The sequence below is a fragment of the Chiloscyllium punctatum genome, chromosome 47 (assembly GCF_047496795.1).
Source record: "Chiloscyllium punctatum isolate Juve2018m chromosome 47, sChiPun1.3, whole genome shotgun sequence".
In the NCBI taxonomy this organism is placed as follows: Eukaryota; Metazoa; Chordata; class Chondrichthyes; order Orectolobiformes; family Hemiscylliidae; genus Chiloscyllium; species Chiloscyllium punctatum.
Genome location: NC_092785.1, coordinates 41,110,388 through 41,254,566, shown reverse-complemented (window position 1 = coordinate 41,254,566; position 144,179 = coordinate 41,110,388). Strand labels below are relative to the sequence as shown.

At 48.5% G+C, this 144,179-nt stretch overlaps 2 protein-coding genes and 1 long non-coding RNA gene across 8 annotated transcripts in view; 1 reads left to right on the top strand and 2 right to left on the bottom strand.

The window, feature by feature from the left end:
- The window catches only part of LOC140468599 (junctional adhesion molecule A-like), a 42,988-nt gene extending 31,815 nt beyond the window's left edge, over window positions 1-11,173 (bottom strand). Inside the window, exon 1 of one of the 2 annotated variants that reach the window (XM_072564696.1) lies at window positions 11,105-11,173. In XM_072564696.1, the coding sequence (XP_072420797.1) occupies window positions 11,105-11,141 (37 nt within the window). In that variant the 5' untranslated portion in view covers window positions 11,142-11,173. Of the gene's footprint in view, window positions 1-11,043 lie in introns of both variants that reach the window. The other variant, XM_072564698.1, reaches the window with a different exon arrangement.
- A 30,322-nt stretch (window positions 11,174-41,495) lies between these two features.
- Window positions 41,496-44,828, bottom strand: LOC140468598 (uncharacterized). Its single transcript, XR_011955721.1, has 2 exons — window positions 44,648-44,828; window positions 41,496-42,439 (listed from the first exon to the last, which is right to left on the bottom strand). It is a non-coding gene; the product is annotated as an uncharacterized lncRNA (long non-coding RNA).
- Window positions 44,829-44,945: 117 nt separating this feature from the next.
- On the top strand, window positions 44,946-94,649 carry LOC140468596 (junctional adhesion molecule A-like). Of its 5 annotated transcripts, none has more exons than XM_072564693.1 (9): window positions 44,946-45,079; window positions 47,988-48,103; window positions 79,254-79,319; window positions 80,760-80,826; window positions 82,975-83,121; window positions 84,058-84,123; window positions 84,957-85,073; window positions 92,511-92,657; window positions 94,221-94,649. In XM_072564693.1, exons 4-9 carry the CDS (start codon window positions 80,802-80,804, stop codon window positions 94,232-94,234), a joined length of 516 nt encoding a protein of 171 aa, XP_072420794.1. In that variant the 5' UTR covers window positions 44,946-45,079; window positions 47,988-48,103; window positions 79,254-79,319; window positions 80,760-80,801; the 3' UTR covers window positions 94,235-94,649. The 5 variants fall into 5 exon arrangements, with proteins under 5 accessions (XP_072420794.1, XP_072420795.1, XP_072420796.1 ...); XM_072564691.1 differs by having other exon boundaries at window positions 44,947-45,079; window positions 80,710-80,826; XM_072564692.1 differs by having other exon boundaries at window positions 44,947-45,079; window positions 47,983-48,103; window positions 80,710-80,826.
- Window positions 94,650-144,179: the final 49,530 nt, after the last annotated feature.

The window sequence follows — 144,179 nt, the reverse complement described above, 5'->3', positions numbered from 1 at the left end:
ACCTCCATCTGCTCTTTCAGCCTTTTCCATTTTGTTCTGTACCCTTGCTTTCTCCATCCCCATCTCTCTGTCTCCCTGCCCCCTCCCCCTGTCCCCCTGCCCTCTCCCCCTGTCCCCCTGTCTCCATGCCCCCTCCCCCCGTCTCCCTGCCCCCTCCCCCCCGTCTCCCTGCCCTCTCCCCCCGTCTCCCCTGCCCTCCTCCCCCCGTCTCCCTGCCCCCTCCCCCCCGTCTCCCTGCCCCCTCCCCCCCGTCTCCCTGCCCCCTCCCCCCCGTCTCCCTGCCCCCTCCCCCTGTCTCCCTGCCCTCTCCCCCTGCCCTCTTCCCCCTGTCTCTCGGCCCTCTCCTCCTGTCTCTCGGCCCTCTCCTCCTGTCTCTCTGCCCTCTCTCCATCTCCCTGCCCCCTCCCCCTGTCTCCCTGCCCCCTCCCCCTGTCTCCCTGCCCTCTCCCCCTGCCCTCTCCCCCCTGTCCTCCCTGCCCTCCCTCCATCTCCCTCCCTTCAGCGTTGGGCTCCCTCCATCAGTCTGACTCCAGTCCTGACCGGTACTCACCTTGCTGTAACAGTAACAACAGCACCAGAAGCTGAAGGACACTGTGATTCTGACAGGGTCTGACCACAGTCATGTCTTTCCCTGCACTGAGACACCTCACCTCTTCTGCCCAGATAACCCTCCTGCCATTGGCTACACCAGCCCCCAAATCCTGCCCACCTCTCATTGGCCATCCTGTTCACCTGGGCCCTCCTTCCCATCACCCCCCATGTCCTTCCTCCATTGGCCGACAGCACGGCCTTGTAAGTTGGCGTTGGCTCATTGATGGAATGACTGAGCCACATGATGAAGGGGGAGAGTGGGTGACGTGCCAGTAACGAGGCTTTGGATTGGTCAAGGCTGTTTCAGCCACGTTGAGACTCTGAGGGGGATTGGTCCAACTGAACGGGCTCCTTTAATTGGCTGCTGATCTGCAGGCCCTGTAATGGAGCCAATGGACGTTTCTGGATTGTTCCTCATTAGACGATGCCTTTCTGAATTTCACTCCTGAAAGTCATTCTGTTTCCTAATTTCGTATCTCCACGAGACAATTTCTCTCTTTCTTAATATCACCAAAAGTTCCAGTGGGGATGTGTAACCTGATTGAGCCTTTGGACTCCAAATTGGGACTGTTCCAGCATTTCACCATTGAGTACAGGAGTTGTTTTATCTTTGCACTAGACGTTGATGAGGCCACATTTGGAATACTGCGTACAGTTCTGGTCACCCGACTATGGAAAGGTTATTATTAAACTGGAAAGAGTGCAGAAAAGATTTACTCCTGTGGATAATGTGTGGAAATGTTGCTTCTGCAGAAGTCACATACTCAGCAGTCATAAGACCTAGTGTTGTCTCAGCAGTTATAGGCACGCTCACGATAGACCACAAAGTGATGTGGTAAAACGGTCAAAAGAGCAGCTGCAATTTTCACGTATGAGGGATTGGATAGGATAAAGATAACGCAATAAGGCAAGAAATAAACATGGGTAGGGGGGGGCAATAGAATTAGATTAATGGGGGAAGTAAATAGAGGCGGAGTGAAGCTAGGGCTTTTGATAGCCTATGCACATAAGCAAAATCAACCAATGAGGTGAAAGGGGGAGTACTGAGAGGCTCAGACAGACTGGATAAAAATGTATTGCTTTTGTTCAGCGGTGTGCCTACTCTGTGGACACCCGGTCTTGCAAGAACGTATGAATAAACACCGCTTCGGAATTTGACTCGGACTAAAATTATTTGGCAGTGAGCTTCGGTTCTCACAATTGGGGGCTCGTCCGGGATACTGTCATCACCAGCGGCGTGGTCACTGTCAATGACTGGGAAGACCCTTCCCGTTCCGTTTAGAACGGACCTGTGTCTTTCGTCGGTGGGTGCGCCGTCCGGTCGACTGATGAGGATCTGAGGGGAGTCATTCCGAATCAGGGCAGGAAAACAAGGCAGGCCCGGAACAGTAGGCACAGGTACAGTCAGGCAAACTCCGTGCACGGACCAAGGTAAGAAAAGAGACTTTTAAGATGACTAGGGGGTGTGATACCTGTCAAATTGAGGCACTGACGGGTTGAGCACCATGGGAGGCAGTGAGCCTTGGTGGATGTAAAATAAAGGGGTAAAAGAATCCCAGAAAACATCCGTCCAGTAAGTCCTTTGGGATGGATGTTAAGGATTGGAAACATAATTCGTGTTCAAGGGAGAAGGATCAGAAAACTATGATAAAATATTGTTGATTTGTTTGGAACTAAGAGAGTATTGTTGAAGTTATATGTTAATGAAAAACAACCTTTCTCTGAAGAGGAGTCCAACTATGCCTCCTGCTGGCAGGACAGTCCAGATACCCAATTATACAGCATGAGAACTGTTAGAACAACGGAAATAAGATATTAAGAACTATCCACTCCCGAACTCTAAGGAATGAAACCCTGAGACAAATCAATCGCCCAGGAGGAGTGGGTGAGATTGGCTTTGTGAGCGCCCCTTTGACGAGTGGAGAGGTTAGGACCTTGAAGAAGGAAATGACATGCCTTATTGAAGATCCTGTTGGTCTTTCTGATCAAGTGGATTAATTCCTAGGTCCCAGCTTATACACTTGGACAGAATTGATTACTATTCTGAATATTCACTTCACAGGAGAAGACAGGTGAATGATTGGAGGGGCAGCAATGTGATTGTGGGAGCCAAAACATTGCCCCCATCCTCCCACCACCCCCGCGGTGGGAGTCATAACGGCCAAACAGAAGTTTCCCAATACAGACCCTGGATAGGGGAACAATAATCCAGGTCAGCGGACGCAGATGAAGGACCTCAAAGACTTCATAATAAAAGGAATTAAAGAAGTAGTCCCTAAAATCTCAGAATTTAACTGAGGCGTTTGAGGTCCAACAAGAGAAAGATGAGACTCCCTCAGCATTTGTTATTTTCAGAGGCTGCGGGACTCAATGAGGAAGTATTCAGGTACGAATCCTGAGGGTCCAGTAGCTCAGGCCCTCCTCAAAGTACACTTTGTGACTAAGGCGTGGCCGGATATCCAAAAGAAAATCCAGAAAATCGAGGGATGGAGTGGGAAATCATTGGGTGAATTATTGAGAGGCACAGAAAGGGTTTGTAAAGAGAGAGGATGAGAAGCGGAAAAAAAAAACAGAAGGCGAAACTGATGGAAGCCACGGTTGATGAGATAGTCAAGAAAAGAGTAGAACCGAGAGTAAGCAACCAGGGTGATGGCTGGCAGCGTGTTGAAAATAGAGGCAGGGGAAGAGAACGAGGAGGACCCGCTAGGGGGTCCAGTCGACAGGGACGGGGATTAAGGTGGAAATCTCCACAGGCGGGATGTTTCTACTGGGGAAGGACAGGTCACTTTAAGTGGGGGTGTACGGATGTGAAAAGGGAAGAGAGGGCGATACCGCTAATGAACTTTGATGAAGGATAGGGGCGTCAGGGGTTCCTGCCCTCGGGGACCCACCAAGAACCCTTGATAAATTTAAAAGTGGGATCTCAAGAGAAGGATACAGATTTCTTAGTAGATATGGGGGCAGGACGATCATCCTTAACTTTTATACCCAACGGAGTACAATTTACAAAACAGCAGATAACAGCGTCCGGTGTAAAGGGGGAAGGATTTACAGTCCCCGTATTTGAACCGACGATGATCAAAAGTGAGGAAGGAAAAATTGAGGGACAATTGTTATACATTCTGGACGTAGGAAGTAGATTGTTAGGAAAAGACTGAATTGTGCTCTAAGGACTAGGGACGGGGGTGAGCAAACGACAATTAGCAGTAAAAATGGCCCTTTTGACCGAGGAACAGGAAAAACAAATAGACCCCACAGTTATAGGCATGGGAAGGCAATCGAGGGGGATTGCAGATCCCCCCCCCCCCCCCTCTCACGATGAGCTTGAAACAGCCGCTCCAAAGGCCCTGGAGGGGAAGGAAGGAACTGTCTGCATAGATTCTAAGTATGCCCTTCGGGGTGGTACACACATTTGGGGAAAATATGGCAGGAGAGAGGACTGGCAAACAGGAGAGGTAAAAATAAAACTGGCACGTGGGGCATTAATTCAGCACGTGTTGGAATCCCTTTTGCTGCCAAAGGAGACAGCCATAAGAAAAGGGGGGAATTGTGGAAAATGTGTGGAAATGTTGCTTCTGCAGAAGTCACATTCTCAGCAGTCATAAGACTTAGTGTTGCCTCAACAGTCATAGGACCACACAAACAATAGACCCACAAAGGGGTGTGGTAAAACCGTCAGACTAGGAGCTGCAATTGTCACATATAAGGGGCTGGATAGGATAAAGGCAATCAAATAAGGCAAGAAATAAACATGGGTGATTTGGGGGGGGGGGGGGGGCAATAGAATTAGAGAATTGGGGGAAGTAAACAGAGGCGGAGTGAATCTAGGGCTTATGATAGACTATGCGCATTAGCAAAATCAACCAATGAGGTGAAAGGGGGAGTATCAGGAAGCTCAGAGAGACTGGATAAAAATGTACTGCTTTTGTTCAGCAGTGTGCCTACCCTGTGGACACCCGGTCTTGCAAGAACGTATGAATAAAGACTGCTTCGGAATTTGACTCGGACTAAAATTATTTAGCAGTGAGCTTCATTTCTCACACTAGGATGCTGCTTGGATTGGAGGGTTTGAGCTAAAAGGAGAGGCTGGTTAGGCTGGGGCTTTTACCCCTGGGGCGTCGGAGACTGAGGGGGGTGACATGACAGAGGTCTATAAACCATGAGAGGCGTAGGTAAGGCAGTTAGCTTTCCCCCATTGTCGGGGAGTCTAAATCTAGAGGGGACAAGTTTAAGGGGAGAGATACAAAAGTGTCCAGAGGGGACAATGTTTTAACACAGAGAGTGGTGAGGGTCTGGAACTTTGTCGTGGAAGTGAGTACAATTTCATCATTGAAGAAACATTGAGACAGGGACATGGATGGGTTCAGGGGGGAGGGATATGGACCAAACGCTGGGAAATGGGTCGAGATTAATTGTGAACACGGGACAGTATGGACAGTTCGTGCTGATGGGCCTGTTCCCATGCTGTAGACTCTGGATTATGTCTGTGCTGGCTCTTTCAGACACTCACTGACCTATATCTGTCCCCTGTAGTCATAGAGACATACAGCAAGGAAACAGGCCCTTCGGCCCAACTTATCCATGCCGACCCGATATCCTCAATTAATCTAGTCTCATTTGCCATCACTTCGCATCATATCTGAGCACTTCCTATTCACATCCCCATCTGGATGTCTATTAAATGCTGTACGGTGAGAATCACTGGCCGATCCACATTTATGGCCTGTGACTAGTTAACCCATTGCGAAGGTGGGGGTGAGCAGCTTTCTTGGTCCACTGCAGACCATGTACTTTGGGTTGACCCACAATGCCCCTGAGGGTGGGGATTCCAGGATTCTGACCCAGCCACACTGAAGGAATATCGATGTATTTCCGAGTCGGGATGGTGAGGGGCTCAGAGGGGAACTTGCAGGGGGCTGGTGTTCCCATGTATCTGATGCCCCTCGTCCTTCAGGATGGAAGTGGGCATAGATTTGGAAGGTGCTGCCTGAGGATCTTTGGGGAATTTCTGCAGGGCATCTTGTAGATAGGACACACTGCTGCTACTGAGAGTCGGTGGGGGAGGGTGTGGATGTAGTACCAACAAAGCACGGGCTGCTTTGTCCTAGATGGTGTCAAGATTCTTGAGTGTTGTTGGAGCTGCCCCCATCCAGGGTAAGTGGGGAGTAATCCATCATACTCCTGACCTGGGCCTTGTAGATGGTGGACAGGGTTTGGGGAAGTCAGGAGGGGAGTTACTCGCTGCAGGATTCCCAGCCTCTGACCTGCTCTTGTGGACTCTGCACTGATATATCTCTCAAATCCAGTGGTGTTTTTGGTCAATGGTAACCCCAGGATGTTGATTGTGGGAGATTCAGTGATGGTCGTGGTATTAATGGTTGGAATGTCTCTTATTAGAGAGGGTCATAGCCTGGCATTTGTGTGGCACAGCTGTTACTTGCCACTTGTCAGCCCAAACCTGGATATTGTCCAGATCTTGTTGCATTTGAACATGGACTGCTTCAGTATCTGAGGAATCGCTGAACACTGTGCAATTCTCAGCGAACATTCCCCACTTTGGAGCTTATCATGGAGGGAATGTCATTGATGAATCAGTTGAAGATGGTTGGGGCCTAGGACACTACCCTGAGGGACTCCTGTAGAGATGTCCTGGAGCTGAGATGACCCTCCAACTACCACAACCCTAGGATGGGCCGTGAGCTCAGTCTCTTTCCAAATTTCATAATCTCTGGAGTGATTGGGTTGGAGGACAATCTGAGGTGGGTGCACAGGTCTTAAAATTCAAACTCGCGCGGTGGGCCCTTCCTTCGGTGGGGGGGGGGGAATGAGTTGACTTTGCATCTTTCTGTGAGGCTGAGAAAGTTAACTTTGATGTTCATCAACAAACTGTTAATGTGCAGGAACGTGCTGAGCAGGAGGAGGGGGTCACCTCAGTGGGGGGTGGGGGGTGTGTGTGGGTGTGTGGGGGGGTTGTGTGGGTGTGTGTGTGTGGGGGGATGTGTGTGTGTGTCGGGGTGGGGGGTGTGGTGTGGGGGGGGGGCGTGTCTGTCCCACGGAGGGATGGAGACATTGAAGTCAAAATGCCCCAGAAGGAGGTCCCCCAGCCCAGAGATATTTGGAGATGCTGGTGTTGGGACAAAGTTAAAAGTCACACAATACCAGCTTATAGGACAACAGGAGTATTTGGTAACACGAGGTTTCAGAGCACTGCTCCTTCATGAGGTGGTTGTGGACAATAAGGTCATAAGACACAGAATTTATAGCAAAAATTTACTGTGTTGTTGCAACTGAAATTATTTGTTAAAAAAAAAGTCCTGGATGGTTTGTTCCATCTCTCATCTTTAAGTACTATAGAGCTGAAACCAACGTGGTCATTTGTGGCTGGTTGATGTTCATTTACCCTAGAGGTTAGCTTTAGAGTCATAGAGGCACGGTGGCTGAGTGGTTAGCCCTGCTGCCTCATAACGCCAGAGACCTGGGTTCAATTCCTGCCTCAGCCAACTGTCTGTGTGGAGTTTGCACATTCTCTGCGTGGGTCCCCTCTGGGTGCTCTGGTTTCCACCCACAATCTGAACATCCACAGGTTAGGTGAATTGGCCATGCTAAATGGACCGTAGGGCTAGGTGGATTAGTCAGGGGCAATCTTAGGCTGGTGGGTTTCTCTTCGGAGGACTGGTTGGGCTGAAGGGCCTGTTTCCATAGTGCAGGTTATCTAACCTAATTTTGAGTGTTGCCGCTATTAGCCAGCACGGAAACAAACCCTTCGGTCCAATGTGTCCATGCCGACCGGATATCCCAGCCCAATCTAGTCCCACCTACCTGCACCCGGCCCATATCCCCCCAAACCCTTCCTGTTCATATACCCATCCAGACACCTTCTTAAATGTTGCAATTGTACCAGCCTCCACCACTTCCTCTGGCAGCTCATTCCATACATGTACCACCCCCCTGTGTGGAAAAAGTTGCCCCTTAGGTCTCTTTTATATCTTTCCCCTCTCACCCTAAACCTATGTCCTCTATCCATCTGTTTGCCCAATGTAGTGTTTCTGACAGTCCTTGCACAGTATTTTGTGAATGATGTTCATTTTGCTTGTCTTTTTAGGGTCGTTTAAGTCCATAAGGTGCTGGTTTAGTGGATTGGTGGGTTTGTGGGCTACCGTCATGGAGAGTTACAGCTCAGCTGGGAAGGATTTAAAGAGAGAGTTAAAAAGAGCAAAGAGAGGACACGATTAGTCTTTAGCAAATAGAATGAAGGAGACCCCTAAAGCTTTCTATCGGTATGTGAGGGATAAAAGGATGACTAGGGTAGGAAAAGGGCCAGTCAAAGACGGAAGTGGGAAGTTGAGTGTGGACCCTGTGGAGATCGGAGAGCTGCTAAATGAACATTTCTCATCAGTTTTCACTCAGGAAAAGGAACATATTGTCGAGGAGAAGAATGGGATACGAGATATTAGACTAGAAAGGATCGAGGTTAGTTACAAACAGGTGTTATCAATTCTAGATGGAGTGAAAGTCGACAAGTCCCCTGGGCCGGATGGGATTTATCCGAGGATTCTCTGGGAAGATAGGAAGGAGGTAGCAGAGCGTTTGGCTTTGATATTTGAGTTGTCATTGTCTACAAGTTTAGTACCAGAGGACTGGAGGATTGTAAATGTGTTTGCCCTTGTTCAAGAAGGGCAGGAGCGATGACCCATTTAATTATAGATCAGTGAGCCTTGCTTCTCTTATAGGGAAGGTTTTGGGAAGGATTATAAGAGATCAGATTTATAATCATCTAGCAAGGAACAATTTGACTTCAGATAGTCAACATGGTTTCGTCAAGGGCAGCTCGTGTCTCACAAACCTCATTGAGTCTTTTGAGAAGGTGACCAAGCATGTAGATGAGGGTAGGGCAGTTGACGTGGGATACATGGGCTTCAGTAAAGCCGTTGATAAGGTTCCACATGGGAGGCTGTTGGAGAAAATGCAGAGGTATGGGATTGATGGTGATTTAGCAGTTTGGATAAGAAACTGCCTTTCTGAAAGAAGGCAGAGATTGGTGATTGATGGAAAATATTCAGTCTGGAGTCCGGTTACTAGTGGTGTGCCGCAATGACCTGATTTGGGACCACTGCTGTTTGTTATTTTTATAACTGACTTAGACACAGGCAGAGGTGGATGGATTAGTAAATTTGCAGATGACACGAAAGTCGGTGGAGTCGTGGACAAGTTGGAAGAATGTTACAGGTCGCAGGGGGACTTGGATGAACTGCAGAATTGGGCTGAGAGGTGGCAAATGGAGTTCAATGCAGCTAAATGTGAGGTGATGCACTTTGGGAAGAATAACAGGAAGGCGGAGTACTGGGTCAATGGAAAGATTCTTGGTCGTGTGGATGTGCAGAGTGATCTTGGAGTCCATGTACATCGATTCCTGAAAGTTGCCATTTAGGTTGATAGTGCTGTTAAGAAGGCATATGGTGTGTGAGGTTTCATTGGTAGAGGGGACGAGTTCCAGAACCGCGATATCATGCTGCAACTAAACAAAACACTAATAGGGGTGGCCACACTTGGAATGTTGTGCCCAGTTCTGGTCGCCATATTTCGGGAAGGATGCGGAAGCATTGGAAAAGGTGCAGAGAAGATTTACCAGGATGCTGCCTGGTCTGGAGGGAAGGTGTAATGAGGAAAGGCTGAGAGACCTGAGTCTGTTCTCATTGGAAAGAAGAAGGCTAAGGGGGGATTTGATAGAGACAAAAAAGATGATCAGAGAATGAGATAGGGTAGACAGTGACAGTCTTCTTCCTAGGATAATGACATTAGCTTGTACGATGGGGCATAACAACAAATTGAGGGGTGATAGATTGAGGACAGGTGTCAGACGCAGGTTCTTTATTCTGAGTGTTTCAAAGGGTGTGGAATTCCCTACCTGCCAGTGTAGTTAACTCAGTCACATTAGGGAGATTTAATCCTTGGATAAGCACGTGGATGATGTTGGGAAAGTACAAGGGGACGAGCTGAGGATAGTTCACAGGTCGGTGCAACATCGAGGGCCAAAGGGCCTGTTCTGTGCTGTATTGTTTGATGCAGTATGATGCCAAGGAAGCTGAGTAATCTGACAGTCATTTCCAAGATGTCTTTGATGTAGGGGAGAGTGGCTAGGGTTTCGGATGTGTTTGGTCTGCTTGTTTGAGTTTGTTGCTGAGAGACGTCAGTGGAGTGTGTCCAATGGGTACCCGTTCTTTTTTGAATACAGTGTACAGTTGGTTTCCCTCTGGTCTTCCTCGTTGTGCTGCAGTGTGTGGTGGCTCATTGAAATAACATTCTCATGCTTTTGGGTGTTGGGATGATTGCTTCTGCAGTTCAGTATTTGGTCCGTATCTGGGGTTTTTCTGCAGATGCTGCTTTGAAGTTCCCCATTGACTGTTCGCTCCACTGTGACATCTAGGAATGATGGTTTGTGGTCATGTTCCTCCCCTTTAGTGAACTTTATGCCACTAGCCACCAGGATACATGGACATCAGCTCGCCACAAAAATACATGACCCACTCTCACTAGCATTCTTACATACAGATAAGGAAGGACACCACTTCGACTGGGACAACACATCGATCCTAGGACAAGCCAAATAGAGGCATGCACGAGAATTCCCAGAAGCATGCCAATCCAACTGGAACTCTATCAACAAACACATTGACTTGGATCCCATCTACCACCGCCCTGGGAGAAAGAACAGGAAATGACATCACACAGGAAATGGCATCCCCTTCCCAAGGAAACCGTAACACATATATGGAAAGTGGACACAATGTCAGCGTTTCACTGGAGGCTCACTGCTGATGTTACCAAGTCTGGTGACGAAACATCTGAAAATGAACCTAACACCTCAACAAATTTACATCCAGAATATAGATATTCTCAGTATTTTAAACACCGATGCTGTGAAACATCAATCACAATAACAAAACTAATAATTTCAAACTTCACAGTTAAGCTGCATAGATCACGAGGGAAGACAACCAAAGGGTCAAAAAAATTAAAACACTGGTTCCTGACAAGGATTGGGAACTATTTTTAAATTGAAATAATTTCAGTACGGATCACCATTCGATACAAGAAGAAACTCGCTGTTTTCAAAGATTTCAATTTATTAATTGATTCGAGCATTGATAAGATTTCTGTTAAAATTCTCAATGTTACACAACAGAATTTTCTCACCGTCCTCTCCCATACGCAAGCATTTTCTGGGAGTTGGAGACTCCTAGAAATTCCCTTGCCCTACAACAACAGTTGCAGCCCCCCCCAGCAGTTAATATGCACCCTGTTGAATGGTCAGTAAAGTGGAAAACTCCCCCTCCCTACAAACCAAACGATATTTCAACAATACAATGACAGAGAATAAATTTCATCCTTGCATAACATTCAGCACAGTGTATTTTACTGCAGCAGTTAATATGGTTTCATAACGTTACTCACCCTGAAATACTATAAAAGTAAAATGATTCGCGGTTATGAAGGAAAATAATTTGCCACTCACAGCACAAGAAGCAGACATCCGAACAGGAGTAGACCATCTGAGCTGCTCCAACTTTGTTTTTCCAACACTCAGGCCACCCTTATCTCTCTAACCGAGCTTTTGCACCTGCATCTGAAGGTCAGTTAGGGATGGCCAGTAATGTCTTATCTAGTCTAGTTATTGCTATGCGGTAAAGTGAGCATTTTCGGCTAATCTCTATTGAAGCAGACTGTGGTCAGTCAATTATGCAACTATAATAGAATTAAAAGCCATTTTATGCAGCTCGTAGCAGAATTGACAATTTGCAACCTAGAATCCATTTTCTCATAATATTTGCATTGAGAAGCTATTTTATTGCCTCCTAAGTTATTAAGAGCATCAGTTAAGTGGTTGTTCCTGACAACAACTAGTTACCTCAGCCTATATTCAAGTTTCAGATCCTGACAATTAGTGATTAAAATTATTACTTTAATTTTAAAACTGCAAACATTCAAAGTTCTTTTGAATCTGATGTTCTGTTTACTGGTTTTCTTGCATTCAGAAATTTGCATTGATTTGTGAAAGAACTCTAAGGTTTGAGCAATAAGCTGAGGTTAGGGAAACCGGGACTGTTTTTTACTGGAGGCTGAGGGGAGACATAATATATAGGGTCGACGGTCAGAATCTTCCCCAGAGTTGAAATGTCTAAAACTAGAGGTCATGTATTTAAGGTGAGAGGCGGAAAGTTAAATGGAGGTGTGAGAGCCAAGTGTTTTCACGGAGAGTGGTCGGAGTGTGGAACGCTCTGCCAGGGCCGATGCTGGGGACAGATACGTGAGGGGAGATTAAAGGGCACTTAGGTAGGTACATGAATACACAAGGGATGGAGGATTATGGGCTAAGGACAGGCTCCACCTTCCTGTAATGTGAGGACCAGAACTGAACACAATGCCAAAGCCTTAGAAAGCTGCAACATGACATCCTAACTCTTGTACTCAGTTCCTCAACCAATTCAGGCAAGCATGCCATAGGCCTCCTTTACCGACCTGTCTACTTGTGAGGGCCGCTTTCATGGAGTTATGGACTTGAATCCCAAGATCCTTCTGTGCATCAATGCTGTTCAGGGTCCTGCCGTTAACTGGATATTTTCCTTAACATTTGACCTCCCAAAGTGCAGCGTCTCACACTTGCCCAGATTAAACTCCACCTCCCATTTCTCCGCCCATATCCTTTTCTGAACTATATCCCTCTGTATCTTTTGACCATCTCCTACACTATCCACATCTCCCCCCCCCCCCTCCCTGATTTCTGATGTTAAGTGCCCCTCACTGATAACATGCAGCATCCCACTGTCCCTGAGCTCGGCTTTGGGGCCTGTTTGGTAACTGTGGTGGAGGACAGACCAGAAACATAACCACAGACCCCCTGGTGTTGCCAGGTTCATGGGATCAGGAACAGTTCAGTCACTGTGTACGTGGTGCCCTCTGTAATCTTTGCCTGTCAGTGCAGATCTCTGAGTAATCTAAGCAGGATAGTTCAACCAGAATCTGAGAGTTATCCAGCACAGAAACAGACCCTTCATCACAACCAGTCCATGGTGCCCATAATCCCAAACTGAATTAGTCCAGCCTGCCTGCTCCTAGCCCAAATCCCTCCAAAACCTTTCCTATTCACGTACTACATCTCCATTTCCAGTGACTGACTCAACATGTACATCCACATCAAATACACCGATTCCCACAGCTACCTGGGCTACACCTCCTCCCACCCTGTCTCCTGTAAAAAAAACACTATCTCTTATTCCCAACTCCTCCGCATCTGCTCCCTGGAGGACCAATTCCATCACAGATCATCCCAGAAGGCCACCTTTTTCAGGGACCGCAATTCTCCCTCCCACATGATCGATGATGCCGTCCAGTACACATCCTCCGCTTCCTGTAACTCCGCCCTCGATCCCCACCCCTCCAAACGCAACAAGGACAGAACCCTCCCACCCGTCCTCACCTTCAACCTCACCAACCTCCAGATACATCGCATCATCCTCCACCATTTTCGCCACATACAAACGGTCCCCACCACCATAGACATATTTCCCTCCCCACCCTTATCCATTTTCCATAAAGGCCATTCCCTCCATGACTACCTTGTCAGGTCGATACACCCCCGCCCCCCACCAACCCAACCTCCCTTCCCAGCACCTTCCCCTACCACCACAGGAATTGAACAACCTGCACCCACACTTCTCCCTCACCTCTTTCCAATGCCCGAAAGGAGCCTTTCACATCCAGCAAAGTTTCACCTGCACTTCTACACGTCATGTACTGTATTCGTTCCACCCGATTGGGGAGACAGGACACCTACTCCCGGATCATCTCAGAGAATAGCTCTGGGACACCCGCACCCACCAACCCCACCACCCCATGGCCGAGCATTTCAACCCCACCCCTCCCACTCCACCAAGGACATGCAGGTCCTGGGTCTCCTCCATCACCACTCCCTAACCACCCGATCCCTGAGGGAAGAACACCTCACCTTCCACCTCAGTACCCTGCAACCACATCGGATCAATGAGGGTTTCACCCATTTCCATATTTCCCCTTGCCCCATCTTATTCCAGATCCAACCCTCCAACTCCGCACTGCTCTCTTGAACTGTACGGCCTGTCCATCTTCCTACACACCCAGCCGCTCCACCCATATCTCCGATCTATCAACTTCATCCCCCCACCTTGATCTTTCTGTCACATTGCCAGTTACTTTCCCCACAACCCCATTCCCCTCCCATTTGTCTCTCAACTCTCCTCTTGGACCACGCCCTTATTTCTGATGAAGGCTTCTTGCCCGAAACGTCGATTCTCCTGCTCCTCGGATACTACTTAACTAGCTGTGCTTTTCCAGCCCCACGCTCTTCGACTCTGATCTCCAGCACCTGCACTCATTTTCTCGTGCTATTCACGTCCTTATCCAAATGTCGTTCAAATGTTGTCACTGTGTCCACATCCACCACTTCCTCATCTGCCCGCTGCTCAGGCAGGAGACTGCATTGAAATATCCTGCCAAGTAATGTGGGCATCATCAGATTGGGCTGAACTCCAACGCCATTAAAGATTCAGAATCCAATGACCAGGAACATCCAACAGGATCTCAGGAATAATTCCAGACATGAGGATCTTCAGTGATGTTGATCAACAGGAGAGCTTGGGAATGTCTTCCTTGGAGAGGGGAAGGTTCCAAAGAGATTTGATCAAGATGTTGGGAACTATGAGGATAGAGACAGTGAGGTGACACTGATGGTCCTTGACATGATTCGACAGAGCGTGGCATCACGGAGCCCTGGCAAATCTGGAACCAATGGAGGCAAAGTCTTCACTGGTTGGAGTCAGACCTGGCACAAGGGAAGATGGTAGTGATTGTTGGAGGGTTAGTCATCTCTGCTCCAGGACATCTCCTCAGGAATTCCTCAGGGTAGTGTCATAGGCCCCAACCATCTTCCGTCCCTCCACCATACGGTCCAAAGTGGGGATGTTCGCTGATAATTGCACAGTCTTCAGCGATTCCTCAGACACTGAAGCAGTCCATGTTCAAATGAAATAAGATCTGGACAATATCCAGGCTTGGGCTGACAAGTGGCAATTAAATTTGTGCCACACAAATGCAGGCGATGACCATCTCCAATAAGGGACATTCTAACCATCAATACCACGACCATCACTGAATCCCCCACTATCAACATCCTGGGGGTTGCCATTGTCCAAAAGCCTGGATAGGGGACAGCTCCAACAACACTCAGGAAACTTGACACCATCCAGGACAAAGCAGCTCCTGCTCGATTGGCCCGACGTCCATAAACTTCCCCTCCCTCCCCCCACCGACGCTCAGTAGCAGCCATGCATATCATCTACAAGATACACTGCAGAAATTCACCAAAGGTTCACAGGCAGCAGCTTCCAAACCCCACGGCTAATTTCTCCCAGAAAGACAGGAGGCAGCAGACGCATGGGAACACCCTCCCCCCACCCCCTGCAGTTCGTTTCCGAGCCCCTCACCATCCTGACTGGGAAATATATCACCATTCCCTCAGTGTGACTGGGTCAGATTCGTTGAATTCCCTCCCTCAGGGCATATTTGGTCTACCCACAGCACATGGACTGCAGCGGGTCAAAAAGGCAGCTCACCCCCCCCCCCCCCCCCCCACCTTCTCAATGGGGCAAATGGGAAGAGGCAATGAATACGGATCCTTCAGTGATACCCACAATACAACATTTGAAAGGCACCTGGATGGGTATATGAATAGGATGGGTTTACAGGGATATGGGCCAAGTGCTGGCAAATGTGACTAGATTAATTGAGGATATTGGGTTGGAACGGAGGAGTTGGGCTGAAGGCTGTTTCCGTGCTGTACGTCTCCATGACCACAGGGGACAGGTAATAGGTCAGTGAGTGTCTGAAAGATCCAGCACAGACATAATCCAGGGTCTACAGCATGGGACCAGGCCCATCAGCACAAGTTGCCCACGCTCCCCGTGCTCACAATTAATCTCGACCCATTTGCCAGTGTTTGATCCATATCCCTCCCCCTGATCCCTCCTATATTCTTGTCCCAATGTTTCATCAATGATGAAATTGTACTCACTTCCACTGCGACAGTTCCAGAACCTCGCCACCCTCTGAAAAACGTGTAACTTCTGGACACTTTTGTATCTCTCCCCTTAAGCGTGCGCCTTCTAGATTTCGTCTCCCCTCTTATGGGGGGAAAGCTAACCGCCTTATCTCCAATCACGCAGCATCCTAGTAAATCTTTTCTGGACTCTTTCTAGTTTAATAATATCCTTTCTATAGTCGGACGACCAGAACTGTACACCGTATTCCAAATGTGGCCTCATCAATGTCTAGGATAAAGATGAACCAACTCCTGTACTCGATGATGAAATGCTGGAACAGTCCCATTTTGGAGTCTAAAGGGTCAATCAGGTTACACATCCCCACTGGAAACTTGTGTGATATTAAGAAAGAGATAAGCTGCCTCGAGGAGAAACGAAATTGGAAAATGGAACAACATTCAGGAGTGAAATTCAGAAAGGTGTCTTCTAATGAGGAACAATCCAAAACTTCCATTGGCTCCATTACAGATTCAGCTGACCAAGAAATTGTGAATCAATCCCCTTGGACTGTCTGCCATGACTGAGACAGCCACAGCCAATCCAAAGCCTTGTTCTTGGCATGTCACCGCCTCTCCCCTTCGCAATGTGCTCAGCCATTCCATCAATGAGCCAGTGCCAACTCACAGGCTGTGCTGTCAGCCAATGGAGGAAGGACACGGGAATGGTGGAAAGGAGGACCCAGGTGAACAGGATGGCCAATGAAAGGCAGGCAGGATTTGGGGCCGGTGCAGCCAATGGCAGGAGGGTTACCTGGGCAGAAGAGGTGAGATGGCTCAGTGCAGGGAAAGACATGGCTGTTGTCAGACCCTGTCAGAATCACAGTGTCCTTCAGCTTCTGGTGCTGTTGTTACTGTTACAGCAAGGTGAGTACCGGTCAGACTGCTGGAGGGAGCCCAACACTGAAGGGAGGGAGATGGAGGGAGGGCAGGGAGACAGGGGGAGGGGGCAGGGAGACAGGGGGAGAGGGCAGGGAGACAGGGGGAGAGGGCAGGGAGACAGAGAGATGGGGATGGAGAAAGCTAGGGTACAGGACAAAATGGAAAAGGCTGAAAGAGCAGATGGATGTGAAAAGAGTAACCGCTGGGGAGAGGTTTGAGAGGGAGATTGAGATGGGAGGAAGATTTGAGAGGGAAAGACATAATTCCTGATGGACTGACCCTTGGACAGTGCGGCACTCCCTCAGTACTGACCCTCTGCCAGTGCAGCACTACTTCAGTAATGACCCTGCGATAGTGCAATACTCCCTCAGTACTGACCCTCTGACAGTGCGGCACTCCCTCAGTACTGACCCTCTGCCAGTGCAGCACTACTTCAGTAATGACCCTTCAAAAGTGTGACACTCCCTCAGTGCTGATCCCCTGACAGTGCGGCACTCCCTCAGTACTGACCCTCTGACAGTGCGGCACTCCCTCAGTACTGACCCTCTGCCAGTGCAGCACTACTTCAGTAATGACCCTTCAAAAGTGTGACACTCCCTCAGTGCTGATCCCCTGACAGTGCGGCACTCCCTCAGTACTGACCCGCTGACAGTGCAGCACTACCTCAGTAATTACCCTGCGATAGTGCAATACTCCCTCAGTACTGACTCTCGGACAGTGTAAGAGTGAATGGAATCCGTGACCTTGATGTTTGGATGTTTGAAAGATTGCTTCCAATCAGGGGCAACTTACATCGCTGTGTCTGTGTGTAACTGTATTGCTGCGTTGACTCTTTCCCCCTGCCTCTTTCTCACTCTCTCTCTCTCTCTCTGTCCCTCTCTCCTGGTTTCTCCTCCTATCCCCTTGCTCTCCTACTCTGCCACGTTATCTTCCTGTCCTCCCTGTAGTTGATGTTTCACTCTCACACTCTGTTCACCAAGACACTGTTTCCATTATGTTTCATTTCTCAAACTATCAATGATCAACAGGTCATAACTGAAAGCTGCAAGGACTGTAAGCAGTAACAACAAATTTATTCCCCACAAGATTACACTGAACAGGGCCACAATAGGACACAATTGTTCCACTATTACTCTCGGGCAGTGAAGAGGGAGCTTTACTCTGTATGTGATAATGTACTTTCCTTGTCCTGGGAGTGTTGGCTGGGCGACAGTGTCAAGAGACCATTACATTCTGTCTAAACCTGTGCTGTTCAGGGACTGTTTTTGGGGTCAGTGAAGAAAGAGCCTTACTCTGTATCTAAACCTGTGCAACACCTCTGCCCTGGGAGTGTTTGATGGGGACAGGGCAGAGGGAGCTTTTCACAATGTGTTTCTGTGAGCAGGATGGTTTATTTCTCTCTCGCTGGATCGTTTTTGGATCTGAAATTCAGAAAGCAGTGAGGACAAGCCAGGATTGTCACCACGTCTGTATCTGTTTGTCTGGAACAGTCTCTCTATCTGAGTCTTTCCTTTTCTCTCTCTGTCGGTCCCTGTCTCTCTGTATCTCTCATTGGTTGGAAATATAATCTGGTCCTCATGTTCTGTGTGACCTGTGACCTCAGGCAGTCCCTCTCACAGCCATCTTATACCCAGTTCCCTTTCATATCTCCTTTCCCTTCCATTAGAGTTGGGCGATGAACGGTTATGTCTGGGTCACTCAGTGATCTAACTACAGCCCACTGCCCTGTTCCCTGCTCTGTCCCTGGTGCAGCATTCCAACGTCACTATGTGTGAGGGTGGGATGGAGACACATATCACCAGAACATTACCTTCAGACTCTGGATTACCAGCCTGTCCCATTCCCACTGCTCCTCTGTGTCTCTTCCTCTCTGAGTGAAACTGCCTTCAGCGTGGTCTAAAAGCTAATATGGACATGGGTGGAGTTGGAGTACCAGCTCACAGATTAACTCTTCCCTCACTGTAGCCTTTTACATTGATATGACCAAGAATCCAGTTGTGTCCAGTCCATCTAACAGTGTCCTGTCTCTGTTCACAGTACCTCAGTACACACGCGCCAATGTGACCACCAACACTCACAGGCTGGAAGTTCCTAATGGGGGGTGTAAGTATCACATCATTGTGTTGGTTATTGTGGGATTGGGAGGTGGGGAGGAGCACAGCCTGCTTTGGGGATTGAGAGCAGCAATTGCTGCAAACACTTTGGGGGAAGTGGAGTGATTAGTGAAAGGGAAGCGGAGTGCTGCATGTTCACACACCATCACAGTGTCAATTACCCCCTCTGGCATTTATACCCCTCTGTATCTGTGAAACCTCCTTTGTCGTCTCCAATCCTCCCTACCCCTGTAACCTTCTCTGTCTCTCCAAACCTCGCTATCTCTGTAACCTCCCTCCAGCCCTTACACCACTCCCTCTGTAAGCCCCTCCAGACCCTCCACTCTTCCCTATCTCTGTAACCTCCTCCAGCTACTACATCCCTCCCTATCTGTGTAACCCCCTCCAGCTCCTACACCCTGCCCTACCTCTGTAACCTCCTCAATCCCTTACACCCCCTCCCTATCTCTGTAACCTCCTCCAGTCCCGACACCCCTCCCTATCTCTGCAATTTCCTCCAGGCTTTACACCCTTCCCTATCTCTATAAACCCCCTCCAGCCCCACACCCTTTCCCTATCTCTGTAACGTCCTCCTGTTCTGAAAACCTACTGAGTCCGAACCATTGGAGGATTGAAGTTCTGAATCATTGAATCCCTACAGTGTGGAAATAGGCCCTTCGTTCCAACAAATCCACACCAACCTTCTGAAGAATAACTCACCCACACCCATTCGCCTCCCATATTGCTCTACATTTATCCCTGACTGATGCACATAACCTATACATCCCTGGACACTATGGGTCATTTAGCATGGCCAATCCACCCTAACCTACACATCCCTGAACACTATGGGGTAATTTAGCATGGCCAATCCACCCTAACCTACACATCCCTGAACACTATGGATAATTTAGCATGGCCAATCCACCCTAACCTACACATCCCTGAACACTATGGATAATTTAGCATGGCCAATCCACCCTAACCTACACATCCCTGAACACTATGGATAATTTAGCATGGCCAATCCACCCTAACCTGCACATTCCTGGGCACTCTGCATAATTTATGGGTAATCTTTGGACTCTGGGAGGAAACTGGAGCACCTGGAGGAAACTCATGCAGTCATGGGGAGAATGTGGAAACTCCATGCAGACAGTCACTTGAGGGTGGGATCAAACCGGGGTCCGTGGTGCTGAGAGGCAGCAGTGCTAACCACTGAGCCACGGTGCCACCTTCAATGGAACATCAATATGAGCTGCACTTCTGCAGATGTGACTTTATCTCTGCTTCCCCCCCCCCCCCCACCCCTCACCCCCGTCCACTCACTCACTCCCCCCTCCAGTTGCTCTCCTTACGTGCCAGTACTCGCCTGAATATGGATTGATCCCAAAGATCGATTGGAAGTTGATCCGAACGGATGGTTCTGCAGATGTAATGGCCTTAGACAGCCGTCCAACACGTGAGTTGGTCTCTGTCACATTCCTTTCACAATCCGTGGGGCATCTGGTCAGGGAAAGCTGTTATCTTCAGCTCTGTCTGTGGGCACTCTCTCTCCTGTCACCGACCCTTGTCACGTCTTTCTCTCTCTCACTCTCGCTCGCACCCTCTCTGTCTGTCTCCATCCCTCTCTCCCTCCCTAACGCTCTCTCTCTCTCTACATTTCTTTTTTTTCTATTTCGGTCTCTTTTCCCCTCTACCCTTTCCCTTTTCTCTCTCAATAGACCAGTGAGCCTGAGGTCAGTAATGGGCAAGTTGTTGGAGGGAATTCTGAGGAAATGTATATGTATTTGTAAAGGCAAGGACTGATCAGGGATAGTCAACATGGCTTTGTGCATGGGAATTCATGTCTCACAAACTTGATTGAGTTTTTTGAAGAAGTAACAATGAGGATTGATGAGGGCAGAGCAGTAGATGAGTTCTATATGGACTTCAGTAAGGCGTTCGACAAGGTTCCCCATGGGAGACTGATAAGCAAGGTTATATCTCACGGAATACAGGGGGAACTAGCCATTTGGATACAGAACTGACTCAAAAGTAGAAGACAGAGGGTGGTGGTGTCGGGTTGTTTTTCAGACTGGAGGCCTGTGACCAGTGGAGTGCCACAAGGATCGGTGCTCGGTTCACTACTTTTCATTATTTGCATAAATGATTTGAATGTGAGCATAAGAGGTACAGTTAGTAAGTTTGTAGCTGACACCAAAATTGGAGGTGTACTGGACAGCGAAGAAGGTTACCTCAGATTACAACAGGATCTTGAACATATGGACCAATGGGCTGAGAGGTGGCAGATGGAGTTTAATTCAGATAAATGCAAGGTGCTGTATTTATGGGAAAGCAAATCTTAGCAAGGACATATACACTTAATGGTAAATTCCTAGGGAGTGTTGCTGAACAAAGAGACCTTGGAGTGCAGTTTCATAGCTCCTTGAAAGTGGAGTCGCAGGTAGATAGGATAGTGAAGGCACCGTTTGGTATGCTTTCCCTTGATTGGTCAGAGTATTGAGCACAGGAGTTGGGAGGTCATGTTGCGGCTGTACAGGACATTGGTTAGGCCACTGTTGGAATATTGCGTGCAATTCTGGTCTCCTTCCTATCAGAAAGATGTTGTGAAACCTGAAAGGGTTCAGAAAAGATTTACAAGGATGTTGCCAGGGTTGGAGGGTTTGAGCTCCAAGGAGAAGATGAATAGGCTGGGGTTGTTTTCCTTGAATCACCAGAGGTTGAGGGGTGACCTTATTGAGGTTTATAAAATCATGAGGGACATGGATAGGATGAATAGACGAAGTCTTTTCCCTGGGGTGTGGGAGTCCAGAACTAGAGGGCATAGATTTACGGTGAGAGGGGAAAGATGTAAAAGAGACGTAAGTGGCAACTTTTGTACGTGTGAGAAATGAACTGGCAGAGCAAGTGGTGGAGGCTAGTACGATTGCAACATTTAAAAGGCATTTGGATAGTTACATGAATAGGAAGGGTTTGGAGAGATATGGGCCAGATGCTGGCAGGTGGGTTTAGATTTGGTTGGGATATCTGGTCAGCATGGATGGGTTGGACCGAAGAGTCTGTGTCCATGCTGCACATCTCTATGACTCCTGCCCTGTCTCTCTCTCTCTCTCTCTCTCTCTGCCCCCATCCCCCCGCCCACCCCCACACCTCATTCTCTTGTCTTGTCTCCCTCTTCTCTTATTTGGTCTCTCTTGGTTTTCTCTCAACTTTTTCACTCTCGCTGTCCTTTCTCTCTCTCTAGCTTTCACATTCCAGCTGTCTCTCTTCCTCTCTCTCTCACCATCCCTCTTTCTCACTCCATCTCTGGCTCCCTATTTCTCTCTCCCTCTGATTTTCACACCCTCTCCCTCCCTCTCTGTCATTCTCTTCACTCTGCCCCTCCCCACTTCTCTCCCCTCCTGTCTCTCTCTCCCCCGTCTTTCTCTCCCCGTTTCTTCCTCCCCACCTGTCTCACACTCTTTGCCCCATCTCTCTCTCTCGCCCAGTCTCTTCTTCCTCCCATCATTCTCTCTCCTTCTCTCCCCTCCTATCTCTCTCCCTGCCTGTGTCTCTTTCACTCCTCTCCCGTCTCTCTCTCTCTCCCTCCCGTCTCGCTCTCTCACACGTGATGACTGTTCCTCTCTCATAGGGCCCTACAACGATCGGATTGACTTTGAGACAAATCGTCTCTACATGAGGAAGGTGTTTCCTTATGACAGTGGTACATACATTTGTGAGGTGACCTCGCAGCATGGGAAACGCACTGGCCATGTCGCGATCCAGCTCCATGTGAAGGGTATGTGACGGTGGAGAGGGACAGGCTGCTCTCAGGGTGAGGAGCTCTCGGCCACAGGATAGTTTGGGACAATGTGGAATTGGGGAAGTTTCCAGTCCCGTGCCAACAATTTCGAAGGTGGGGCTGAATTAGGTTTGTTTCAGACACTCTTGAGTAAGGCATAGTTGGACCTGCTGACCCACAACCCTATTGAACATACCCTGGTGTCTGTCTGACCAAGAGTAATGGGGAGGTCCCTCACAGTCAGGAACTACCACAGAGTCTCACCGGGACAGGCACTGAGTACAACCAACATCCTCTTTATCGTACAGTTTGGACCAAGCACCTGGTTAGTCACTACAACCAGGAGGGAGATAGACGGGGACATCTCACCTCATAACAGCGCACAAACTTAATTAATGTGATAATAGAGTGAAGCTACCTCTACACTGTCCAGTCTCCCAGAACAGGGACAACAGGGGGTTAGATACAGATTAAAATTCACCCTATACTGTCCCCATCAAACACTCCCAGGACAGGGGCAGCATGGGGTTAGATACAGAATAAAGCTCCCTCTGCATTGTCCCCATCATGCAATTCCAGGACAGGGACAGTACAGGGTTGAAGTGTCTGCTACATTCTGGTGAGATCAGTCCTCTGTTTCTTGACAGCATTTCCGAGTGAACCTTTCTCTGTGATTGCTGATAATCCCATGATCATCAGAAGGCACGGAACAGGTAAGTAAGACATTGATGTGAGAACTGTTACAGGGTTCGGCTGGGGTGGGAGGGACAGGGAATGCATTTGGACAGCCATATTTGTGAGGATCACAACACACAGCCCCATCTCTGTAACCTCAGCCTCAACCTCTGCAACCCTCTCTATCTCTGTAACCCCCTCCAGCCCCTACATCCATCCCTATCTCTATAAACACCTCCAGCCTCTACACCTCCCTATCTCTGTAACATCCTCCAGCCCCAACATCCCACCCTATCGCTGTAACCTCCTGCAGCCTCTACAACCATCCATATCTCTGTAACCTTCTCCATGCCCTACACCCCTCCCTGTCTCTGTATCCTCCTCTAGCCATATTCCCCTCCCTACCTCTGTCATTTCCTCTTCATCACATCTTGCCACCACCCACTTAAATTGTTGTGCCCACCCTGAGGGATTGTGGGGGGAATGTGCTGCCTGAGATGGTTCATTGATTCCCTGTGACTCACTGGCATCCCACCCCCACCTACCGTTGTGTTGGGTGCCAGTGTGGCATTGTCTCTGGAGAGCCTTTGGGTGATTTTAATTCCTCTCTCTCCTTCCTCCAGCCGCTGACCTTCTGTGCCGTCAATCGCCCGACTTTGGGCCTAATCCTGACGTGGCGTGGTTATTCAAAAAGCAGGATGGTTCCGAAGAACTGGTGTACTTCAAAGGCCAAGTCGCTGGTAGGTCTTTCTCCTTTGTGACTCCCGTCCATATGCCGCTTCCATAACCCCCTCCGTGTTGGTCTCCCTGAACCCACAGTGAGTGGTTGAACAAGAAGTGAGTGAGACACACTCTGTACATTCCCCCTCTCTCATAAAACGCAAGGGTGCTGTGGGAGTTTCCAACCACAACAATCCTTACAGTGTGGAAACATGGCATTCAGCCCAGCAAATCCACACCGACCCTCCGTAAATCATCCAAAGTATCCCCATCCCTGTATTCCCCATGGTCAATCCATCCTAACCTTCACATCCCTGGAGACTATGGGCAATTTAGCATGGCTAATCCACCCTAACCTGCACATCCCTTGGATGCCATGGGTAATTTAACATGGCAAATCCACCCTGACCTACACATTCCTGGACACTGTGTCCAATTTCGCATGGCAAATCCACCCTGACCTGTTCATCCCTATGTACAATGGGGTTTTTAGCACTGGCCAGTCCACTCTAACCTGCACATCCCTGGGCACTTTTTGTTTGTACCACTGGGCGAAAATGAGAATTGCAGATGCTCGAGATCAGAGTCAAGATTAGAGTGGTGCTGGAAAAGCAAACATGTCAGGCAGTATCTAATGTTGCCCCAGAATTTCCCACTGGCCAATTTACCTTAACTTGCATGTCCCTACACACTATGGGGAAATTTAACATGGCCATTCCACCCTAAAATGCAAATCTTTGGACTGTGGGAGGAAATTAGACCACATGGGGGAAACCCACACAGACACGGGGAAAATGTGCAAACTCCACACAGACAGTTGCCCGAGGCTGGGATCAAACCCGGGTCCCTGGAGCTGGGTCGCAGCGGTGCTAACCACTGAGCCACTGTGCTGAACACATTATATTCCAAAATGTGGCACCATTAATATTGTCTCTTGCAACGTTAAAACAAACTGGAGCCTGGATATCATAGATACAGCTTCACAGCTGCCTGTAACCTCTAAAACATTACCTTGCTCAGGTATATAAGTGTCTGGGGTGACAAGTTTCTTGAAGTAGAGTGCCATGCTTCAGGTGACCTCGGCTGTGATGGAGTACGGGAACTTTATTCCATCAGTGACCATAACCATGAGTGTATCTGTGAGACTGGAGAAAACATCCCCCTTTCTCTCAAAGGCTACAATCCATCCCAACTAATGGCTGTCCTTCAACACATCTTGTTCACTCATTCATTGCTCAGCAAGTTTCATTCTTTTACTCACTCGTGGGATGGTACCATCGCTGGTGTTTATCACATCCCTTGTTGCCCTAGTTACAAGTTAACATGGGATTTCAAAGTCCAACAGAGTGTCATAGAGCTGTACAGGATGGAAACACACCCTTCGCTCCAACTCGTCCATGCGGACCAGATATCCTAAATTAATCTAATCCCATTTTCCAGCACTTGGCCCATATCTTCTGAATCCTTCGTAGTCATGTACCCATGCATATACCTTTTAAATGTTGGCGTTGTACCCAGCCTTTCTCTGGCAGTTTATTCCATACACGCAGTACCCTCTACATGAAAATGATGCCCCCTTAGGTCCATTTTAAATCTTGCCGCTCTCATCCTAAACCTATGCCCCTCTAGTTCTGTACTCGCCCACTCCAGGGAAAACACCTTGTCTATTTACTCCAGTCATGCACTTCATGATTTGAGAAACCTCTCTAAGGTCAGCCCTGAGCCTCTGACGCTCCAGGGAAAACAGCCCCAGCCTATTCAGCCTCTCGCTGTAGCTCAGATCCTCCAAACCTGGTAACATCCTTGCAAATCTTTTCTGAACCCTATCAAGTTGCACAGCACCCTTCCGATAGGAAGGAGTTCAGAATTGCACGCAGTATTCCAACAGTGACCTAACCAATGTCCTGTACAGCCGCAACATGACCTCCCAACTCCTGTATTCAATACTCTGACCAGTAAAGGGAAAGCATTACAAAAACCTTCTTCACTATCCTATCTCACTGTGACTATACATTCAAGGAGCCCTGACCCTGCACTCCAAAGTCTCTTTGTTCAGTTCCCCTCCCTAGGACCTTACCATTAAGTGTATAACTACTTCTCTGATTTGCTTTTCCAAAATGTAGAACCTCACATTGATCTGAATTAAACTCCATCTGCCCCTTCTCAGCCCATTGGCCCATCGGGTCAAGATCCCGTTGTCATCTGAGGTCACCATCTTTGCTGTCCACTCCGCCTCCAATTGTGATGTCATCTGCAAGCTTACTGACCATATCTCCAATGTTCACAGCCAAATCACTGGACCCAGCACCGATGGATGTGGCACACCATTGGTCACAGGCCTCCTGTCTCAAAGGCAACCCTCCACCACTGCCCTCTGTCTTCTCCCCTGGAGCCAGTTTGTATCCAAATGGCTAGTTGTCCCTGTATGTTGTGTGATCTACAGTGAGACCGATCCTCTGTATCTGTCACAGACCTTGTTGCTTTCCCGACCCTGGCAGCGATAGTGACAGCACATCATTGTGACTTCAATTGTTGCTGTCTCCGTTCTTAAGGATAATGGCCTTTCACTTCCCCAGCAACTCTCTGCTGAAGGATTGAACAGGTTCAGAGACAATGATGAACTCAATCACTCTCTGCAGGAGTGGAATGTAATCTGCTGCTGGACCTGTTTGAGATCTCTTGCCACCGTTAACAGCAGATCCCTCCTTCTTGTTCTTTCTCCTTTCTTTTCAGAGAAGTACAGAAAGCGGATCAAAAGCTTTCCCTGGGGTCTCCGTATCAACGTGACCAGGTTAAGGGACAATGGGATTTACAAATGCCAGGTGTGGTCCCAGGACAGGATTCACTTTGGTGAGGCTGAAATCACTCTCAAAGTGAGACGTAAGTGATGGGCGTTGTGGGGGCAGGGGAGGGGGAGGGGGAGGGGGAGGGGGAGGGGGGACGAACAGATCCTTCAGTCTAACTCGTCCATGCTGAACAGATATCCCAAACTAATCTAGTCCCATTTGCCAGCACCCGGCCCATATCCCTCTAAACCCTTCCTATTCATATACCTATCCAGATGCCTTTCAAATGTTGTAATTGTACCAGCCTCCACCACTTCCTCAGGCAGCTCATTCTGTACACGCACTACCCTCTGCGTGAAAAAGCTGTCCCTCACGTCCTTTATGTATCTTTCCCTCTTCACCTTTGTCCTCCAGTTCTGAACTCCCTCACCCCAGGGAAAAAAACCTTGCCTGTTTACCCTATTCATGGCCCTCATCATTTTATAAACCTTTATCAAGGTCACCCTTCAGCCTCTGACAGTCCAGGGAAAACAGCCAAAGCCTCTCCCTGCAGCTGAAACCCTTCAACCCTCGCAACATCCTTGTAAATCATTCGCGAACTCTTTCAAGTTTCATAACATCCCTCCAAAGCAGGGAGACCAGAATTGTACACAATATTCCAAAAGTGGCCTAAGCAATTTCCTGTACAGGTACAACATGACTTCCCAATCCCTATAGCCAGTGCACTGACCAATATAGGAAAGTATGTAAAATGCCACCTTCACTATCCTATCTACCTGTGATTCCAGTTTCAGTGATCTATGACCCTGTACCCCCTAAGTCTCTTTGTTCACCAACACTCCCCTTATTGGAGATGAACATTGTGTGTGATACGTTTTGGTGATGTCACAGTCTCATCACATGATCAGCATCTTCACACACAATTCATACGATGATGTCACCACTCGCTGGAGCCCCATTGGCTGCAAAACATTTGCAAATCTCCTCATGGTCAGGGACAGCAATTAGTGGATGTACTTCATTGAAACAACCTGCTCTTTATTATACAGCTTTAGCTCTAACTCCATCCCTGTGAGGCAGACCGCACTGCAGACAGGCAGGGGAGACCTGGGCACATGTCTCCTTCTCCCCCATCATGTCCCAGCATTTAAAATAAATCATTGCACAGCAATGGGTTAGGTACAGAGGAAAGCTCCCTCTACACTGTCCTCATCAAACACTCCCCGGGACAGCACAGGGTTAGATACAGAGTAAAGCTTCCTCGAAACTGTCCCCCATCAAACACTGACAGAATATGGACAGCACTGGGTTGGAGTAAAGCTTTCTGTACCCTGATGTCTGTGATTTTTTTCCAGGATCCAGATGCTAAATGCTGAATTGTTGTGTGGATTCACCAGGAATGAAGATGAGGAATCTCTGAACACAGACGGTGTCCGAACAGACAACATCCCAGTCCACCCTCTGAACCATGACCCAAAAACTGAAACTTGACCCCAGTCCCATTTTTCCAAACCCTGATGTTTTCCCTGGGATCGCATCATCTTCCAGGCCATCTCCCAACAGGAATCTAAATCTTGATGCTGTGTATCCAAAGGAGATTACACCCCCATTTCCCGAATCCTGAGAGGATAACATCAAATTGATCCTATTGAGATTATCAAACCCTCTTCCCACATCCCACTTGTCGAGATTTGCAGAATAATTCCCAATGTGAGGCTAAACTCGTTACTGTATTTATCGATTGTTACAGGATACTTTCTCAATAAAGTTCCACAAGACACACGACTGGAGTGTGAAAGTGTGACTGAATGTGTAATACCTCACCTGGGTATACACCCTGGGAATGAAGACCCTGCTGTTCTCTGGGTTATCACAAATGTTAAAGATGTGATAGGAGTGGGCAGAATTCCCCAAATTCCCTGTCTGTCCGATCCTGGATGGCAGAAAACCCAGAGGTACTCTCTGGATTTATAAGGAATCCCTATTTATTCCAAATGAAGAGACTCTAGCTACAGAGAAACAAACAAAATACTATCAAGCTAAAATTCTCACCACTTTATATGTGTACACACATTCACAGGCACAGACACACTCACAAGGACACACACACTCTCTCATGGAAACATACACACACTCTAGCTATAGACAAACAAACACAAAAGCCATCGACTAGTTAAAACTGTAACCCCTTTATAAAAACACACACAGACACAGACACACTCCCACACATTCTTCCACACACGCACTCTCCCCGACACACGCACTCTCCTACACACACCCCCCACACACACAGACTCAAACTTTGTCAGAGACACAGAGATACACATACACACTTGCATGCACTTACTTTCACACGCACACACTTTCACACACAGACGCACTCTCACAGACATAACGCACACAGACAGACCGATCCTCGAACACGTAGACACCCACAGGCACAGTCTCACACTTTTTCACACATACTCTTTTGCGTACACACGTGTGCGCACACATACATACTCTCACACTCAAACACAAATACACAGCCATCAATCGGGAAAGAAACCTGGGTGCTATAAATGGAGGGGAACCTGAGAGCGCAGTTTCCTGGTCTCTGATCGCAGGATTTGTTGAGATTGTTGATCAGAATGCTGCTTTCCAACCTCCTTCCCTGGGATACTTTCAATGGTTTACACGATACACTGGGTAGCTGTCTGACAATTTGAAAGAAAGGTCTCTGATTTATTAAATTAAAAGCCACTGCTTATAGCAACTGCTGAAAGCAAACTCGATTTCTCCAGCCCTAACATGGCTTCAGCTGCAGAGTCATGAAGTGTCACATACTGTCTCTAACCTCCAAGCTTGTCTGACATGTGACTAGGAGCAAACTCCTCTGCTGTAACCTCATCTCACCCTGGACACTCATATACCTGAGAATGGACTTCTTGTGTCCATTGGTTACCTGTAATGCAGGTCTGTTGGTGCTTTCAATACCATCATGTCCACACTCGGTTTCTTAAGTTGCGGGAACTGATGTAAATGTTACCTCCTTGGACATATCATCTTGTTGGAGGTTCACTCGCACCATGGTAGCAGCAACCTGTCTCCAACAGCATCTTTGATGGTAGCTATTTGGAAAACTAATTGAAGGGCAACAGCTTTGGACAACGAAGTTTTCTTGAGCAACATCATTTTCTGTGAGTGACAATATCTGTAGAGAGTTGGAGAAAAGGCATTAAGCCGCCAGGAAACAGAGCTAATTTCTTGTTGATTCGAACGTAAATGTTTTGAAGGTAAAAGATTAATTTGGGATATCTGGTCAGCATGGATGAGTCAGACTGAACAGTCTGGTTCTGTGCTGTACATCTGCATAGCTCTGGAGCTCACTTGTAGATATCCATGTCTCAAAATGGAACAGCTTCAATTTCCCATTTCCTACACATTCCCATCCCCACAAAACCACCACCCCATCACTTGCAGCTCATGTTGAGATTGATTTCAGCCTCAAAACGACACCTGTCCTGGGACCACACCATGCATTTGTAAATCCCACTGTCCCTTACCCTGGCCGTGTTGATACGGAGACCCCAGGGAAAGCTTTAGATCTGCTTTTGGTACTTCTCTGAGGAGAGTGGAGAGAGAACAAGTAGGAGGAATCTGCTGTTAATGGTGGCAGGAGATCTCAAACAGGTCCAGCAGCAGATTACGTTCCACTCCTGCACAGATTGATTGAGTTCATCATTGCCTCGAGAATCTGCTCGAGCCTTCAGGAGAGAGTTGCTGGGTAAGTGAAAGGCCATTATCCGTAAGAACGGAGACAGTAACAATTGAAGCGACAATGATGTGCTGTCACTATCGCTGCCAGGGTCGGGAAAGCAACAAGGTCTGTGACAGATACAGAGCCTCTGCCTTGTTGTAGATCACACAACGTACAGGGACAACTAGCCATTTGGATACAAACTGGCTCCAAGGTGGGAGACAATGGAGGCCTGTGACCAATGGTGTGCCACAAGGATTGGTGCTGGGTCCACTGCTTTTCATCATTTATATAAATGATTTGGATATGAACATAGGAAGTATGGTCAGTAATGTGCGAGATAAGTGGCTATCCAGCCCCATCTACGGCACTTTTTATTTCCCTTCCCAGGAACAAAGACACGGAGGAGTCTGTCCAAAACTTTTTCATTCAACTTTGCAAAGTCGGGTGCTGTTCCCAAAGGTACACACACACAAGCATAGTAATCTCCACACATTATATACATGTATATGTGGGCTGGGTTTACTACTGCTGCCTTGACCAACGAGTGCTCGGATTCCGAACTGTTTTCCTTATTTGGGTTCTGGTGCCTGGGATTATTTGGTTATTCACTTGGCCAATCAGTGTTTGAGCTTCCCGTTCTTTCCTTATATGGATGATGTTGTACAACTGTGGTTAAGGGCGGCCTCTCAACTATCGAGGAAAGCTGTTACAACTGTTTCATTCATATAAACGTGGGGGAGGTCCGGCAACAGTTTCGAGTGTCTGCTTGTGTTTAGATTAAGGTAGAAAAGAATAAAAGGCAGCTAACCGTTTAAAAATTACACTAGCCCCTACAGTAAGTTTGTGGATGACAACAAAACTGGAGGCATAGTGGACAAGGAAAAACATTACTTCAGATTACAAAGGGATCTCGATCAGATGGGCTGAGGAGTGGCAGATGGAGTTTAATTTGGATAAATGTGAGGTACTGCATTTTGGAAAAGCAAATCAGAGAAGGACTTATACACTTAATGCTAAAGTCCTGGGGAGTATTGCCAAACAAGGAGACCTTAGAGTGCAGGTTCATAGTTCCCTGAAAGTGGAGTTGCAGGGAAAGGAGGGGTTTGGTGTTCTTTCCTTTATTGTTCAAAGCATTGAGTACAGGAGTCGTGAGGTCATGTTGTGGCTGTACAGGACATTGGTTAGGCCACTGTTGGAATATTACATGCAATTCCGGTCTCCTTCCTATCGGAAAGACGTTGTGAAACTTGAAAGGGTTCAGAAAAGATTTACAAGGATGTTGTCAGGATTGGAGGATTTGAGCTACAGGGAGAGGCTGAACAGGCTGGGGCTGTTTTCCCTGGAGCGTCGGAGGCTGAGGGGTGACCTTATAGAGGTTTATGAAATTATGAGGGGTATGGATAGGATAAATAGAGAAGGTCTTTTCCCCGGGTTCGGGGAGTCCAGAACTAGAGGGCATCGGTTTAGGGTTAGAGGGGGAAGCTATAAAAAGGACCTAAGGGGCATCTTTTTCACACACAGGGTGGTGTGTGTGTGGACTGACCTGCCAGAGGAAGTGGTGGAGGCAGATACAATTAAATATTTAAAAGGCATCTGGATGGGCACATGAATAGGAAGGGTTTAGAGGGACATGAGCCAAGTGCTGGCAAATGGGACTAAATTAGTTTAGGATATCTGATCAATAAGGAATAGTTAGACCGAAGGGTCTGTTTCTGTGCTGGAACTCTCTATGACTCTCTAACAGACTTTTTAAATTAGGCCAATCAACTTAACCAAGGCCTTTAGATACCAAATAACAACCAATTAACTGCAAATCTGAAAATATTGATAGGTCATTACTGGGGTAAAAGATGAGAGCATTTGGAGATTCGGCAGACAGCTAAATGTGATCTGATAAGAGCTCCCACCTCTGAGAGGAAGTACCATCTATTTGCCGTGGTTATCTCTCAGCAGATAGCAATTGGCTCTCTCCTGATTTTCCAAATGCCCTCATTTTTTATACCGGGATGACCTTTCATATTTTCAGATTTAATTGATTTTTTTGGTATCTAAGGGGGACCGTGTGGAGGGAGCTTTACCATTTTCTGGATTGGCTAAATTTGAAAAGACTACTACTTGCCTCCCTGACACAAAATGTTTCAATTTGGGCTCTCTCTCTGTTCCTGTAAACTTTAAAGTAGCTCATGGGTATCCGTTTTAACTGTGAGCACTAAGAAATAAAAACACACACTTTAAAGGGACCACGCGATGCACTGCCCCATTTTACACACCCAAACCTCGCAACAGTATTTATGCTACATCTGTGTTACAGTCAGCCCAGGAAACAATCTACATTGACCCGAACACTGAAAACTACTCCTTCAACACTTGTTCACTCTTCCCAAGGGTAATTTGTTGTTGTTCAATTGCTTCGTGTGCCAATTATTTCTTGAATGAGTTTCTAGAGCACTCACAGTAACACTGTCATGTTAAGTAAATCCTTGGCAATGTTTTGATGATGTTTCGATCCTGTTCTGGTACAGGCAGAGTACAAACAATGATGCACTCATTGGACTTGCAGCACAATGTTAGAGTTGGAACTCAGATTGAGATTTGAAGAGCTTTAAAAGAAGCATAGCTACTAAACAAAGAACACAGAAATGTTGACAGCAGCTTGGTAGTTGCTGAAGTTGACACTGCTGAAAAGGAGAGGCAAACAGAGAAGCTGGTGAGTCACTGGGTAGGTCAGAGAACACGGTAAAATTCCCTCTCCCTGCAGCAGGGGAAGGCCACCAGATGAAGAAGCAGAGCTTTGAACACTAGTGCTTCCAAATAAACCTGTTGGACGTTAACCTGGTGATGTGTGGTTTTTAACGATATGAAACAGAACTGGCTGGAAGATCACTGCCTCATGGCTGACACCACGGGTCGCTGATCAGAGAGAGTGACAGACAGAGATAGAAAGGCATAGAGAGACTAACAAAGAGAGAAAAAGGGAGATTCAGGCAGAGAGAGAGAGAGAGAGAGATAGATATAGAGAGAGAGAGAGAGAGAGATATAGAGAGATATAGAGAGAGAGAGAGATAGAGAGAGATAGAGAGAGACACACACATGGGGCCACATTCCTGCCCTGGCCTGAAGCATTTCTGAAATTCTGACCATAAAATGACACAGCGAAAGGTGGGGAAATGACCCGTAATTGTCACAGAAACACATTGTTAGTTAGTTATACGGTTCCTGAATACACACACAGGGCAGGTACAACAAAGGGTTAGATACAAAGGAAAGCACCCTCTACACTATCGCCCATCAAACACTCCCAAGGCAGGTACAGCACTAGGTTAAATACAGAGGACAGCATCCGCTGCACCGTCCCCCATCAAACATTCCCAGGGGAGGTACAGCACGGGGTGAGATACAGAGTAAAGCTCCCTCTACACTGTCCCCATCAAACACTCCCAGGACAGGGACAGCACGAGGTTAGATACAGAGTAAAGCTCCCTCTACACTGTTCCCCATCAAACACTCCCAGGACAGGGACAGCACGGGGTTAGATACAGAGTAAACCTCCCTCTACACTGTCCCCATCAAACACTCCCAGGACAGGGACAGCACGGGGTTAGATATAGAGTAAAGCTCCCTCTACACTGTCCCCATCAAACACTCCCAGGACAGGGACAATATAATGTTACACACACAGTAAAGCTCCCACTACACTGCCTGAGTGGAAAAGGTGAATACAGTGTTCTGTTGTGGCCCTGCTCAGTATAATCTTGTGGGGAGTGAATTCGTTGTTATTGCTGACATTTGTTGAAGCTCTCAGTTATAACCTGATGATCATTGATATTTTGAGCAATAAAACATAATGGAAACAATGTCTTGGTGGACAGAGTGTGATAGTGAAACATTGACCACAGGGAGGACAGCAAGATACACAGATAACATGAGACAGCAACAGGAAAGGAGGAGAAACCAGGAGAGAGGGACAGAGAGAGAGACACACACACATACACACAGAGAGAGGGGTAAAGACAGGGTGAGAAAGAGGCAGTGGGAGAGAGTCAAACACAACAAGAGTTTCACACTGAGACATAGGTGAAAGAGGGAGAGACACACACACAGGTAAAGACAGAGTGAGAAAGAGGCGGGGGGGGCAGAGTCAAACATAGGCACACAGAGACAGCGGTGTAAGTTGCCTGTTATTGAAAGCAATCTTTCAAAAATCCAAAACATCAAGGTCACAGGATCAGTTCACTCTCATACTGTCAGAGGGTAGAGGGTCAACACTGAAGGAGCCCAGCACTGTCAGAGGGTTAGTACTGAGGGAGTGCTGCACAGTCTGAGAATCAGTACTGAAGGGGTGCCGCACTGTCAGAATGTCAGTACTGAGGGAGTCTGCACTGTCCAAGGGTCAATTCTGAGAGAGTGCTGCATTGACGGAGGGTCAGTTCTGAGGGAGTGCTGCACTGTCAGAGGGACAGTGCTGAGGGAGAGTCACACTGTCGGAGGGTGAGTACATCAGGAATTATATCTTCCCTCTGAACCCCTCCTCTCATCTCATTCTCCCTTTCAAACCTATCCCCAGCGATCTCTTTTCACCTCCATCTGTTCTTTCAGTCTTTTCCATTTTGTCCTGTACCCTAGCTTTCTCCATCCCCATCTCTCTCTGTCTCCCTGCCCTCTCCCCCTGTCTCCTTGCCCTCTCCCCCTGTCTCCCTGCCCTCTTCCCCCGTCTCCCTCCCTTCAGCGTTGGGCTCCCTCCAGCAGTCTGACTCTAGTCTGACCGGTACTCACCTTGCTGTAACAGTAACAACAGCACCAGAAGCTGAAGGACACTGTGATTCTGACAGGGTCTGACTACAGCCATGTCTCTCCCTGCACTGAGCCACCTCACCTCTTCTGCCCAGGTAACCCTCCCGCCATTGGCTGCACCAGCCCCAAATCCTGCCCGCCTCTCATTTGCCATCCTGTTCACCTGGGCCCTCCCTCCATCCCACCTTTCCCGTGTCCTTCCTCCATTGTCTGACAGCACAGCCCATGAGTTGGTACTGGCTCATTGATGGAATGACTGAGCCACATTGCGAAGGGGAAAGGCGATCTCGTGCCAAGAATGAGGCTTTGGATTGCCCGAGGCTGTCTCAGCCACGGCGGACAGTCTAAGGGGATTGGTTCACAATTTCTTGGTCAGCTGAATGGGCCACTTCAATTGGCTGCTGATCCACAGGCCCTGTAATGGAGCCAATGGAAGTTTCTGGATTGTTCCTCAAATCGAAGATGCCTTTCCAAATTTTACTCCTGAATGTTGTTCTGTTTACTAATTTTGTGTCTCCCCGAGACAGTTTCTCTCTTTCTTAGTACCACAAAAGGTTCCAGTGAGGATGTGTAACCTGATTGACCCTTCGGATCCCAACATGGGACAGTTCCAGCATTTCATCATTGAGTACAGGAGTTGATTCGTCTTTGTACGAGATGTTGATGAGGCCACATCAAGAGTACTGCGTGCAGTTCTGGTCATCTGACTATAGAAAGGATATTAGTAAACTAGAAAGAGTGCAGAAAAGATTGACTAAGATGCTGCCTGGATTGGAGGGTTTAAGTTGAGGCGAGATAGGCCAGGGCTTTTATCCCTGGGGCGTTGGAGACTGAGGGGGTGACTTTACAGAGGTCTATAAAGCCATGAGAGGCGTAGGTAAGGCAGTTAGCATTCCCCACATTGTAGGGAAGTCTGAATCTAGAGGGGACAGGTTGTAGGGAAAAGATACAAAAGGGTCTAGAGGGGACAAATGTTTTCACACAGAGGGTGGTGAGGGTCTGGAACTGTCACGGTGGAAACGAATACAATCTCATCATTGAAGAAACATTGAGACAGGAACATGGATGGGATCGGGAGGGGGAAGATATGGACTAAATGCTGGCAAATGATTCTAGATTAATTGTGAACATGGGGCAGCATAGACAGCTTGTGCTGATTGGTCTGTTGCCATGCTGTAGACTCTGGATTACATCTGTCCTGGCTTTTCAGATACTCACTGACCTGTACCTGTCCACTTTGGTCATAGAGAGTACAGCACGGAAACAGAGCCCAACTCATCCATGCGGACCTGATATTCTCAATTAATCTAGTCCCATTTACCAGCACTTGGCCCTCTAAACTGTTCCTATTCATATACCAATCTAGGTGCCTTTTAAATACTGTATTGTGGGCATCACTTACCAATCCATATTTATTACCTCGAACCTGGTTGAACCCTTGAGAAGGTGGGGGTGAACTGCCTGTTGACCCGCTGCAGTCCACGCAATGTGGGTAGACCCACAATGCCCCGAGGGAGGGAATTCAAGGGATTCTGACCCAGCCACACTAAAGGGATGGCGATATATTTCAGAGTCAGGATGGTGAGGGGCTCGGAGGGGAACTTGCAGAGGGGTGGTGTTCCCATGTATCTGCTTCCCCATGTCCTTCTGGATGGAAGTAGCCGAGCATTTGGAATGTGCTGCCTGAGGATCTTCGTTGAATTTCTGAAGTGTATCGTGTAGATGGTACACACTGCTGCTACTGAGCATCGAAGGGGGAGGGAGGGAGGGAGGGGATGTTTGTGGATGTGGGGCCAATCAAGCGGGAGCTGCTTTGTTCTGGATGATGTCAAGTTTCCTGAGTGTTCTTGAAACTGTCCCCATCCAGGGTTTTGGTCAATGGTAACCCCCAGGATGTTGATAATGGGGGATCCAGTGATGGTCGTGGTAATGATGGTTAGATTGCCACTTTTTAAGATTAGATTAGATTAGATTATTTGGTGTGGAAAATGGCTCTTCGGCCCAACAAGTCCACACCAACCCGCCGAAGCACAACCGACCCAGACCCCCTACATTTATTGGCGATGGTCACAGCCTGGTATTTGTGTGGCTCAGATGTTACTTGCCACTTGTCAGCCCAAGCCTGGATATTGTCCAGATCTTGTTGCATTTGAACACAGGCTGCTTCAGTATCTGAGGAATCGCTGAACACTGCACAAATATCAGTGAACATTCCCACTTCGGACCTTATGAGGGAGGAAGGTCATCGATGAAGCAGCTGAAGATGGTTGGGGCCTAGGACACTACCCTGAGGAACTCCTGAGGAGATGTCCTGAAGCAGAGATGACTGACCCTCCAACAACCACTACCATCTTCCCTTGTGCCAGGTCTGACCCCAACCAGTGGAGAGTTTGCCCCAATACCCTTTGATTCCAGTTTTGCTGGGGCTCTGTGATGCCACACTCAGTCAAATCATGTCAAGGGCTGTCACTCTCACCGCACCATCTCTACCAGCATGGCTTCCAACACCTGATCAAATCTCTTTAGAACCTTCTCCTCTCCAAGGAAGACATTCCCAAGCTCTTCAGTTGATCCATGTCATTGAAGATCCTCATGTCTAAAATTATTCCTGAGATCGTGTTGGATGTTCCTGCTCATTGTTTCTGAATCTCTAATGGCGTTGGAGTTCTGCCCAATCTGACGACGTCCACAGTATTTGTCAGGATATGTCAATGCAGTCTCCTGTCTGAGACCTCGGCGTCTTCTCTCCCTCCTGCCAGTATTCATTAATAGACTCGTTGGACCCTGTAGAAATTCCCTGTCTAAATAACAGCATCTTGTACATAATGTTCCCTGGAAACTGAGCACATGTAACCACGTTGCAGCTGTCAAAAACCCCGTGTTGTCTCCAACATGCTCAATGCACCCCATGAAGTTAAACACAGACATCATACACCCAGCGTCTGACTGAGTCTGGATCTTTAATGTCAGACAACAACCGTTAAATTCTCCCTTCTTGGAGCTGATCCTGCACTGGCACTCATGTGGAGTAAATGTTACTTGCCCCTTGCCAGCCCGAACCTGACGATGGGGCACATTTTTTAAAGTTGAGATTTGAAAAACACACGAGGGCCAAATTATTTACACAGAAGGCAGATGGCGTGTGGAATGAGGAAGTGGTGGATGTGGACAAAGTGACAACGTTTAAAAAGCATTTGGAGAAGGACGTGAATACGAAAGGTTTGGGAGGGATATGAGCCAGGAGCAGGCAGGCAGGAATAGTTTAGTTTGGGTTATGGTCAGCATGGATTGGTTGAGCCGAAGAGTCGGTTTCCGTGCTGTATGACTCTGACTCTCGTTTAACTATCCTGCCTAGATTACTCAGAGGTCTGCACTGACAGGACAAAGATTACAGAGGGCACCACGTACACAGCTACTGAGCTACCCCTGATCCCATGAACCTGGCAACACCAGGGGGTCTGTGGTTATGTTTCTGGTCTGTCCTCCACCACAGTTACCAAACAGGCCCCAAAGCCGAGCTCAGGGACAGTGGGATGCTGCATGTTATCAGTGAGGGGCACTTAACATCAGAAATCAGGGAGGGGGGAGACGTGGATAGAGTAGGAGATGGTCAAAGGATACAGTGGGATATAGATCAGTTAAGGATATGGGCGGAGAAATGGGAGGTGGAGTTTAATCTGGGCAAGTGTGAGACGCTGCACTTTGGGAGGTCAAATGTTAAGGAAAATATCCAGTTAATGGCAGGCCCCTGAACAGCATTGATGCACAGAGGGATCTTGGGATTCAAATCCATAACTCCATGAAAGCGGTCCGCATAAGCAGATAAGGCAGTAAAGGAGGCCTTTGGCATGCTTGCCTTAATTATTCAGGGAACTGAGTATCAGAGTCAGGATGTCATGTTGCAGCTTTCTAAGACTTTGGAACATAATACTTCGAGTATTATGTTGAATTCTGGTAACCACATTACAGGAAGGTGGAGCCTGTCCTTGGCCCATAATCCTCCATCCCTTGTGTATTCATGTGTCTAACTAAAAGCTCCTTAATCTCCACGATCATATCTGTCCCCACCACCACCTCTGGCAGAGTGTTCCACACTCCGACCACTCTCTCTGTGAACACAATTGCCCCTCACATCTCCTTTGAACTTTCCCCCTCTCACCTTAAATACATGATCCCTAGTTTTAGATATTTCAACTCTGGGGAAGACTCTGACCGTCGACCCTATGGGTGCCTTTCAGAATTTTATAGACTTCTACCAAGTCTCCCCTCAGCCTCTACTGAAAACAGGCCTGGTTTCCCTAACCTCTGCTGAAAGCTCATACCTTAGAGTTCTTTCATTAATCAATGCACATTTCTGAATTTTAATCACTACGTTTGAGGAACTAAAACCTGAATATAGGCTGAGGTAAGTCATTGTCATAAACGACCACTCAACAGATGCTTTTAATAACTTAGGAGGCAATAAAATGGCTTCTCAATGCAAATATTATGACAAAATGGCTTCTAGGCTGCAAATTGACAACTCTGCTAAAAGCTGGATAAACTGGCTTTTAATTCTGCTCTAGCTGCATAATTAACTAACCACAGTCTTCTTTAACAGAGATTAGCAGACAATGCTCCCTTTAAGCATGGAAATAACTAGACTAGATAAGACATTACTGGCCATCCTAACTGACCTTCACGTGCAGGTGCACTGGCTCAGTTAGTGAGATAAGGGTGGCCTGAGTGTTGGAAAAACAAAGTTGGTTCCCAGGAAATATCAGTGGACCAAGTAACTGTCAAAAAAAAAAGCAATATCATGTATTGATTGGTAATTGCCTGAATGTACTATGTGATCACACCCTGTACCCTTCTTTAAGAAAAGTTAAAAAAAAATCTTTGTTTTAAGCCATTTGTGCAGCTCCTCTGAGGAATATTGATGTATGTAACCTCTGTGTTTATGGATGTTCTGTACCTCGCCGTCTGAAGAAAATAAACTCTTAAAGAACCAGACTGATTGCGAGTACTGATTGAGTGATCATGGAACAGTGAGACTCCCCCACTGCCCCCCTCCCATGCCCCACCTAACACCGCGGGGTACAGATCTTCATCTGGTGCCATGACTCAGACTCGGCACGGACGGATTGTGGACAGCGGTGTAAAAGCCTTGAGTCCTGCACTATTGAGTGTAGAGGAATCGGCCGGCCAGACATGAGTATTGCTCCATTAGATTTTCCTCTTATTCAAGTCGTGGTTGACTCGACCCCTCGTTGCTTATCATCTCAGTCAGCCTGAGAAGGAGCGGTCTTGAGAAGGAATCATCAAAGCTCAATCACCTTTGTTTAACACTGTGCTTTTGCTTTTCCAGACTGAACCACGAAGCAAGGTACAGGTAAAACCGATTATATCCAGCGCCCTTGCAATCCCGAATGCCGGCTACCAGCCCTGACAAGGTTGATTAGGACCAGGATACCCATTGGGGGCAGAACCTACCTCAGATGCCCACCCAGTGACCACTGCTAAGCAACCTTTTCCTGAGGGGACCCTGGAAATGGGAACAGGCAGGCCCCAGTAATACACCAAAGTGGGGAGATAAGGAGCTGAAACCTGAATACAGACTTAGGTAACTCGTTGTTGTCAAGAACAACCGCTTAACAGATGCTCTTACTAACTTCAATGCCAGTAAAATGGCTGCTCGATGCAAATAACATGACAAAATGGCTTCTAGGCTGAAAATTGACAATTCTGCTTGAGCTGCATAATTCACTAATCGCAGTCTGCTTCAATAGAGATTAGCCGACAATGCTCTTTTTACAGCATGGAAACGACTAGACTAGATCTTCAATGGAACACATAAAAATATGAAGGGAACAGATCAGATGGAAACAGGGAGATTGTTGCCACTGGCAGGTGCAACAACAACTAGAGGGCAGTGCCTCAAAATAAAGGGGAGCAAATTTAGGACTGAGCTGAGGAGGAACCCAAAAGGTTCTGAATCTGTGGACTTCCCTGCCCAGTAAAGCAGTTGCAAGTACTTCACTGAATGTTTTAAAGGCAAAGATAGATAGATTTTTCAAAAGGAAAGGAATTAAGGATTTTGTAAGTGGAGCCAAGTCCACGAGTGGATTGACCGTGATCTTATTGAATGGTGGAACAGGCTGAGCGGGTCAGATGGTCTACTACTGCTCCGATGTGTGTTTCTTATGCTGCGAGTGGCATATTTTAAAACTTCATAACCGCCCATTGCTTTAATCTTCATAGTATTTCAGGGTGAGTAACATTATGAAACCATATTAACTGCTGCTGTAAAATACACTGCGCTGAATGTTATGCAAGGATGAAATTTATTCTCTGTCATTGCGTTGTTGAAATATCGCTGTTTGCTTTGTTTGTAGGGAGGATGAGTTTTCCACTTTACTGACCATTCAACAGGGTACATATTCACTGCTGGTGGGTGCAACTGTTGTTGTATTGCAAGGGAATTTCTAGGAGTCTCCAATTCATAGCAGACCTTTATGTGTGGGAGAGGACTGTTAGAAAATTCTATTGTACGTCATTGATCGGATTTCTGATAAAATTCTCAGTGTGAGTGACAATCAAAAATTTGAATTTTTTTAAAAACAGCAGGTTTCTTCTCTTATTGAACGGTGATCCATACAAATAGTCATCTTACTTAATTATCTCAATTGTAAAATATTTCCCAATCCTTGTCAGGAACCAGTATATTATTTTTCTTTACCCTTTGGTTGTCTTCCAATTTTAAGCTGCGTAGATCATGATGAAGTTTGAAATTATTAGTTTTGTCATTATGATTGATGTTTCAAAGCATCGGTGTTTAAAATACTAAGAATACCTATATTCTGGATGTAGGTTTGCTCGCTGAGCTGGAAGGTTCATTTCCAGACATTTCGTCACCCTACTAGGTAAAATCATCAGTGAGCCTCTGGTGAAGTACTGGCGTTATGTCCCACTTTCTATTGATGTGTAGGATTCCTTGGTTTGGCGTTGCCATTTCCTGTGGTGATATCATTCCTTTTTTTCCCCCCAGTGGTTGGTAAATGGGATCCAATGTGTTTATTGATAGAGTCTGGTTGGAATGCCATGCTTCTCGTGCCTGTCTCTGTTTGGCTTGTCCTAGGATCAATGTGTTGTCCCAGTTGAAGTGGTGTCCTTCCTCATCTGTATGTAAGGATACTGGCGAGAGAGGGTCATGTCTTTTTGTCGCCAGTTGCTGTCCATGTATCCTGGTGGCTAGTGGCATAAAATTCACTAAAGGGGAGGAAAATAACAGCAAACCATCATCCCTAGATGTCACAGTAGAGCGAACAGTCAATGGGGAACTTCAAACCAGCGTCTACAGAAAGATAACAGATACGGACCAAATACCGAACGACAGAAGCAATCATCCCAACACCCACAAACGAAGCTGCATCAGAAAGTTATTTCAAGGAGCCACCACACACTGCAGCACAAACGGACTAGGAAGAGCAGAGGAAAACCACCTGTCCAGCGTATTCATAAATGAAAGGGTACCCAATGGACACGGTCCACCGATGTCTCAGCAAGAAACCCAAACAAAGCAGACCAAACACGTCCAGAAACCCTCGCCACGAGCCACTCTCCCCTACATCAAAGGCATCTTGGAAACGACTGCCAGACGAGTCAGACATGTTGGCATCAGGGTAGCCCACGAACCCACCAACACACTAAAACAACAGCTAATGAACTTAAAGGACCCTGATCGGACAACAAGCAAAACGAACATCATTCACAAAATACCTTGCAAGGACTGTACGAAACACTACGTTGGACAAACAGGTGGAAAACTAACCTCCAGGACACACGAACATCAACGAGCCGCAGATGGACCACGTTGGTTTCAGTTCTTCAGGACTTAAAAGATGAGAGATGGAACAAACCATCCAGACCTTTCTCAATACATAATTTCAGTTGCAACAACACAGTAAACTTTTGCTATAAATTCTGTGTCTTATGACCTTATTGTCCACAACCACCTCATGAAGGAGCAGTGCTCTGAAACCTCGTGTTACCAAATACTCCTGTTGTCCTATAAGCTGGTATTGTGTGACTTTTAACTTTGTCCCAACACCAGCGTCTCCAAATATCTCTGGGCTGGGGGACCTCCTTCTGAGGCATTTTGACCTCAATGTCTCCATCCCTCCGTGGGACAGACCCACCCCCCCCACACACCCCCACCCACCCCCCACCCCCCCCACACACACCCCCCACACACACACCCCCCCCACACACACACACCCACACACACACCCACCCCCCACCCCCCCCACCCACCCCCCCACACACACACACACACCCACCCCCCACCCCCCCCACACACCCATACCCCCACCCCCCCACCCACACCCCCCCACCCACCCCACCACCCCCCCACACACACACCCCCACCCACCCCACCACACCCCCCCACCCCCCCACCCCCCCCCACACCCACCCCCCACCCACACCCCCCCCACCCACCCCCCACCCCACACCCACACCCACCCCACACCCCCCCACCTCCCCCCCCCACACCCACACCCACCCCACACCCCCCCACCTCCCCCCCCCACACCCACCCCACACCCCCCCACCTCCCCCCCCCACACCCACACCCACCCCACACCCACCCCACACCCCCCCACCTCCCCCCCCCACACCCACACCCACCCCACACCCCCCCCCACACCCACACCCACCCCACACCCCCCCCCACACCCACACCCACCCCACACCTCCCCCCCCCACCCACCCCCCCACCTCCCCCCCCCACCCCCACACCTCCCCTCCCCACCCCCACACCCACCCCACACCCCCCCTCCCCACCCCCACACCCACCCCACACCCCCCCACCTCCCCCCCCACCCCCACACCCACCCCCCCACCTCCCCCCCCACACACACCCCCCCACCTCCCCCCCCACACACACCCCCCCACCTCCCCCCCCACACACACCCCCCCACCTCCCCCCCCACACACACCCCCCCACCTCCCCCCCCACACACACCCCCCCACCTCCCCCCCCCACCCCCCCCACACACACCCCCCCACCCACCCCACCACCCCCCCACACCCCCCCCCACACCCACCCACACCCCCCACCCCCATCCACCCACACCCCCCACCCCCATCCACCCACACCCCCCACCCCCATCCACCCACACCCCCCCCACACCCACCCAACACCCACCCACACCCCCACACACCCCCACCCCCCACCCCCCACCCCCCCACACACCCCCACCCCCCACCCCCCCACACACCCCCACCCCCCACCCCCCCACACACACACCCTCCCACACACACACACCCCCCACCCCCCCACACACACACCCTCCCACACACACACCCTCCCACACACACACACCCCCCACCCCCACACCCACCCCCCATCCCCCCCCACACACACACACACCCACCCCCCACTGAGGTGACCCCCTCCCCCTCCTCAGCACGGACCTGCTCATTAACAGTTTGTTGATGAACATCAAAGTTAACTTTCTCACCCCCCCCCCCGCCGGGAGGGAGGGCCCACCGCGCGCCCACAGGGACCGGGGGGGGGGCCATCGCGCCTGCGCACTCCCAGGATTCTCCCCCTCCCCGCGGCGGCGAGCTCGCGCAGAGTCGGTTAAACGGCCGCGTCTCGAGACCTCCCCACACACACACACACACACGTGAGCCCGCCCAGGGGGAGGGCATCAACCCGGGCTCCAGCCCCGATTGGTCGGGAAGACCGTCGATCTGTCTGCGCCGGCCAATGGGGAGGCGGGGTCCCGGCCCAGAGCGCGTCGCCTGGAGGGGGATGAGGTGGAAAGCGCCCGGCGCCTTCGGGCCGTTTCTGACGGAGCTGAAGGAAAAGAGATAATAACGTCTCCCGGAGGATCCAGTGAGGTTCCGTTCAGAACCGATAGTAATCAGGGGGGAAAAGGGAAAGGTGACCGGGGGGGAGAGCTGTCTGTGAGTGAAACAGCCCCGTGTCACTGACAAGGGTCTGGCCTGAGGCTCAGGGAGGTGTCGAGCCTCGAAAATTAGTCGATATTGAGGCTTCAGGGAGAATGAGTTTTTGTTCAGTTTCTTCCAGCTTGGTCTGACCCTGCTGCAGCTGCTGGGAAAGGCTACAACCTTAAAACATGTCCTTTAAAACACTCAGACTGAGGTGTGAGGGAAAGGACACGGTTACTGCTCATCAGTAACACAGACAAGACAGGGAAGGGTCAAGTAATTAGATTATATTAGACTAGAATAGATTCCCTACAGTGTGGAGACAGGCCCCTTCTGTACAAACCTATCTCCCTCTAGTCCTGGACTCACCTACCCCAGGGAAAAGACTTTCCCTATTTACCCTATCCCATGCCCCTCATGATTTTATAAACCTCTATAAGGTCACCCCTCAGCCTCCGACACTCCAGGGAAAACAGCCCCAGCCTGTTCAGCCTCTCCCTATAGCTCAGATCCTCCAACCCTGGCAACGTCCTTGTAAATCTTTTCTGAACCCGTTCAAGTTTCACAACATCTTTCCGATCGGAAGGAGACCAGAATTGCACACAATATTCCAACAGTGGCCCTAACCAATATCCTGTACAGCCACAACATGACCTCCCAACTCCTGTACTCAATACTCTGACCAATAAAGGAAAGCATACCAAACACTGCCTTCACTATCCCAGCTACCTGCGACTCCACTTTCAAGGAGCTATGAACCTGCACTCCAAGGTCTCTTTGTTCAGCAACACTCTCGTTGATCTTACCATGAAGTACATCTCTATGAACGTCCAAAGAGTCACCCACACAGACCCGTTCCCCCTTACCCTACATTTATTAATGCACCAAACACTGTGGGAAGTTGATCATGCAATTAAGAACATTTGCTCAGTTAGATTCCAACTGGTTTTATTTGGGAAGCACTTGCTTGCCCCTTCATCAGCCGGTTGTGGAGAGTAAGTTCGTCAGAAGCAGAATTTGTAGCAAAAGGTTCACAGTGTGATGTGACTGAAATCGCACGTTGAAAAAGACCCGGACTGTTTGTTGAGTCTCTCATCTTTTAGAATGCAGACATTGGTTTCACGCACGCCCACATATATAAGTTTGTGGGGTGCATTTGTGCTTGCAGAATTACATTTTAACTTGCGCCAGAACTGCATAGAGTCACAGAGATGTACAGCACGGAAACAGACCCTTTGGTCCAACCCGTCCATTCCGACCAAATATCCCAACCCACCTGCCAGCACCCGGCCCATATCCCTCCAAACCCTTCCTATTCATATACCCATCCAGATGCCTCTTAAATGTTGTAATTGTCCCAGCCTCCACATGAATCCATCTAAGATTCTATTAATCCGATTTTAAAATGAGAATCAGTCTGACCATTGTGGCGTGGACATCCTCACACGGGGAAGCTCACATTTTCAATACATTAACAATTGGCATCATGTTGACCCAGATAATAATAATAATTATAATTCTGCCAATAACGTGTGCAATCTGCTCAGGAACAACCTGAAAGGATCCACCCACTCCTTTTACAACAGTGTCTCTAGGACGCTGTATGTTGACTATTTCCAGATGGAATTATGGTCAAAGATGTTTTTCTTTGGTGACATGGAACATTCAAACTACTTGGAACATTCTGCAGCAACACAGGGTATAATTAGAACATTAGTATGTAGTGGTGTTTGTGTACCAAGGGTCTATGCACAGCTTGATGCAGCCACACGGTGAGATGTCCATCAGGGTGAAGGCTGCGTTGGGTACGTTCTTCCCCCTTCTTATCCAGAGATTTTTACGTGGTGTCCCTATGGACCCAGTCCATCTGAAACCTCAAATGAAGTGAAAGATGGCTCGGGTGATTGCAATGGCACAGATTCTGGAAATGGGCCAGAGCTATGCCATGTATATCAACAGAAATAGTGCTTCCCAACTGATGAGTAATTTTTTATCTGCAATGGAGAGGGAGCAGTGCTCCCAAACCCCACTTTCTGGCTCACCTTCGCGATGCGATCCTCCCAAGAGTTTGCGCACACCCCCAGTTCCCCCTAACCATATTCGCAGCACATTCAGGTAATCTGTCCTGTCAGCGAAGGGCTTAAAGAATCAATCAGCACAATTCCAAAAGAACATGGCCTTGCTCTTGCCTCGATTTACATTGGCTCCCGAGTCATAACTGGTCAAAAATACTCATGATTCTGACACTGACCAGCGGGTCTGAACTGAACACGACAGAGTCATCAATTTGCAGGGAGGCTTTGACCTTCAGACTTGTGCTGACAAGGATAGTCATCCCTCTCAGGCTCACATCCTTCCGAATGGACTCAGCACAAGGCTCCATCCAGCACACAAATAAGGCAGAAGAGAGTGGACAGCCCTGCCTAACTCCAGATCTGATTGGGAAGCTTTCTGATTCCCACCTATTGATTGAGACTACACTAACAATTTTGATGTAGAGCAGTCAAACCCAATTGCAGATTTCCTCCCCAAAGCCCATTTTGGAGAGCACGTCCCACGTGTGTGTGTGTGTGTGTGTGTAATATCCTGCCAAGGGCTTTCGCCTTGTCCCGATTCATATGACACACATCCATCCCCTGTCTTTCACGTAGGTGATTGTATCCCTGAGGAGTGTGAGGGTCTCACAGATCGTCCTGCCCAATACAGCACAGGTTTGATCAGGGTGGATCACTGATCCCAGAACAGACCTAACCCGTTTGGTGATTACCTTAGACAGGATTTTGTGATCTGTATTCAGCAGTGAAATTGGTTGCCAATTTCTAATTTCCTCTGTCTCCCACTTCCATTTGTAGGTGAGGGTGATGATACCTTTCCTCATGGATTCGCATATGATCCCTGACAGAAGCACACTGTTGTATAACTCTTGGAGGTCTTAGCCAATCAAGCCCCAGAGAGCCAAACACAAATTGGCTGGTAAGTTGTTGCTTCTGGGAGTTTTATTGTTTTCAAAGAACTTGAGGGCCTTGGTCAGCTCATCCAGAGGTCACAGTGGTCCAGCCTCTCTCACACACCGTCATCTAAGATCTCCGTGACTGAGGACAGGAATGACCAGGAGGTTGCGCTGTCTGTGAGCTCATTGTCACACTGTCCAGCGTAAAGGATTTACTGTTCCTCAGCATGTCAGACTGAGATGACATTCTTGATCTATTGTCTTCCTTCAGGCTGCTGAGCTCAAAGCTCTCCCTGTGCACCTTCTGGAAGAAACATGAGCACGTCTCATCCTGCTCCACAGTGTGGACCCTTGAGCAGATTATCTTGGAGGTCTCTGAGACAAAGAGCGAGGCTTGTTGGTTCTTCAGAAGGCCAGTTAGTCTCTGCATCATGGGGCTGTGGGTCTGCGAGGGGAGGCAGGGAGTGACCATGCCCCTGAGTTCCTGACGGGGAGAATTGTCGACAGTGAGACAGCCGGAGAGAGGGGAAGTGTTTGTTGATGGTTATGGGGGGCGGGGTGGTTGGCGGAGCTGTTGCAAGAAGTGAGAGAGATGGCGGGAGAGCATGAGAGGCGGGGTTTCATGGAGGAGCTGTCTTCACAGGAAAGGGGTTCAATGGAGCCATTGGGGGCAAATCCTCAGGAGGAGAGAGGACCAGGATCTTTTCGTAGGGTACAGGCATGATGGGCTTGACTGGTCACTAAAACATGTCTGTCAGAACATTGAACAACAGAATTAAAGTGAATGGCAGTAAAGGCGGTAACTGGCAGTAAACCGTATCAAACCAACGTAATGCCACCCACCAAGTCTCAGTATAGTAGCCTGACTTTGTATAACAGTCGAATGGCACATTATTGATGATCTACCAAGGCTCATATTGAAAATGGAAGGGGATGTTTTTTAAACCGAACAAGCTGCTGGTAGTTGCTACAACCGCTGTCGCAGTTTTCTTCATGCAATACTTTTTTTTCTATGATTTTAATAATGAATGGTTACAAATTGGTCAAAGGAGAAAGTGACAGTGAACCAGACAGAGCAGTCCCTGGCAGTATGATACAGGATAAAAACAATGACTGCAGATGCTGAAAACCAAATACTGGATTAGTGGTGCTGGAAGAGCACAGCAGTTCAGGCAGCATCCAACGAGCAGCGAAATCGACGTTTCGGGCAAAAGCCCTTCATCAGGAATAAAGGCAGTGAGCCTGAAGCATGGAGAGATCCTCTAGCTTATCTCTCCATGCTTCAGGCTCACTGCCTTTATTCCTGATGAAGGGCCTTTGCCCGAAACGTCGATTTCACTGCTCGTTGGATGCTGCCTGAACTGCTGTGCTCTTCCAGCACCACTAATCCAGTATGATAAGGACCCCAGTAACACTGCACACAGGAGTGATGACCAGGAAATACTATGTATAATAGTAGAGAAATTGCCACAGTACAACATTAGTCATAATAACTATCAGATCAGCAGCTCCCATAAACACTAGGTAGCAAATAGTGCGAGGGGAAACACCACACTTTCCCCAGTGAAGGATGACAATTGCCAGCAAATTAACTGTGGAAGATAAATGGGAAAAGGAACAGTGAATTATTGATCAGAAATCGCCACTTCATGTTTCATTGAGCAACAATAAAATTTTACCACCTATCACCAGCACACAGAGTGAGTGGAAGTGGTTGGGGTTGAGCGAGTTTGTATTTTAAGACTTTTTCACCCACTTCAGATTGTCCTCCAACCCCAACTCCTCATAATCACTCCAGAGATTATGAAATTTGGAAAGAGACTGAGCTCATGGCCCATTGTGGGAAAGCAGAAGGAAGTCTGTGATTTTCTTTGGTTGCAAGATAACTATTTGAATGAATGTAATAGATTCTTACAGTTCTCCACTTCAACTCTGGAAGACGAAAAACCCCATGAGAGGCCTCACTCCCACCTCTGTCACAGAACTGGTGACTGGACTGATGATAAAGCAAACTTTCTCCTTCTCCTTGGATCAGGCCAAATTGTGATCGGAGCCACAACAGGACCAGGAAACAAGTAATCAGAACCTGTGGAATATTTCAAACAAGACTGTTCAGTGTGACTTACACAAATGCAGTATAACAGAGTGCATGGCTCCCTTGGTGACAATGTGTGAGCATCAGGACTGCTGTGATATTTACACTGTAAATTTACACATCTCGACGTGAGGGACCAGAAGGGCAATCTGTCAAGATTTGAATCTTACGACGAGAGACAGTGAAAAGGACAGAATTTCCAAAAGGGATGGTAGTTAGATGGAACATTATAAACCAAAACAGGATGCATATGCCTCAATTCCTTTGTTTTTTTAAAAAAGCAACTATCTCATTTAATCTATCCAACTGATCCAGTATCTACTGCTGTTTGTGGAAGAGAGTTCCAAAGCTCTCACACCGTTTGTGTGTCAAAGTGCTTCCTTACTTCTCTCCTGAACACTTTGGTCCTAATTCTCAGACTCGACTCCCTTATCCCAGAATCCCCAAACAATGGAAATAGTCTATCTTTGCATGTTTGTTTTTCTTTCAATACCTTTTAGGGTTTCGCTCAGATCACCCCTAAACCTTCAAATTCAGGCAAAAACAGGACCTATTTGTATAACAAAACCAAATTGCTCAGCAGGACTGGCAGCATCTGTGGGAGAGAAAGCAGAATTAATGTTTCAAGTCCAGTGACACTTCTTCAGACCAACTTGCCTGATCTCTCACCATCAAAACACACAAAACTGGAACAGATGACAGACAGAACACTGAGGTCAGAAAATGCTGCAGCAGCAGTGAAGTTGGGAGTTTCTGTCAGTGGAGAATTATACTGAGAGTGCTGCTCAGTGAATTGCTACCCCAGTTCCCGGTCTGGATAAGGTTGACCAGTCAGTGGGCTGGAGACATTATTCTCCCAATGTTAAAAGCAGAGAGCAGATTGAAACAATTTCAGCTGTCATACCACAGATGCCAGTAAGAGCAAGGATGGTAAAGCACACCTTCTCCACATGTTGAATTGGTCTATACGTTTTTCCGTGTGAGGTAATCTGTGCCTTGAGGCAGTTGACAAGCCTCTTTGTATGGAACTCTGACCTGACACCTTTCCAGAAATGCTGCCTTATACTGTATGGAAGCTCATTGGGAAATTGAGGTTACAGCACTGCTCAGCTTTGTTGCTGTTTCTCGAATTTCTGTAAATGAATAAACTAATTACAACTACAAGTTTGATCCCAATTATGGAGGAGCATTGCTGCTCAGACCATCGGATTTAAATAACAAAAAACAGAATCTGGAATCTGCCAGCGGTAATACTGTCCATTCAAACGCCATGAGCCCCATTCCGAGATCGCAAAATATTTCAATTGATGTTGCGTCACATTTATTCTAAGTGTGAAAACATGTCTCCGAGCTGTCCTTCTGAACTCAAGGGTGGGAGCTGCTCTCTTTAAGCAAGTCCATATTGCAGAGGAGGAGATGCTGGACACCTTAAAACACATCAAGGTGGGTATCTCCCCGGAACCTGATTAGGCGTACCCTAGAAGTCTATGAGAAGCGAGAGAAATGATTGCGGCACCCATTGCTGAGCTCTTTGTGTCATCGATAGTCACAAGTGAGATGCCAGAAGACTGGAGGTAGGCTAACGTGGTGCCATTATCTAAGAAAGTTGGTAAGGAAAACTATGGACCTGTGAGCCTGACATCTGTGGTGGGCAAGTTGCTGGAGGGAATCCTGAGGGACAAGATTTACATGTTTTCGGAAAGGCAAGAACTGATTAGAGACAGTCAACATGGCTTTGTACATGGGAAGTCATGTCTCATGAACTTGATTAAGTTTGTTGAAATAGTAACAAGAGGATTGATGAGGGCAGAGCAGTGGACATGATCTGTAAGGACTTCAGTCAAAGATTCAGCAAGTTTTCTCACGGTAGATGGTTTGGCATGGTTAGCTGGCATGGGATAAAGGAAAGACTAGCCATTTGGGTACAGAACTGGGTTGAAAGTAGAAGACACAGGTGGTGGTAGAGAGTTTCTTCTCAGACTGGAGACCTGTGACCAGTGGTGTGCCACAAGGACCGGTGCTGGGTTCACTACTTTACATAATTTATGTAAATGATTTGGATGTGAATACCAAAATGGGAGGTATAGCGGACAGCGAAGAAGGTTACCTCATAGTAAAATGAGACCTTGATCAGATGGGCCAATGAGCCGAGGAGTGGCATTGGAGTTTAATTTAGATAAATGTGAGGTGGTGCATTTGGAAAGGCAAATCAGGGCAGGACATAGACACTTAATGGGAAGGTCCTGGGTTGTGTTACTGATCAAAGAGACCTTGGAGACCAGGTTCATAGGTCCTTGAAATTGGAGTCACAAGTAAATAGAATAATGAAGAAGATCTTTGGTATGCTTTCTTTATTGATTAGTGGATAAGAGTTAGGAGATCATGTTGCGGCTGTACAGGACATTGGTTTGGCGCCTATTGGAATACTGCATGCAATTCTGGTCTCCCTCCTGTAGGAAGCACATTATGAAAGTTGAAAGGGAACCGAAAAGATTTACAAAGATGCTGCCAGGGTTGTAGGTTTTGAGCTTAAGGGAGAGGCTGAATAGGCTGGGGACGTTTCCCTGGAGCATTGGTGGCTGAGGGGTGACCTTATAGATGTTTGTAAAATGATTACGGGCATGGTTAGCATAAGTAGAGAAGTTTTTTTTTCTCCGGGGTGGGGAAGTCCAGAACTGGTGGGCACAGATTTAAGTTGAGGGGGAACCAATTTAAAAGGAACCTAGGGAGCAACATTTTTACACAGAGGTCATTGCTTGTATGGAAATGCCAGAGGCAGTTATGGAAGCTGGTACAATTACAACAAGTAAAAGGCATCTTGACGGATATATGAATAGAAAAGGTTTAGAGGGATATGGGTCAAATGCTGGCAAATGGCACCAGATTTGTTTAGGATATTTGGTCGGCATGGACGAGTGGGACCGAAGGGTCAGTTTCCATGCTGTACATCTCCATGGCCCTGACCTTGGCTGGTCGGATAAAAGAAAACTGATAGAGGTCTTACAATGTTGAAAGACTGAGAGGATAACTCGGGAAAGTGTCTGACCCATTCGGGAGGACTGTGGTAATCTGCTCGTCGATGTGAAAAGACGTGGATGCTATCCTCAATGAATAATTAGCGTTTGTCTTCACAGTGGATAATGATGACAAAGGGATGGATGTCAGATCGGATAGACTGAAGGATCAGATAAAATTACCGCAGAGAGAGTGTGGAAGTCCTCATCGGTTTAGCTGCCCTAACACTGGACTAATCTGAAGGCATGGATGAGTTGAGTCCTATGCTGTTAAAGTGGTTAAGAAAAGATAAATCAAAGGGCCTGAATCATAGGCCCTGGCAGTAATTTTCAAATTCTCTCTGCCCACAAGTGAAGTGCAAGACAACTAGGGAATTGCTAACATTATCCAAGTGTCACAATAATGGAGAAAGTGGTAGACCAGGAAATTAGAGCTATGTCAGTGTCACCTCAGTGGTGGGCAAGTGATTAAAAAGAATTCTTATCAATACAGATGTGAATCAGAGATAGTCAGCAAGAATTTATTAAGGGAAGGTTGTGTTTGACAAACTTCTTTTTTCTTGAGAAGGAAACCGAGATTGTTGATGAGAGAAATGCATTTGGTTTAAAATCTGCACGAGTTTTAACAAGCGTTTGATAAACTCCTTCATTGAAAACTGATAAGTAAAGGTCCATAGGATGCAAGGCAATGTGGCACATTAGATACAAAATTGATTGAGAGGCAGAAAGCAGAGAGATATAGTTGAGGGATGTTTCCGTGACTTTGAGTCAAACAGCATGGAAGCAGACCTTTTGGTCGAACTTGACCTTGCCAACCAGATATGCTACACTGATCTAGTCCAATTTGACAGCATATGGCCTGTATCCCTGTAAATTTAAATACCCATTCAGATGCCTTTTAAATTGTTGTAATTGTAGCTGCCTCCACCACTTCCTCTGACAGCTTGTTACTTGAGGTCTGTTTCCAGTGGGGTTGTTCAGGGCTTGATGCTGCTTATGGTGTATTTTCGGTATTTGGAGATAAGTGCAGGTGATATGACCAAGGAGATTGCATATGACATGAGAAGTTATCGGGTGGTTAATAGTGAGAACAAGTGTGTACACTGGAGGAAGGTATCAATGGACTGGTGAGCTCTACAGAGCAATGGCAAGTGGAATTAATCTTGGAAAATAGTGAGAGGTTATGTAGTGAGATGTTGGGAACGCTAACAGGCATGAACAGTAGGACCATGGAGGACAGTGAAGATCAGTGCGGATTTGGGTTAAACATCCACAGATCCCTGAGGGTACAAGGCAGGTAGATAGATAAAGTGGGTAAGAAGGCAGATGGAATATTTGCATTTAGAGCTATGGTGCAGAATAAAAGAGTAAGGAGAACATGCTGTAATTTTATAAATTGTTGTTTCGGTTTCAACTGGTACAGTCTAACGCTACACTGTAGGAAGAACACCTTGGCTTCTTCAAAAGGCTAAGAAAATTTGGCATGTCCACATTTTTATAGGTTCTCTATGGAAAGCATCATATCCATTGCATCACAGTGTAGAATGGCAACTGCTCTGCCAAAGACTGCATGAAATGGCAGAGTCGTGAACACAATCCAGTCTATCACAAAAACAATTTTCCATCCATTGACTCCATCTGCATCAAAAAGACAGCCAACATAATCAAAGACCACTCGCAACCCGGTTATAATCTCTTTCACCCTCTTCCATCGAGCAGAAAATACAACGTATTCAAGAACAGCTTCTTCACCGCTGTTACCAGACATTTAAATGGACTCCTCATATTTTAGAGTTGATCTTTCTCTCTCCCTTTTCTGAAGCTGTAACACTACATTACCCTGATGTATTAAGTACATTTGGAGTGGCACAGTGGCTCCCAAATGGTTAGCCTTGCTGCCTCACCGCCTCACCATCAGGGATCCAGCATCAGGAGACTGTCTGTGTGGACTTTACACATTCTCCCGGTGTCTGGGTGGGTTTCCTCCGGGTGCTCTGGTTTCCTTCAACAATCCAAAGATGTGCAGGTTAGGTGAATTGACCATGAAAAATTGCCCATAGTGTTCAGGTATGTGTAGGTGAGGTGCATGAGTTAGGGGTAAATGTAGAGTAATAGGAAAGGGAATGTGTTTGGCTGGGGTAGTTTATACTTTGGAGGGTCAGTGTGGACTTGTAGGGACAAAGGGCGCACTGTAAGGATTCTATGAAATGAATTATGATTTGTACTGGATAGCATGCAAAACAGTACTTTTTACAGCTTCCCAGTTCATGTGACAATAATAAATCAAATCAAATCTCCTTACCATAAATTGGGGGTGTCTAGTCTGGTCTGGTCCATAATTACTTAAACCTCCATTCGATCATAACTGACATTTCCATGTGAGACAGATTTTGGAAAGGTGCAGAAGTAACAGGGTTATTGTCATGGGTGACCTCAACTTCCCCTAATATCGATTGGAACCTCCTTAGTGCAAATAGTTTGGATGGAGCAGATTTTGGCAGGTGTGTCCAGGAAGGATTCCTGACTCAATATGTGAATAGGCTGACTAGAAGGGAGGCCATATTGGTGTAGGTGCTTGACAACAAACCAGGTCATGTGTCAGATCTCTCGATGGGAGAGCTTTTCAGGGATAGTGATCACAACTTCCTGACCTTTGCTATAGTCATTGAGAGTGATAGGAGCAGACAATATGGGAAAGTATTTAATTGGGGGAGTGGGAATTACAATGCTATTAGGCAGGAACTATGGACCATAAATTGGGAGCAGATAATTTCAGGGAAATGCACAACCGAAAACGGAGGTTGTTTAGGGAGCACTTATGAGTGCTTGATAGGTTTATCCCCATGAGACAAGGAAGGATTAGTAGGGTGAAGGAACCTTAAATAGCAAGAGATTTGGAATATTAAGTCAAGAGGAAGAAGGAAACTTAAGGTTGAGGAAGCAAGGACAAGACAGGGCTCTGGTGGGTGACAAGGTATCCAGGAAGGAGCTAAAGAAATGGACTTTGGAGACCTAGAAAGGGGCTGAAAAAGCTTTAACGGGTTGGATTACGGAAAACCTAAAAGCATTCTACACTTATGTGAGGAACCAGAGGATGGCCAGAATGAGGCTATGACCGATCAGGGATAGTAGAGGAAATTTGTGCCTGGAGTCGGAGGAGGTGGGAAGGTCTTTCAATGAACACTTTGCTGATATGCTTAATGAGGTTGACGTTAAGAAGGAGGATGTGCTGGAAAGTTTGAAAAACTTGAGGATAGATAAGTCCCCTGGGCCAGACAAAATATACACAAGGTTTATACGGGAAGCAAGGGAAGTGATTGCTGCACCTTTAGCTATGATCTTTGTGTCCTCACTGTCAACTGGATAAGTACCAGATGATTGGAGAGTGGCAAATGTTATTCCCTTGGTCAAGAAAGGGAATACATATAATCCTGGAAATTACAGACCAGCCAGTCTTACAGCGGTGGAGGGTGAATTATTGGAGAGGATTCTGAGAGACAGGATTTATAATAATTTGGAAAAGCATACCTTGATTATAAATAGTCAGCATGGCTTTGTGAGGGGCAGTTCATGCCTCACAAGCCTTATTGAATTCTTTGAGAATATGACAAACCACATTGATGAAGGTAGAGCAGTAGATATGCTTTACATGGAGTTTAGCAAGGCATTTGATAAGTTTCCCCATGTAGGCTGCTTCAGAAAGTAAAGAGGCATGGGATACAGGGTAATTGGCTGTCTGGTTGCAGAATTGTCTGGCCCGTAGAAGACAAAGGGTGGTGGTAAATGGAAAGTGTTCAGCGTGGAGCTCCTTGACCAGTGATGTTCCACAGGGATCTGTGCTGGGAACTCTGTTCTTTGTGATGTTTATAAATTACTTGTATGGGGAAGTGGAAGGTTGGATTAGAAAGTATGCCAATGACATGAAGATTGGTAAAGTTGTGAACAGTGTGGATGGCTGTCATAATTTGCAACAGGACATTGACAGGATGCAGAGATGGTCTGAGAACTGACAGATGGAGTTCAGCCTGGAAAAGGGTGAAGTGATTAAAATTAAATCGTCGAATTTGAATACAGATTACAGGGTTATAGGCAGGACTCTTGGCAGTAGGAAGGAACTCAGGGATCTTGAGGTCCACACCTATAGATCCCTGGAAGTTACCACCCAAGTTGATATGGTTGTTGAGAAGGTGTATGCTTTGTTAGCTTTCATTAGCAGGGACATTGAGTTGAAGAGCCACAAAGTTATGCTATGGTTAGACTGTGGTTAGACTGCACTTGGAATATCGTGTTCAATTCTGGTTGCCTCATTATAGGAAGGATGTGGAAGCTATAGAGATCATGCAGAAAAGATTTACCAGGATGCTGCGTGGATTTGAGTGCATGTCTTATAAAGAAAGGTTGAGGGAACTTTTCTCATTGGAGCGAAGAAGGATGAGCGGTGACTTGATAGAGGTGTACAAGATGATGAGAGACATGGAGTGGATAGCCAGGGACATTTTGCCAGGGCAGTAATAGCTGTCACGGGAGGGAATAATTTTAAGGAGGAGAAAGTGAGGACTGCAGATGCTGGAGACCAGAGTTGAAAAGTGTGGTGCTGGAACAACACAGCAGGCCAGGCAGCATCCGAGGAGCAGGAGTATCGATGTTTCAGGCATAAGCCCTTCTTCAGGAATTTAAGGTGATTGGAGGAAGTTTTAGGGGAGACGTCAGAGGTAGGTTCTTTACACAGAGAGTGGTGGGTGCATGGAATGCACTGCCAGCAGTGGTTGTACAGTCAGCAACATTAGGGACATTTACCTGACTTTTGGATAGGCTCATGGATGGCAGTAAAATGTAGAGCACGTATGTTAGTTTGATCTTAGAGTAGGATGACCAGTTGGCACAACATCAAGGGCCAGAGGCCCTGTGCTGTCCTGTAACGTTGTATGTCCTATCCTTGGGGGAAAAAATAACTCTGACTATCCTTTCTCTCTCCCCCTTCATAACTTTGTAGAATTCTATCAGGTCTCCCTTCAGCCTCAGCGTTCATGTCCTAGAGTCACAGAGATGTACAGCATGGAAACAGACCCTTCGGTCCAACTTGTCCATGCCGACCAGATATCACAACCTAATCTAGTCCCACCTTCCAGCATCTGGCACATATCCCTGTCTTGGGTGTGTTTAGTGGTGGGACAGTGTAGAGAGAGCTTTACTTTGTATCCAACGCATGCTGTCGCAGTTGTGGGAGTGTTTGATGTGGATAGTACAGAGGGAGCTTTACTCTGTGTCTAACCCCGTGCTATCCCTGTCCTAAGAATGTTTGATGGGGGACAGTGTAGAGGGAGCTTTACTCTGTATCTAACCCCATCCTGTTCCTGTCCTGGGAATGTTTCATGGGGGACAGTGGTAGAGGGAGTTTTACTCTACATCTAACCCCGTGCTGTCCCTGTCCTGGGAGTGTTTAAAGGGGGAACATTGTAGAGAGAGCTTTACTCTGTATCTAAACCCGTGCTGACCTTGTTCTGGGAGTGTTTGAAAGACTACAGTGTAGAGAGACCTTTGCTCTGTATCTAATGCCAAATTGTCCCTGTCCTGGGAATGTTTGATGGGGACAGTGTAGGGAGAGCTTTACTCTGTATCTGACCCCGTGCTCTCCCTATCCAGGGAGTGTTTGATGGTGGAACAGTGTAGATAAACGTTTACTCTGTATGTAACAAAATAGAGGGAGTTTAACTCTGTTTCTAACTCTATGTTGTGCCTTTCCTGGGAGTGTTCAATGGGAGAGTGTAGAGGGAGTTTTTCTCTCCATCTAACTCAGAATTGCCCCTGAACCGCGTGTGTTTGTTGGCAGACAGTGTAGAGAGTGCTCTACGCTGTATCTGACCCCATGCTGTGTCTGTCCTGAGAGTATTTGATCGGGAAACCATGTATATCTGGAAAATACTAATTTATTCTGCATCTACCCCCGTGCTGTTACAGTCCTAGTATTGTTTGATGGGGGACAATGCAGAGGGAGCTTTGCTCAGTGTTTAATCCCATGCCGTCCCTGTCCTGGGAGTGTTTGATGGGGACAGTGTAGAGAGAATCGACGTTTCGGGCATGAGCCCTTCTTCAGGAATGAGGAAAGTGTGTCCAACAGGCTAAGATAAAAGGTAGGGAGGAGGGACTTGGGGGAGGGGCGTTGGAAATGCGATAGGTGGAAGGAGGTCAAGGTGAGGGTGATAGGTCAGAGTGGGGGTGGGGGCAGAGAGGTCAGGAAGAAGATTGCAGGTTAGGAAGGCGGTGCTGAGTTCGAGGGATTTGACTGAGACAAGGTGAGGGGAGCGGAAATGAGGAAACTGGAGAAATCTGAGTTCATCCCTTGTGGTTGGAGGGTTCCTAGGCGGAAGATGAGGCGCTCTTCCTCCAACCGTCGTGTTGCTATGGTCTGGCAATGGAGGAGTCCAAGGACCTGCATGTCCTTGGTGGAGTGGGATGGGGAGTTGGAGTGTTGAGCCACGGGGTGGTTGGGTTGGTTGGTCCGGGTGTCCCAGAGGTGTTCTCTGAAACGTTCCGCAAGTAGGCGGCCTGTCTCCCCAATATAGAGGAGGCCACATCGGGTGCAGCGGATGCAATAAATGATGTCTGTGGAGGTGCAGGTGAATTTGTGGCGGATATGGAAAGATCCCTTGGGGCCTTCGAAGGAAGTAAGGGGGGAAGTGTGGGCGCAAGTTTTGCATTTCTTGCGGTTGCAGGGAAAGGTGCTGGGAGTGGAGGTTGGGTTGGTAGGGGGTGTGGACCTGACGAGGGAGTCACGGAGGGAGTGGTCTTTTTGGAACGCTGATAGGGGAGGGACAGTTACGAGGGAGGTTTACTCTATATCTAACCCCGTGGTGTCGCTGTCCTGGGAGTGGTTGATGGAGGACAGTTATCTTCCCTGGAATGGGTGGGTCCAGAACGAGAGGGCATAGTCGAGAATGTGAGGGGAAAGATATAAACGGGGCTTATGGGGCAACATTTTCACACAGAGGGTGGTACGTGTATGGAAAGAGCTGCCAGAGGAAGTGGTGGAGGCTGGTACACTGATAACATTTAAAAGGCATTTGGACGGGTATGTCAATATGAAGCGTTTAGAGGGATATGGGCTTAGTGCTGGCAAATGGGACTAGATTAGGTGAGGACATTTGGTCGGGATGGAAGAGATGGACCGAAGGGTCTGTTTCCCGTGCTGTATCTCACTCTGACATGATGATCTGAAACCTGCACGATGCTGGAGCCACAATATTATTCAACCCAGGATTAGAGACAGAGAACAGCTTCCTCTACTGCTTTAAAATGAAATTAAGCTCAAACACCACAGTCCCCAATCAAACACTCCCAGGACAGGGCCAGCATGGTGTTAGACACAGAGTAAAACACTCTCTACACAGTCCCCAATCAAACACTCCCAGGACAGGGACAGCATGGGGTTAGATACAGAGTAAAACACTCTCTACACAGTCCCCAATCAAACACTCCCAGGACAGGGCCAGCATGGTGTTAGATACAGAGTAAAACTCTCTCTACACAGTCCCCCATCAAACACTCCCAGGACAGGGCCAGCATGGTGTTAGATCCAGAGTAAAACTCTCTCTACACAGTCCCCCATCAAACCCTCCCAGGACAGGGACAGCATGGGGTCAGATACAGAGTAAAGCTTCCTCAACATTGTTCCCCATTAAACAATGCCTGGACAAGGACAGCACAGGGTTAGATACAGAGTAAAGCTCCCTCTACACTGTCCCCCATCAAACACTCCCAGGGACAGGGTCAGCACGGGGTTAGATACAGAGTAAAGCTCCCTCTGCACTGTCCCCCCATCAAACAGTCCCAGGACAGGGACAGCAAGGGGTTAGGAAAGAGTAAATCTCTGTCTACTCTGTCACCATTAAACACTCCCAGAACAGGGACAGCACGGGGTTAGACACAGAGTAAAGCTCCCTCTACGCTGTACCCAATTCAACACTCCCAGGATAGGGATAGAACAGGGTTAGATACAGAAGAAAGCTTTCACCCTGCATCTGACACATGCTGTCCCTGGCCTGAGAGTGTTTAATGGGGGCAGTGTATGGGGTGATTTACTCTGTATTTAACCCCTTGCTGACCCTGTCCTAGGAGTGTATGACAGGCGACAGTGTATGGGAAGCTTTACTCTGTATCTAAACCTGTGTTGTCCCTGTTCTGGGAGAGTTTGATGGGGGCAGTGTAGAGTGAGCGTGACTCGGTATCTAACCTCGTGCTGTGCCTGTCCTGGGAGTGTTTGATGGGGGTAGTGGAGAGATAGCTTTACTCTGTATCTAACCCTGTGCTGTCCCTATCCTGGGCGTGTTTGATGGTGGACAGTGAAGAGAGAGCTTTACTCTGTATCTAACCTCGTGCTGTTCTTGTACTGGGAGTGCTAATGGCGGACAGTGTAGAGGGAGCTTTACTCTGTTTCTAATCCCATGCTGTCCCTGTCCTGGAGGAGTTCGATGGAACACAGCGCAGAGAAAGCTTTACAATATATCTAACCCCATGCTGTCCCTGTCCTGGGAGTGTTTGATTGGGGACAGTGTAGCGGGAGCTTTACTCTGTTACTAAACGCATGCTGTCCCTGTCCTGGCAATGTTTGATGGGGACAGTGGAGAGGGAATTTTTGTCTGCATCTGACCCATGCTGTCCCTGTTTTGGGAGTGTTTGATGGGGGTAGTGGAGAGAGAGATTTACTCTGTATCTAACCCTGTGCAGTCTTTGTCCTGGGAGTGTTTGATATAGATAGTGTAGAGGTAGCTTTACTCAGTATCTTACCCAGTGCTGTCCCTGTCCTGGGTGTGTTGATGAGGTGTGTTTGATTAGGGAGTGTTTGATTAGGGACAGGGTAGATGAAACTTTACTTTGTATCTAACCCAGTGCTGTCCCTGTCCTGGGTGTGTTGATGAGGTGCAGTGTATAGAGAGCTTTACTCTGTATCTAATTCAACACTGCCCATGTCCTGGGAGTGTTTGAAGGGGGGACAGTGTCGAGTGGGCTTTACTCTGTGTCTAACCCCATGCTGTCCCTATCCTGGGATTGTTGGATGGGGGGACAGTGTAGAGAGAGCAAAGCTCTGCATCTGAACTATGCTGTGTCTGTCATGGGAGCGATTGATGGAGACAGTGCAGAGGGAGCTTTACTCTATATCTAACCCCATGCTGTCCCTGTCCTGGGAGTGTTTGATTGGAGACAGTGTAGAGAGAGCTTTACTCTCTACCTAACATTGCGCTGTTCCTGTCTTGAGAGCGATTGGTAGGGTTCAGTGCAGAGGGACCTTAACTCTGTATCAGCCCCATGCTGACCCTATCCTGGGAGTGTACGGTGGGGACAGTGTAGAGGGAGCTTTACTCTGTATCTAACCCCATGCTGTCCCTGTCCTGGGAGTGTTTGATGGGGGACAGTGCAGAGGGAGTTCGTATGTGTATCTGACCCATGCTGTCCTTCTCCTGGGAGTGTTTGATGGAGACAGTGGAGAGAGAGCTTTTTTCTGTATCTCACCCCGTGCTGTCTTTGTTTGATGGGGGGATAGTGTAGAGAGAGATTTACTCACTATCTAACCCCGTACTGTCCCTGTCCCAGGAATGTTTGATTGAGGACAGTGTAGAGGGAGCTTTACTCTGTATCTCACCCCGTGCTGTCCTTGTCCTGGGAATGTTGATGGGGGACAGTGCAGACGGAGCGTTTTTGTGCTTCTAACCCCGTGCTCACGTTGTCCTGGGAGTACTTAATTGGGGAATAGTGTAGACTGAACATTACTCTGTATCTGGCCCATGCTGTTCCTGTCCTGGGAGCGTTTGATGGGGGACAGTGCAGAGGGAGCTTTATTCTATGTCTGACACCACGCTTTCCGTGTCCATGCCGTGTTTGATTGGGGACAGTGTAGAGGAAGCTTTACTCTGAATCTAACCACATGCTGACCCTGTCCTGCGTGTGTCGATGAGGTGCAGTGTAGAGCGAGCTTTACTCAGTATTTAACTCAATGCTGTCCCTGCCCTGGGAGTGTTTAATGAGGGACCATATAGAATGAGCTTTACTCTGTATCAAACCCCGTGCTGTCCCTATCCTGGGAGTGTTTGATGGGGGACAGTGTAGAGAGAGCTTTACTCTGTATCTAACCCCGAGCTGTCCCTGTCCTGGGACTGTTTGATGGGGGACAGTGTAGAGGGAGCTTTACTCTGTATCTAACCCCGTGCTGTCCCTGTCCTGGGAGTGTTTGATTAGGGACAGTGTAGAGGTAGCTTTACTCAGTATCTGACCCCGTGCTGTCCCTGTCCTGGGAGTGTTTGAAGGGGGGACAGTGTCGAGTGGGCTTTACCCTGTCTCTAACCCCATGCTGTCCCTATCCTGGGATTGTTGGATGGTGGGACAGTGTAGAGAGAGCAAAGCTCTGCATCTGAACTATGCTGTGTCTGTCATGGGAGCGATTGATGGAGACAGTGCAGAGGGAGCTTTACTCTATATCTAACCCCACGCTGTCCCTGTCCTGGGAGTGTTTGATTGGGGACAGTGTAGAGAGAGCTTTACTCTCTATCTAACATTGCGCTGTTCCTGTCTTGAGAGCGATTGGTAGGGTTCAGTGCAGAGGGACCTTAACTCTGTATCAGCCCCATGCTGACCCTATCCTGGGAGTGTATGATGGAGGACAGTGTAGAGGGAGCTTTACTCTGTATCTAACCCCATGCTGTCCCTGTCCTGGGAGTGTATGATGGAGGACAGTGTAGAGGGAGCTTTACTCTGTATCTAACCCCGTGCTGACGCTGTCCTGTGACTGTTGATATTGGAGAGTGTATGGGGAGCTATAGTCTGATCTAACCTCACGCTGATCCTGTCCTTGGAGTGTTTGATGGGTAATCAGTGCAGAGAGGGTTTTACTGTGTATCTAACCCAGTGCTGACCCTGTCCTGGGAGTGTTTAAGGTGGGGAACTGTGTTGAGAGAGCATTTCTCTGTATCTGACCCATGTTGTTCCTGTTCTGGGAGCGTTTGATGGGGGACAGTGTAGAGGGAGCTTTACTCTCTATGTAACCCCGTGCTGTCCCTGTCCTGGGAGTGTTTGATGGGGGACAGTGTAGAGGGAGCTTTACTCTCTATGTAACCCCGTGCTGTCCCTGTCCTGGGAGTGTTTGATAGGGAAAGTGTAGAGGGAGCTTTACTTTCTATCTAACATTGTGCTGTTCTTGTCCTGGCAGCGTTTTATGGGGGACAGTGCAGAGGGAGCTTTACTCTGTATCTAACTCCATGCTGTCCCTGTCCTGGGAGTGTTTGATGGGGACAGGGTAGAGGGAGCTTTACTCTGTATCTAACCCCGTGCTGTCCCTGTCCTGGGAGTGTTTGATAGGGAAAGTGTAGAGGGAGCTTTACTTTCTATCTAACATTGTGCTGTTCTTGTCCTGGGAGCGTTTTATGGGGGACAGTGCAGAGGGAGCTTTACTCTGTATCTAACTCCATGCTGTCCCTGTCCTGGGAGTGTTTGATGGGGACAGGGTAGAGGGAGCTTTACTCTGCATCTAACCCTGTGCTGTCCCAGTCCTGGGTGTGTTTGATGGGGACAGTGTTGAGGGAGCTTTATTCTGTATCTAATCCAGTGCTGTCCCAGTTCTGGGAGTATTTGATGCGGGACAGTGTAGAGGGAGCTTTACTCTGTATCTAAACCCGTGCTTTCTCTGTCCCGGGTGTGTTTGATGGGGGACAGTGTAGAGGGAGCTTTACTCTGTATCTAACCCCATGCTGTTCCTGTCCTGGGAATGTTTGACTGGGGACAGTGTTGAGGGAGCTTTACTCTCCATCTAACACCACGCTGTTCCTATCCTGGTAGCGTTTGATGGTGGACAGTGCAGAGGGAGCTTTACTCTGTATGTAACCCCATGCTGACCCTGTCCTGGGAGTGTTTTTTGTGGACAGTGTAGAGGGAGCTTTACTCTGCATCTAACCCCGTGCTGTCCCTGTCCTGGGAGTGTTTGATGGGTTCCAATGTAGGGAGAGCTTTACTCTGCATCTAACCCCGTGCTGTCCCTGTCCTGGGGAGGTTTGATGGGGGACAGTGTAGTGAGAGCTTTACTCTGTATCTAACCCCGTGCTGTCCCTGTCCTGGGAGGGTTTGATGGGGGACAGTGTAGTGAGAGCTTTACTCTGTATCTAACCCCGTGGTGTCTCTTTTCTGGTAATGTTTGATCGGGGAACAATGTAGAGAGAGTTTTACTCAGTATCTAGTTCAATGCTGTCCCTGTCCTGGGAGTGTTTGATGTGGGACAGTGTAGAGAGAGCTTTACTCTGTATCTAACCCCGTGCTGTCCCTGTCCCTGGGAGTGTTTGATGGGGAAATTGGAGAAGGAGCTTTACTCTGTATCTAACCCCGTGCTGTCCCTGTCCTGGGAGTGTTTGATGGGGGACAGTGTAGAGGGAGGTTTACTCTGTATCTGACCCCGTGCTGTCCCTGTCCTGGGAGGGTTTGATGTGCCCTTTTCCTTCTAGATGGATGTGGCTGTGAGTTTGGAAGGTTCTGTTTGAGGATATTTCGTGACTTTCTGCAGTGTATCTTGTCGATGGTACACATTGCTGCTATGATTTCATAATCGTTAGTAGAATGTCAATAATGAATACTCGGACCCAGGTTTGATTCTGCCCTAGGGCAACTGTCTGAGTGAAGTTTGCCCTTTTCTCCCTGTGTCTGTGTGGGTTTCTTGCAGGTGTTTCGGTTTCCTCTCATAGTTCAAACATGGGCAGGCTAGGGTGGATTGGCCATGCTAAATTGCCGATAGTGTTCAGGGATGTGCAGGTTAGGGTGAATTGGCTATGCTAAGTTACCCATAGTGTCTCAGGTTGTGCAGGTTTGGGTGAATTGGTTACCTCATGCTCCCACGAGGAGGTTGAACTGTTCATCCACTTTACCAACACCTTCCACCCGACCTCAAATTTACCTGGACCATCTCAGACTCCTCCCTCCCCATCCTAGATCTCTCCATTTCTATCTCGGGCGACCGAATCAACACGGACATTTACTATAAATCAACCGACTCACAGCTACCTAGACTACACCTCCTCCCACCCTGCCCCCTGTAAAAACGCCATCCCATATTCCCACTTCCTTCAACTCCGCCACATCTGCTCCCAGGAGGACCAGTTCCAATACCGAACAACCAAGATGGCCTCCTTCTTCAAAGACCGCAATTTCCCCCCAATCGTGATCGACAATGCTCTCCACCGCATCTCCTCCACTTCCTGCTCCTCCGCCCTTGAGCCCCGCCCCTCCAATCGCCACCAGGACCGAACCCCACTGGTCCCCACCTACCACCCCACCAACCTCCAGATACATAGTATCGTCCTTCGTCATTTCTGCCAACTCCAAACGGACCCCACCACCAGGGATATATTTCCCTCCCCTCCCCTATCAGCGTTCCAAAAAGACCACTCCCTCCGTGACTCCCTCGTCAGGTCCACAGCCCCCCAACCCAACCTCCACTCCCGGCACCTTCCCCTGCAACCGCAAGAAATGCAAAACTTGCGCCCACACCTCCCCCCTTACTTCCCTCCAAGGTCCCAAGGGATCCTTCCATATCCGCCACAAATTCACCTGCACCTCCACACACATCATTTACTGCATCCGCTGCACCCGATGTGGCCTCCTCTATATTGGGGAGACAGGCCGCCTACTTGCGGAACGTTTCAGAGAACACTTCTGGGACACCCAGACCAACCAACCCAACCACCCCGTGGCTCAACACTTCAACTCCCCCTCCCACTCCACCAAGGATGTGCAGGTCCTTGGACTCCTTCATCGTCAGACCATAGCAACACGACGGTTGGAGGAAGAGCGCCTCATCTTCTGTCTAGGAACCCTCCAACCACAAGGGATGAACTCAGATTTCTCCAGTTTCCTCATTTCCCCTCACCCCACCTTGTCTCAGCCCCAATCCTTGAACTCAGCACCACCTTCCTAACCTGCAAACTTCTTCCTGACCTCTCCGCCCCCACCCCCATTCCAGCCTATCACCCTCACCTTAACCTCCTTCCACCTATTGCATTTCCAACGCCCCTCCCCCAAGTCCCTCCTCCCTACCTTTTATCTTAACCTGCTGGACGCACTTTCCTCATTCCTGAAGAAGGGCTCATGCCCAAAACGTCGATTTTCCTACTCCTTGGATGCTGCCTGATCTGCTGTGCTTTTCCAGCAACACATTTTCAGCTCTGATCTCCAGCATCTGCAGTCCTCACTTTCTCCTATGCTAAGTTACCCCAATGTTGTTCAGGGATATTTAGGTTGAATCCATTAGTCAGGTGTAAATGTAGATAATGGGGCATGGGTCTGGGTAAGTTACTCTTCGGAGGGTCGGTGTGGACTTGATTGGTCAAATGGCCTGTTTCCACAATGTCGGGATTCTATGACTCTATGAATACTCAATAAAGTCAAGATGGAGGCAGTGGAGTGAGCAGCGTTCGGGCTAATGGGCCCAGGTCTCATCTGCTCTGTCTGCTTTTTTGTCCTTTTCTTTCCCACTCTTTCTTTATTCCTCTTCATTCTCCTTATGCCACGGCGAGCATCAGTGACATCTGGAGGGAGACTCGTGGTGGCAGAGACTTCCAAGGCTGTTTTCTGGGTGCCATCTTTGGAGGTTGGAGTTGGCAGCGAGACATCCGTCAACAGGTGGGACGATGTTTCGAGAGGCTGCCGCAGTGATGTGGGCCGCTTCCCGTTGCCATGGCAGCGCAGTGGTGGTCTGCTGCATCAGTTTCATGGCCTGATGGTTAAGACCCAGGATTCCAACTGTCCGATTCAGGATGACGTTTGCGCACTCACTGTTTTTATGGCAACTTTCTGCAGCAGTGGCGAATATGGATCCTGCTTTTTTATTTCTCTGAAGACGGACTTGGTCTTAATTTTAAAAGTTATTTAGACATGAGAGAGATACCAGAGCACAGTGACTTAAACATTTTTCACTGCATTTTTTGTAAAACTACAAGTGACAATAAATCAATATTCTACTCTATTATGTGCAATAAGGACCTTTCCTTTATTGGTCAGAGCATCAAGTATAGGGGTCAGGAGGTCATATTGTAGCTGTACAGGACATTGATTTAGATTAGGTTCCCTACAGCTTGGAAAGAGGCCATTTGGCCCACCAAGTCCACACCGACCCTCTGAAGAGTGGCCCACCCACACTCATTTCCTCCGACTAATGAACCTAATACTACAAACAATTTAGAATGGTCAATGATTTTGATTTGCACAATTTTGGACTGTGGGAGTAAACCGGAGCACCCGGTGGAAACCCACGAAAATATGGGGAGACATGCAAACTCCACACAGGCAGTGTGAGGGGGGATTCATGAAATAGACACAGAGACGATCTGGAACGAGAGGTCAAAGTTCAAGGATAAGGGCTGGCAGACTTAGAGCATAACTGAGCAGAAATTACTTCTCTCAAAGGATCACAAATCTTTGGAATTCACTCCCCCAAAGTGTGGAGGAAGCTGGGACACTGAGGAAGTTTAAGGAGAGGATGGACAGATTTTTAAAGGGGAGGTTATGGAAAGTGGACAGGAATGTGGAGTTGAGACTGACATGAGATTAGCCCCGATGAGATACACCAGGTGGGATATACCCTGGGTTACTACGGGAAGAGATTGTGGAGTAGGACCACTTGATTGGAGGGTGGAAAATGTTATTCCCTTTGTTCAAGGAAGTGAATTAGGAAATCTCTAGGAATTACAGACCAGTCAGTCTTATGTCGTTGGTAGGCAAATTATTGGAGAGGATTCTGAGAGACAGGATTTATGATTCCTTGGAAAACCTGAGTTTGATTAGAAATAGTTTGCATGGTTTTGAGAGCGGCAGGTCATGCCTCACAAACCTTATTGAATTCTATGAGGATGTGACAAAACACCTTGAAGGAAGAGCAGTGGATGTGGTGCACATGGATTTTAGCAAGACATTTGATAAGGTTCCCCATGGTATGTTCATTCAGAAAGTAAGGAGGCATGGGATACATGGAAATCTGGTTGTCTGGATAGAGAATTGGCTGGCACATAGAAGACAGAGGGTGGTGGTAGATGGATAGTATTCAGCCTGGAGCTCGGTGACCAGTGATGTTCTGCAGAGATCTGTTCTGGGACATCTACTCTTTGTGATCTTTATGAATGACTCAGATGAGGAAGTGGAAGGGTGGGTTCGTAAGTTTGCTGATGTCACGAAGGTTGACGGAGTGGTGGGTAGTGTGAAGGGCTGTTGGAGAATGCAACGGGACATTGACAGAAGGGAGAGCTGGTCTGAGAAGCGGCAGATGGAGTTCAACCTGAAAAAGTGTGAAGTGATTCATTTTGGAAGGTCGAATTTGAATGCAGAATACATGGTTAAAGGCAGGATTCTTGGCAGTGTGGAGGAACAGAGGGATCTTGTGGTCCATGTCCAGAGATTTCTGAAAGTTGCCAGCCAAGTTGAAAGTCGTCAGACTCAAAAGGTGCGGCGCTGGATAAGCACAGTGGTCAGGAATGATTCGTGATGAAAGGCTTATACCTGAAACATTGACTGTCCTGCTCTTCGGATCCTATCTGACCTGCTATGCTTTTCCAGCACCTCACTCTCGACTCTGATCTCCAGCATCTGCAGTCCTCACTTTCTCCCGGTATGTAAGTTGGTCTGATCTTATAGTGGGATAAAAGGTTGGCATAAAATCAAGGGCTGTACTGTTCTATGTTCCATGATGGTATTAAATGGTGGAACAGGCCTGAGGGGCTGAATGGCCTACTCCTGCTCCTATTTCTCACGTTTGTATCCACTTTGTCGAACTTTTGTCATCGAACTTTAGGTTATGTCTGCCGTTGTGATGAACTGCTGCCATTGTTAACATCCTTTTTCTTGCAAAAGCTCTCGTATTTTTAGGATTGCTTAGGGTCTCAAAATTCGGCAGCATCGCAACGTTCATTGAGTAAAGCTTCCAAAATGCTTTTAAATGTTTCAGGCCTCTGAAATCCATTGGGCTAAATTTATTAACATACCTTTCAGCTTCAGGAATCAAAATGGAGGATTCCTGCCTCTTCTTGGAAGGTTTCCTGCCTTTTCTAACAAAATGGAGGCTGCATGACGTTTTGTTGAATCAGAAATTCTCAGACGACTCGTATGTTGCAAAAAAAGCACACTTTATTGTAATTTAGCCGGCGATAGATCAAGAGTCAATAATCCAGAGAATAATTCATAGATATCCCTGAATATGCTAATAATAGATCTCTGTTTTCTAACTGAAAGGCAGCATATTTTGTCGCCCTTAAGTGTGCAACAGTTTCGCATGTTTCAGTTCCCTCACAATGTAAAATTCTCATCAGTCAAAAAAAAGATAAAGCAAACCACTTAATAATGTTCTGTTGATCAGCCTCAGTATAGTACTGGGAAGAAGTGTACACAGAAACAACTCCAAGGTTACGCAGAGCCTCCTGCATTCTTGCACTTCATGTTCTCCCGGTCACGATTACAGCAGCTGCCAAATTGAACTTGTAAGGCAAATTATTTTGGCAAAATAGAGACTTCCAAAATGGAGACTTTTAACCCTTGATTCCCCAATACTTTATTGATTTGTGCTTCCTCTTGACAAAATGGCAGATTGTGGCTGATTCCTGCTTTACAGGCATTTCGATGTCCACAGTTTTGTTTCCTTTTGCTTCTATCATGCTTTCCCGGTCTCACCTCTTGCAGAGGCCATCCGATGCTTAAGGTTGTTCCCTGCACTCCTTATGTCAAGATAAATTCATCTGGTGTGTGTGTGCGTGTGTGGTGGGGGCTGCCCTTTGAAAGGTTTCGTGACTGACTCACTTGGTGTCTGTTCCCCACAGCAGCAGCATTTGTTGTTCAACTTCTCTGGCCTGTTTCCTCCGACTGCCTGAGGAACGCCAGGACCAGAAGCTGGAGGAGGCTGGCATGGACGACATGGGCCAAAGAGTCTGTTTCCATGGTGTACAACTCTACAACTCGAAGGCAATTCAGCCTTTCTTGCCTGCTTCACCAATCAATGTGATTGAGACCGATTGCATCACAGCCTCAACCCTACTCTCCTGCCCACTCCCCCCGTGAGCCTTCAGCCCACCGTTACCAATTTAAAAATAACTTTCTGTAAAGAGCTGAAAGTATTCTCTCAATGCTGTTAAAGTAACAACTCACTGGTTTTTCTATTTTTAACTTGCATTTGTTCTAGGTTCTTTTCTTTGCAAGTCAATTCAGTGAGAGTGCTTATGGTAGCTGGCATAGACCAAAGAACAGTCCACCACAGGAACAGGCTCTTCGGCCTCTAATGTTGTGCCCAACATGACACCAAATTAACCTAATCCCTTCCGCCTTCCCTTGGCCCATAACCCTCTATTCTTTGCATATTCATGTGCCGATCTAAAAGCCCTTTAATCTCCTCTATCACATCCCTCCGCACCACCAATCACTTAGCAGCGTGTTCCAGAGTCCCACAACTTTCTGTGCAAAAACACTAGCCTCTCACATCTCCTTTGAACTTTCCCCTCGATCCTTAAATGCATGCCCCCTAGTATGAGACATTTGAACCAGGGTTGCGGGGGCAAGTTTCTGACTGTCGACCCTATCGATGCCTCTCATAATATTAGAGACTTTTATCAAGTCTCTCCTCAGTCTCCAGAGAAAACAACCTGGGTTTTTCTAGCCTGTCCTTCTAGCCCATCGCTTCTAATCCAGGCAGCATCCTGGGAAACCTCTTCTGTACCCTCTCCAAAGGCCCCACACCCTTCATGTAGTATGGTGACGAGAATCAAACACAATACTCTCAGTGTGGCCTAACCAAAGTCTGAAAAAGCTGCAACATGACATCCTGACTCTTGACCAATACAGAAGAAGGGCTTATGCCCGAAACATCGATTCTCCTGTTCCTTGGATGCTGCCTGACCTGCTGCGCTTTTCCAGCAACAAATTTTCAGCTCTTGACCAATAAAAGCAAGCATGTCATAGGCCTTCTTCACTGCCCTACCTGCTTGTGAGGGCAACTTTCAGGGAGCGATGGTCTTGAACCCCAAGATCCCTCTGTACATCAATGCTGTTCAGGGTACTGGCATTAACTGGATATTTTCCTTAAACATTTGGCCTCCAAAAGTACAGCATTTCACTTTTACCCGGATTAAACTCCACCTCCCATTTCTCCACCCATATCCTTTTCTGAACTATATCCCTCTGTATCTTTTGACCATCTCCTACACTATCCACATCTCCCCCCCCCCTCCCTGATTTCTGATGTTAAGTGCCCCTCACTGATAACATGCAGCATCCCACTGTCCCTGAGCTCGGCTTTGGGGCCTGTTTGGTAACTGTGGTGGAGGACAGACCAGAAACATAACCACAGACCCCCTGGTGTTGCCAGGTTCATGGGATCAGGAACAGTTCAGTCACTGTGTACGTGGTGCCCTCTGTAATCTTTGCCTGTCAGTGCAGATCTCTGAGTAATCTAAGCAGGATAGTTCAACCAGAATCTGAGAGTTATCCAGCACAGAAACAGACCCTTCATCACAACCAGTCCATGGTGCCCATAATCCCAAACTGAATTAGTCCAGCCTGCCTGCACCTGGCCCATATCCCTCCAAAACCTTTCCTATTCACGTACTACATCTCCATTTCCAGTGACTGACTCAACATGTACATCCACATCAAATACACCGATTCCCACAGCTACCTGGGCTACACCTCCTCCCACCCTGTCTCCTGTAAAAAAAACACTATCTCTTATTCCCAACTCCTCCGCATCTGCTCCCTGGAGGACCAATTCCATCACAGATCATCCCAGAAGGCCACCTTTTTCAGGGACCGCAATTCTCCCTCCCACATGATCGATGATGCCGTCCAGTACACATCCTCCGCTTCCTGTAACTCCGCCCTCGATCCCCACCCCTCCAAACGCAACAAGGACAGAACCCTCCCACCCGTCCTCACCTTCAACCTCACCAACCTCCAGATACATCGCATCATCCTCCACCATTTTCGCCACATACAAACGGTCCCCACCACCATAGACATATTTCCCTCCCCACCCTTATCCATTTTCCATAAAGGCCATTCCCTCCATGACTACCTTGTCAGGTCGATACACCCCCGCCCCCCACCAACCCAACCTCCCTTCCCAGCACCTTCCCCTACCACCACAGGAATTGAACAACCTGCACCCACACTTCTCCCTCACCTCTTTCCAATGCCCGAAAGGAGCCTTTCACATCCAGCAAAGTTTCACCTGCACTTCTACACGTCATGTACTGTATTCGTTCCACCCGATTGGGGAGACAGGACACCTACTCCCGGATCATCTCAGAGAATAGCTCTGGGACACCCGCACCCACCAACCCCACCACCCCATGGCCGAGCATTTCAACCCCACCCCTCCCACTCCACCAAGGACATGCAGGTCCTGGGTCTCCTCCATCACCACTCCCTAACCACCCGATCCCTGAGGGAAGAACACCTCACCTTCCACCTCAGTACCCTGCAACCACATCGGATCAATGAGGGTTTCACCCATTTCCATATTTCCCCTCGCCCCATCTTATTCCAGATCCAACCCTCCAACTCCGCACTGCTCTCTTGAATTGTACAGCCTGTCAATCTTCCTTCACACTCATTCGGTCCACCCACCTCTCCGACCTAAACAACTTCATCCTCATTTTTATCTATCTGTCACATTCCCAGCAACATTCCCTGCCCTCCCATTATCTCTCAGCTCCCCCCTTAAACATGCCCTCATTCCTGATGACAGGTTCTTGCCCGAAACGTCGATCCTCCTGCTCCTCGGATCCTGCCTAACCAGCTGTGCTTTTCCAGCACCACGGTCTTCGACTCCAATCTCCAGCATCTGCTCTCCTCACTTTCTCCTACTATCCATGTCCTTATCCAAATGTCTTTTAAACGTTGTCACTGTGACCACAGCCACCACTTCCTCATTCCGCATACAATCTGCCCTCTGTGTAAAACATTTGCCCCTCGTGTCTTTTTCAAATGTTCCCTTTCGTTTTGAAATCACACCATCCTCTGGAAAAGGCAATTCCAATTAACCCTATCTGTACCCCTCATGGTGGATTTAACTTTAGGTATTCCTCAGTGACGGAATTTTGTATTTGCTTAATCTGTACTGAAACTGTGTGGAAATATACCAACATCTGGACGATATCCAGGTTGGGGCTGGAATGGGGCAAGTAACATCGACACCACACGAGTGCTAGGCCCGGAGCAGCTCCAAGAAGAGAGAGTCTAACGGTTACTGTCTGACATTAAAGATCCAGACTCAGTCAGACGCTGGGGACGTGATGTCTGTGTTTGACCTCATGGGCTGCATTGAGCATGTTGGACAAAACACCGGGTTTTTGAAAGCTGCAACATGGTCACAAATGCTCAGTTTCCAGGGAACGTTATGTACACGATGCTTAGATGTTGTTCAGACAGGGATGGTCTACAGGTTACAGGTACCATCGGGTCTATTAATGAATACCCGCAGGAGGGAGAGAAAACACAGAGGTCTCAGACAGGAGACTGCATTGAAATATCCTGCCAAATACTGTGGACACCATCAGATTGGGCAGAACTCCAACACCATTAACGATTCAGAATCCATGACCAGGAACATCCAACAGGATCTTAGGAATCATTCCAGACATGAAGATCTTCAATGATGTGGATCAACTGGAGAGCTTGGGAATGTCTTTCTTGGGGAGGAGAAGGTTCCAAAGAGACTTTATTGGGGTGTTGGAAACCATGAGTGTAGAGATGGTGAGGTAAGAGTGACAGCCCTTGACATAATTCGGCCGAGTGTGGCATAACAGAGCCCTGGCAAAACTGGAATCAAAGGGTATCAGGGCAAACTCTCCACTGGTTGGGGTCAGACGTGGTACAAGGAAAGATGGTTTTGGTTGTTGGAGGGTCAGTCACCTCATCTCCAGGACATCTCTACATTCCTCAGAGTAGTGACCTTGGCCCCAACCAACTTCAGCTGCTTCATCAATGACCTTCCCTCCATAATAAGGTCCGAAGTGGGGATGTTCGCTGATAATTGCACAAGTGTTCAGTGATTCCTCAGATACTGAATCAGTCCATGTTCAAATGCAACAAGATCTGGACAATATCCAGGCTTGGGCTGACAAATGGCAATTAATATTTGTGCCACACAAATGCCAGGCTATAACCGTCTCCAATAAGTGACATCCGAACCAACAATACCACAATCATCACTGAATCCCCCACCATCAATATCCTGGGAGTTGCCATTGACCAAATGCCTGGATGGGGACAGCTCCAACAACACTCAGGAAACTTGACAAAGCCCCTACTTGTTTGGCCCCACATCCACAAACATCCCCTCCCTCCCCCACCAACTCACAGTAGCAGCAGTGTGTACCATCTACAAGATACAATGCAGAAATTCACCAAAGGTCCTCAGGCAGCATCTTCCAAATCCACGGTCACTTCCATTTAGAAGGACCAGGGACAGCAGATACATGGGAACACCACCCCACTGCAAGTTCCCCTCCGAGCCCCTCACCATCCTAACTCGGAAATATATCACCATTCCTTCAGTGTCGCTGGGCCTGAATCCTGGAATTCCCCCCCCCCCCCCCGACTCAGGGCATTGTGTGTCTACCCACAGCATATGGACTCCATGTAACTAGGGACGAGGCAATAAATATGGATCGGCCAGTGATGCCCACAATACAACATTTGAAAGTAACGTGGATTGGTATATGTATAGGAAGGGTTTAGAGGGATATGGGTCAAGTGCTGGCAAATGGGACTAGATTAATTGAAGATATCGGGTCAGCATGGAGGAGTTGGTCCGAAGGGCCTGTTTCCGTGCTGTACGTCTATATGACTACAGGGGACAGGTATAGGTCAGTGAGTGCCTGAAAGATCCAGCACAGGGTCGACAGCATGCGCACAGGCCGATCAGCATTACCTGTCTGTGCTGCCCAGTGTTCACAATTAATCTAGACCCATTTTCCAATGTTTGGTCCATATACCTCCCTCCCGAACCTTTCAATGTCCCTGTCTCAATGTTTCTTCAATGATGAAATTGTACTTGCTTCCACTGCGACAGTTCCAGACCTTCACCAGCCTCTGTGTAAAAAACTTATCCCTTCTGGACCCTTTTGTATCTCTCCCCTTAAACCTGTGCCCTCTAGATTTCGATTCCCCTATAATGGGGGGGGGGGGGGGGGCTGGGGAATCCACCCACCTTACCTATGTTTCTCATGGTTTTATAGACCTCTGTAAGGTCACCCCCTCAGTCTCCGACACTCTAGGGATAAAAGTCCCAGCCTATTTAGCCTCTGCTTATAGCTCAACCCCCTCCAATCCACGCAGTATCCTAGTAAATCTTTTCTGCACTCTGTCTAGTTTAATCTTTTCCTTTCTATAGTCGGGCAACCAGAACTGCATGTAGTATTCGAAATGTGGCCTCATCAATGTCTAGTACAAAGATGAACCAACTCCTGTACTCGATGATGAAGTGCTGGAACAGTCCCATTTTGGTGTCTAAAGGGTCAATCAGGTTACACATCCTCAATGGAATATTTTGTGATATTAAGAAAGATAGAGACTGTGTCGGGGAGACATGAAATTAGCAAACGGAATAGCATTCAGAAAGGTTTCTTCGAATGAGGAACAATCCAGAAACATCCTTTGGCTCCATTACAGGTTCAGTTGACAAAGAAATTGTGAACCAATCCCCTCGGACTGTCTGCCATGGCTGAGACAGCCTCAGCCAATTCAAAGCCTCGTTCTTGGCACTTCACCACCTTTCCCCTTAGCCGTGTGGCTCAGTCATTCCATCAATGAGCCAGTGCCAACTCATGGGCTGTGCTGTCGGCCAATGGAGGAAGGACATGGGAAAGGTGGGAAGGAGGGCCCAGGTGAACAGGATGGCCAATGAGAGGTGGGCAGGATTTGGGGCTGGTGCAGCCAATGGCAGGAGGGTTTCCTGTGTGGAGTTGAGATGGCTCAGTGCAGGGAAAGACATGGCTGTGGTCATACCCTGTCAGAATCACAGTGTCCTTCAGCTTCTGGTGTTGTTGTTACTGTTACAGCAAGGTGAGTACCGGTCAGACTGGAGTCAGACTGATGGAGGGAGCCCAACGCTGAAGGGAGGGAGATGGAGAGAGGGCAGGGAGATAGGAGGAGAGGGCAGGGAGACAGAGAGATGGGGATGGAGAAAGCTAGGGTACAAGACAAAATGGAAAAGGCTGAAAGAGCAGATGGAGGTGAAAAGAGAGATCCCTGGGGATAGGTTTGAGAGACAGATTGAGATGGGAGTAAGGATTGAGAGGGAAAGACGCAATTCCTGATGGACTGACCCTTCAATAGTGTGGCGGTCTCTCAGAAGGGACCCTCCGACAGTGCGGCACTCCCTCAGTATTGACCCTCCGACAGTGCGGCACTCCCTCAGTACTGACCCTCCGACAGTGCCGCACTCCCTCAGTATTGACCCTCCGACAGTGCGGCACTCCCTCAGTACTGACCCTCCGACAGTGCGGCACTCCCTCAGTACTGACCCTCCGACAATGTGGCACTCCCTCAGTACTGACCCTCCAACAATGTGGCACTCCCTCAGTACTGACCCTCTGACAGTGCGGCGCTCCCTCAGCACTGACCCTTTGACAGTGCGGCACTCCCTCAGTACTGACCCTCCGACAGTGCGGCACTCCCTCAGGACTGACCCTCCGACAGTGCGGCACTCCCTCAGTACTGACCCTGCGACAGTGCGGCACTCCCTCAGTACTGACCCTCCAACAGTGGGACGCTCCATCAATACTGACTCTCAGACAATGTAAGAGTGAGTTAAACCCGCGACCTTGATGTTTGGATGTTTGAAAGATTGCTTCCAATCAGGGGCAACTTACATCGCTGTTTCTGTAACTGTACTGCTGTGTTGACTCTTTCCCACTGGCTCTCTCTCACCCTCTCTCTTTACCTCTTTCTCTCTGTCCCTCTCTCCTGGTTTCTCCTCCTGTCCCCTTGCTCTCCCACTCTGCCACGTTATCTTCCTGTCTTCCTGTCCTCCCTGTAGTTGATGTTTCACCATCTCACTGTGTCCAACAAGACGCTGTTTCCATAATGTTTTATTGCTCAAACTATCAATGATCAACAGGTCAATACTGAAAGCTGCAATGATTGTCAGCAATAACAACAAATTTACTCCCCACAAGATTACACTGAGCAGGGCCACAACAGGACACAATACTCATCTTTTACACTCGGGCAGTGTAGAGGAAGCTTTACTCTGTATGTAACAATGTACTTTCCCTCTCCTGGGAGTGTTTTATGGGGCCAGTGTAGAGAGAGCTTTACTCTGTATCTAACCCCGTGCTCTCCTTCTCCTGGAAGTGTTTGATGGGGACAGTGTAAAGGGAGCTTTTCACAATGTGTTTCTGTGAGCAGGATGGTTTATTTCTCTCTTACTGGATCGTTTTTGGATCTGAAATGCAGAAAGCAGTGAGGACAAGCCAGGATTGTCACCACGTCTGTATCTGTTTGTCTGGAACAGTCTCTCTATCTGAGTCTTTCCTTTTCTCTCTCTGTCGGTCCCTGTCTCTCTGTATCTCTCATTGGTTGGAAATATAATCTGGTTCTCATGTTCTGTGTGACCTGTGACCTCAAGCAGTCCCTCTCACAGCCATCTTACACCCAGTTCCCTTTCATATCTCCTTTCCCTTCCATTGGAGTTGGGCGATGAACGGTTATGTCTGGGTCACTCAGTGATCTAACTACAGCCCGCTGCCCTGTTCCCTGCTCTGTCCCTGGTGCAGCATTCCAACGTCACTATGTGTGAGGGTGGGATGGAGACACATGTCACCAGAACATTACCTTCAGACTCTGGATTACCAGCCTGTCCCATTCCCACTGCTCCTCTGTGTCTCTTCCTCTCTGAGTGAAACTGCCTTCAGCGTGGTCTAAAAGCTAATATGGACATGGGTGGAGTTGGAGTACCAGCTCACAGTTAACTCTTCCCTCGCTGGAGCCTTTTACATTGATATGACCAAGAATTAGTTGTGTCCAGTCCATCTAACAGTGTCCTGTCTCTGTTCACAGTGCCTCAGTACACACGCGCCAGTGTGACCACCAACACTCACAGGGTGGAAGTTCATAGTGGGGGGTGTAAGTATCACATCATTGTGTTGGCTATTGTGGGATCGGGAGGTGGGGAAGAGCACAGACTGCTTTGGGGATTGAGAGCAGCAATTGCTGCAAACACAATGGCGGGGAGAGGGGAGGGGAGGGGATGTGATTAGTGAAAGGGAAGTGGAATACTGCAGGTTCACACCCCATCACGGTCTCAGTTACCTCCTCTGGCATTTCTACCCCTCTATCTCCCTGAAACTTCCTCTATCCTCTCCAATTCTCCCTATCCCTGAAACTTCCTCTGTCTCTCCAACCCTCTCTATCTCTGTAACCCCCTCCAGTCCCTAATTCCCTCCCTATCTCTGTAACCCCCTCCAGTCCCTAATTCCCTCCCTACCCTCTGTAACCCCACTCCAGCCCCTACACCTTTCCCTGTCTCTGTAACCCCCCTCCAGCCTCTACACCCCTTCCCTGTCTCTGTGACTTCCTCCAGCTCCTACATTCCTCCCTATTTTTGTAACCCCATCCGCCCTTCCCTATCTCTGTAACCTCCTACAGCCCTTACATCCCTCCCCATCTCTGTAAACCCCTCCAACTCCGACATGCCCTCCCTATCTCTGTAACCTCCTCCCGCCCCGAAAACCTACTGAGTCCGAACTATTGGAGTATTGAAGCTCTGAACCATTGAATCCCTGAACCAGTGTGGATTCATGCCCTTCGCCCCAACAAGTCCACAGCGAGTCTCTGAAGAGGAACTCACCCACATCCATTCCCCTCCCATATTACTCTACATTTACTCCTGACTGATGCACCTAATCTATACATTCCTGAAAACTATGGTAATTTTGCATGTCTAATTCACCCTTACCTGCACATGACTGGACACGATGGGTAATTTGCCATGGCCAATCCACCCTAACCTGTGCATCACCGGGCACTATGGGTAATTTAGCATGGCCAATCGTGCACTATGGGTAATTTATGGGTAATCCTTGGACTGTAGGAGGAAACAGAAGCACCTGGAGGAAACCCACGCTGTAGGGATTCAATAATTCAGAGCTTCAATACTCCAAGAGTTCAGACTCAGTAGGTTTTCGGGGCGGGAGGAGGTTACAGAGATAGGGAGGGCATGTCGGGGTTGGAGGGGTTTACAGAGATAGGGAGGGCATGTAAGGGCTGTAGGAGGTTACAGAGATAGGGAGGGCATGTCAGGGTTGGAGGGGTTTACAGACATGTGGAGAATGTGCAAACTCCACGCAGACAATCACCTGAGGATGGGATCAAACCCGAGTTGCTGACATTGAGAGGTAGCAGTGCTAACCACTGAGCCACTGAGCCACCCTCAATGGGACATGAATGTGAGCTGCACTTCTGCAGATGGGACCTTATCTCTGTTCACCCCTGACTGACACCCTTCCCCTTCCAGTTGCTATCCTTACGTGCCTGCACTCGCCTGACTATGGATTGATCCCTCAGATCGATTGGACGTTGGTCCGAACGGATGGTTCTGTGGATGTAATGGCCTTGGACAGCATTCCAGCATGTGAGTCTGTCTCTGTCACAATCCTTTCACAATCCATGGAGCAAGCTGTTATCTTCAGCTCTGTCTGTGGGCACTCGCTCTCCGTCTGTCTGTCACTGCCCCTTGTCATGTCTTTTTCTCTCTCTCTCGCTCTCTCATTCTCTCTCTCTCACCCTCTCTGTTTCTCTCCCTCACCCTGTCTGTCTCTATCCCTCACCCTCTCTCCCCCTATCTTCCTCTCTCCCTTTCTCTCTCTCGCTTTCTTTCCTCAGTCCCTCAGACCCCTCTCTCTTGTTTTCCCTCTAGCTCTCTCTCTCTCTACCTCCCTTCGTTTTTTTTTCTATTTCGGCCTCTTTTTCCCCTCCCACCCTTCCCTTTTCTCTCTCTATAAACCAGTGAGACTGACGTCGGTGGTGGGCAAGTTGTTGGAGGGAATCCTGAGGGATAGGATGCACATCTATTTGGTAAGACAAGGACTGATTAGGGAAAGTCAAAATGGCTTTGTGCGTGGGAAATCATGTCTCACAAACTTGATTGAATTTTTTTTGAAGAAGTAACAAAGAGGATTGACGAGGGCAGTGCGGTAGATGTAATCTATATGGACTTGAGTAAGGCATTTGACAAGGTTCCCCATAGGAGATTGTTTAGCAACGTTAGATCTCACAGAGTACAGGGAGAACTAGCCATTTGGATACAGAACTGACTCAAAGGTAGAAGACAGAGGGTGGTGGTGGAGGGTTGTTTTTCAGACTGGAAGCTGTGACCAGTGGAGTGCCACAAGGATCGGTGCTGGGTCCACTACTTTTCATCATTTACATAAATGATTTGGATGTGAGCATAAGAGGTACAGTTAGTAAGTTTGCAGATGACACCAAAATTGGAGGTTTACTGGACAGCAAAGAAGGTTACATAGCTCCTTGAAAGTGGAGTCACAGGTAGATAGGATAGTGAAGAAGGCGTTTGGTATGCTTTCTTTAATTGGTCACAGTATTGAGTACAGGAGTTGGGAGGTCATGTTGCGGCTGTACAGGACATTGATTAGGCCACTGTTGGATTATTGCATGCAATTCTGGTCTACTTTATATCGGAAAGATGTTGTGAAACTTGAAAGGGTTCAGAAAAGATTTACAAGGATGTTGTCAGGGTTGGAGAATTTGAGTTTTAGGGAGAGGATGAATAGGCTTGGGCTGTTTTCTCTGGAGTGTTGGATAGGTTGAGGGGTGACCTTATAGAAGTATACAAAATCATGAGGGGCATGGATAGGATAAATAGACAAATTATTTTCCCTGTGGCTGAGGAGTCCAGAACTAGAGGGCCAGGTTATCGGCCGGGTGGGGAAAGATATAAAAGAGACCTAAGGGGCATTTTTCTCACACAGAGGGTGGTACATGTATGGAATGTGCTGCCAGAGGAAGTGGTGTAGGCTGGTACAATTGCACCATTTAAAAGGCATTTGGATGGGTATATGAATAGGAAGGGTTTGGAGGGATATGGGCCGGGTGCTGGCAGGTGGGACTAGATTGGGTTGGGATATCTGGTCGGCATGGACGGGTTGGACCGAAGGGTCTGTTTCCATATTGTACATCTCTATGACTCCTGCCCAGTCTCTCTCTCTCTCTCTCTCTCTCTCTCTGTCTCTCTTATCTCTCTCCCACCCCACCCCCCACCCCTCATTCTCTTGTCTTTTCTCTCTCTCTTCTCTCATTTTATCTCTCTTGGTTTTCTCTCAACTTTTTCCCTCTCGCTGTCCTTTCTCTCCCTCACTTTCGCATTCCGTCTGTCTCTCTTCCTCTCTCTCTCTCACCATCTCTCTTTCTCACTCCCTCCTCCATCTCAAGCTCCCTATTTCTCTCTCCCTCTGACTTTCACACCCTCTCCCTCCCTCTCTCCCTTTCACTCTCTTTTCTCTGCCCGTCCCCACCTCTCCCCTCCTGTTTCTCTCTCTCCCCCATGCCTCTCTCTCTCCCCTGGGCATCCCCACCCCCCTCCCCCCTCTTTCTCTCTACATCTCTCTCTCTCCCCACCTGTCTCTCTTTCTCCCCTCCTGTCTGTCTCTCTGCAAACCCGTCCCTCTCTCCCCTCCTGTCTCTCTCTCCCCTACAGCCCCTCTCTCCCCTCTTGTCTCTCTCTCCTTCTCTTTCTGACACGTGATGACTTCCTCTCTCACAGGGCCCTATAAAGATCGGATTGACGCTGTGATAAATGGTCTCTACATGAAGAAGGTGTTTCCTTATGACAGTGGGACATACACGTGTAAGGTGACCTCCCAGTATGGGAAACGCAGTGGCCAGGTTGCGATCCAGCTCCATGTGAAGGGTATGTGACGGGGGAGAGGGACAGGCTGCTCTAAGGGTGAGGAGCTCTCGGACACAGGACAGTTTGGGATAATGTGCAATTGGGCAAGTTTCCAGTCCCGTGCCAAACATTTCGGAGGTTGTGGGTCAGCAGGTCGCACTATGTGCACATACCCTGGTGTCTGGCTGACCAAGAGTAGTGGGGAAGTCCCTCACAGTCAGGAACTACAGAGTCTCACCGGGACAGGCACTGAGTACAACCAACATCCTCTTTATCGTACAGTGGAGGTCCCTCACAGTCAGGAAGAACCACAGAGTCTCACCAGGACAGGCACTGAGTACAACCAACATCCTCTTTATCGTACAGTGGAGGTCCCTCACAGTCAGGAAGTACCACAGAGTCTCACTGGGACAGGCACTGAGTACAACCAACATCCTCTTTATCGTACAGTGGAGGTCCCTCACAGTCAGGAAGTACCACAGAGTCTCACCGGGACAGGCACTGAGTACAACCAACATCCTCTTTATCGTACAGTTCGGACCAAGCACCAGGTTAGTCAGAGTTAGTCACTGCAGCCAGGAGGGAGATAGACGGGGACATCTCACCCTCTCAACAGAGCACAACATTTCATTAATGCAATAATAAAGAGGGAAGCTTCTGCGACAGTGTCCAGTCTCCCCTGACAGGGACAGCCAGGGGTTTAGATACAGATTAGAGCACCCCCTACACTGACCCCATCAAACACTCCGAGGACAGGTTCAGCACGGGATTAGATACAGAGTAAAGCTCTCTCTACACAGTCCCCATCACTCACTCCCAGGACAGGGACAGCACGGGGTTAGATACAGAGTAAAGCTCTCTCTACACTGTCCCCATCACTCACTCCCAGGACAGGGACAGTACAGGGTTGAAGTGTCTGCTACATTCTGTTGAGATCAGTCCTCTGTTTCTTGACAGCACCTCCGAGTGAACCTTTCTCTGTGATCGCTGATAATCCCATGATCACCACAAGGCGTGGAAGATGTAAGTGAGACATTGGTGTGAGAACTATTGCAGGGTTCGGGTGGTGGGGGGTAGGGAGAGGGAGTGCTGGTAGTGAGCCATATTTGTGAGGATCACAGCACACAGCCCCATCTCTGTAACCTCCGCCTACCCCTCAACCTCTGCATCCCTCCCTATCTCTAACCTCCTCCAGCCCAATATCCCTCCCTATCTCTGTAACCCCCTCCAGCCCAATATCCCTCCCTATCTCTGTAACCCCCTCCAGCCCAATATCCCTCCCTATCTCTGTAACCCCCTCCAGCCCAATATCCCTCCCTATCTCTGTAACACCCTACAGCCCCATGTCCCTCCCTATCGCTGTAACCTCCTCCAGCCCCTACACCCATCACTGTCCGTGTAGCCTCCTCCAGCTCCTACATCCCTCCCTGTTTCTGGAACCTCCTCCAGCTCCCAATCTCTGTAACCCCATCCAGCCCCATACCCCTCCCTATCTCTGTACCTCATCCATCCCCTACACCCCTCCTGATTTCTGTAACCCCCTCCAGCCCCGTACCCCTCCCTATCTCTGTAACCCCCTCCATCCCCTACACCCCTCCCAGTCTCTGTAAACTCCTCCAGCCCCATTCCCCTCCCTACCTCTGTCATTTCCTCTTAGTCACGTCTTGCCACCACCCGCTTAAATTGTTATGCCCACCCTGAGGGATTGTGGGGGGAATGTGTTGCCTGAGATGGTTTATTGATGCCCTGTGACTCATTGGCATCCCACCCCCACCTACCGTTGTGTTTGGTGCCAGTGCGGCATTGTCTCTGGAGAGCCTTTGGGTGATTTTCATTCCTCTCTCTCCTTCCTCCAGCTGCTGACCTTCTGTGCCGTCAATCGCCCGACTTTGGACCTAATCCTGACGTGGCATGGGTATACAAAAAACAGGATAGTTCCGGAGAACTGCTGGCCTTCAAAGGCCGAGTCTCTGGTAGGTCTTTTCCCTTCGTGACCCCCGTCCATATGCTGCTCCCATAACCCCCTCCCTGAAACCACAGTGTTGGTCACCCTGAACCCACAATGAGCTGTTTAACAGGAAGAGAGTGAGACACGCTCTGTACATTCTCCCTCTCTCAAAACACCCAAGGAACCTGAGAGACTTTCCAAAAACATAGAATCCCTGCAGTGTGGAAACAGACCATTCAACACAACAACTCCACAACGAACCTCCAAAAAGCATCCCAACCATCCCCATCCCTGGATACCCCATGGTCGATCCATCCTAACCAACATATCTCTGGAGACTATGGAGAATTTAGCTTGGTCAATCCACCCTAACGTGCACATCCATCATCGTGAGCAATAATTTAGCATGGCCAATCCAACCTAACCTACACATCCCTGAACACGATGGGGTAATTTAGCATGGCCAATCCACCCTAACCTACACATCCCTGAACACTATGGGGTAATTTAGCATGACCAATCCACCCTAACCTACACATCCCTGAACACTATGGGTAATTTAGCATGGCCAATCCACCCTAACCTACACATCCCTGAACACTATGGGTACTTTAGCATGACCAATCCACCCTAACCTGCACATCCATGAACACTATGGGGTAATTTAGCATGGCCAATCCACCCGAACCTACACATCCCTGAACACTATGGGTAATTTAGCATGGCCAATCCACCCTAACCTACACATCCCTGTACACTATGGGTTATTTAGCATGGGACAATCCACCATAACCTGCACATCCCTGAACACTATGGGTAATTTAGCATGGCCAATCCACCCTAACCTGCACATCCCTAAACACTATGGGTAATTTAGCATGGCCAATCCACACTAACCTGCACATCCCTGTACACTATTGGGTAATTTAGCATGGCCAATCCACCCTAACCTGCACATCCCTGAACACTATGAGGTAATTTAGCATGGCCAATCCACACTAACCTACACATCCCTGAGCACTATGGGGTAATTTAGCATGGCCAATCCACCCTAACCTGCACATCCCTGAACACTATGGGTAATTTAGCATGGCCAATCCACCCTAACCTACACATCCCTGAACACTATGGGTAATTTAGCATGGCCATTCCACCCTAACCTACACATCCCTGAACACTATGGGTAATTTAGCATGGCCAATCCACCCTAACCTGCATATCCCTGGACGCTATGTGTAATTTAGCATGGCCAATCCAACCTAACCTACACATCCTTGAACACTAAGGGTAATTTAGCATGGCCAATCCACCCTAACCTGCACATCCCTGTACACTATGGGTTATTTAGCATTGGACAATCCACCCTAACCTGCAGATCCCTGAACACTATGGGTAATTTCGCATGGCCAATCCACCCTAACCTGCACATCCCTGAACACTATGGGTAATTTAGCATGGCCAATCCACCCTAACCTGCACATCACTGAACACTATGGGTAATTTAGCATGGCCAATCCACCCTAACCTGCACATCCCTGAACACTATTGGTAATTTAGCATGGCCAATCCACCCTAACCTGCACATCCCTGAACCCGATGGGTAATTTAGCATGGCCAATCCACCCTAACCTGCACATCCCTGTACACTATGGGGTAATTTAGCATGGCCAATCCACACTAACCTGCACATCCCTGTACACTATGGGGTAATTTAGCATGGCCAATCCACCCTAACCTACACATCCCTGAGCACTATGGGGTATTTAGCATTGGACAATCCACCCTAACCTGCACATCCCTGAACACTATGGGTAATTTAGCATGGCCAATCCACCCTAACCTGCACATCCCTGAACACTATGGGTAATTTAGCATGGCCAATCCACCCTAACCTGCACATCCCTGAACACTATGGGTAATTTAGCATGGCCAATCCAGCCTAACCTGCACATCCCTGAACACTATTGGTAATTTAGCATGGCCAATCCACCCTAACCTGCACATCCCTGAACCCGATGGGTAATTTAGCATGGCCAATCCACCCTAACCTGCACATCCCTGTACACTTTGGGGTAATTTAGCATGGCCAATCCACACTAACCTGCACATCCCTGTACACTATGGGGTAATTTAGCATGGCCAATCCACCCTAACCTACACATCCCTGAGCACTATGGGGTAATTTAGCATGGCCAATCCACCCTAACCTGCACATCCCTGTACACTATGGGGTAATTTAGCATGGCCAATCCACCCTAACCTGCACATCCCTGAACACTATGGGGTACTTTAGCATGGCCAATCCACCCTAACCTGCACATCCCTGAACACTATGGGGTTATTTAGCATGGCCATTCCACCCTAACCTGTACATCCCTGAATACTATGGGGTAATTTAGCACTGGCCAATCCACCCTAACCTGTACATCCCTGAGCACTATGGGTTATTTTGCATGGCCAATCCACCCTAACCTGCACATCCCTGAGCACTATGGGGTTATTTAGCATGGCCAATCCACCCTAACCTACACATCCCTGAACACTATGGGTTATTTAGCATGGCCAATCCACCCTAACCTACACATCCCTGAACACTATGGGGTAATTTAGCATGGCCAATCCACCCTAACCTACACATCCCTGCACACTATGGGGTAATTTAGCATGGCCAATCCACCCTAACCTGCATGTCCCTGGACGCTTTGTGTAATTTAGCATGGACAATCCAACCTAACCTACACATCCTTGAACACTATGGGTAATTTAGCATGGCCAATCAACCCTAACCTACACATCCCTGAACACTATGGGTTATTTAGCATGGCCAATCCACCCTAACCTGCACATCCCTGAACACTATGGCTTATTTAGCATGGCCAATCCACCATAACCTGCACATCCCTGAACACTATCGGTAATTTAGCATGGCCAATCCACCCTAACCTGCACATCCCTAAACACTATGGGTAATTTAGCATGGCCAATCCACACTAACCTGCACATCCCTGTACACTATGGGGTAATTTAGCATGGCCAATCCACCCTAACCTGCACATCCCTGTACACTATGGGGTAATTTAGCATGGCCAATCCACCCTAACCTACACATCCCTGAACACTATGGGTAATTTAGCATGGCCAATCCACCCTAACCTACACATCCCTGAACACTATGGGTACTTTAGCATGGCCAATCCACCCTAACCTGCACATCCATGAACACTATGGGGTAATTTGGCATGGCCAATCCACCCTAACCTACACATCCCTGAACACTATGGGTAATTTAGCATGGCCAATCCACCCTAACCTACACATCCCTGTACACTATGGGTTATTTAGCATTGGACAATCCACCATAACCTGCACATCCCTGAACACTATGGGTAATTTAGCATGGCCAATCCACCCTAACCTGCACATCCCTAAACACTATGGGTAATTTAGCATGGCCAATCCACACTAACCTGCACATCCCTGTACACTATGGGGTAATTTAGCATGGCCAATCCACCCTAACCTGCACATCCCTGAACACTATGGGGTAATTTAGCATGGCCAATCCACACTAACCTGCACATCCCTGTACACTATGGGGTAATTTAGCATGGCCAATCCACCCTAACCTACACATCCCTGAGCACTATGGGTAATTTAGCATGGCCAATCCACCCTAACCTACACATCCCTGAACACTATGGGTAATTTAGCATGGCCAATCCACCCTAACCTACACATCCCTGAACACTATGGGGTAATTTAGCATGGCCAATCCACCCTAACCTACACATCCCTGTACACTATGGGTAATTTAGCATGGCCAATCCACCCTAACCTGCATATCCCTGGACGCTATGTGTAATTTAGCATGGCCAATCCAACCTAACCTACACATCCTTGAACACTATGGGTAATTTAGCATGGCCAATCCACCCTAACCTGCACATCCCTGTACACTATGGGTTATTTAGCATTGGACAATCCACCCTAACCTGCACATCCCAGAACACTATGGGTAATTTAGCATGGCCAATCCACCCTAACCTGCACATCCCTGAACACTATGGGTAATTTAGCATGGCCAATCCACCCTAACCTGCACATCCCTGAACACTGTTGGTAATTTAGCATGGCCAATCCACCCTAACCTGCACATCCCTGAACCCGATGGGTAATTTAGCATGGCCAATCCACCCTAACCTGCACATCCCTGTACACTATGGGGTAATTTAGCATGGCCAATCCACCCTAACCTGCACATCCCTGAACACTATGGGGTAATTTAGCATGGCCAATCCACTCTAACCTGCACATCCCTGTACACTATGGGGTAATTTAGCATGGCCAATCCACCCTAACCTGCACATCCCTGAACACTATGGGGTACTTTAGCATGGCCAATCCACCCTAACCTGCACATCCCTGAATACTATGGGGTAATTTAGCACTGGCCAATCCACCCTAACCTGTACATCCCTGAGCACTATGGGTTATTTTGCATGGCCAATCCACCTTAACCTGCACATCCCTGAGCACTATGGGGTTATTTAGCATGGCCAATCCACCCTAACCTGCACATCCCTGAACACTATGGGTAATTTAGCATGGCCAATCCACCCTAACCTGCACATCCCTGAACACTATGGGGTAATTTAGCATGGCCAATCCACCCTAACCTGCACATCCCTGAACACTATGGGTAATTTAGCATGGCCAATCCACCCTAACCTACACATCCCTGAACACTATGGGGTAATTTAGCATGGCCAATCCACCCTAACCTACACATCCCTGAACACTATGGGTAATTTAGCATGGCCAATCCACCCTAACCTACACATCCCTGAACACGATGGGGTAATTTAGCATGGCCAATCCACCCTAACCTACACATCCCTGAACACTATGGGGTAATTTAGCATGGCCAATCCACCCTAACCTACACATCCCTGAACACTATGGGTAATTTAGCATGGCCAATCCACCCTAACCTGCACATCCCTGAGCACTATGGGTAATTTAGCATGGCCAATCCACCCTAACCTACACATCCCTGAGCACTATGGGTAATTTAGCACTGGCCAATCCACCCTAACCTACACATCCCTGAGCACTATGGGTAATTTAGCACTGGCCAATCCACCCTAACCTGCACATCCCTGAGCACTATGGGTAATTTAGCATGGCCAATCCATCCTAACCTGCACATCCCTGAGCACTATGGGTTATTTATCACTGGCCAATCCACCCTAACCTGCCCATTTCTGGACAATTTGTGTTTGTCCCACTGGGCGAGAATGAGGACTGTAGATCCTGGAGATCAGTGTCAATATTAGTGTGGTGCTGGAAAAGCACAGCAAGTCAGGCAGTATCTAATCTTGCCCCAGTATTTCCCACTGGCCAATCCACCCTAACCTGCATGTCCCTGCACACTATGGGGAAATTTAGCATGGCCAATCCACCCTAAAGTGCACTTCTTTGGACTGTGGGAGGAAATTGGAGCACCCTGTGGAAACCCACGCAGACACGGGGAAAATGTGCAAATTCCACACAGACAGGTGCCAGAGGGTGGAATCAAACCCAGTTCCCTGGTGCCATGAGGCAGCGGTGCTAACTACTGAGCCACTGTGCCGACCACACTATTTTCCAAAACGTGCCACCATTTATGTTGTCACTTGCAACCTTAAAACAAACTGGAGCCTGAGTTTCGTAGATGTAGCTTCTCAGCGGCCTGTTACCTCTAAAACATTACCTTGCTCAGGTATATAAGTGTCTGGGGTGACAAGTTTCTTTAAGTAGAGTGCCATGCTTCAGGTGACCTCGGCTGTGATGGAGTACGGGAACTTTATTCCATCAGTGACCATAACCATGAGTGTATCTGTGAGACTGGAGAAAACACCCCCCTTTCTCTCAAAGGCTACAATCCGTCCCAACTAATGGCTGTCCTTCAACACATCTTGTTCATTCATTCATTGCTCAGCAAGTTTCATTCTTTTACTCACTCGTGGGACGGTACCATCGCTGGTGTTTATCACATCCCTTGTTGCCCTAGTTACAAGTTAACATGTGATTTCAAAGTCCAACATAGAGTTATAGAGTTGCACAGCACAGAAACAGACCCTTCAGTCCAACTCGTCCATGCTGACCAGATATCTTAAATTAATCTATTCCCATTTGCCAAAACTTGGCCCATATCTCTCTAAATCCTTCCTATTCATGTACCCATGCAGATGTCTTTTAAATATTGACATTGTACCAGCATTCCTCTGGCAGCTTATTCCATACAAACACTACCCTCTGTGTGAAAAAGATGCCCCTTAAGTCCATTTTAAATCTTGCCCCTCTCACCATAAACCTATGCTCTCTAGTTCTGGACTCGCCCACCCCAGGGATAACACCATGTGTATTTACTCCAGCCATACCTTCGTGATTATATGAACCTCTTTCAGGTCAGCTCCAAACCTCTGATGCTCCAAGGAAAACAGCCCCAGCCTATTCATCCTCTCCCTGTAACTCAGATCCCCCAACCCTGGCAACATCCTTGTAAATCTTTTCTGAACCCTTCCAAGTTTCACAACATCCTCCCAACAGGAAGACAACCAGAATTGCACGCAGTATTCCAAAAGAGGCCTAACCAGTATCTTGTACAGACACAACATGACCTCACAACTCCTGTCCTCAATACTCTGACCAATAAGAGAAAGCATACAAAACCCCTCCTTCACTATCCTATATCGCTGTGACTCCACTTTCAAGGAACTATGAACCTGCACTCCAAGGTCTCTGTGTTCAGCAACACTCCCTAGGACCTTACCATTAAGTGTATAAGTCCTGCTAAGATTTGCTTTTCCAAAATTAAGCCCCTCACATTGATCTGAATTAAACTTCATCTGCCACTTCTCAGCCCATTGGCCCATCTGGTCCAGATCCTGTTGTAATCTGAGGTCACCTCCTTCATTTTCCACCACATCTCCAATTTTGGTGTCATCCACAAACTTACTGACCATATCTCCTGTGTTCATACCCAAATCATTTATATAAATGATGAAAAGCACTGGACCCAGCACCAATCCTTGTGGCACACCATTGGTCACAGGCCTCCATTGTCTCCTACCTTGGAACCAGTTGGTATCCAAATGGCTAGTTGTCCCTGTATGTTGTGTGATCGACAGTGAGACCGATCCTCTGTATCTGTCACAGACCTTGTTGCTTTCCCGACCCTGGCAGCGATAGTGACAGCACATCATTGTGACTTCAATTGTTACTGTCTCCGTTCTTAAGGATAATGGCCTTTCACTTCCCCAGCAACTCTCTGCTGAAGGATTGAACAGGTTCAGAGACAATGATGAACTCAATCACTCTCTGCAGGAGTGGAATGTAATCTGCTGCTGGACCTGTTTGAGATCTCCTGCCACCGTTAACAGCAGATTCCTCCTTCTTGTTCTCTCTCCACTCTTTTCAGTTAATTACAGAAAGAGGATGAAAAGCTTTCCCTGGGGTCTCCGTATCAGTGAGACCAGGGTAAGGGACAGTGGGATTTATGAATGCATGGTGTGGTCCCCGAACAGGATTCACTTTGGTGAGACTGAAATCACTCTTAAAGTGAGACGTAAGTAATGGGTTTGGGGGTGGGGAGGGGGGCGGTGGGGGGGGGGGGTGGGGGAGGCTGGAGGGGGTGGCTACGTGCAAGAAATGAAGAATTGTAGATACTCTGTTTTGTGACATCGACATCAAGAAGTGACCTCTAAAGCCATAGAGGTGTACAGAATGGAAACAGACACTTCAGTCTAACTCGTCCATACCGACCAGATATCCCAAACTAATGTAATCCCATTTGCCAGCTCTTGGGCCATATCCCTCTAAACGCTTCCTATTCATATACCAATCTCGATGCCTTTTACATTTTGTAATTGTACCACCACTTCCTCTGGCAGCTCATTCCATTCACGCACCACCCTGTGTGTGAAAACGCTGGCCCTCATATCCTTTACATATATTTCCCTCTTCACCTTTGACCTCCAGTTGTGAAATTCCTCACCCCAAGGAAAAGACCTTGTCTATTTACCCTATTTGTGCTCCTCATCATTTTATAAACCTTTATCAGGTCACCGTTCGGCCTCCAACACTTTAGGGAAAGCAGCTAAAACCTCCCCATGTTGGTCCATCCCTTCAACCCTGGCAACATCCTTGTAAATCATTTCTGAACTCTTTCAAGTTTCATAACATCCCTCCAAAGCAGGGAGACCAGAATTGCACACAATATTCCAAAAGTGGCCTTATCAATGTCCTGTACAGGTACAACATGACTTCCCAATCCCTATAGCCAGTGCACTGACCAATATAGGAAAGTATGTAAAATGCCACCTTCACTATCCTATCTACCTGTGATTCCAGTTTCAGTGATCTATGACCCTGTACCCCCTCAGTCTCTTTGTTCAGCAACACTCCCCTTATTGGAGATGAACATTGTGTGTGATACGTTTTGGTGATGTCACAGTCTCATCACATGATCAGCATCTTCACACACACTTCATACGATGATGTCACCGCTCGCTGGAGACCCATTGGCTGCAAAACATTTGCAAATCTCCTCATGGTCAGGGACAGCAATTAGTGGATGTACTTCATTGAAACAACCTGCTCTTTATTATACAGCTTTAGCTCTAACTCCATCCCTGTGAGGCAGACCACACTGCAGACAGGCAGGGGAGACCTGGGGCACATGTCTCCTTCCCCCCCATCAGGGCCCAGCATTTAAAATAAAGCATTGCACAGCAATGGGTTAGATACAGAGTAAAGCTCTCTCTACACTGTCCCCATTAAACACTCTCAGGACAGGGACAGCACGGGGTTAGATACAGAGTAAAACTCCATCTACACTGTCCCCCATCAAACACTCCCAGGACAGGGACAGCACGGGGTTAGATACAGAGTAAAGCTCCCTCTACACTGTCCCCCATCAAACATTCCCAATACAGCATGTGGTTAGATACAGGGTAAATCCACCTCTGCATTGTCTGCCATCAAACACTCACAGGACAGGGGCAGCACGAGGTTAGATACAGAGTAAAGCTCCCTCTACACTGTCCCCCATCAAACACTGACAGGATATGGACAGCACTGGGTTGGAGTAAAGCTCCCTGTACGCTGATGTCTGTGATTTTTTTCCCAGGATCCAGCCCCTAAATGCTGAATTGTTGTGTGGATTCACCAGGAATGAAGATGAGGAATCTCTGAACACAGACGGTGTCCGAACAGACAACATCCCAGTCCACCCTCTGAACCATGACCCAAAACTGAAACTTGACTCCAGTCCCATTTTCCAAACCCTGATGTTTTCCCTGGACTCGCATCATCTCCCAGGCCGTTTCCCAACAGGAATCCAAATCCTGATGCTGTGTATCCAAAGGAGATTACACCCCCATCTCCCGAATCCCGAGAGGATAACATCAAATTGATCCTATCGAGATTTCCAACCACCCCCACCTGCTTCCCACTTGTTGAGATTCCCTGAATAATTCCCAATGTGAGGCTACACTCGTTCCTGTATTTACCGTCTGTTACGGGATATTCTCTCAATAAAGTTCCACAAGACACACGACTGGAGTGTGAAAGTGTGACTGAATGTGTAATAGCTCACCTGGGTACACACCCTGGGAATGAAGACCCTGCTGTTCTGTGTTATCACAAATGTTAAAGATGTGGTAGGATGGGCAGAATTCCCCAAATTCCCTGTCTTTCAGACCCTGGTTGAGAGAAAGACCAGAGCTAGTCTCTGTATTTATAAGGAATGCCTATTTATTCCAAGTGAATAGACTCCAGCTATAGAGAAATTAACACAAATACCATCAAGCTAAAATTCTCACCCTTTTATAAATACACACACACAGACACATACACACTCACCGGGGCACACACACTCTCTAGCTGCAGAGAAACAAACACAAAAGCCATCGACGAGCTAACACTATAACCCCTTTATAAAAACACACACAGACACAGACAGACGTGCACACACACACACACACACTCCCATACGCACACTCACTCACACTCTCCCACATACACAACCTCTCCCACAATTCCTCTCACAGATTCTCCCCCACACACATTCTCCGACACACTCACCAACAGACACACTTGCCCACACACACGCACACTCGCATGCACACTCACTGACACTAACTTTGTCACAGACACAGAAATACACAGACACACACACTCACTTGCATTCACTCACTTTCATACACACTCACACTCTCACACGAAGATGCACTCGCTCTCAGAAATACAAACACACATACACACAAACACATCCTCTAACAAGTAGACACCCACCGAGGCACAGTCTCACACATTTTTTAACATACTCTTGCGCGTACACACATGCGTGCACACACATATATACTCACACACACACACAAACACAAATACACAGCCATTAATCAGGAAAGGAGCTTGGGTGCAATGAATGGAGGGGGATCTGAGAGAGCAGTTTCCTGGTCTTTGGTCACAGGATTTGTTGAGATTGTTGATCAGAATGCTGCTTCCCAACGTCCTTCCCTGGGATACTTTCACTAGTTCACATGATACACTGGGTAACTGTCTGACAATTTGAAAGAAAAGTCTCTGATTTATTAAATTAAAAGCCACTGCTTATAGCAGCTTCTGAAAGCAAATTTGATTTCTCCAACCCTAACGTGGCTTCAGCTGCAGAGTCATGAAGTGTCTCATACTGTCTCTAACCCACAAGCTTGTCTGACATGTGACTAGGAGCAAATTCCTCTGCTGTAACCTTATCTCACCCTGGACACTCACATACCTGAGAATTTACGTCTTGTGTCCATTGGTTACCTGTAATGCAGGTCTGTTGGATCTTTCAATACCACCATGTCCACACTCGGTTTCTTAAGTTACGGGAGCTGATGTAAATGTTACCAACTTGGATAGAGCATTCTGTTAGAGGTTCACTCACACCACAGTAACAGCAGCCTGTCTCCAGCAACAACTTTGAAGGTAGTCATTTGGATAACTAATTGAAGGCCAACTGGACACCAGCTTTGGACAGCAAAGTTTTCTTGAGCAGCATCATTTTCTGAGAGTGCCAATATCTAGAGAGTTAGAGATAAGGCATTAAATTGTCAGGAAAACAGAGCTCAATTCTTGTTGATTTGAATGTAAAATTTTTTGAAGGTAAAATACATTTCTAAGTTTGCTTTATTCTCGATGTTGGTTTGTTCACTGAGCTGGAAGTTTTGCTTTTCGAAGTTTCATCACCATACTAGGTGACATCATCAGTGAACCTCTGGATGAAGTGCTGATGGTATGGCCCACTTTCTCTATATGTGTTTGGGTTTCCTTGATTGGGTGATGCCGTTTCCTTTGGTGATGTCATTTCCTGTCCTTTTTCTCAGGGGTTGGTAAATGGAATTCAAGTCAATGTGTTCATTGATCGAGTTCTGGTTGGAATGCCATGCGTGTCTCTGTTTGGCTAGTCGTATGATGGATGTGTTGTCCCAGTTGAATGGTGTCCTTCCTGATCTGTATGTGATGATACGAGTAAGAGTGGGTCATGTCTTTTTGTGGCGAGTTGCTGTTCATGTCTCCTGGTGGCTAGTTTTCTGCCTGTTTGTCCAATGTAGTGTTTGTTACAGTTCTTGCAAAGTATTTTGTAAATTACATGAGCTTTGCTTGTTGTCGGTAGTGGGTCTCTCAAGTTCATTAGCTGTGTTGGTGGGTTTGTGGGCTACCATGATGCCAAGTGGTCTGAGTAGTCTGGCAGTCATTTCTGAGATGTCTTTAATCTAGGGAAGAGTGTCAGGTGGACTTGAGGAATGTCGGATCAGCCGTGGTCTTAATGATGGAGCAGGCTCGGGGGGCCGAACGACCTCATTCTGTCCCTATTTTGTAAGGTCTTACGGACTGCTTTAAACCTTCCACTGAATATTTAGGGCTGTGCCATTGATGCTAAGGGAGCGGACAGGGAACCTACCAAAGTCAAAGCCAGGAGTGAGACACCAGCAGCTAAAATCAGACACCAACTACAATCACATAGGGCACTGCTAGCAAAACCAGTGAGTAATTCTGACAGCCCGTGGGGTGGCGGCTTTTTCTGTCATTAGCAGCCTGACTTTTTCAGATGCACCAGACATTTAAACCTTTCAAGAACTGACTGATATGGTTAAAGGGATATTATGACCCCAAGCCTCCTCTGATTCTGAGATGCTGTCGCTTTTGCTCAGCAATTCTAGAACCAGGGAATCCACACTCTGGATTTTAGATGAGGTTAAAGGCCTGACAGAGGCATGTGACTTTGGTTTAACTGTTAAGGAGATGCTGAGAGATCATTTGGTGTGTGGGATTAATGATGTAACCATGTAAAAGCACCTACTAGCTGCAGCCCAACTGGACTTCAAACAGACGCTACAACTGGCTTTGTCATTGGAAAATGCAGCAAGTGGAGGAGATGCTGGGCAGGGTATTCTGATGGAAGTGGACACTCTTGCTAGTCTGACTGAGCTCGGCGAACACCGCTTGAGTGAAGACAATTGCGTAGCGTCAGTTATAACAGATACTGAGCAAAGGGATTCCAGGTCAGCCCACAGCAAAACCCCAAAACAAATCCAAGCCTCGAGCAAATGATTAAAATATTCATCAGGATCCAGGCCAACAAGTCAATGTAGTTGTTGCTGGAATGTGGACCCAAGACAGCAAAAGGCAAGACACAGACCAGTATCCAGGAGGGTTCAGACCCTGGGAAGGCCATGGAAGGTGGGTGGGGAAGGGTTAAATCGCTTTGCAACAGCCCAGTCAGAAACAACCAATTGAGATGGACATCCGGTTCATCCATTGTTTGGTAATTAAACTAGAATGGTGTAGACTGCTTGAACGATTGTTATTCAATAAGGAGCATCACTAGATGCCCAGCCCGTGTTGAGGTTTCATCTGTCCATTATTCTGCCTTAAAAATGTCCAATTGGAACACCGAAAGCACGCTCTCAGAAATTGGTGAGGATTAAAATTCTATAAGGACGCAGACTTTGCGTCTACAGCACTGAGAGTTAGTTATTACCTCCCAACTCTCAGGAAGAGAATGTTCTAACTTCTCTACTTCTCTCAGCACCATTTCACGTTGCATCTCAGAAGAGCCCAACAGCTACTTTTGTTTTCCCAGATAAAGCAAACTTAGAGATTTCTTTCACCTTGAAAACATTTACAGTCTAATCAAAAAGAAATTAGCTGTTTTCCTAGCGGCTTAATGCCTTATCTTCAACTCTTTACAGATATTGGCACTCAGAGAATGATGCTGCTCAAGAAACCTTTGTTGTCCAAAGCTGTTGTCCAGTTGGCCTTCAATTAGTTTTCCAAATATCTACCTTCAAATTTGTTATTGGAGACAGGCTGCTGTTCCCATGGTGCGAGTGGACATCCAACAAGATGCTCTACCCAAGATGGTAATATTTACATCAGTTCCCGCAACATAAGTAACCAAGTGTGGACATGGAGGTATTGACGGATCCAACAGACCTGCATTACAGGTGACTACTGGACACAAAAGTCTATTCTCAGCTACATGAGTGTCCAGGGTTAGATTAGGTTACAATAGAGGAGTTTGCTCCAAGTCACATGTCAGACAGCTTGACGGTTAGGGACAGTATGAGAGTGGGGTCGTGGGGGGGAGTGAGGGGTAAGAGGGAGTGAGGGGTAAGAGGGAGTGAGGGGTAAGACGGAGGGAGGGGAAGTGGGAGCGGGGGGAAACAGGAGGGAGAGGGAAACGGAAGTGAGGGGGAGAGGGAGTGAGGGGAGAGGAAGAGACAGAGTGAGGGGAAGAGGGAGTGAGGAGAAGAGAGCAAAGGGGGAGAGGAAGATGGAGAGAGGGAGGAAGGAGAGGGAGAAGGGGAGAGGTAGTGGGGTCGAGGAGAGGGGGATAGGGAGAGGGAAGGTGAGAGCAGGTAAGAGGGAGCGCGGGGTAGAGTGAGGGGGGCAAGTGAGGGGGAAAGGCGTCAGGTGAGGTGGAGAGGGAGAAGAAGGAGAGGGAGGAGGAGTAGGGAGAGGGAGGAGGAGAGGGGGGAGGAGGGGAGACGGAAGAGGAGGGCGAGAGGGAGGAGGATGGGGAGGGACAGGGAGGAGGAGACGTAGAAGGGAAGAGTGAGGAGAGGGAGGAGGTAGGGAGGGGAGGAGAGAGGAATGGGGAGGGGATGGAAGGGGAGAGGTGAGAGGGGGATGGGGATGGGAGGGGGAGAGATGGATGGTGCGAGAGGGGTGGAGGGGAGAGAGGGATGAGGAGAGAGGTGGGAGAGGAGAGAGAGAGAGGGGGAGGGGGAGACGGGGAGGGGAGAGAAGGTGAAGGGGAAGGGAGAGAGTGTGACGAGGAGGGGAGCGAGAGGGGGAGGAAAGAGAGAGTGAGGGTCAGTGTGATGGGCAGGAGGAGGGATGAGAGGGTGAGGTGAGAGGTGGAAGGGAGGGTAGAGAGGGGGAGAGGGGAGGGAAGAGAGGGGGAGGTGGAGGGGTGAGAGGGGTGAGGGGAGAGGGTGGAGGGGAAATTGAGAGGGGGAGGTGGGTGGGGAGAGAGGGGGAGGGGAGGTGTAGGCGAGAGAGGGGAGAGTGGGGAGGTGAGAGAGGGGAGGAAGGGGAGGGGAGAGAGGTGAGGGGAGGGGGGAGTGGGCGAGAGTTGGGGAGAAAGGGGAGGGTGTAGTGATAGGGGAATGGCAGGGATAGAGGGTGTGGGAGAGTGGAAGGGGAGGGAGGAATGGAGGAGGGGAGAGAGGAATGGAGGAGGGGAGAGAGGGATGGTGGATGGGAGAGGGGAGAATGGCGAAATGTAGAGAGGCTGAGAAGGAGAGTGGGAGGGGAGAGAGGAGAGTGGGGAGATAGGGGTAGAGTGGGGGAGGGGAGAGATGGGATTGGGTAGCAGGGGAAGTGGGGAATGAGCTGGCGTGGTAGGGAGAGAAAGTGGGAGGGGGAGTGGAAGGGGGAGCGGGATGGAGGAGGACAGGGGGTAAGAGATGTTGGGGGGGGAGTGGAAGGGCAGAGAGGGGGAGGGGAGTGACGTGGGTCGTGGAAAGATGTGAGGGGAGAGACGAGGAGGAGGAGGAGCGGGGGAGTGGGAGAGGGGAGAGAGAGAGGTTGGAGGGGAATAAGGGGGAGAAAGCGTGGAGGGTGGGGAGTAGGGACAGAGGGGTTGGGGAGAGACAGGGAAAGAGGAGGGGGGGAGAGAGAGTGGGAAGAGAGTTGGGGAAGCGAAGAGGAGAGAGTTGGGAGGTGCGAGTGAGGGGAGTGGTACAAAAAGAGGGGGTGGGGCAGTGGAAAGGGAGAGAGGAATGGGGAGGGTGGATGTGGAGGGGGAGGGAGAGAGGTGAGGGAAGAGAGAGGGGGGAGAGCGGGGGGGGGGAGAGAGCAGGGAGGGGGAGAGGGTGGGAAGTGGAGAGAGGGGGGGAGAGGAGACAGAGAGATGTGGAGAGGGGGAGGCGATAGAGAGAGGGATGGGGAGGGGGGAGGTGGGAGGGGATAGATGGGGAGAGAGGAGGCAGAGGAGAGAGTGGTGGATAAAGTTGGGGAAGAGAGGGGGAGAGAGTTGGGAGGAGGAGTGACAGAGCGTGGTATGGAGAGAGAGGGAGGGGGAGTGGAAGAGGAGAGAGGAATGGGGAATGGAGGATGGGGGAGTGAGAAGGAGACAGAGGAGGAGAGAGAGAGATGGGGAGAGCGTGGTGAGGGAGAGAGGGGGAGGGAAGAGAGAAGGGAATGGACAGAGGGGGATGGGGAGAGGGATGGAGTGTGGAGAGAGGGATGGGAGAGGGGGAGGGGAGAGTGTGATGGGGAAAAGGGGAGAAGAGAGAAAGAGGGGAGAAGAGAGAGGGATGGGGAGGGGAGAGAGGAACAGGGAAGGGAAGAGAGCGATGGGACAGGGGAGAGAGGGAGAGGGAGAGGGGAGTGAAGAGAGGGTTGGGACTGAGACGGTGGGGAGGGGAGAGAGGTGGGAGGGGAGAGAGGGTTGAGGAAGGGAAGAGAGCGATGGTGCAGGGGAGAGATGGAGGCGGAGGGGAGAGAGAGATGGGGAGAGGGGAAGGAGAGAGTGGGTGAGGGGAGTGATATTGGAGAGAGGGATGGGGAGGGAGAGAGAGGCTAAGGGACAGTAGTAGGAGAGAGACGGATGGGGAGAGAGAGGGGGGGAGGGGAGAGGGGGAGGGGGTGTGGAAGCAGCGTGAGGGATGGGGAGGGGGTGAGGGGGAGTGGAAAGGGAGAGAGGGATGGGAAGAGGGGGCGAGAGGAGAGAGGGTGAGATGGAGGGGTAGTGGTAGTGGAGAGAGGGATGGGGAGGGAGAGAGTGAGGGGGAGGGGAGTGAGGGGGAGGGGTGTGGACGGGGAGAGAGGGATTGGGAGGGGAATGGAGTGGGGGTGAGATGGTGGGGAGGGGAGAGAGGTGGGAGGGGAGCGAGGGATGAGGAAGGGAAGAGAGCGATTGGGCAGGGGAGAGAGGGAGAGGGGAGGGGAGAGGGGGATGGGGAAAGGGGGAGGAGAGAGTGGATGAGGGGAGTGGAATTGGAGAGAGGGATGTGAAGGGAGAGAGAGGAGAGAAGGTAAGGGAGTGTGGTAGGGAAGAGAAGGATGGGGAGTAAGGAGGAGAGGAGGGGGAGGGGCTGTGGAAGCAGCGTGAGGGATGGGGGATGGGGAGGGGGTGAAGGGGAGTGGAAGGGGAGAGAGGGATGGGGAGGGGGAGAAGAGAGTGGATGAGGGGAGTGGAATTGGAGAGAGGGATGTGAAGGGAGAGAGGAGAGGAGAGAAGGTAAGGGACAGTGATAGGGAAGAGAAGGATGTGGAGTAAGGAGGAGGGGGGGAGGGGCTGTGGAAGCAGCGTGAGGGATGGGGGATGGGGAGGGGGTGAGGGGGAGTGGAAGGGGAGAGAGGGATGGGAAGAGCGGGCGAGAGAAGAGAGGGTGAGGGGTAGTGGTAGTGGAGAGAGGGATGGGGAGGGAGAGAGCGAGGGGAGGGGAGTGAGGGGGAGGGGTGTGGACGGGGAGAGAAGAACGGGGACAGAATGGGAGGGGTGAGACAGGGAGGGTGAGTGGAAGATGAAAGAGAATGATGGGTAGGGAGAGAGAGAGAGTGGGGAGAGAGAGGGGGGAAGGGAGACAGGGATGGGGCGGAGAGAGAGATGGGGAGGGGAGAGAGAGATGGGAAGGAGAGAGAGAGGGTTGGGGAGGGGGAGAGGGATAGAGATGGGAAGGAGAGACAGAGGCGGAAGGGAGAGTGTGAGGGGGGCGAGGAGAGGGGGGAGAGAGGGGGGAGGGGAGAGAGGGGAGTGGGGCAGTGGAAAGGGATAGAGAGGGGGGGTGGGGCAGTGGAAAGGGAGAGAGGAATGGGGAGGGTGGATGTGGAGGGGGAGAGAGAGGGGGAGGGAGAGAGAGAGGGGGAGGGAGAGAGAGAGGGGGAGAGGGTGGGAAGTGGAGAGAGAGTGGGGAGAGGTGACAGAGATGGGGAGAGGGGAGGCAGAGGAGAGAGTGGTGGATAAAGTTGGGGAAGGGAAGGGAGGGGGAGTGACGGACCGTGGTATGGAGAGAGGGAGGGGGAGTGGAAGGGGAGAAAGGAATGGGGAATGGAGGATGGGGGAGTGGGAGGGAGACAGAGGAGGAGAGAGAGAGGTGGGGAGAGCGCGGTGAGGGAGAGGGAGAGGGAGAGGGGGAGGGCAGAGAGAAGGGAATGGAGAGAGGGGGATGGGGAGAGGGATGGAGTGTGGAGAGGAGGAGGGGAGAATGAGATGGGGAAAAGGGGAGAAGAGAGGAACAGGGGAGAAGAGAGAGGGATTGGGAGGGGAGAGAGGAACAGGAGAGGGGAGAGAGGGATGGGGAGGGGAGAGAGGAACAGGGAAGGGGAGAGAGGGATGGGGAGAGAGGGATGGGGAAGGGAGAGAGGAACAGGGAAGGGAAGAGAGGGATGGGACAGGAGAGAGGGAGAGGGGAGTGAAGAGAGGGTTGGGACTGAGATGGAGGGGAGAGAGGTGGGAGGGGAGAGAGGGTTGAGGAAGGGAAGAGAGCGATGGTGCAGGGGAGAGAGAGATGGGGAGAGGGGAAGGAGAGAGTGGGTGAGGGGAGTGGTATTGGAGAGAGGGATGGGGAGGGAGAGAGAGGAGAGAAGGTAAGGGACAGTGGTAGGGGAGAGAGAGACGAAGAGACGAGAGGGAGGGGGTGTGGAAGCGGCGTGAGGGATGGGGAATGAGGAGGGGGTGAGGGGGAGTGGAAGGGGAGAGAGGGATGGGAAGAGGGGGGCGAGAGAAGAGAGGAACGGGGACAGAATGGGAGGGGTGAGACAGGGAGGGGGAGTGGAAGAGGAAAGAGAATGATGGGTAGGGAGAGAGAGTGGGGAGAGAGAGGGGGGAAGGGAGACAGGGATGGGGCGGCGAGAGAGATGGGGAGGGGAGAGAGAGATGGGAAGGAGAGAGAGAGGGGAGGAAAGAGAGGGTTGGGGAGGTTAGAGAGGGTTGGGGAGGGGGAGGGGGAGAGAGATAGAGATGGGAAGGAGAGAGACAGAGGCAGAAGGGAGAGTGTGAGGGGAGTGGGTGAGGGGAGAAGGGAGGGGAGGGGAGGGGTTGAGGAGGAGGGGAGGTTGTGAGGTGAGGAGCAGTGGGTGAGGAGGGGAGGAGGGGTTGGAGGGGCTGAGGGGGTGTGTAGGGGAGAGTTTGGGGAGTGGGGATGCGAAGGGGAGATGGAGGGTGAGGTGGGGGAGAGGCAGTGTGAGGGGGTTAGGGGAGATGGAGTGGGAGTGTGAACGTCGTGCGAATGGAGAGGAACACGCAGATGTTGGTGTTTTTGGTGGGGTCATCGAGGTGAAGGACTGACGTGACAACTGCCCCTGGACAATCACAGGATTCACATCAAAATTCCCTGCACTGAGCCACCTCACCTCCGCCCAGGTAACCCTCCTGCCATTGGCTGCACCAGCCCCAAATCCTGCCCGCCTCTCATCGGCCATCCTGTTCTCCTGGACCCTCCTTCCCACCATTCCCGTACCCTTCCTCCATTGACCAACAGCACAGTCCGAGAGTTGGTGTTGGTTCATTGATGGGATGGCTGAGCCACATGGTGAAGTGAAGTGTGTGACGTGCCAAGAACGAGACTTTCGATTGGCCAAGGCTGTCTCAGCCATGGCGGAGAGTCCGAGGGGATTGGTTCACACATTCTTGGTCAACTGAAAGGGCCACTTTAATTGGCTGCTGATCTGCAGGCCCTGTAATGGAGCCAATGGAAGTTTTTGGATTGTTCCTCAATGGAAGATGCCTTTCTTAAAAGGAGAGGCTGGTTAGGCTGGAGCTTTTATCCCTGGGGCGTCGGAGACTGAGGGGGTGACCTTACAGAGGTCTATAAAACCATGAGAGGCATTGTTAAGGCAGTTAGCTTTCCCCCATTGTCGGGGAGTCTAAATCTAGAGGGGACAGGTTTAATGGGAGAAATATAAAAAGGTCCAGAGGGGACAAATTATTCACACAGAGGGTGGTGAGGGTCTGGAACTGTCGCAGTGGAAGTGAGTACAATTTCATCATTGAAGAAACATTGAGACAGGGACATGGATGGGATCAGGGGGGAGGGATATGGACCAAACGCTGGGAAATGGGTCGAGATTAATTGTGAACACGGGACAGTATGGACAGTTCGTGCTGATGGGCCTGTTCCCATGCTGTAGACTCTGGATTATGTCTGTGCTGGATCTTTCAGACACTCACTGACCTAAACCTGTCCCCTGTAGTCATAGCGACATACAGCAAGGAAACAGGCCCTTCGGCCCAACTTGTCCATACCAACCAGTTATCCGCAATTAATCTAGTCCCATGTGCCAGCACTTGGCCCAAATCCCTCTCAACACTTCATATTCACATACCCATCCAGATGTCTTAAATGCTGTATGGAGGGTATCAATGGCCGATCCACACTTATAGCCCCATCCCTAGCTGCCCCCGTTGAGAAGGTGGGAGTGAGCTGCCTTCTTGACCCGCTGCAGTCCACGTACTGTAGGTAGACCCACAACGCCCTGAGGGAGGGGATTCCAGGATTCTGACCCAGTGACACTGAAGGAATGGTGATATATTTCCAAGTCAGGATGGGGACTGGCTCAGAGGGGAACTTGCAGGGGGATGGTGTTCCCATGTATCTGCTGCCCTTCGTCCTTTTGGAAGGTGCTGCCTGAGTATCTTTGGTGAATTTCTGCAGTGCATCTTGTAGATGGTACACACTGCTGCTACTGAGCGTCGGTGGGGGGTGGGTGGGGATGTTTGTGGATGGTGTTGAGCTTCTTGAGTGTTGTTGGAGCTGCCTCCAACCAGGGCAAGTGGGGAGTATTCCCCTCACCCTCCTGACCTGTGCCTTGCAGATGGTGGACAGGCTTTGGGGAGCCAGGAGGGGAGTTACTCGCTGCAGTATTCCCAGCCTCTGACCTGCTCTTGTGGCCTCTGCAGTTATATATCTATCAAATCCAGTGGTGTTTTTGGTCAATGGTAATCCCCAGGATGCTAATCGTGTGGGATTCAGTCATTGTCGTGGTATTAATGGTTGGAATGTCTCTTATTAGAGAGGGTCATAGCCTGGCATTTGTGTGGCACAGATGTTACCTGCTACTTTTCAGCCCAAGCCTGGATATTGTCCAGATCTTGTTGCATTTGAACATGGACTGCTTCAGTATCTGAGGAATCGCTGATCACTGCAATTATCAGCGAACATCCCCACTTTGGAAACTGTGACCGAGGGAAGATCATTGATGAAGGTTATTGGGGCCGAGGACACTACCCTGAGGAACTCCTGCAGAGATGTCCTGGAGCTGAGATGACTGACCCTCCAACAACCACAACTATCTTCCCCTGTGCCAGGTCTGACCTCCACCATAATCAGGAATAGGGCTTTTGCCCGAAACGTCGATTTCGCTGCTCGTTGGATGCTGCCTGAACTGCTGTGCTCTTCCAGCACCACTAATCCAGTATTTGGTTTTCAGCATCTGCAGTCATTGTTTTTACCTCAATGGCATCTTGTACCTAACGTTCCCTGGAAACTGAGCACGTGTGACCACGTTGCAGCTGCCAAAACCCCCATGTTGTCTCCAACATGCTCAATGCAGCCCATGAAGTTAAACACAGACATCACACACCCAGCCTCTGACTGAGTCTGGATCTTTAATGTCAGAGAGCAACTGTTAGACTCTCCCTTCTTGGAGTTGGTCCTGCCCTGGCACTCGTGTGGCATCAATGTTACTTGCCCCTTGCTAGCCCCAACCTGCATATTGTCCAGCTGTTGCTGTATTTCCACACAGTTTCAGTACAGATTAAATAAACACAAAATTCTGCCACTGAGGAATACTTATAACTATGCAGTTAAAACCACCATGAGGGGTACAGACAGGGTTAATGATAATTGTCTTTTCCCGAGGATGGGGTGTTTCCAGACAAGGGGGCACATTTTTAAGTTGAGATTTGAAAAAAGACACAAGGGGCAAATAGTTTACACAGAGGGTGGATTGCATGTGGAATGATGAAGTGGTGGATGCGGGTACAGTGATCCAAACACGTTGGTGCTGTGGGACCTAGTGAAGCCATTCTCAAAGTGGGTTTGCTCCATGTTGGCCAGAGCCAGGGTGAAGAGCTCCAATAAGATGGCACGGTAACTCAATGGTGAGCACTGCTGTCTCACGGCGCCAGGAACCCGGGTTCGATTCCAGCCTCAGGTGACTGTCTGTGTGGGGTTTGCACATTCTCCCTGTGTCTGTGTGGAGTTTGCACATTCTCCCTGTGTTTGCGACGGTTTCCTCCGAGTGCTCCTGTTTCCTCCCAGAAGCCAAAGTTGTGCAGCTTAGGGTGGATGGATCATACTAAATTACCCGTAGTGTTCAGGGATGTGTAGGTTAGGTGCTTTAGTCAGGGGTAAATGGAGTGTGATAGGGGAAATGGGTGTTGGGTGAGTTACTCTTCGGAGAGTCGGTGTGAACATGTTGAGCCGAATGCACACTGTAGGGATTCTATATTCTATGTTCTACAATCAGTAACTGCTGGAGAAAATCCAGAAAATTACTGAGAGTTCAAAAGAAATACACGAGGAGACGGCCGGACGGAGATGGACACAGGACGTCAGCACTAGAGACACTTGAGGGGCAAACAATATCCCACAGGAAACACTGAGATATTAGTGCAGGGAGACACATGGCTATTCAGTTTACACAAGGCGGGTTTAGTGTGGGCACTGTTGGGGGAGGGGGGATAGATACCTTAGCGAGTCGAAGGGAGGAAGTACAATACTGTTGGGTCTCGTGGTGTTGTCACGGCATCACAATCCTTTGTGGCTAGGCCCCATCCCAAAATCAAGGGTTTCTCAAATCCCACGCTGACCTGCTGTGGGTTCAAACAGTGTGTTGCCTACAAATAAAAGAAAATAGCTCATCTGCAATTCAGCAAAGCTCTCCATGGAACTTTGTGTCTCTGTTGGTTTCAGTGTCTTTAAACAGGATTGGACATAAATGACTTGGAGGTGCCGGTGTTGGACTGGGGTGGACAAAACTAAAATTCGCACAACACCAAGTTATAGTCCAACGTGGATAATCTGGGAACAGTTTATCTGCTGGCACTGCCATTATGTTAACTTTCTGATATTTGTGTACAAGTTCAGCCAACCCCCTTAGACAATAATTAGATTCGATTCGATTCCCGACAGTATGGAAACAGGCCATTCGGCCCAACAAGTCCACGCTGACCCTCCGAAGAGGAACACACCCAGACCCATTCCCCTACTGTACATTTACTAATGCACCTAACACTATGGACGATTTAGCATGGCCAATCCACCCTAACCTGCACATCTTTGGACTGTGGGAGGAAACCAGAGCACCCGGAGAAAACCCACGCAGACACGGGGAGAATGTGCAAACTCCATGTGGGCATCGCCCGAGACTGGAATCGAGCCTGGGTACCTGGTGCTGTGAGGCTGTAGCACTAACCACTCACCCACCGTGCCACCCCTCTGTGTTGCACACACATGTGTCCAATAAAATTGGTTTCTCTGTTCTCACTGCTAGAGGTTGCAGGATTATAACTCCCAAGTCGTTTTTTATAGATTTAATTTCGATAGGAACTGCTCAGAATTGGCCAAGAGTCTATTTGATGTTCTCTTTCCAGAAGAAGCTTAGTTTCTCGATTGGCTCCAGGGACAGTCTTGAAAGAACAGGACAAAGAGTGACCGAGTAGTTATAACAACGAGCACCCGAGCTACAAATCTTCTCCCAAACTCTGAGTGACTGAGTAGTTGATCACTTAGAAAGTTTCTCCAGATTAACTGGAGACTGTAGATGGGGTTTGTTAAGAAGACAGACAGTGTGTTAGCTTTTTTGTGTTTCAGAGCCACGAGGTCATACTGGGGGAGTGGGAATGATGGAGGGGATTGGGAACGGGGGAGTGGGAATGGGGAGAGGGAATGGGAATGGGGAAGGTGAATGGGAATGGGGAGGAGGAATGGGAATGGGGGAGTGGGAATGGGAATGGGGTGGATTGCGTGATGGGGAGTGGGAATGGAAAGAGAGAGAGAGAGAGAGATAGATTGTGAATGACCGAAGAGATACTCTCATTATGTATGAGGCAGATGCTGAGAGAGAGGGAGATAGTGAGATTACACATGGGATGGAGAAACAGGTTGGGAGATTTTAAAAGAGAGAGCAGGAGAAAAACAGTGAGGTTGTGCATGAGACAGAGAGAGAGTTTGTACTTGCGAGAGATTCACCTTCCCCGTGACACTGAGGGGCTCCTGTATCACACACCAGAATGATATCCAACACTGTGTTTGGGAGCAGAACATGGCCCGTGGAATCAGGAAGTCTGTTCATGTGGATGTTCAGAACCGGGAATCTAGCACAGAACGACAACAGAACAGACAGAATCAAACAAAGAAAACGGTGTTTAATTTGAGTAAGAATTCTGTTACTTTATGAACGTGGAGCCAGTGATATATTGACTCTGTTGTATCACGGGCGAGAGTTCAGGACTATGTCATTGTGTGTGTCTGTGTGTGGGGGTATGTGATGGAGAGAGTTTAAAGTGAGTGTAACTCTGTGTCTCTGCTTGGGGGATGTCTGTCCTTCAAATATTTGACTGTGACTTCATCGAGAGCTCTCCCCGTGAAATAGCTGTCACGGGAGTCATTAATGCAGACACTGTGCAGGGAGCTTTATTCTGTATCTCCCTCCGTTAAATAGGACATATCATCAGAATGTGCAGATGATGCACAAACTACCAAAGCAGTAAACAGGGAAGGAGTTGTAGACTTTAGGGGGATATCGACAGATGCTGTTTACTGTCGTTGGGAAGGTGTCAGAGTACAAAAGTGGTCCACAGAATTGCTGATGTCATCTCAGTGAAGCACTCACAGAGAAATCTCCTTACTGCTGTTGGCCAATTAATATGAAACACAGAATTCCAGGGAAATAGGCATGTGAGGGGTGAGGGCTGTCTGTTTGTCATAAAGAGCAAAACGGTCACCCAAAGTCCTTGGAGGAAGAGGCCTGGCTTGGATTTAACTCAAATCATAGCCTGACACTGCAAACCCGCAAGGTAACTGAGGGATGGACATCTATAAAACACAGTCCATGTCTTCAGTCTCATCTCAAACTGGGTTACAGGGAATGGAACAGTTTTGTAATATTCTCAGTGTGATTGAGGGAATGGGGAAGTTCATTTCAGAGACAGAGTGAGAGAGTTACAGACACAGATACAGAGCCAGAGACACTCAGAGACAGGATCGGAGGGTCCTGGAGATGTTTCAGAGCTGACTCTGAGATGGACACGAGCTGTACAGCAGCAGGTGGGAGTAAATCATTCTCTGTTACCAACAGAGCACTAGACACAGTCTCGTGGAATAACTGAGATGATGGGCTCCTGTGTTCTGTTTACTGATAACACATCACTATGTGGGACAGTAAAATGCAAGGGGGACACAGAAAGGCTGGGAAGGGGTTTGAACAGGTTCAGTGAGTGAGCGAGTAAAGCGTAGTCTGTGCATTCCTGACGAAGGGCTCTTGCCTGAAACGTCGGTTCTCCTGCTCCTCGGATTCTGTGTGACCGGCTGTGCTTTCCCAGCACCACACTCTCCACTCTGATCTCCAGCATCTGCAGTCCTCACTTTCCCATAGTCTGTGCAATATCACACAGATAAATGGGAGGCTTTGTTCCTTCATTTCAATCTTGAAACGGTTTCAGAGTTTTGTTCGAGTTTTAAACAAGTATTCTAATCTGAGACCCAAAAGCAGCAAGAAACCTTTCTCTCTATCTATCCCAGCACTTTCCATTATTGTCTCCAAAACTATCATTCCCTCTGACCCTTCTAAAACTCAGGGACACACCCCTGGGTTTGGGTCATTTCCCTCCCTCCCCAGTGACCCCTTGCTGTCCAGCTATCAATCTGGTGAATCTATACTGCACTTAGATATACACGCACTCCCCAATTTCCTACACTTTCTTGTCTCTCCCTATTTATAAAGTCAATGTCAGTGTTAGGCTAACGTGAAATGGCTGCTGTGAACATACCTAAGATGGCTGACATCTTCGGAATCCTTCGTTCTACCTTTGCAGATTAAAACACCCCCTCACAGTGTGTAAAGGATCATCCCTCAGCCTCCTGCAAATGGAATACAGTGAGATGGGAAGCGATGGTGTTTGGATGTTCGACTGAGGAGGTACAATACAGATTAAATGGTACAACGTTGAGACAATGTTAAGACTGAGAAGGCTTCAGTTATGGATCTGGAATTCTGTCAGCACAGGAGAAGGGAAAATGTCTCAACGGCACTTTTCAAATTTGGAGACACCATCACACTGGCTTTCTGTGATTTGTGTAGGATTTAACTTGCACAACACAAATACATTACGGACAAAAGGGTGACTAGGGAGAGAATAGGGCCCCTCAAAGATCAGTAAGGCAACCTTTGTGTGGGACTGCAAGAGATAGCGCAGAAAGTAAACGAGTATTTTGCATCAGTATTTACTGTGGAAAAGGACATGGAAGATATAGAATGCAGGGAAAAAGATGGCGACAACTTGAAAAATGTCCATATTACAGAGGAGGAAGTGCTGGATGTCTTGAAACGCATAAAAGTGGATAAGTCAGGTGCACCCTAGAACTCTGTGGGAAGCTAGAGAAGTGATTGATGGGCCTCTTGCTGAGATATTTGTATCATCGATAGTCACAGGTGAGGTGCCGGAAGACTGGAGGTTGGCTAACATGGTGCCACTGTTTATGAAGGGCGGTAAGGACAATCTAGGGAACTATAGACCAGTGATCCTGACCTCAGTGGTGGGCAAGTTGTTGGAGGGAATCCTGAGGGACAGGATGTACATGTATTTGGAAAGGCAAGGACTGATTTGGGATAGTCAACATGGCTTTGTGCGTGGGAAATCATGTCTCACAAACTTGATTGAGTTTCTTGAAGAAGTAACAAAGAGGATTGATGCGGGCTGAGGGGTAGATGTGATCTATATGGACTTCAGTCAGGCATTCGACAAGATTCCCCACGGAAGACTGATTAGCAAGGTTAGATCTCACGGAATACAGGGAGAACTAGCCATTTGGATACAGACTTGGCTCATAGGCAGAAGACAGAGGGTGGTGGTGGAGGGTTGTTTTTCAGACTGGAGGCCTGTGACCAGTGGAGTGCCACAAGGATTGGGTCTGGACTCTCGACTTTTTGTCATTTACATAAATGATTTGGATGCGAGCATAAGAGGTACAGTTAGTAAGTTTGCTGATTACAAAAAAAAATTGGAGGTGTATTGGACAGCGAAGAGGGTTTCCTCAGATTACAACAGGATCTGGACCAGATGGGCCAATGGGCTGAGAAGTGGCAGATGGAGTTTAATTCAGATAAATGTGAGGTGCTGCATTTTGGGAAAGCAAATCTTAGCAGGACTTTTATACACTTAATGGTAAGGTCCTAGGGAGTGTTGCTGAACAAAGAGACGTTGGAGTGCAGGTTCATAGCTCCTTGAAAGTGGAGTCGCAGGTAGATAGGATAGTGAAGGCAGCGTTTCGTATGCTTTCCTTTATTGGTCAGAGTGTTGAGTACAGGAGTTGGGAGGTCATGTTGTGGCTGGACAGGACATTGGTTAGGCCACTGTTGGAATATTGTGTGCAATTCTGGTCGCCTTCCGATCGGAAAGATGTTGTGAAACTTGAAAGGGTTCAGAAAAGATTTACAAGGATGTTGCCAGGGTTGGAGGGTTTGAGCTACAGGGAGAGGCTGAACAGGCTGGGGCTGTTTTCCCTGGAGCTTTGGAGGCTGAGGGGTGACCTTATAGAGGTTTATAAAATCATGAGGGACATGGATAGGGTAAATAGACAAAGTCTTTTCCCTGGGGTGGGGGAGTCCAGAACTAGAGGGGCATAGGTTTAGGGTGAGAGGGGAAAGATATAAAAGAGACCTAAGGGGCAACTTTTTCACCCAGAGGGTGGTACGTGTATGGAATGAGCTGCCAGAGGATGTGGTGGAGGCTGGTACAATTACAACATTTAAGAGGCATTTGGATGGGTATATGAATAGGAAGGGTTTGGGGGGATATGGGCCGGGTGCTGGCAGGTGGGACTAGATTGAGTTGGGATGGACGGGTTGGGCCGAAGGGTCTGTTTCCATGCTGTACATCTCTGTGACTCTATAACTAATCCAGCATCCACTGCTGTTTGTGGAAGAGAGTCCCAAAGCTCTCCCTCCCATTGTGAGTCAAAGTGCTTCCTGATATCTCTCCTGAACGCTCCAGGCCCTCATTCTCAGACACTGCTCCCTCTCGTTCTAGAACCTTTCACCAGTGGGAATCGTTGATCTTGATCTACCCTGTCTTGTCCTTTTCTTATCCTGAATAATATGGATCAGATCACCCCTTAACCTTCTCAATTCAAGAGGAAACCAGCCTCATTTGCACAATCTCTCCTCAGAAAGTAACCCCTGAGGTTCAGGATCATTCTTGTGCTCCCTTTGTTCTCCAAACTCACAGCCACACACTTGGCTTGCACTGAATTCCATCTAACACAGTTTTACCCATTCACCCAGTCTATCAATCTCCCTTTGTAATTGATGGCACTCCCTGCACTGTCAACAATGCTGCTTAATGTTGTCATAGACTCATTGGGTCTGAGTCCAACAGCAGAGAGACAGGCTCTTCAGCCCAAACTACTCCATGCTGACCACAATGTCCATTCACACCAACCCCATTTCCCTGCACTTCACCCATATCCTTCGAATCCTTTCCTATCTATGCATTTGTCCAAATGCCTTTTAAATGTTGTTACATTTCCACAGGCAGCTTATTCCATATCCATCCCACCCTCTGTGTAAAAAAGTTACCCCTCAGGTTCCCTTTTATTCCTTCCCCTCTGCCCTCTAGTCCTCGATTCCCGAACTCTGGGAAAAAGACTGAGTACATTCACCCTATCCAGGCCTCTCATGATCTTATAGCTCTATAATGTACCCCCTCAGTCTCCTACGCTCTGAAGCTCCTGGCTTGTCCAAACTCTCAGTATAACTCAGTCCCGTCCACATCCATGTAAATTTCTTACACACTCTTTCCAGTTTATTAACATCTTTCCTATAGCAAGGTGACCCAAACTGAACACAATACTCCAAGTGTGGCCTCACCAACATCCTGTATTACTACAATATAACTTCCCAACTTCTTTATTCAATGCCCTGACTGATGAAGGCCAACGTGCCAAAAGCCTCCTTCACTGCCCTGTCTACCTGGGACTCCACTTTCAGAGAGCCGTGCAGTTGAACTGCAATGTCCCTCTGTTCCACTAAACTCCTTAATGCTCTACCATTCACCATGGAACTCCTGCCTTGACTTGACGTCCCAAAATGCAGCACCTCACACTCATCGACATGAATCTCCATTTTGCCATTTCTCGGCCCACGTCCCCACCTGATCAAGGTCCTGCTGCAGTTTCTGACAACCGTCCTCACTGTCCACGATAACGGCTATTTTAGTGTCACCTACAAACTTACTAATCGTACCTTGTACATTCTCATCCAAATCATTGCTGTCGATAACAAACAGCAATGGGTCCAGCACCGACCCCAGAGACACTCCACTAGTCACAGGCCTCCAGTCCGATAGACATCCTTCCACCATTACCCTCTGCTTCCTACCATCAAGCCAATCGTTTATCCAATTTGCCAGCACCCTATGGATTCCATACGGTCTAACCTTCCAGAGCAGCTTACCATGTGGAACCTTATCAAAGGCCTTTCTGAACTCCATGTAGGACACGTTCGCCACCCTGTCCTCATCAAACTTCCTGGTCATCAAACTTCCTGGTCACTTCATCAAAGAACTCTTAACACATTTGTGTGGCCTGATCTTGCACGCATAAACGCCTTTGTACCTAAACCTGTGCTGTTCCTGTCCTGGGAGTGTTTGATGGGGGGACAGTGTAGAGTGAGCTTTACTCTGTATCTAACCCCATGTTGTCCCTGTCCTGGGAGTGTTTGATGGGGGGGAAAGTGTAGCTGGAGCTTTACTCTGTATCTAACCCCGTGCTGTCCCTGTCCTGGGAGTGTTTGATGGGGGACAGTGTAGAGGGAGCTTTACTCTGTACCTAACCCCGTGCTGTCCCTGTCCTGGGAGTGTTTGCTGGGGGACAGTGTAGAGAGAGCTTTACTCTGTACCTAACTCTGTGCTGTCCCTATCCTTGGAGTGTTTGATAGGGGACAGTGTAGAGAGAGCTTTACTCTGTATCTAACTCTGTGCTGTCCCTGTCCTGGGAGTGTTTGATGTGGGGACAGTGTAGAGAGAGCTTTACTCTGTATCTAACCCCATGCTGTCCCTGTCCTGGGAGTGTTTGATGTGGGGACAGTGTAGAGGGGTCTTTACTCTGTATCTAACCCCGTGCTGTCCCTGTCCTGGGAGTGTTTGATGGGGGACAGTGTAGAGGGAGCTTTACTCTGTATCTAACCCTGTGCTGTCCCTGTCCTGGGAGTGTTTGATGGGGGACAGTGTAGAGAGAGCTTTCCTCTGTATCTAACCCCGTGCTGTCCCTGTCCTGGGAGTGTTTGATGGGGGACAGTGTAGAGGGAGCTTTACTCTGTACCTAACCCCGTGCTGTCCCTGTCCTGGGAGTGTTTGCTGGGGGACAGTGTAGAGGAAGCTTTACTCTGTACCTAACTCTGTGCTGACCCTATCCTTGGAGTGTTTGATAGGGGACAGTGTAGAGGGAGCTTTCCTCTGTATCTAACCCCGTGCTGTCCCTGTCCTGGGAGTGTTTGATAGAGGACAGTGTAGAGGGAGCTTTACTCTGTATCTAACCCCGTGCTGTCCCTGTCCTGGGAGTGTTTGATGGGGGACAGTGTAGAGGGAGCTTTACTCTGTACCTAACCCCGTGCTGTCCCTGTCCTGGGAGTGTTTGCTGGGGGACAGTGTAGAGGAAGCTTTACTCTGTACCTAACTCTGTGCTGTCCCTGTCCTTGGAGTGTTTGATAGGGGACAGTGTGGAGGGAGCTTTCCTCTGTATCTAACCCCATGCTGTCCCTGTCCTGGGAGTGTTTGATGGGGGACAGTGGAGAGGGAGCTTTACTCTGTATCTAACCCTGTGCTGTCCCTGTCCTGGGAGTGTTTGATGGGGGACAGTGTGGAGAGAGCTTTCCTCTGTATCTAACCCCGTGCTGTCCCTGTCCTGGGAGTGTTTGATGGGGGACAGTGTAGAGAGAGCTTTACTCTGTATCTAACCCTGTGCTGTCCCTGTCCTGGGAGTGTTTGATGGGGAACAGTGTAGAGGGAGCTTTACTCTGTATCTAACCCCGTGCTGTCCCTGTCCTGGGAGTGTTTGATGGGGGACAGTGTGGAGAGAGCTTTACTCTGTATCTAACCCCGTGCTGTCCCTGTCCTGTGAGTGTTTGATGGGGGACAGTGTAGAGAGAGCTTTACTCTGTATCTAACCCCGTGCTGTCCCTGTCCCTGGGAGTGTTTGATGTGGGGACAGTGTAGAGGAGCTTTCCTCTGTATCTAACCCCGTGCTGTCCCTGTCCTGGGAGTGTTTGATGGGGGACAGTGTAGAGGGAGCTTTACTCTGTATCTAACCCCGTGCTGTCCCTGTCCTGGGAGTGTTTGATGGGGGACAGTATAGAGGGAGCCTTACTCTGTATCTAACCCCGTGCTGTCCTTGTCCTGGGAGTGTTTGATGGGGACAGTGTAGAGGGAGCTTTACTCTGTATCTAAACCCATTCTCCCCAGACTCGGGGAGATTCAGTTGGGAAAGTGTAAAGGAACACATACTCTCTCTCTAACCCAGAAATGGAGCTGTCTTGAGTATGTTCGATGGGGACAGGATGGGGAAGTGGGTGATTTAATCAATACCCAATCCCACACTGAACACGGCGGGAAATTTAAAATGCTGAAGTTTCGAGGGTGCTTTCCTCTGTATCGAACACCATTCTCTACCTGCCCTGCAGTTTTCAATAGGGACAGTTCAGACATGGGGAATCTGGTGAAATTGCAGCAGAACTGAAATAATGTGAGATGTGAAGTGACACTTGTTGGATGTTAGACTGAAGACAAGATCAACTAAGTGTTCAAATATTAAATTAGGAGCAGGAACACAGAACGTGTGTGTGCATGTGAGAGATTGTGTGCGTGAATGCAAGAGAGAATGTGTGTGCTAACATGAGAGTGTCTGTGTGCACGAACGCAACAGAGTGTGCACGAACATGAGACTGTGTGCATGAACGCGAGAGGTTGTTTGTGTACACAGAAGAGAATGTGTGCGTAAATGTGAGAGCGCGTGTGCGTAAACGCGAGAGAGTGTGTGCGTAAACGCAAGAGAGTGTGCGCGTAAACACGAGAGAGTGTGCACGTAAACACGAGAGAGCCAGTGTTTTTGAACAGGAGACAGTGTGTGCATGCACACGAGAGAGTGTGTGTCCATGAACGCACAAGAGAGAGAGTGTGTGCGTGAACAGGAGAGCTAATGTACACGTGAACGCAAGACAGACAGCAAGCGAGAGAGAGAAAGCGCACGAATGGGAGAGAGAGATTATGTGTGCACGTGAACGCGAGAGAGTGAGTATGTGTACTTGAACATGAGTGTGCACAAATGTGAGAATGTGCACGTGAACATGAGAGTGGATGTGTGCATGTATATGAGAATGTGTGTGTGTGCACGTGAGAAAGTGAGAGACTGTGCATGAGAGTGAGAGTGTGTGCGCGTGCTGCAGGAAGGATGTGCGCATGTGCGAGAGAAATTTCATGCACCCACCTCAATATCCAGGATTCCTTGACCATTCCAGAATCTCTCGGCCACACGGCCGGCTCCAGCCACCAGCACCATTGCAAACAATGCCATCACTTCCATCCCCACCGCCCGAGAGCCCACAGCCACGGCTGACTGTGTTGCCTCCACTATCGTCAGCCAGACAACTACCTCTGCCACCACTACTGGAACCGCTGCCCGCACGACCACTATAAGATACACTTCGATTGAAACAGGCACGAGGCCGAACTGGAACATTACTTCCAACCTCGTCTTAACCACTTCCGCAGCCACCTCTGCCCCTATGAACATCACCTACGCCACACCTACCGTCATTTTCGGCCTCGTTGTTGCCCATGTGCGAGAGGAAAAGTATGTGCACATGCGAGAGAGTGCGCATGTGCGAGTGTATACACATGCAAGAGGGACTGTGTAGATGCAAGAGAGAGAGAGAGCGTGTGTACATTTGAGATAGAGCATGGGAGAGACAGTGAGTGCATGTGTGCAAGATAAAGAGAGTGCTTGCATGCAAAAGAGAGTGCGATTGAGCATGTGTGTGCATGAGAGAGAAAGGCAGTGTGTGCATGCCCGTGACAAAAGGACAATGCTTGCATGGAAAAGAGTGTGTGTGTGTGTGTGTGTGTGCGCACCAGACAGAGCGTGTGCGCACGAGATAGTGTGTGTGCCTGTGAGCGAGAGTGAGCACGTGCAAGAAAGAGGGTGCACAAGAGTCGGTGTGAAAGAGAGCGTGAGCATGTGAGAGAGAGAGAGGAAGTGTGTGCGGGTATGAGTGAGTGCTTGTGAGAGCGTGTGCCTGCGAGATTGCGTGTACAAGAGAGCGAGAGTGTGCGCGCGAGAGACAGAAAGCATGTGCAAGAGAAAAAGTGTGCATATGTGCGAGAGAAAGTGTGCACGTATGCAAGACAGAGAGATTGTGTGTGCATCCGAGAGAGAAAGTGTGTGTGCATGCTAGAGACTGCATGTACGAGAGAACAAGACTGTGTTAATGTCTCTACAGTCAGCTCTGGCCTAGCTCAGGGCTACACACTCTCACAACTGCAACGGACCTCTGCTGTTTCACATTTTCAGACAAATTCACACACTCAACAAACATCTATTTCCCCAACCACATTATACATCAAAAACTGGAAGGACAACAACATTTCATGCACCCACCTCAATATCTGCGATTCCTCGACCATTCCAGAATCTCTCGGCCACACGGCCGGCTCCAGCCACCAGCACCATTGCAAACAATGACATCACTTCCATCCCCACCGCACGAGAGCCCACAGCCACGGCTGACTGTGTTGCCTCCACTATCGTCAGCCAGACAACTACCTCTACCACCACTACTGGAACCGCCACCCGCACGACCACTACAAGATACACTTTGACTGAAACAGGCACGAGGCCTCACTGGAACATTACTTCCAACCTCGTCTTAACCACTTCCGCAGCCACCTCTGCCCCGATGAACATCACCTACGCCACACCTACCGTCATTTTCGGCCTCGTTGTTGCCACCTTCACAACCATTTCTGCCCCCCCCGACGTCACTCAACTGAACACCACTGACAACATCATCCACATCACGCCACCTCTGACCCCATGGATCCCACAGTCACTAGCAACCGCGCCCCCTCCCATGGGGTGTGCGTCACCCTCAGTCTCTCTATTATCACACTCACTCCAGTTGCAGTCTCCGTCCTCCGCACCCACCTCCAGCCCCACCCCAGGTCCTAGTGCTCAGCCCTGCCGATCAGTTCTCAACAAAGGCCTTACCTCCATCCCCCTTCGGAAACAGGTCAACAAATTCAAGACGCGTTGCGACATCAAGCACTTCTTCCTCTGCCTCTGAGGATCTAAAATCTGGAATTCAAGGTTTGTGCGAAGATTTGTAGCTCGGGTGCTCGTTGTTGTGGTTCTTTTCGCCGAGCTGGGAATTTGTGTTGCAGACATCTCGTCCCCTGTCTAGGTGACATCCTCAGTGCTTGGGAACCTCCTGTGAAGCACTTCTGTGATGTTTCCTCCGGCATTTATAGTGGTTTTAGTGGTTTTAATCTGGAATTAGACCGTTGTCCGTAATAATCCTTTTAAAGCATGCTTTTATTAACCACAAAATGGCTTCTTAATACAAAGTGACATTACAAAATGGCTTTACCTTGCAAATTAACGCTGTGTTTAAATTGGCTTCAGGCTGCATTCCTGCATTGCTGCGCTAAATGAATTACAGAGGAACCTCGATTATCCGAATACCAATTATCAGAAAATCAGATTATCCGAAGGAAATCTTGCGGTCCCGACAGGAACATGACATCAAAGATGCGTGTCCAATTCTGATTGCGTCTTTTGTTTCCAGTGATTGAAAGTGCTGTGGAGAACAGTCCTGGTCTGATGGGAGCACAGACACTGTCTCTAAATGACTCACCGCCCACACCCTCTCTCTCCCTCCCCAGACTTGCCCAGGAGTTCGACACAAGGGTCTGCCCTAAACTCTAAACCAAACAGTATCCTGTACAGGGTACAGGTGGGACATGTCCGAAAGTTGCAGAAAGAAGTTGTGTGTGTGTGTCTGTCTGTCTGTGTGTGTCTGTCTGTGTGTTTTGTCTGCGTGCATGTCTGTGTGTGTGTGTGTCTGTGTGTCTGTGTCTGTGTCTGTCTGTCTGTGTGTGTCTGTCTGTGTGTTTTGTCTGCGTGCATGTCTGTGTATGTGTGTCTGCGTCTGTGTGTCTGTCTGCGTGCGTGTCTGTGAGTGTGTGCCTGCGTCTGTGTGTCTGCGTGCGTGTCTGTGTGTATGTGTCTGCATCTGTGTGTCTGTCTGCGTGCGTGTCTGTGTATGTGTGTCTGTGTCTGTGTGTCTGTCTGCGTGCGTGTCTGTGTGTGTGTCTGTCTGCATGCATGTCTGTGAGTGTGTGTCTGTGTCTGTGTGTCTGTCTGCGTCTGTGTCTGTGTCTGTGTGTCTGTCTGCGTGCATGTCTGTGTATGTGTGTCTGCGTCTGTGTGTCTGCGTGCGTGTCTGTGTGTGTGTGTCTGCATCTGTGTGTCTGTCTGCATGCGTGTCTGTGTATGTGTGTCTGTGTCTTTGTGTCTGTCTGCGTGCGTGTCTGTGTGTGTGTCTGTGTCTGTGTGTCTGTCTGCGTGCGTGTCTGTGTGTGTGTGTCTGTCTGCATGCATGTCTGTGAGTGTGTGTCTGTGTGTCTGTCTGCGTGTGTGTCTGTGTCTGTGTCTGTCTGCGTGCGTGTCTGTGTGTGTGTGTCTGTGTCTGTGTGTCTGTCTGCGTGCGTGTCTGTGTGTGTGTGTCTGTGTCTGTGTGTCTGTCTGCGTGTGTGTGTGTCTGTATCTGTGTGTCTGTCTGCGTGCGTGTCTGTGTGTGTGTCTGTGTGCGTGTGTCTGTCTGCGTGTGTGTGTGTGTCTGTGTCTGTGTGTCTGTCTGCGTGCGTGTCTGTGTGTGTGTCTGTCTGCATGCATGCCTGTGAGTGTGTGTCTGTGTCTGCGTGCGTGTGTGCGTGTGTGTGTCTGTGTCTGTGTGTCTGTCTGCGTGCGTGTCTGTGTGTGTGTCTGCATGCATGTCTGTGAGTGTGTGTCTGTGTCTGTGTGTCTGTCTGCGTGCGTGTCTGTGTGTGTGTGTCTGTCTGCATGCATGTCTGTGAGTGTGTGTCTGTGACTCTGTGTCTGTCTGCGTGCGTGTCTGTGTGTGTGTGTCTGTGTCTGTGTGTCTGTCTGCGTGCGTGTCTGTGTGTGTGTGTCTGTCTGCGTGCGTGTCTGTGTGTGTGTGTGTCTGTGTCTGTGTGTCTGTCTGAGTGCGTGTCTGTGTGTGTGTCTGTCTGCGTGCGTGTCTGTGTGTGTGTGTCTGTCTGCGTGTGTCTGCGTGTGTCTGTCTGCGTGCGTGTGTGTGTGTCTGTGTGTCTGTCTGCGTGCGTGTCTGTGTGTGTGTCTGTCTGCGTGCGTGTGTCTGTGTGTGTGTGTCTGTCTGCGTGCGTGTGTGTGTCTGTGTGTCTGTCTGCGTGCGTGTCTGTGTGTGTGTATCTGCGTGTGTCTGTCTGCGTGCGTGTGTGTGTGTCTGTGTGTCTGTCTGCGTGCGTGTCTGTGTGTGTGTGTCTGTCTGCGTGTGTCTGTCTGCGTGCGTGTGTGTGTCTGTGTGTCTGTCTGCGTGCGTGTGTGTGTGTCTGTGTGTCTGTCTGCGTGCGTGTCTGTGTGTGTGTGTGTGTGTGCACGTGCTATTTGGAGACACATCCCCAAAAGGCAGTAGCAGCAGTGCAGTGTTGTTGTGGGTGTCCAGTCTGGCTGCCCCAGAGAGGGTCAGGGGCGTGCGTGAGTGTGGCGTGTGGGGGGGTGGGGGGGATGTCAGACGGGGCGGTGTTTGGGGCAAATGGGAGGCAGACGGGGGAAGGGTTGGATGGGTTTTGGGGTCGGGCAGGGGGCGGTATTGGACAGTGTTTGTGGGTTGTTGGTGGGTAGTGCTGGTGTGACGTTTGGGGCGGTGTTGAATGGGATTTAGGGGCATGTGGCGTTGGACAGGGTTTGTTGGCCTGCACAGGGGCAGTGTTGGACAGAGGTTTGGTGTGGGTGGTGGGTGGTGTTGGACAGGGTTTGGAGATAGATGGTGGACGGTGTAGAATGTGGTTTGGAGGTGTACGGGGGGGGGGGGCAATGTTGGACAGGGATTGGAGAGGGCGGGGTATGATGTTGGACAGAGTTTGGGGGCGGGCTGTGGGTGGTGTTGGATGTGGTCTGTGGGTGAGCAGGGGACAGTGTTGGATGGGGTTTTGGTGCGGGTCGGCAGTGTTAATTGGGATATGGGAGGTGGGCGGGTGGGGCGGTGTTGGGAGGGCTTTGGATCGGGCAGGGGCGGTATTGGACAGGGTTTGGGGGCGGTATTGGACAGGGTTTGGGGGCGGTATTGGACAGGGTTTGGGGGCGGTGTTGGACAGGGTTTGGGGGCGGTATTGGACAGGGTTTGGGGGCGGTATTGGACAGGGTTTGGGGGCGGTATTGGACAGGGTTTGGGGGCGGTGTTGGACAGGGTTTGGGGGCGGTATTGGACAGGGTTTGGGGGCGGTGTTGGACAGGGTTTGGGGGCGGTATTGGACAGGGTTTGGGGGCGGTGTTGGACAGGGTTTGGGGGCGGTGTTGGACAGGGTTTGGGGGCGGTGTTGGACAGGGTTTGGGGGCGGTATTGGACAGGGTTTGGGGGCGGTATTGGACAGGGTTTGGGGGCGGTATTGGACAGGGTTTGGGGGCGGTGTTGGACAGGGTTTGGGGGCGGTATTGGACAGGGTTTGGGGGCGGTGTTGGACAGGGTTTGGGGGCGGTGTTGGACAGGGTTTGGGGGCGGTATTGGACAGGGTTTGGGGGCGGTGTTGGACAGGGTTTGGGGGCGGTATTGGACAGGGTTTGGGGGCGGTATTGGACAGGGTTTGGGGGCGGTGTTGGACAGGGTTTGGGGGCGGTATTGGACAGGGTTTGGGGGCGGTATTGGACAGGGTTTGGGGGCGGTATTGGACAGGGTTTGGGGGCGGTGTTGGACAGGGTTTGGGGGCGGTATTGGACAGGGTTTGGGGGCGGTGTTGGACAGGGTTTGGGGGCGGTATTGGACAGGGTTTGGGGGCGGTGTTGGACAGGGTTTGGGGGCGGTGTTGGACAGGGTTTGGGGGCGGTATTGGACAGGGTTTGGGGGCGGTGTTGGACAGGGTTTGGGGGCGGTATTGGACAGGGTTTGGGGGCGGTATTGGACAGGGTTTGGGGGCGGTATTGGACAGGGTTTGGGGGCGGTGTTGGACAGGGTTTGGGGGCGGTGTTGGACAGGGTTTGGGGGCGGTATTGGACAGGGTTTGGGGGCGGTGTTGGACAGGGTTTGGGGGCGGTGTTGGACAGGGTTTGGGGGCGGTGTTGGACAGGGTTTGGGGGCGGTGTTGGACAGGGTTTGGGGGCGGTATTGGACAGGGTTTGGGGGCGGTATTGGACAGGGTTTGGGGGCGGTATTGGACAGGGTTTGGGGGCGGTATTGGACAGGGTTTGGGGGCGGTATTGGACAGGGTTTGGGGGCGGTATTGGACAGGGTTTGGGGGCGGTGTTGGACAGGGTTTGGGGGCGGTATTGGACAGGGTTTGGGGGCGGTATTGGACAGGGTTTGGGGGCGGTATTGGACAGGGTTTGGGGGCGGTATTGGACAGGGTTTGGGGGCGGTATTGGACAGGGTTTGGGGGCGGTGTTGGACAGGGTTTGGGGGCGGTATTGGACAGGGTTTGGGGGCGGTGTTGGACAGGGTTTGGGGGCGGTGTTGGACAGGGTTTGGGGGCGGTGTTGGACAGGGTTTGGGGGCGGTATTGGACAGGGTTTGGGGGCGGTATTGGACAGGGTTTGGGGGCGGTGTTGGACAGGGTTTGGGGGCGGTATTGGACAGGGTTTGGGGGCGGTGTTGGACAGGGTTTGGGGGCGGTATTGGACAGGGTTTGGGGGCAGTGTTGGACAGGGTTTGGGGGCGGTATTGGACAGGGTTTGGGGGCGGTGTTGGACAGGGTTTGGGGGCGGTATTGGACAGGGTTTGGGGGCGGTATTGGACAGGGTTTGGGGGCGGTATTGGACAGGGTTTGGGGGCGGTGTTGGACAGGGTTTGGGGGCGGTATTGGACAGGGTTTGGGGGCGGTATTGGACAGGGTTTGGGGGCGGTATTGGACAGGGTTTGGGGGCGGTGTTGGACAGGGTTTGGGGGCGGTGTTGGACAGGGTTTGGGGGCGGTATTGGACAGGGTTTGGGGGCGGTATTGGACAGGGTTTGGGGGCGGTGTTGGACAGGGTTTGGGGGCGGTATTGGACAGGGTTTGGGGGCGGTGTTGGACAGGGTTTGGGGGCGGTGTTGGACAGGGTTTGGGGGCGGTGTTGGACAGGGTTTGGGGGCGGTGTTGGACAGGGTTTGGGGGCGGTGTTGGACAGGGTTTGGGGGCGGTGTTGGACAGGGTTTGGGGGCGGTGTTGGACAGGGTTTGGGGGCGGTATTGGACAGGGTTTGGGGGCGGTGTTGGACAGGGTTTGGGGGCGGGCTGGGGGTTGTGTTGGACAGAGATTGAGGCGCAGAGTTGGATGGGAATTGGGGCAGGTGTTGGACGGGTTTTGGGGGGGCAGTGTTGGACGGGTTTTGGGGAGCGGACAGGGTCGGTGTTGGATGGGGTTTGGGGGCGGTGTTGAACTGGGTTTGGGGGCGGGCCGGGGGTTATGTTGGATAGAGATTGGGGCGCAGAGTTGGATGGGAATTGGGGCAGGTGTTGGACGGGTTTTGGGGAGCGGACAGGGTCGGTGTTGGATGGGGTTTGGGGGCGGTGTTAAACTGGGTTTGGGGGCGGGCCGGGGGTTATGTTGGATAGAGATTGGGGCGCAGAGTTGGATGGGAATTGGGGCAGGTGGTGGATGGTGTTGGATGGGTTTTGAGGGGGCAGTGTTGGACGGGTTTTGGGGAGCGGGCGGGGTCGGTGTTGGACAGGGTTTGGGGGATGGGTGGGGGCGGTGGGTTGGTGGGTTTGCGGGCTGGCAGTTGGGTGGTGTTGGACAGGGATTGGGGCGTGCAGGGGGTAGTGTTGGGCAGGGTTTGCGGGCTGGCAGTGGGCTGTGTTGGACGGCATTTGGGGCGGGTGGGTAGGCCGCGGAGGCTCACGGGCCAAGTGCTGCTGCCTCACCTGAACAGGGAGCAGAGCTAATAGAAAACTCCAAACCCCAGAAGAAAGGTATTAGAGCGATTAACCGAATAATCGATTGTCCAGACAAAATAGTGCCCGCCCGTCTCATTTGGATAATCGAGGTTCCCCTGTAAAGATCATGCAGATAATGGACCCTTCACAGCATGGAATTAACTAAGCTCAATAGAACATTATTAACTATTTGAGTTAACCTTGATACGCAGCTGGGAAGAGATAAATGTTTAGTAAACAACTTTGTTTGCTAGAAAATATCATTGGGTTAAATATCATCTGTTACACTTTATTGGATTTGTTCTGTAATTTAGGCTGTACTATTTCTTAAAAAAACATATAAAAAATTGCCTTTGTTCTTAGTGAATTTGTGCAGTTTCTCTAAGGAACACAGGAGTTGTTAACCTCTGTATTGTTGGACCAACCTGTGCCAGGCATTAAGAATAAACTGCAAAATTTGCTGAAACAGACTGCATTCCCGTTGATTATTTGACCGATCGCGGAACTGAGGGATGCCCCTCGGGGAGTCGAGATCTTCACCTCTGGGCTTATTTTTCCCACCAAGACTCCCACACACCCTCCGACGACCCCTTTGCCCGCCTCCAACACAGCCCACTCACATGTACACCCGTGCTGGTCTGTTACCCGCCCTCCAACTCCTTATTTCCAACTGTAGCCAGGAACGTTGACCACCTCAACCTGTCCACCCCCCTCATCCATTCCAAACCTCTCACCTTCGCAATGCGCAGCCTTCCTCTCCCTCCCCTCCAACCCCAACCTCACCATCAAACCATCAGAGAAGAGGTGGGGGGGGGAAGCGGGCGCAGTGGTAGTTTGGCGCACTGACCTCTCCACAGCTGAAGCCAGGTGCCAACTCGCAGATGCCACCTCCAGCTGCGAGAAAATGAGGTCGGCAGATGCTGGAGATCAGAGTCAAGAGTGTGTTGCTGGAAAAGCACAGCAGGTCAGGCAGCATCCGAGAAGCAGGCCAATTGACATTTCGTCCTTCATCCTAATGCCCCCCTTTACCATGACCTCACCTCCCATCACCAAACCATCATCTCCCAGACCATACACAACCTCACCACCTCATGGGTACCTCCCACCCACAGCCTCCAACCTCATAGTCTGCGAACCCCGCACCGCCCAGTCCTACATCCGAAAACCCCCAGATTCACAAATCTGACTGCCCCGATGGTCTCATCAAATTGGCCTGCTCCTGCCCCACCGAAGTCATCTCCACATACCTTGATGCTGTCCCATTCCCCCGGTGTACCTACATTCGGGACACCAGCCATGCCCTCCACCTCCTCCATGACTTTAGTTTCGCTGACCACCAACCCCTCATCCTCACCCCGGACATCCAGTCCCTATACACCTCCATCCACCATGACGAAGACATGCAAGCTCTCTGGTTCTTTCTCTCCTGGCACCCCCCCCACAGTAGTCTGCCACTGGCACTCTCATTCTTTTGGCTGAGCCAGACCTCACCTTTGATCACTTCTCCTTTGAATCCTCCCACAGAATCCTCCCACACTGGCCCCAGCTCATTCTTGTCTTTTCGTCAGTTGTGCGGAACAGGTCTATCTTCTGCAGTTACCCCGGCACCATTTCCCCACCTTCTCCTCTCCTACATTGATGACTGTATCAGCGTCACCCTCATGCTCCCAGGAGGAGGTTTATCAGTTCATCAATTTCACCGAAACGTTTCACCCCGTCCTGAGGTTCGCCTGGACCATCTCGGACACGTCCCTCCCCCCCCCATCTCCATAACGGTGAGCGGCTCAACATGGACATCTTCTCCAAACCCATCGACACCCATAGCTACCTGGACTGCACCTGCCTCCTGTAAAAATGCTATCCCTTACTCCAGCTTCCTCCGCCTCTCCTGTATCTGCTCCCAGGAGGACCAGTCCCACCTCAGAACATACCAGATGGCCTCCTTCTTCAAAGACGGCAGTTTTCCCTCCCACCTGGTTGATGATGCCCTCCAGCGTATCTCATTCACTTCACGCAGCTCTGCCCTCGAACCCCACCCCTCCACCACAACAAGGTCAGAACACCCCTGGTCCTCACCTTCCACATCACCGCCCTCTGGATACATCGCCATCATCTTCTTGCATTTCTGCCACCTACCCACCACCAGAGATATATTACCCTCTCTATCGCTATCTGCATTCCATAAGGACCATTCCCTCCGCGACTCTCTTGTCAGGTTCACCAACCGACCCTCCCCTCCTGGCACCGTCCCCTGTCACCACAAGAATTGCAAAATCTGCACCCATCCATCAGTCCAAGATCCCAAAGGAGCCTTCCACGTCCATCAGAGATTTACCGGTGCTTCCATATCATTTACTGTATCTGTTGCTCCTGATGCGGTTTCCTACGCATTGGGGACACAGAACGCCTACTTGTAGAATGCCTCAGAGGATATCTTCGGGACACACACACGAAGCAACCCCACGACTCCGTGGTCAAAAACTTTAACTCCGCCTCACACTGCGTCAAGGACATGCAGATGTTGGGCCTCCTCCATCGCCAAAACCCTGACCACTCAACGCCTGGAGGAAGAACACTTCACCTTCCACCTTGGGGCCCTCCAACCACATGGAATCAATGGAGATTCCACCAGTTTCCTCATTTCCCCTCTCCCACCTTATCCCAGATCGAACCTTCCAACTTGGCACTGCCCCCATGATTTGCCCTACCAGTCCATCTTCCTTCCCACCTTTCCACTCCGCCCTCCTCTCTGACTTATCACCGTTACTCCCATCTTCATCTACCTATCACATTACTGGCTACATTGCCCCCAACCCCACCCCTTCACATTTATCTCTCAGCCCCCTTGGCTCACAAGTCTCATTCCTGATGAAGGGCTTATGCCCAAAACATCGATTGTCCTCCTCCTCAGATGCTGCCTGACCTGCTGTGTTTTTAAAAGCAGATCTCCCGTAGCAAATAACACCTCACGAACCCCAAAGTCTGTTCATCATCTGTGTAATGGAATACTCTGCTAGCCCGGATGAGTGTGGTTCCAGTAACACTCGAAAAGCTTGATACCACGCAGGACAAAGCAGTCCACTTGATTGACACCCCATCCACAAGTATTCATTCCCTGCACCACCAATTCACAGGAGGAAGAGAGTGGACCATCTACAAGATGCACAGCACGAATTTACAAAGGCTGAATAATGTACATTCCAAACACATGCCAACTAACAAATAGAAGGAGAGGGGAAGCAGATGAATGGGAAGATTACAACATGGAACCAGGGACCAAACCTGCTTAAATGAAGAGTGCAGGAATGTATTCAGCAAGGCGGCCTTTGTGTGGAAGTGCAGGAGAGGGGGGCAGATACTAAACGAGTATTTTGCATCAGTATTTACTTTGGAAAAGGATATTGAAGGTATATAATGTAGGGAAATAGATGGTGACATCTTTAAAAATGTCCATATTGCAGATGTGGAAGTGCTGGGTCATTTGAAATGCATAAAAGTGGATAAATCCCCAGGATCTGATCAAGAATACCCTGGAACTCTGTGGGAAGCAAGGGAAGTGATTGCTGGACCTCTTGCTGAGACATTTGCATGATTGATAGTCACAAGTGAGGTGCCAGAAGGCTGGAGGTTTGTCCTTGCTACAATTCTTAAAGAGTGGCACCATGTTAGCCAACCTCCAGTCTTCTAGCATCTCACCTATGACAATCAATGATACAAATATCTCAGCAAGAGACCAGCAAATCACTTCTCTAGCTTCCCACTTCCACTCACTCTGTGTACTGGTCTTTGGTGGTAACACCTTACTGTTGCTATGTGGAACAGGAAATGACAATTTCCAATCAATAATTCACCACTCCTTTTCCCATTTGTCTTCAACAATTAATTTGCTGGCAACTGTGATCCTAACCCAGGGAAACTGCAGTGTTTCCTGTTGCACTACGTGTTACCTAGTGGTTCTGGGAACAGCTGACCTGATGGTTACCATCACTGATGTTATACGATGGAGGTTTCCATGTTATTATCCGTAGTCTTTCCTGGTCATCCCTCTGTGTGCAGTGTTACTGGGCTCGTGTATTATCTGCCAGGGACTGTTCTGTCTGGTTCACTGTCACTTTCTCCTTTGACAATTTGTGACCAGTTATTGACAGAAGCTGAGAATAAATATTGCACTGAGAAAACTGCGACTGTGGTTCCACCAACTGCCTGCAGCTATTTTCAATATGAGCCTTGGTGGATCATCAATAATGTGCCTTTCGACTGTTATACAAAGTCAGGCGACTATACTGAGACTTGGTGGGTGGCATTACGTTGGCATGATATGGTTTTGACCCCTTTACTGCCATTCACTTTAATTCTGTTGTTCAATTCTCTGACAGACATATTTTAGTCACTAGTCAAGTCCGGTGAGAGCAAAGGACAGAATTACAGGCACCTAGAGATGGAGAGCAGAAGGAAGTCTGTGATTTTGCTCTTCACTATCTTTAGGAGCTTTATCCTCCTGTGGTTAATCACTGTTGTAGATTTCTTCGATTATGTCATTCAAGGAATCAATCCTGATGATTACTCACTTTTCAATATCACTTCAGTTCAGTTGGTTACATGCTATAGATCCTAAATTGTTGCACAAACACAATTATTATGCAGCACCATTGTCCAGGTTCACATCAAAGGTCAGTATGTGTTATGAAGTTGAAGGTGTGTACTGTCCCTTTAAGGAGAGTGAAAGCTGTTTTGCACTGAGAGTTTGCAGGAATTTGTCGCGTGATTAATGAGCAGTCTCAGAGTGTACTGGAAAATTGGAAATATGGAACATTTTCTTAAATTCAAACTGATGTGAAACAGCCAAACAGTTTAAATAATGTCCTCAGATACTAAAACCCAATTGAATTTGAATTTATTGTTTTTGTCAACCTTGAACCAATGACACGATCCGATGTTTCGGGTATAAAGAAGCCGGTTTGGGAGCCAGAGAGAGCAACCAACTGTCGTCGTCAGCTTGACCGCCAGGAAAACACTCTCTATCAAAGTGACCGCAGGGAAAACACTCTCTATCAAAGTGACCGCCAGGAAAACACTCTCTATCAAAGTGACCTTCAGGAAAACACTCTCTATCAAAGTGACCACCAGGAAAACACTCTCTATCAAAGTGACCGCCAGGAAAACACTCTCTATCAAAGTGACCACCAGGAAAACACTCTCTATCAAAGTGACCGCCAGTAAAACACTCTCTGTCAAAGTGACCGCCAGGAAAACACTCTCTATCAAAGTGACCGCCAGGAAAACACTCTCTATCAAAGTGACCGCTAGAAAAACACTCTCTATCAAAGTGACCGCCAGGAAAACACTCTCTATCAAAGTGACCGCCAGGAAAACACTCTCTATCAAAGTGACCGCGAGAAAAACACTCTCTATCAAAGTGACCACTAGAAAAACACTCTCTATCAAAGTGACCACCAGGAAAACACTCTCTATCAAAGTGACCACTAGAAAAACACTCTCTATCAAAGTGACCACCAGGAAAACACTCTCTATCAAAGTGACCGCTAGAAAAACACTCCCTATCAAAGTGACCTCCAGGAAAACACTCTCTATCAAAGTGACCACCAGGAAAACACTCTCTATCAAAGTGACCGCTAGAAAAACACTCTCTATCAAAGTGACCACCAGGAGAACACTCTCTGTCAAAGTGACCATCAGGAAAACACTCTCTATCAAAGTGACCGCTAGAAAAACACTCTCTATCAAAGTGACCACCAGGAGAACACTCTCTGTCAAAGTGACCATCAGGAAAACACTCTCTATCAAAGTGACCGCTAGAAAAACACTCTCTATCAAAGTGACCACCAGGAGAACACTCTCTGTCAAAGTGACCATCAGGAAAACACTCTCTATCAAAGTGACCGCTAGAAAAACACTCTCTGTCAAAGTGACCACCAGGAAAACACTCTCTATCAAAGTGACCGCGAGGAAAACAATCTCTATCAAAGTGACCACCAGGAAAACACTCTCTATCAAAGTGACCGTGAGAAAAAAACTCTCTACCAAAGTGACCACCAGGAAAACACTCTCTGTCAAAGTGACCTCCAGGAAAACACTCTCTATCAAAGTGACCACCAGGAAAACACTCTCTATCAAAGTGACCTCCAGGAAAACACTCTCTATCAAAGTGACCACCAGGAAAACACTCTCTATCAAAGTGACCGCTAGAAAAACACTCTCTATCAAAGTGACCACCAGGAGAACTCTCTCTATCAAAGTGACCGCCAGGAAAACACTCTTTATCAAAGTCACCACTAGAAAAACACTCTCTATCAAAGTGACCGCTAGAAAAACACTCTCTATCAAAGTGACCGTCAGGAAAACACTCTCTATCAAAGTGACCACCAGGAAAACACTCTCTATCAAAGTGACCGCTAGGAAAACACTCTCTATCAAAGTGACCACTAGGAAAACACTCTCTATCAAAGTGACCGCTAGAAAAACACTCTCTATCAAAGTGACCACCAGGAGAACACTCTCTGTCAACGTGACCTCCAGGAAAAAACTCTCTATCAAAGTGTCCGCTAGGAAAACACTCTCTATCAAAGTGACCACCAGGAAAACACTCTCTATCAAAGTGACCTCCAGGAAAACACTCTCTTTCAAAGTGACCACCAGGAAAACACTCTCTATCAAAGTGACCACCAGGAAAACACTCTCTATCAAAGTGACCGCTAGAAAAACACTCTCTATCAAAGTGACCACTAGAAAAACACTCTCTATCAAAGTGACCACCAGGAGAACACTCTCTCTCAAAGTGACCGCTAGAAAAACACTCTCTATCAAAGTGACCGCCAGAAAAACACTCTCTATCAAAGTGACCGCCAGGAACACACTCTCTATCAAAGTGAACGCCAGGAAAACACTCTCTATCAAAGTGACCACAAGAAAAACACTCTCTATCAAAGTGACCGGCAGGAAAACACTCTCTATCAAAGTGACCACTAGAAAAACACTCTGTATCAAAGTGACCGCCAGAAAAAACTCTCTGTCAAAGTGACCGCTAGAAAAACACTCTCTATCAAAGTGACCACCAGGAAAACACTCTCTATCAAAGTGACCTCCAGGAAAACACTCTCTATCAAAGTGACCACCAGGAAAACACTCTCTATCAAAGTGACCGCTAGAAAAACGGTCTCTATCAAAGTGACCACCAGGAGAACTCTCTCTATCAAAGTGACCGCCAGGAAAACACTCTCTATCAAAGTGACCACCAGGAAAACACTCTCTATCAAAGTGACCTCCAGGAAAACACTCTCTATCAAAGTGAACGCCAGGAAAACACTCTCTATCAAAGTGACCACCAGAAAAACACTCTCTATCAAAGTGACCGGCAGGAAAACACTCTCTATCAAAGTGACCACTAGAAAAACACTCTGTATCAAAGTGACCGCCAGAAAAAACTCTCTGTCAAAGTGACCGCTAGAAAAACACTCTCTATCAAAGTGACCACTAGGAAAACACTCTCTATCAAAGTGACCACCAGAAAAACACTCTTCATCAAAGTGACCACCAGGAAAACACTCTCTATCAAAGTGACCGCTAGAAAAACACTCCCTATCAAAGTGACCACTAGAAAAACACTCTCTATCAAAGTGACCACCAGGAAAACACTCTCTATCAAAGTGACCGCTAGAAAAACACTCTCTATCCATGTGACCGCTAGAAAAACACTCGCTATCAAAGTGACCACCAGAAAAACACTCTCTATCAAAGTGACCGGCAGGAAAACACTCTCTATCAAAGTGACCACTAGAAAAACACTCTCTATCAAAGTGACCACCAGGAAAACACTCTCTATCAAAGTGACCACCAGGAGAACACTCTCTACTAAAGTGACCACCAGGAAAACACTCTCTGTCAAAGTGACCTCCAGGAAAACACTCTCTATCAAAGTGACCACCAGGAAAACACTCTCTATCAAAGTGACCTCCAGGAAAACACTCTCTATCAAAGTGACCACCAGGAAAACACTCTCTATCAAAGTGACCGCTAGAAAAACACTCTCTATCAAAGTGACCACCAGGAGAACTCTCTCTATCAAAGTGACCGCCAGGAAAACACTCTTTATCAAAGTGACCACTAGAAAAACACTCTCTATCAAAGTGACCGCTAGAAAAACACTCTCTATCAAAGTGACCGTCAGGAAAACACTCTCTATCAAAGTGACCACCAGGAAAACACTCTCTATCAAAGTGACCACCAGGAAAACACTCTCTATCAAAGTGACCGCTAGAAAAACACTCTCTATCAAAGTGACCACCAGGAGAACACTCTCTGTCAAAGTGACCTCCAGGAAAACACTCTCTATCAAAGTGTCCGCTAGGAAAACACTCTCTATCAAAGTGACCACCAGGAAAACACTCTCTATCAAAGTGACCTCCAGGAAAACACTCTCTATCAAAGTGACCGCCAGGAAAACACTCTCTATCAAAGTGACCACTAGGAAAACACTCTCTATCAAAGTGACCACCAGGAAAACACTCTCTATCAAAGTGACCGCTAGAAAAACACTCCCTATCAAAGTGACCACTAGAAAAACACTCTCTATCAAAGTGACCACCAGGAGAACACTCTCTCTCAAAGTGACCGCTAGAAAAACACTCTCTATCAAAGTGACCGCCAGAAAAACACTCTCTATCAAAGTGACCACCAGGAACACACTCTCTATCAAAGTGAACGCCAGGAAAACACTCTCTATCAAAGTGACCACCAGAAAAACACTCTCTATCAAAGTGACCGGCAGGAAAACACTCTCTATCAAAGTGACCACTAGAAAAACACTCTGTATCAAAGTGACCGCCAGAAAAAACTCTCTGTCAAAGTGACCGCTAGAAAAACACTCTCTATCAAAGTGACCACTAGGAAAACACTCTCTATCAAAGTGACCACCAGAAAAACACTCTTCATCAAAGTGACCACCAGGAAAACACTCTCTATCAAAGTGACCGCTAGACAAACACTCCCTATCAAAGTGACCACTAGAAAAACACTCTCTATCAAAGTGACCACCAGGAAAACACTCTCTATCGAAGTGACCGCTAGAAAAACACTCTCTATCAAAGTGACCACCAGGAGAACTCTCTCTATCAAAGTGACCGCCAGGAAAACACTCTTTATCAAAGTGACCACTAGAAAAACACTCTCTATCAAAGTGACCACCAGGAAAACACTCTCTCTCAAAGTGACCGCTAGAAAAACACTCTCTATCAAAGTGACCGTCAGGAAAACACTCTCTATCAAAGTGACCACCAGGAAAACACTCTCTATCAAAGTGACCGCTAGGAAAACACTCTCTATCAAAGTGACCACCAGGAAAACACTCTCTATCAAAGTGACCGTTAGAAAAACACTCTCTATCAAAGTGACCACCAGGAGAACACTCTCTGTCAAAGTGACCTCCAGGAAAACACTCTCTATCAAAGTGTCCGCTAGGAAAACACTCTCTATCAAAGTGACCACCAGGAAAACACTCTCTATCAAAGTGACCTCCAGGAAAACACTCTCTATCAAAGTGACCACCAGGAAAACACTCTCTATCAAAGTGACCTCCAGGAAAACACTCTCTATCAAAGTGACCGCCAGGAAAACACTCTCTATCAAAGTGACCACTAGGAAAACACTCTCTATCAAAATGACCACCAGGAAAACACTCTCTATCAAAGTGACCGCTAGAAAAACACTCCCTATCAAAGTGACCACTAGAAAAACACTCTCTATCAAAGTGACCACCAGGAGAACACTCTCTCTCAAAGTGACCGCTAGAAAAACACTCTCTATCAAAGTGACCGCCAGAAAAACACTCTCTATCAAAGTGACCACCAGGAACACACTCTCTATCAAAGTGAACGCCAGGAAAACACTCTCTATCAAAGTGACCACCAGAAAAACACTCTCTATCAAAGTGACCGGCAGGAAAACACTCTCTATCAAAGTGACCACTAGAAAAACACTCTGTATCAAAGTGACCGCCAGAAAAAACTCTCTGTCAAAGTGACCGCTAGAAAAACACTCTCTATCAAAGTGACCACTAGGAAAACACTCTCTATCAAAGTGACCACCAGAAAAACACTCTTCATCAAAGTGACCACCAGGAAAACACTCTCTATCAAAGTGACCGCTAGAAAAACACTCCCTATCAAAGTGACCACTAGAAAAACACTCTCTATCAAAGTGACCGCCAGAAAAACACTCTTTATCGAAGTGACCGCCAGGAAAACACTCTCTGTCAAAGTGACCACCAGGAAAACACTCTCTATCAAAGTGACCACTAGAAAAACACTCTCTATCAAAGTGACCGCCAGAAAAACACTCTTTATCAAAGTGACCATCAGGATAACACTCTCTGTCAAAGTGACCACCAGGAAAACACTCCCTATCAAAGTGACCACCAGGAAAACACTCTCTCTCAAAGTGACCACTAGAAAAACACTCTCTTTCAAAGTGACCACCAGGAAAACTCTCTCTATCAAAGTGACCACTAGAAAAACACTCTCTACCAAAGTGACCACCAGGAGAACACTCTCTGTCAAACTGACCTCCAGGAAAACACTCTCTATCAAAGTGACCGCTAGGAAAACACTCTCTATCAAAGTGACCACCAGGAAAACACTCTCTATCAAAGTGACCTCCAGGAAAACACTCTCTATCAAAGTGACCACTAGAAAAACACTCTCTTTCAAAGTGACCGCCAGGAAAACACTCTCTATCAAAGTGACCGCTAGAAAAACACTCTCCATCAAAGTGACCACCAGGATAACACTCTCTGTCAAAGTGACCACCAGGAAAACACTCTCTATCAAAGTGACCGTCAGGAATACACTCTCTATCAAAGTGACCGCTAGAAAAACACTCTCTATCAAAGTGACCACCAGGAAAACACTCTCTGTCAAAGTGACCGCCAGGAAAACACTCTCTATCAAAGTGACCACCAGGAAAACACTCTCTATCAAAGTGACCGTCAGCAAAACACTCTCTGTCAAAGTGACCGCCAGGAAAACACTCCCTATCAAAGTGACCTCCAGGAAAACACTCTCTGTCAAAGTGACCACCAGGAAAACACTCTGTATCAAAGTGACCGCCAGGAAAACACTATCAAAGTGACCTCCAGGAAAACACTCTCTGTCAAAGTGACCACCAGGAAAACACTCTCTATCAAAGTGACCACCAGGAAAACACTCTCTATCAAAGTGACCGTCAGGAATACCCTCTCTATCAAAGTGCCCGCTAGAAAAACACTCTCTATCAAAGTGACCACCAGGAGAACACTCTCTGTCAAAGTGACCGCCAGGAAAACACTCTCTATCAAAGTGACCGCCAGGGAAACACTCTCTGTCAAAGTGACCACCAGGAAAACACTCTCTATCAAAGTGACCTCCAGGAAAACACTCTCTGTCAAAGTGACCACCAGGAAAACACTCTCTATCAAAGTGACCTCCAGGAAAACACTCTCTGTCAAAGTGACCACCAGGAAAACACTCTCTATCAAAGTGACCGCCAGGAAAACACTCTCTGTCAAAGTGACCACCAGGAAAACACTCTCTATCAAAGTGACCGCCAGGAAAACACTCTCTGTCAAAGTGACCGCTAGAAAAACACTCTCTATCAAAGTGACCTCCAGGAAAACACTCTCTGTCAAAGTGACCACCAGGAAAACACTCTCTATCAAAGTGACCTCCAGGAAAACACTCTCTATCAAAGTGACCGCCAGGAAAACACTCTCTATCAAAGTGACCGCCAGGAAAACACTCTCTGTCAAAGTGACCGCTAGAAAAACACTCTCTATCAAAGTGACCACCAGGAAAACACTCTCTATCAAAGTGACCTCCAGGAAAACACTCTCTATCAAAGTGACCACCAGGAAAACACTCTCTATCAAAGTGACCACCAGGAAAACACTCTCTATCAAAGTGACCGCTAGAAAAACACTCCCTATCAAAGTGACCACTAGAAAAACACTCTCTATCAAAGTGACCACCAGGAGAACACTCTCTCTCAAAGTGACCGCTAGAAAAACACTCTCTATCCATGTGACCGCTAGAAAAACACTCGCTATCAAAGTGACCACCAGAAAAACACTCTCTATCAAAGTGACCGGCAGGAAAACACTCTCTATCAAAGTGACCACTAGAAAAACACTCTGTATCAAAGTGACCGCCAGAAAAAACTCTCTGTCAAAGTGACCGCTAGAAAAACACTCTCTATCAAAGTGACCACCAGAAAAACACTCTCCATCAAAGTGACCACCAGGAAAACACTCTCTATCAAAGTGCCCGCTAGAAAAACACTCCCTATCAAAGTGACCACTAGAAAAACACTCTCTATCAAAGTGACCGCCAGAAAAACACTCTTTATCGAAGTGACCGCCAGGAAAACACTCACTGTCAAAGTGACCACCAGGAAAACACTCTCTATCAAAGTGACCACTAGAAAAACACTCTCTATCAAAGTGACCGCCAGAAAAACACTCTTTATCAAAGTGACCTCCAGGAAAACACTCTCTGTCAAAGTGACCACCAGGAAAACACTCCCTATCAAAGTGACCGCCAGGAAAACACTCTCTATCAAAGTGACCACTAGAAAAACACTCTCTATCAAAGTGACCGCCAGAAAAACACTCTTTATCGAAGTGACCACCAGGAAAACACTCACTGTCAAAGTGACCACCAGGAAAACACTCTCTATCAAAGTGACCACTAGAAAAACACTCTCTATCAAAGTGACCGCCAGAAAAACACTCTTTATCAAAGTGACCTCCAGGAAAACACTCTCTGTCAAAGTGACCACCAGGAAAACACTCCCTATCAAAGTGACCGCCAGGAAAACACTCTCTATCAAAGTGACCACTAGAAAAACACTCTCTATCAAAGTGACCACTAGAAAAACACTCTCTTTCAAAGTGACCACCAGGAAAACACTCTCTATCAAAGTGACCACTAGAAAAACACTCTCTATCAAAGTGACCGCCAGGAAAACACTCTCTATCAAAGTGACCACTAGAAAAACACTCTCTATCAAAGTGACCGCCAGGAAAACACTCTCTATCAAAGTGACCACTAGAAAAACACTCTCTATCAAAGTGACCGCCAGAAAAACACTCTCTATCAAAGTGACCTCCAGGAAAACACTCTCTATCAAAGTGACCTCCAGGAAAACACTCTCTATCAAAGTGACCACCAGGAAAACACTCTCTATCAAAGTGACCGTCAGGAATACACTCTCTATCAAAGTGACCGCTAGAAAAACACTCTCTATCAAAGTGACCACCAGGAAAACACTCTCTGTCAAAGTGACCGCCAGGAAAACACTCCCTATCAAAGTGACCTCCAGGAAAACACTCTCTGTCAAAGTGACCACCAGGAAAACACTCTCTATCAAAGTGACCGCCAGGAAAACACTCTCTATCAAAGTGACCTCCAGGAAAACACTCTCTGTCAAAGTGACCACCAGGAAAACACTCTCTATCAAAGTGACCGTCAGGAATACACTCTCTATCAAAGTGACCGCTAGAAAAACACTCTCTATCAAAGTGACCACCAGGAAAACACTCTCTATCAAAGTGACCACCAGGAAAACACTCTCTATCAAAGTGACTGTCAGGAAAACACTCTCTATCAAAGTGACCACTAGAAAAACACTCTCTGTCAAAGTGACCACCAGGAAAACACTCTCTATCAAAGTGACCTCCAGGAAAACACTCTCTGTCAAAGTGACCACCAGGAAAACACTCTCTATCAAAGTGACCTCCAGGAAAACACTCTCTATCAAAGTGACCGCCAGGAAAACACTCTCTGTCAAAGTGACCACCAGGAAAACACTCTCTATCAAAGTGACCTCCCGGAAAACACTCTCTATCAAAGTGACCACTAGAAAAACACTCTCTTTCAAAGTGACCACCAGGAAAACACTCTCTATCAAAGTGACCGCCAGGAAAACACTCTCTATCAAACTGACCGCCAGAAAAACACTCTCTATCAAAGTGACCGCTAGAAAAACACTCTCTGTCAAAGTGACCACCAGGAAAACACTCTCTATCAAAGTGACCGTCAGGAATACACTCTCTATCAAAGTGACCGCCAGGAAAACACTCCCTGTCAAAGTGACCGCCAGAAAAACACTCTCTATCAAAGTGACCACCAGGAAAACACTCTCTATCAAAGTGACCTCCAGGAAAACACTCTCTGTCAAAGTGACCTCCAGGAAAACACTCTCTATCAAAGTGACCGCTCGGAAAACACTCCCTATCAAAGTGACCACTAGAAAAACACTCTCTTTCAAAGTGACCACCAGGAGAACACTCTCTCTCAAAGTAACCGCCAGGAAAACACTCTCTATCAAAGTGACCACTAGAAAAACACTCTCTATCAAAGTGACCGCCAGGAAACACTCTCTATCAAAGTGACCGCTAGGAAAACACTCTCTATCAAAGTGACCGCTAGAATAACACTCCCTATCAAAGTGACCACTAGAAAAACACTCTCTATCAAAGTGACCACCAGGAGAACACTCTCTCTCAAAGTGACCACTAGAAAAACACTCTCTATCAAAGTGACCGCCAGGAAAACACTCTCTATCAAAGTGACCGCTAGAAAAACACTCTCTATCAATGTGACCGCTAGAAAAACACTCTCTATCAAAGTGACCACCAGGAAAACACTCTCTATCAAAGTGACCACTAGAAAAACACTCTCTATCAAAGTGACCACTAGAAAAAAACTCCCTATCAAAGTGACCACTAGAAAAACACTCTCTATCAAAGTGACCGTCAGGGAAACACTCTCTATCAAAGTGACCGCTAGAAAAACACTCTCTACCTTTCTGATATGAAACATCTTTGCAGCAAAAGACCCAAGACAACCCAGGGAGATCTACAGCCAGAGGAAGACAGACACCAGGGACAACAGCTGCTGTCTCTATTTGAAAATTAATTTGATGGAATTTTAATAGGGACTTTTATTGGAACAATATTGTTATTGAGTGGAAGGTGGATAACAATCATTGAAGAGAAAGGAGGGTGAGAGTTGTAAATAATTTTTAATGTTCACTTATAGAGTTACAGAATAAATTGATATTTTTTTCTTTGAATAGTAGAATTTGGGAGTTCTCTGTCACTCATACTTTAACAGATTACGAGATGAAGTGAGCTTTTCTGGGGATTTGGTTTAATGAGCAGAAGGGTTTACACCGTGTCATAACAAATGCAGTCAACAACTGGTTATATGATTTTTTTTGTGTTTTGAATAAATGAAACTCCTCAGCAAACTTCACACGAGGGTCCTCCTGTTTCCAGACCATGAAATGATGTTTTAAAATTCAGTTGTGGGAATGTGACCATCACTGACTAGGCCCAGTATTTATCTCCCGCTCCTTGAGATGAGCTATTTCTTGAACTGCTGCAGTCCTTGTGCGGTAGACCCACTCACAATATTGTTCAGGAGGGAATTCTAGGATTTTGACAGTGAAGGAACAACAATATATTTCCAAGTCAGGATGGGGTGAGTGCCTCGAATGGGAACTTGCAGGAGTCATGTTCCCATGCATCTGCTGCCTTTGGCATTTTGGATCGAAGTGGTCATGGGCTTGGAAGGTGCTGCCCGAGGATTTTTGATGAATTTCTGCAGTGTTTCTTGCAGATGCTACATCCTGCTGCTACCGAGTATCGGTGGTGGAGGGAGTGGATTTGGTGCCAATCAAGAGACAGCTTTGTCCTGGATGGTCGTGATCTACATGAGTGTTGTTGGAGCTGCACCCATCCAGGCAAGTGTGGACTAATCCATCACATCCTGACAGAGAGTCTGTACCCCAGTGCAGGGAGAGAGTTGAGCTCGGAACCTGCAGACTCCCCATCGTAGCACAATCCAAAGGAAATGTCTGGGGAAATGGAATTTCCTAAGAAGTAATTCCTGTTAGCTTGGAACCCTCTGTAGGTATCCATCAAAATGAATCCTTCAGAGGCTTCTCAAGAAAAAACAGAATAGTTCATCAGAAAATGTTCCACTATTAAATACATTGTCTCGCTGCTCAGGAACAATTCAACAGACCCCATACTGATGTCACAAACAAACAGCCAACTATGAGCTGTTTCGACGAGAGAAATTGTAGCAAGTGATCACATGATATTAATCAGGGGTAAATGTAGAGAAATGAATCTGTGTGGTTTAATCTTCGGAGGGTCGGTGTGGACTGGTTGGGCCGAAGGGCCTGTTTCCACCCTGTAGGGAATCTAATCCAAATTATCAGAACCTACCCACCAAAAACGCAATTATACAGCAACGTTGTTGGGATTCAGGGTGAAGTTGAGTAACACAGCGGAATATCTTGGTGCATGCACTTCTTGCGTTATGAATAAATAAAACAATATGTATGATAACAAGTACCTGGGCTTCCTGTTTTTGCTAATTTCAATGAGCTGCTACTCCAATTCAGTCTAATTGGATGTTTCCTGTCATGAGTCGAAGAGTCAAAATAGTGCAATCAAGCTCCCTTGCACTGAAAGTGATACAATGCCTCCCTCCCCACACTACTATCCATGGGGTGGTAGAGGGTTAGAGAGAGAGAGGGAGTTAGAGAGAGAGAGGGAGGGAGGGTTGCAGCTTGCAGCACCAATACATAGCTGCACATGCACCCGCACTCTCTCTCTCTCTCACACACACACACACACAAGCGCAGGGTGGAGAGGATTGCACTTGGACTTGGCTCCTTGGCGTGGAACTTGCATATATAGAGAAATGTGTTCCCTCTGCAATGTGGAAATGATTTGTCTCTGAGCAGTATTCCTGACATTATACACATTAAATAAGAGTATTTCCACTGCAATTGTATCCAGACACCTCCGACTGCACTTTCTGCAGCATACAATGTTTTCGGATGCACTCTCACAAATTCTAACAAGAAAGGATTCAAATGCGAAGGGGTACACTGGTCAGCTACTCCTGTGCATATCTGAGGGAGAACGTCGCAAAGCATTGGGTAAAATGCCTCTGTGCCTCCAAAGAAGAACGAAATAAATTTGCACAAATTCACAGACTGCGATGTTTTCTCCAAAAACAAATCTGCTGTTTGTGCAGTGTCGTGGGGAATCCAGCAGGGGGTGGCATTGTATCACTTTAAACACATGGAGAGGGAGAGAGACAGAGAGAGGATTCACACCCAAAACACAGAGACCCCCATTGGACAGAGGCACAGAGATACACACAAACATACAGACAGACTGATTGATACACTCCAGCATCACTGTCTGTCCATCATGGGAGACAGGGAGTATGAGAAACCATCAAGAGAGCTCGGACTAACTGGGATAGTGAGTGTCACCCCTTCAGTCTGCCCACATCTTAAATTGTGTTTGTCTCTACCAGACTTTTCCTTTTGTCCCTCTGTGTTCTCTTTCCCTCTCACTCTCTGTCCTTCTCTCTGTCCTTGGGCGGCACAGTGGCACAGTGGTTAGCACTGCTGCCTCACAGCACCAGAGACCTGGGTTCAATTCCCGACTCAGGCGACTGACTGTGTGGAGTTTGCACGTTCTCGCCATGTCTGCGTGGGTTTCCTCCGGGTGCTCCGGTTTCCTCCCACAGTCACAAAGATGTGCAGGTTAGGGTGAATTGGCCATGCTGAATTGCCTGTAGTGTTAGGTAAGGGGTAAATGTAGGGGTATGGGTGGGTTGCGCTTTGACGGGTCGGTGTGGACTTGTTGGGCCGAAGAGCCTGTTTCCACACTGTAAAGTAATCTTAATCTTAATCTCTCTCCCCTTCTCAGTCTCTGTCTGTCATTCTCTAACTTTCTCTGTCCCTCTTTCTCCAACCACTCTCTGTCACTGAGCTTCCCACTCTTTCTTGATCACCCTTCCTTTCTTTTTTCTCTTTCAGACCTGAAAGTGTCCACCCAATTTTGCACCCTCAAAAATATTTTGCCCCCCATTTTCGTTCCCTTCCCAAATTTATGCCCTTCCCATCAGGATTTTGCTGTCCCAAATATTTGCATCACTAAATGTGTCCCCCAAAAATATTTTGCTGCCCCCAATATTACACTGAGCCCCAGTCCCTGGGGCAGATGTAAATGAGTCTGAGTGAATTGACTGGCCTGTGACTTACTGCTTTACCACACAGCAAGATCCATGTGCAACAATTACACCGGTTTAACATCACAGAGGGAGTCTTTTTGGCCCATCATGCCTGTATCCAACTAAAAGATCCTGGTCCTGTCTGCTCCTCAAGATTAGCCCCGAAGGGCTTCATTGAATCCCATTCCTGTGGAGACAGCTCCTCCACGAAACCCCACCCTTTGCCTCTCATGCTCTCCCCCCATCTCTCTCTCTCTCTCTTTTGCAACAAACTCCAACAAAAACCAACAAAAACCTCCCCTCTCTCTGGCTCCCTCACTGTTGTCAATTCTCCCCCTCAGGAACTCAGGTGCCTGGTTACTCTCTGCCTCCCCTCACAGACTCTCAGACCCATGATGCAGAGACTAACTGGCCTTCTGAAAAGCCAGCAAGCTGCGCTGTTTGCCTCGGAGACCTCTAAGATAATCTGCTCAAGGGTCCACACTGTGGAGCAGGATGAGACGTGCTCATATTTCTTCTTCCAGAGGGTGCACTGGGAGGATGCTGCCTGGTCTGGAGGGAAGGTGTAATGAGGAAAGGCTGAGAGACTTGGGTCTGTTCTCACTGGAAAGAAGAAGGCTAAGAGGGGATTTGATAGAGACATATAAGATGATCAGAATATTCGATAGGGTAGACAGTGGCAGTCTTTTTCCTAGGATGATGATGTTAGCTTGTACGATGGGGCATAACTACAAATTGAGGGGTGATAGATTGAAGACAGGTGTCAGGCTTGGGTGTTTTTCTCAGAGTGTTTCAACGGCGTGGAATTCCCTCTCTGCCAATGTAGTTAACTCAGCCACATTAGGGAGATTTAAACAATCCTTGGATAAGCACGTGGATGAGGATGGGATAGTGCAGGGGGACGAGCTGAGGATAGTTCACAGGTCGGTGCAACATCGAGGGCCAGAGGGCCTGTTCTGTGCTGTATTGTTCCACGTTCTGTGATGCCAAGGGATCTGAGTAGTGTGACAGTCATTTCCAAGATGCCTTTGATGTAGGGGAGTGTGGCTCGGGTTTCTGGACGTGTTTGGTCTGCTTTGTTTGGGTTTCTTGCTGAGACATCGGTGGACCGTG

Bases quoted from the DNA above. Each gene is read 5' to 3' on its own strand.
- LOC140468596 (XM_072564693.1), top strand. From the start codon at position 80,802: ATGGCCTTGGACAGCATTCCAGCAT. The intron at 83,122-84,057 runs GTATGTGACGGG...GTTTCTTGACAG, and splicing joins GATCCAGCTCCATGTGAAGG to CACCTCCGAGTGAACCTTTC. The intron at 84,124-84,956 runs GTAAGTGAGACA...TCCTTCCTCCAG, and splicing joins CACCACAAGGCGTGGAAGAT to CTGCTGACCTTCTGTGCCGT.